Source organism: Rana temporaria, chromosome 8 (assembly GCF_905171775.1).
Source record: "Rana temporaria chromosome 8, aRanTem1.1, whole genome shotgun sequence".
NCBI lineage: Eukaryota > Metazoa > Chordata > Amphibia > Anura > Ranidae > Rana > Rana temporaria.
Genome location: NC_053496.1, coordinates 47,936,280 through 48,055,712, shown reverse-complemented (window position 1 = coordinate 48,055,712; position 119,433 = coordinate 47,936,280). Strand labels below are relative to the sequence as shown.

General features: G+C 44.1%; 3 protein-coding genes across 3 annotated transcripts; all 3 read left to right on the top strand.

Annotated features, from left to right (window-relative positions):
- Positions 1-8,386: 8,386 nt before the first annotated feature.
- Positions 8,387-9,867, top strand: LOC120946907 (olfactory receptor 1019-like). Its single transcript, XM_040361731.1, has one exon. The coding sequence runs from the start codon at positions 8,862-8,864 to the stop codon at positions 9,768-9,770; it is 909 nt and encodes a 302-aa protein (XP_040217665.1). The 5' UTR covers positions 8,387-8,861; the 3' UTR covers positions 9,771-9,867.
- Positions 9,868-26,673: 16,806 nt separating this feature from the next.
- LOC120910389 (olfactory receptor 1019-like) lies at positions 26,674-27,678 on the top strand. Its single transcript, XM_040322146.1, has one exon. The coding sequence runs from the start codon at positions 26,674-26,676 to the stop codon at positions 27,676-27,678; it is 1,005 nt and encodes a 334-aa protein (XP_040178080.1).
- Positions 27,679-40,606: 12,928 nt separating this feature from the next.
- On the top strand, positions 40,607-110,649 carry LOC120946906 (transient receptor potential cation channel subfamily V member 6-like). Its single transcript, XM_040361730.1, has 16 exons — positions 40,607-40,822; positions 44,906-45,019; positions 47,850-47,947; positions 54,645-54,767; positions 60,481-60,621; positions 64,673-64,771; positions 67,006-67,178; positions 71,407-71,553; positions 77,140-77,352; positions 77,635-77,721; positions 84,748-84,824; positions 86,688-86,853; positions 89,749-89,815; positions 94,286-94,554; positions 96,497-96,603; positions 109,954-110,649. The coding sequence occupies exons 1-16, from the start codon at positions 40,809-40,811 to the stop codon at positions 110,201-110,203; spliced, it is 2,145 nt and encodes a 714-aa protein (XP_040217664.1). The 5' UTR covers positions 40,607-40,808; the 3' UTR covers positions 110,204-110,649.
- The last annotated feature ends 8,784 nt before the right edge of the window (positions 110,650-119,433 follow it).

Genomic DNA, 119,433 nt, shown 5'->3' with positions numbered 1-119,433 from the left:
TGAGCCTATTGGGGAGACTTTGCCTAAAACGACCGTTTGGAGTGAGTCTATTGGGGAGACTTTGCCTAAAACGACCGTTTGGAGTGAGTCTATTGGGGAGACTTTGCCTAAAACGACCGTTTGGAGTGAGTCTATTTGGAAGACTTTAAATCCCTGTGCCTAGAGAGACCGCTGTAATAACGGTCATCCACCTCTGGTAAGGAGACTACATTATCACTCTTTGGGTGACCACTTGGTGTAAGAAGACTTCTCTCTCTACACATTTAACCTATATGCACCGATGTGAATCACAGTATATGGTCTTTTTTTGCCTTTTTGGCTTATTATTCCTATTCACCAATTTTGGAACTTTTTCACATTTTTCATTGATTCTTTATTATGTACATATTTATTTTGTATTAATTTAACCCTTGTTTAGCCATTTATCAACATTTGTTTTCTACCTCAGGTTCATCACGTTTTTTCACTTAGCGCTGTACCTCATTATATATACAGTATGTTGCTTTCAAACTTTTGGTATCCTAGGTTTTTGGTACTGGCAGCTTTTTATCCCAACATCATTTTGGGAATTTCTCACGTTTATACACTTATCTTTTAGCACAGTGTTTTTTCCTTGTTTGCAAAATATTTTTTATAAATGTATATTTTAGTACGTGTGGACCAAATGATGAAAAGAAAAAAGCTGTAGCAGCGAAAGGGTTACATTGTTGCTGCATCTGTTGTTATTACGGAATCTCTAATTTCATGAGTGTTTTGTTAAATCTTGAACTTAATTAAAGAACCTCAGAGACTCAGAGCAATTATACAGCAAATCTAAAAGGCAACAAGCTGATTCCCAAGAGGCAAATAAACATATAAAAATAACTGACTACCTCTATGGAATATTTCAGCTTAGACAAGTCTTGACATTTTCACCTGGATCATGCTAGTAAGTATATCATTGTAGTTGATTTACAATGAGTAATGGTGCAGTGTTAGGGGAAAAAATCGGCTTCTATCACGTTTATATTTGATTGGTGCAATTAATTGGTGCAATTCGTGCAATTGGTGTCAATTTTATTACTTTGTAAAGCTTATGTTGCTTTGGTATATTTTAGAAAAGTTTACCTTTTCTGTTTGTTAAGCAGTTAGAAAGATATGAGAATAGCTTGTTACTCAAACTGGGGGCTGAGGTCGAAGCTCTAATGCCGCGTACACACGATCGGTTAAACCGATGAGAATGGTCTGATGGACCGTTTTCATTGGTCAAAACCGATCGTGTGTGGGCGCCATCGGTTAGTTAACCATTGGTTAAAAAAAAGGCAACTTGTTTTAAAATTAACCGATGGATTCCTAACAGATAGGACAAAACCGATCGTTAGTAGGCACAGCCATTGGTTAAAAATCCACGCATGCTCAGAATCAAGTCGACGCATGCTTGGAAGCATTGATCTTCGTTTTTTCAGTACGTCGTTGTGTTTTACGTCACCGCGTTCTGACACGATAGGTTATTTAACCGATGGTATGTAGGCGCAACGCACCATCAGTCAGCTTCATCGGTTAACCAATGAAAACGGTCCAGTTTCTATAAAAGTACCATGGTAGGTTAACATTATATTACTACAGTACTACACATCTAGTGATCCTACCCTATGCAGTTGTGTCTTTAATACATTTAAAATATGTTGCGGCTTGGCAGTAACCAGCTTGAGCTGATATTTACCTTCTCTGGGTTCTGTAGGTTTTCCCTAAACATGGTGGGTTGATTGCTTCAGCCTGTATCTGGAAGGAGGTTCCCATAATCAGTGTGAGGAGGATTAGCCTCTAGGTTATAAATATGTATTTTAAATGTGCCACTGAGAAATTACACATATAGGGTAACATATATATATTTTTTATTATTATCTCCATATTTAAAATAAACAAATAAAAGTTCACAGCATCGATCTTTAGTGACAAGTGAGTTGTGTGGTATCTGGTGATTCTGATCTACGCATTTCGTGAAGAACTTCCTCAGTATCAATACCTGGTAAGTTCTACAATAACCTATTAACGCTACAAAAATAACATAGCATATAAATATAACATACAATGAAACACAACACATAAAAGAATACCCATCTCAATTCAATATCCTTTATACACTATATTGACAAAAGTATTGGGTCGCCTTCCTTTACATGCACATGAACTTTAATGGCATCCCACTCTTAGTCTGCAGGGTTCAATATTGAGTTGGCTCACCCTTTGCAGCTATAACAGCTTTAACTCTTTTAGCAAGGCTGTCTACAAGGTTTAGGAGTGTGTCTACGGGAATATTTGACCATTCTTTCAGAAGCACATTTCTGAGGTCAGGCACTGATTTTGGACCAGAAAGCCTTGCTCACAGTCTCCACATTTATTTATCCCAAGGGTGTTCTATCTGGTTTGAGGTCAGGACTCTGAACAGACAAGTCAAGTTCCTCCACTCCAAACTCGCTCATCCATGTCTTTATGGACCTTGCTTTGTGCACTGGTGCGCAGTTATGTTGGAACAGGAAGGGGCCATTCCCAAACTGTTCCCACAAAGTTGGGAGCATGAAGAGAGAGACATACAGTCATGCCTAAAACTCACCCCTGATGTGCACCACAATACCTCAAATAACCTCACAATTACCTCTAAGGGCCCTTTCACACGGGGCGGATCAGTAATGATCCGCCTCCGTGTGTCCGTCAGCTCAGTGGGGATCGCTCCGTCAAATCCCCACTGAGCCGTCGGCTGACAGGGCGGTCCCCGCATACTGTGCAGGAACCGCCCTGTCTTTTCTCCGCTCTCCCCCATGGGGGGGGTCGGATGAACATGGACCATGTGTCCGTGTTCATCCGATCCGATCCGCAGACGGAAGAAAAAATTGGATTTTCTTCCGTCCGCAAAATCGGATCTTTGCGGAGGCGGGTGATTATGGGTGTCAGATGTTCATCCGCTGACACCCACAATCACATAGGGACCAATGTATGTCCCGTTTTCATCCGCAAACGGATGGATGAAAATGCGGACATACAGTCCGCACATGTGAAAGGGGCCTAAACCTCATGAACAATATCCATGTATCGAAAAATGAGCCTATATTCATATTCGATCCCACACAAGAAGACCCACAACTAAAGAAAAATCTATGAAAAATCAAATCAAAATTAAAATTAAATTAAAGTAAAGAACCCACCACTAATCCAGATGACATAAAAAAAAAAAGTGTCATCAATCTTTGATATGAATTGACACCAATACTAGTCAACTCTGCAATTAATCAAGAGGATCCACCAATCACTAAATTTAAATAAAAGTGAATTGTGAAAAAAATAACAAAAACCCAATGCATCCTTACCATGAACTCAGTATGAACCACTAGGTTAGAAATATTTTTCTGACCCGGATGGTGTAGTTCAAAGGCAAGGTCTACAAAGATGATAATTGTTTAGAAGCATCATTTCAGAACTCTCTCTGCCCTGGGGCTAGTCCCTGGAAGGGGGCCTGTGTGAATATCTGCTTTCAAGGCCTGGCCACAGCATGAGCAATGTGCTAAGGGTCCCTGATTACAAAGCCACTTGGCTTTGAGTGTGAACTGTGTGTCTGAACAGAGATACCTTACCTGAAGAGAGTTACAGAGGAGCTGGGTACAAACTATATCTGTGGTCATGCTGTGCTTATACAGCACTGATCACAGGCAAACTGAAAAGAGCTAATCAAAGTGATTAAAAGTGATTCCTTTTGCATGAATTACTGCATCAATGTGGTGTGGCATGGAGGCGATCGGCGTGTGGCACTTCTGAGGTGTTATGGAAGTCCAGGTTTCTTTGATAACAGCCTTCAGCTCGTCTGCATTGTTGGGTCTGGTGTCTCTCCATTCTCCCTCCAGACTCTGAGACCTTGATTTCCAAATGAAATGCAACATTTTACAGTCAGTCAGTGATGATTTAGGGAGCCATGTCATCTGCTGGTGTTGGGCCACTGTGTTTTACCAAGTCCAAAGTCAGCACAGCTCTACCAGGAAATTCTAGAGCACTTCATGCTTCCCTCTGCTGACCAGCTTTATGGAGTTACTGATTTCATTTTCCGGCAGGACTTGGTACCTGCCCACACTGCCAAAAATACCAATACCAGGTTTATTGATCATAGTATCAATGTGTTTGATTGGTCAGTAAACTCGACTGACCTAAACCCCATAGAGAATCTGTGGGGTATTGTCAAGAAGAAAGTGAGAGACACCAGACCCAACAATGCAGATGAGCCGAAGGCTGCAATCAAAGAAACCTGGGCTTCCATAACATCTCAGCAGTGCCACAGGCTAATTGCCTCCATACCACGCCCCATTGATGCAGTAATTCACGCAAAAGGAGTCCTGACCAAATATTGAGTGTATACTATACTGTACATGCACATACTTTTCAGTAAGCCAACATCTCTGCATCTGCATTAAAAAATACAAATAAAATGTTATTGGTCTTATGTATTATTCAAATTCTCTAAGATACTGAGTATTGGATTTTCACTTACTGTAAGCCATAATCATCAAAATTAAAGAAAGAAATACTAGAAATATATCACTCTGGGTGTAACACATATATATATATATATATATATAAAATATATGAGAGACACTTTTTGAATTGAATTACCTTTTCTGATGATATTCACATTTTATGAGATGTACCTGTACTGTATATGCTATGCCCTAAACAGACTGAACAATTGTAGGGGTGTTTGCATTGTTCTGGCATCTGGCACAGTTTTTTTCCACATTTTTGGCCTTTTTTTCTTAGTATAGTAAAAAAAAAAAAAAAAACACAATGGTTACTAAATACCACCAAAGGAAGACTAATGTTATACAATTCATTTGGGTACAGTGTTGCATAACTGAGTAATTATCAGTCAAACTGTTATAGCACTGAAAATTGATAAATGGCCTGGGAATGAAGTATATATACAGACTGTTAATCAAGAGGTTAAACCAAGTGTAGCACCCTCCTAGATCGGTTGCTGGTTACACTATGTAAATTTAGTTGTTGTAGCTCTCCTGTAAACAGTTGAGTGACTTGTGATTATTTTGAGCTGTTCTGTGTCTCATTTGACTGTGTCCCCTGCCTTCTGTAGGATTCTGAAGTGTAGTGGGCTGGGAGAGTGTCCCCTGGGGGAGTGTACCCAGTAGGTGGCTGGGGAGCATAAATAGTCTGAGGCTTGGAACAGCAGTATGCTTGTCATTAAGGAGAAGTACCCAGCCTGAAGGGCTACTGCGCTTTTGGGCAGTCCAGGTATGTTTTAGTAGTTGTTCACCAATTTCCCAGCAAAGCTAAAGCTAGGGGCCTGCTCTAGTGCTCATTGAGGTCCGAGCTATGTTAGAACTGGGGGGGGGGGGGGCTATTCTACTGAACCCTGCTGGAACTGATTGGGGGATTCCACTGAGGATCTGGTCTGGAGAGGCCACAGGAGAAATGTCTGGCTGATATTGGAAAGAGTTGCTGCTTCAAAGACTGTGCTAAGAAGCACAGTTCTCGTGAGCTTGAGAAGTGTTCTCGTGTTACCCTTTTTCCTACTGGAGTAACCCATAGTTTCCCTATACCCTGTCCAAGTTTAAATTATAATAAAGCATACAAAATATATCCCTAGACTGTTGATTGAGCCAGAGGAGCAACTGATCCTGTGCACCTGGCTGCTGATACACCAGTTTGAGAAAAGAGCCTTGGGACTACTCGATGGGCCCTTTAGGGGGTGAGTACTACAAAAGTATTACAGAAGGCATCCAATACAATCTGTTTCAAGTTTTCCTATTAGGGGGTGAGTACTACAACAGTATTACAGAAGGCATCCAATACAATCTGTTTCAAGTTTTCCTATTAGGGGGTGAGTACTACAACAATATTAAGTTATAATGACATATCAGGATAAAAAGTATACCTGCTCCAACTCAGTTGTCCTCTGGTGCTGGGAAAGGCTTCCGTGACCCCAGGTGCAAAGTATATACAAATGATCCCATTCACCAGGGGTCTCAAATGTTGCAAATGTATCACTACCCCCGAAGGAGCTGCTGATTTGTTTTGGGTTTACACTCTGGCTATCAACCCCTAAAACTGTCTCGAACCCTCCCTTGGCCCAACTGGTATCAATGAGGATTGTGAACCCCAATAGCTGTTGGGGAGCACAATATCTTATCACACCACAGTAAATTATGTAAATAAATGGTTACCTTGAGTTGTATTGATCCCGTAGGATGACAGATGGACTGCACACAAATTCAGCTTAACCAATGTAACTCTTTACTTGTTAAAATAAAAGCAAAAGAAACAAAGGTAAAACAACATATGACTTCTTGCAGGGCCCTACAAGAGTCAGAATTAATGGTAACAGATAAATACAAAATAAATTATAATAACTATGTGTAAGCATACAGCAAAGGGGTCCCTTCAGCAAGGTATCCACACTGAAGCACCTCCCGCAAAGCCTCACACAGCTCTCCTTAATAACAGTACTGTACAGTCTAATGAAACCAATTACCCAACTAAAGAGTATGTGAATAGATATCAACAGTTTACTATATCTAGCAGGCAGTCTCTAGATGATATAGTTTACTAATGTGGTTTGGTGGGCCAGACCAAACCTCAATACAAATTATCTCAACAGTTCGTGCACTCCCGCGTAGGCAAGCGTTGGCGCGCAAAGAGTAATTTGTAATCCAAATAGGGAATAAGTCAACTGATGGAAAATGCCTGAACAGTTAAGTCACAGTGGTGAGTGTAAACGATCCACCCTCCTTCAACACTGTCAGTGGGTTTGGGCAGGTGCCCGTCTCACCCAACTAGATTAGGCCTTGTCCTTCCGGAACACTCTGTCTGTGAACTCCGACTCACAGTCCTTCAGGATGACAGTCTCCGGGTTCTCTCAAAAGTAACCGTTGTACTGGGGCACCATCCGATCACTCCGTCAGGGATGCTCCCTCTGTTGCTGGATGGTGATCCGCTCAGGCGTGGATAGGCCTCAGGCTTTGGCCTAGATTTAACAAAGGCTGGGTTGAAGAGGCGGTCCCGAGAGAGCGCGCCAAACACGTCCTCTTCCTTAAATCCCCCCCCCCCCCAGCAGGCTGTTCAGGGAGCAAAGCATTCTGGGGTTGTACAGTTGCTTTCTGGGTATTGTAGTTTATAAATAAACCAGGGCAGTGGAGTCTCTTTCTCCCTGTACTCAGTTTCCCAACATTCCTCGCTGTATCAATGCAAAGGTAAATAGAAGGTGGCTATAACACAACTTAACCACCGGAGGGAGCTGAGATCCTTCTTTATCTGCAATGATAGCAGTCTTTAAAACTCGTAGAAGGTGATACCCCACTACACAAAGAAAAGGCCAGTTTACTTCCTTCAGGCTTTAGGGGGTCCAGTGGGATTAGAAAATTCCCTGTGGTCAGCTCGGAGTAAACATTGCTTCTTAGTTGGTGTCAGTTGGAGGACTGGTGCCAATCATTAATGTCAGAGAAAGGAATAGTGCCTCAAGGGCCAGAGAAGGGCAGACAGAGGGCTGCATCGGACCCCTGGACCACAGCTTGGAGACCACTGCCATACATAGTCCAAACATTGAACACTAATGAGTAAACAGTTTTCCCTTCGCAGCTACTTCCTAGAATAGCCTCTTCAGAAATAGGAAAGAGAATGGACCGCACTGGGACATCATAAGTAATGTTCAGGGCCAGGCAAGCCTTAGTATTAGTGCGCCAGTAGTTAACAGCAGCAACAGTCACTAGGATCCTTCATCCTGGTCTATACTTGTAGTGTCTTTGGGTGCTTGGATGTCTTCCTCCAGACTCAGGCAGACAGTCTCCTCAGTGAATCTTCCAGGCGGGATCCCCAGTAAAATCCCTCTCTTTGTTTTAAAGGATTTGCAGCAGAATAGGCATCCTGGCTATGCACAGTTGGGACCTCGATAAGCACCATCAAAATCTTCAGCTGAGCTGCCTAGAAAGGCAGCAGCCCTTCTGGCTGGAAACCTCTCCTTCTGGAAAAGAACCCTGCTGTCTTAAGCGCAAAACTATTTTTGCATTCTCCCAGTCACCACCTGGGCACTCTCCCCAGGGATTGGGGCTGGAACCATATACAAATTTAAGATGCTCAGTTAACTATACCACCCACTACATTTTTGAAGCCGCTAGAAAACAGGTAGAAGTAATCAAACCGGCAGCCTGCAGGGCCTAGAGCAGCCCGAGGTATTTACAAGATGATAGACAGAATATAAGAGAACCACAAAAACGAAATTTGCCTAACCTAACTAGCAACCTATCTGAGATGTCAACAATACTGGTTGGTTGATGAACTTTACATTGTGATTATATGCCTGCATGATTGTGATAGGAACATTTGTACAAGTCCCAGTCTCTCTCTACAAGTGCTGCTGTGAGTTGTATTCCATTTTGTTGTTGTTTTGTTTACAAAGTGATGAATGGTCTGTAACTGGGCTACATGATTCATTCATTTTTAGTGTGTTGAGTGCACTACAACTAACCTTTTAACTGGCCCGCACCTTTGTTTTTCCAGCTCATTACAAAAACAGAGAAATTATTTGTGCTTTGTAAAGAAGTAAACTAAAAGTCCTTATTTCCCTGTTGGAAATGTCCTTTGGGGTGCCATCAAAACAAATACATGGCACCACGGTATGTGTGGTAATGCACATTGCAATAAAACAAGAGTTTTACCACATGTTACAGCAGTGGAAAAATGCAAATGGTTCCTTGCAGATAAGAAGCACATATGAAAACCATTATTTGACCTACAGGCTGATGAACTAGTGTCTTCTGGTATTGGGTCACTGATATTTATTTACAATATTTCTCTAATTGAACAGATGAAGAGAGTTTGAATTTCTGGCGATGAATACGAGTTCTGTGATGGATTTTACCTTCAAGGGGCTCACTGACAACACTCAACTCAACATTCCATTGTTCATAATATTTCTTCATATTTATTTTACAACTGTAATTGGTAATGTTGGCCTCATCTCCCTAAATATAATGGACACACATCTACATAAGCCCATGTACTTGTTTCTGAGCAATCTTTCCTTTGTGGATCTCACATATTCTTCGTCAGTCACCCCTAAAATGTTAAGGGACTTTTTAAGTACAACCAAGACCATCTCTTTTCTTGGCTGTGCCATCCAGATGTATGTCTTTGGATCCTTTGCTACAGTTGAATGTCTTCTTCTGGGAATCATGGCCTATGATCGCTATGTGGCCATCTGTATTCCATTGATGTATCAGGTCCACATGAGTAGTATCTTGTGTCTCCGAATGTTGGTTGCTACCTATTGTGGAGGTTTTTTGAATTCTCTTGTGCACACAGTTTTCGTTTTCCGTCTTAACTTTTGCACGACCAACATTATTGATCATTTTTTCTGTGACATTCCACCGCTCCTTAAGCTGTCCTGTTCTGATGTGTCCATGAACTTAGCTGTTCTGATTATTTTAGGTGGCCTGGTCACCGCGGGCAGCATCATACTGATCTTTGTCTCCTACACCAACATTATACTGGCCATTCTGAGAATCCGGTCAACCCAGGGAAGATACAAGGCTTTTAACACTTGTGCTTCTCATATGACTGTTGTCAGTCTTCTATATGGAACTGTCCTCTTTATGTATTTTCGTCCTTCTACTAGCTATGCCTTGCAGCAAGACCGGGTTGCTTCTGTGTTCTACAGTATAGTTATACCTATGTTAAATCCTCTCATATATAGTCTTAGGAATTCCGAGGTTAAAGAAGCATTAGGGAGAATATTTTAAATAGTTACTAATGTTTCCAGGCCCCCTAAACCACTACTGCCATGCTCTTGTTTGTTTCATTTTAGAGCAACGTGTCAGTCATCTGAAAGTAGCCCTCCATGGTCCTAAACAACAATAATAATATACTGGTACAAGGTACAAGTATACTCAGTATACAAGTATACTCAGCACTCTAGAGCCCAGTGGATTAAATAGAGTGCAAAATTTCCATATAAGGTTGAAAATCACAGCGGTTATGGTGAAACCCAACCCTGCAGCTCCTACTGGATAGACCTTAGATCGATCCCTTGATAAACATGCAGAGAAACATGTCTATCAAGGGGTCAATCACAGGTCTACTCAGTAGTAGGGATGAGCCGAACACCCCCCCATTCGGTTCGCACCAGAACCTGCGAACAGACCAAAAGTTTGTGTGAACTTTAGAACCCTGTTAAAGTCTATGGGACTCGAACGTTTGAAATCTAAAGTGCTAATTTTAAAAGCTAATATGCAAGTTATTGTCCTAAAAAGTGTTTGGGAACCTGGGTCCTGCCCCAGGGGACATGTATCAATGCAAAAAAAGTTTTAAAAACTGACGTTTTTTTGGGAGCAGTGAATGTAATAATGCTTAAAGTGAAACAATAAAAGTGAAATATTCCTTTACATTTTGTATCTAGGGGGGGTGTAAAGTATGCCTGTGAAATAGCGCATGTTTCCCGTGCTTAGAACTGTCTCTGCACAAAGTGTCATTTCTGAAGGAAAAAAAGTAATTTAAAATCACTCGCAGCTATAAGGGGGATGGGGTCACGTGACGGATGGCCCCGCCTCACCTATATAAGAGCTGTCACTGGCTCAAGCCGCGTCATTCGCCGGGCTGTCTCCGGTGGAGACAGGCAGCCGGCGATGCGTGCGCTCTGGATCCCGGACCTGGATGAAGAGATCTTTTTTGGACCCTGGCAGAGAGGAGATCCCCCGTCGCAGGATACCGACAACGTTGGAGCGGGGACCGAGAGTGTATTACCACCACTGGATTTTTTTTTCTTTTTTAATAAAGAACTTTTTCCACAGTGTGTGTGTGTGTGTGTGTGTTTTTTACAATTCTTTACACTTCCTTAGTGAAATGGTAGAGGAACAATGTACCCCATTACCATGGGGGGGGCCAGGATCTGGGGGTCCCCTTTGTTAAAGGGGTCTTTCAGATTCCGATAAGCCCCCCGCCCGCAGACCCCCACAACCACCGGGCAAGGGTTGTGTGGATGAGGCCCTTGGCCCAGATTCAGGTACGACTTGCGCGGGCGCAATGGCGATTTGCGCCGCGCAAGTACGGATTTGCGCCCAGGCAAATTTGCGGGTGAACCAGAAAGCAAGCTAAGCCTGAAATGTGGCATTTTTCCACGGAGGCAGTTTCTCTGCCCCGGCGCAATTAAGGGGCAATTTTGCTCAGGGGGCAACTTGCGCTCTCATGGTTTTCCCTCAGCAAATATGCAAATGAGGAACTACCACTGATTCAGAAACTTGCGCGTGTGAGGCGCATTTTGCGCCCAAAGCGCGCAAGCTGTTCGGGCCGCGCAAATTTGCACTTTATAAAAGCAGGGGCAAGTTAGCAACAGATGGCCACAGGTCAGCTGGAGAGCAACTACAGCAGCACCAATACGGACGAGCTGAACAAGCAGAGCACCCACACTTTCTGGATCTCACATCTGTGTGCCAACATGCCAGGGGCAGCTATGGTTCTAGCAATACTAGAGAGTGAACCGACTCGTAGGAGGGCACGGGAGAGGGTATACCGAGTGCGCAGGAACATCTTTGACCTGAGTGATATTGAGGTGTATCGCATGTTTAGATTCAGCCCTGAAGTCATCCTGGATTTAGCCACAATCCTGCATGATGACATCACCAGCCAGACACATTGTGGACATGCAGTGCAGCCACTGGTCAAGGTAGTGGCAACCCTGCATTTCCTGGCCAGTGAATCTTTTCAGCGCACAGGTGGAAGGGTGGCTGGGATGTCCCAATCAAGCATGAGCAGGTGTGTGCACCAGGTTATTCCTGCAATCCTGAGACGCATGTCCCACCAGTTCATCAAACCAACCCAGGATGACCTGCGGCAGAAGGCAATCTCAGATTTCTACCAAATTGCCAGATTTCCATGCACTGTGGGTGCCATTGATTGTACCCATGTGGCACTACGGCCCCCCCCCCCCATGAACTAGAGCATATCTACTGTAATCGGAAGCACTGGTATTCCATAATTCCATAATTCCAGGTGATCGTGGATGCCCATGGCCTCATATGGCATGTCCGTGCCAAACACCCCGGGTCCTGCCATGACAGTTTCATATACCGTCAGAGCAGCATACCCACCGAATTTGAACAGAACGTGTATGGGGACAACTGGCTGATTGGTGAGTGACAAGGGTGTCAGGTATGACTGTCCCCCCCCATGATGCAGACATCACGAGGGGCACATGCATGACTAACATCCTCCTGTCTTTTCCCTTCCAGGTGACGCGGCATATGCACTGGGACCCCATATGATGACCCCATTCCGGAACCCCCAAACCCCAGGAGAGGAAAGATTTAATGAAGCTCATGCACGTACCCGTGCAGTGGTGGAGCGCACATTTGGCCTCCTGAAGTCCCGTTTCAGATGCCTGGATAAATCCGGGGGGACCCTGTTGTATTCCCCAAACTTTGTGTGCCAGATCATCGGGGCATGTTGTATTCTGCACAACTTTGCCCAGAGAAAGGGCCTGGAGATTGACATATGTGATGACCTGACCCCCGAACCACACAATCCCCCCCCAAGAAACTCTACCGGGTCTACTGAGGGAAGAGCAATCAGGAGTGGTCTCGTGGAACGTCTTTTCACGTTAAACACACACAATAATCATGTCACAAGTAGAATGCACGCCTGCACACCACTGTAGTCCCTAGCACACACACCCCGCATGCACCCAAAATTGGATTAGACCCAAGGATACCCCATGGTATTAGGGAGCAGCAACGCCGCGTCAAGGCTCCAATTATGTTGCTGTCCATTCATACACCTTTCACATAGCAGAGGGTGACACCCCTTTTCCAGCAGGAGTGACACCCCCCCCCCCATTCACACACCAGTCACACTGTAGTATACACTCCTCACTGTGTGTAGGGACTACAAAATAAAAACAAACTCAAACTTTGAGTATTATGAAACAAAAAAATAAGCTCAAAATCTGAGCATAAACTAAAAACAAGCTCATAATCTGAGACACCAAAAAAAAAAAAAAAGTTAATTTTTTTTGGACATCCTTGGCCCAAGGGTGCCCCGGCTCTGGCTCCTCAGACGCCGTGGTTGAGCCTGTGGTGGGGATGGAGCATGGGGTGGGGATGGAGGGGGGGGGAGCATCAACCCCTACTTCCTCTCTCCTGGCAGGTGGTGCCTGCATGCCCTCCATGGCGTTGGCCAGGCGGTTGAGGACGTTGTTGGTCTGTCCCAACATCCTCATCTGCCATGTGGTGGTGATCCTGAGCTGCCGTCGGGTTAATCTCCCCTCCTCCCGCACAGCAGCAGTGTTGGCCTCCACCGCACCTGCCAACCTGCTCACCTCCGATGTTAGTAATGCGGTGGCATCCTGCTGTTCAACCAGACAGGTCACAATGGCTGCGCAGTTACCACTAACATCCTCCAGGGTCTCAGTCTGTCGGTCCCCCCGGTCAGCATGGAGGGTGAGGGCCTGCTGTACAGAGGAGGAGGAGGATGCCAGGCTGTCCGCCACCCGCCTCAGGTCTCCCACCATCTATATGGTGGGTCTGCCGGGCCTGCTCCTCCTGCAGACCCTCACGGAGGCTGGAGGGTACACCCCTAGTTTTCAAAAGAGCCTTCCTTGGAGGAGAGGCTGGGGCATAAACTGAGGGAGCAGAAGGGGAGGGAGGGACACTGGAGGGGGGGACACTGGAGGGAGGGACACTGAAGGGAGGGACACTTGAGGGGCTTGCCCTGGAGGGGGATGATGTTATGGTCGGGGGGTGGTGGGTCGGTCAGGGATGGTGGGATCCTCCTGGAGGGACACAGATTCCTCCAGGTTGAGTATAACGGACTCCTCCACCACTTCCTCCTCCCTAGATGGACTCTGGCCGAAATCCTCCTTCACCAACATGCCCAAGATCTGCAGAGGGCCTGACTGGACCCCATGATGTTCTGGGGATGGCGTGGGTCGCCCTACAGCCGACGACGGCCCAGCCTCATCATCAACATCTGTGGATGACACAAAAAAAATATGTTGCTGGAGCAACACACTTATCATATGTTCACTTCTACCCCCTCCCATGATACACAGCGAATATGATAAAACAAAACTTGTTACATGTTCCCTTCTACCCACTCATATGTTCACTTCTACCCCCTCCCATGATACACAGCGAATATGAGAAAACAAAACTTGTTACATGTTCCCTTCTACCCACTCATATGTTCACTTCTACCCCCTCTCATGATACACAGCGAATATGAGAAAACAAAACTTTTTACATGTTCCCTTCTACCCCCTCATATGTTCACTTCTACCCCCTCCCATGATACACAGCGAATATGAGAAAAAAAAACTTACCAGTCCACAACTCCCCAACAGTGGAGTCATAGCCTGGCAGTCCCTTCACCTGCTCCAGCGCGAAACTATGTGCGATAACCTCCTCCTCCGGATTGAGTCGCAAAGAGCAGGCTGGTCCTCCTCCCGTGCCCCTGCTATGTTTTTTGATGAGGACAATTTTGTCCCTGACGCGACGCCGCATGTCCGTGAATTTCTTCTGTATGTCCTCCCAAGTCCGCTCCTCAATGCCTAGGGCATTTATATCCAAGGTTATAGCCTCAAATATTGCCCTCCTTTGGGCTACGGTGGTATTTTGGCGTTCAGAGCCATAAAGAACACCAGTATGGCGCGTCAGTGCCTCCAGCAGAATCTCCATCTCAGCTTCCACAAAGTTAGCCTTCCTTTTTTTTTTTTGGCCGGGAGGTGCCATCTTCCAACAAAGGGCAAAATTACCTTGCTCAGGGGGGGTGGAACAAGCAGGATGTAATTTTGCACATGACCTGCGCAGGTATGCCCCTATTTATTTGCTCAGTGCAAGCAGGTGGGCAGAATTTGCCCTGAAAATAGGACAGGCGCAGTTTCACGCATGCGCAGACGAAAGCGCCCGAACTGCGCATGCGTGCGCCCGGCGCAAACCACGGCTGAGTGGAAAAAAATCATTTGCATAGGGGCACACCCACTTTCACTTGCGCTGGCTTGCGCCCTGATTTTTGCCTGACAAAGGAGCAAATTACCAGACAAAAGGAAACCTGAATCAGGTGGCAATCTTTCCAATTTGCCCCAGCGCAGAGCAAATCAGCTGCTCTTCACATGTGCAACTAATGGGCAAATCTACCTGAATCTGGGCCAGTGTCCCCATCAACATGGGGACATCCTCCCCATGTTGAGAGCATGTGGCCTGGTACGGTTCAGGAGGGGGGGCGCTCTCTCGTCCCCCCCTCTTTTCCTGCGGCCGGCCAGGTTGCGTGCTCGGATAAGGGGTCTGGTGTGGATTTTTGGGGGAACTCTACATCATTTTTTTTAAATTTGGGGTGGAGTTCCCCTTAAAATCCACACCAGACCTGAAGGGTCTGGAATGGATATTTGGGGGGAACCCCACATAATTTTTTTTAAATTGACGGCGGGGTTCCCCTTAATATCCAATCCAGACCTGAAAGGCCTGGTAATTGAATTGGGGGGACCCCCACGCTTTTTTTTTATGAATGAATTTTCTCTGAATTCCCGGGAGCCGACAATTCATTATAGCCGTGAGTGATTTTAAATGACTTTTTTTCCTTCAGAAATTACACTTTGTGCAGAGACATTTCTAAGCACAGGAAACATACGCTACTTCACAGGCATACTATACACCCCCCCCCCCCGTACGAAATTTAAAGGAATATTTCACTTTTATTGTTTCACTTTAAGCATTATTAAATTCACTGCTCCCGAAAAAACTTCCGTTTAAACAAAAAATTTTTTGCATTGATACATGTCCCCTGGGGCAGGACCCAGGTCCCTATACACTTTTTAGGACTTTAACAGGGTGTTCTGCGGCTTTTCGAATTTGCCGTGAACACCCCAAATATTTCACTGTTCGCCGAACAGGCGAACAGGCAATGTTTGAGTCGAACATGAGTTCGACTCGAACTCGAAGCTCATTCCTACTCAGTAGGAGCTGCAGGATTGGGTTTCACTTTAACCGCTGTGATATTCAACCCTATATGGACACTTTGGACTCTGCATCTCCATGGTCTTAAAGCCTACATTGGGCTGCATAAGCATTACTAAAAAGCAAAGGCATTCTTCCAATATAATTAGAAGATAGGTAAAGACATGCTAGGATTGTAAAAAAAAAAAAAGGAACAAAGATTGTGTAAGCTATGCCCCCCTTGATGGATATCAATACAGTTATTTAACTGGATTGATTACCTGCTTTCTGCTGTAAACCTTTGTAAGTACCGTATATTGGATTTTATTTTTTCTAATAAAGGGTCTTTTGGTAATGCTCTAGGCCTGTGCGTCCTCTCTTTTTGTCCTTTCAGTTGTTGGCTATGGATTCTCCCAATCTGAAACAGGTCAGAAGGCCTGAATGGTGCTGGGTTCCTCACTCACGGTCCTTCCGATTCCAGTTCGTTGTGACTAAAGAGGAGCCTGTTATGGGAATATTCATTTGGACTCGCTATTTTGGAGGGTTCTTTCTCCTCTAGTGCTGACAAGATGTTATTTTATTAGGATTATAAAATACCCAGGGCTTCTTGAGGTATCGACTACATTTCAAATGAAAGCAGCATTGTGCATAGTGGTAAAATTTACACATGGTCAAAATATAGTTGAGGGTTTACGGGCTTGATTATACAATGGCAGACTATAGGAACTGTGGGTTATGACCCACCAAGACCACATCATTCTCCTTCCCCAACAAGACCACATGACAACATCACGTCCCTTCAGTAGAAATTTATGACCTAGTATAAACCTACATAGCGTTTACCTCCTATCCTTTACATAGCTGGTTTATCATGGCTGATGGTCTTCTTTATGGTAAAGAAGAATCTTGGCAAAGTCATGCTTTCAAGTTTTAACTTCTCCAATCTCTTGCTTCATATCTAGCTTGGCTGTTTAAAGTGTAACTACAGTATTTGAGTTAGCACTGCAAAGTGCACAGGAACTTGCAATCTCTCTTGATGTCTGGCAGGATCTACATGTATTTTTGGCACTTATTGAACATAACAAAAAACTTATAATGATATATTTAATAGACCAAAGGGCAGCATATAATGCCTCGTTTCCACTGAGCGCATCGGTTAGGGTCGCTTAGAATGGAACGGGTTAGAATGGACCGGTCTATTCTGCAGAGCATTTCCACTGCAAATCGGACCATCCGGGACCATGCAAGGTTTAGAAAAAAAGCCTAGCACATCCACCAATCAGTGAGATGTATTTGTAGGTCCGCCCTAATGGAACCGTTCCATTCTCTATGGCCCCACATCTGAAGCAGGACCCAGAATGGTCTGGTACGGTTCGCTTTTATGGCACGCTTTCATAATGGAAACACCCAAAAAAGCGTACCGTACGAACCGTACCGAACCGATCCGCTCAGTGGAAACGAGGCATAAGATAATGGTTTACAGACACTTTAAACATTTTAATTAATGAGACATACACTGGAATTCATCAAAGTTTGTCAAACAAGTTAAACACACATTAGCCCCAACTTTGGATTAATACGGCGTCTATTGTAATTATGGCATATATATATATATATGTGTTTATTTAATTATTATATTCAATCAATAAAATCAAATATAAAAATAATTTGTTTTTCATTTTTTAGTTAAGTAAATAATAAATATTGGACATAACCATTTCATATTTACAGCCAGCATCCTTTTCATGTATGTACCTGTCTATTCTTAGCTGCTGTTGCAGAACTGAATGAGTTGGAGGATTGATTCATTCCTCACCCTACCTGCTCTGTACTGATGGGGTGATATAGGGTTTCCGTCAGAAAGAGACAGCCTAAAGGCAAATAGATTATATGCTTTATGGCTGCACCCTATAGCAAGGGTTTATTTTTAAAATAAAGATTTGATCTAAATATTAGAAAGAAAACAGATAAACCATCTACTGTATCATTTAAAGTATACTATAATTAGGCAGTGCATTAAGAACTAAAGCAGAATACAATTTAATAGTCACCAAAAATGTATGAAACTGACCAGAAAGTGTTGTTCAAGCAATCTCACCTCAAAGTGCATATAAATACATTAACTTTATGATAGCACACCACTACTGAGAGTTGTGGGAATTAGCCGTAACAGTGTGACCCCTACATTAAATACACGTCATCATAGTACACTTATCCCCATTCCCTTAGAGTCCATCATGATTTTTGAAACTTCAGGATGTATTATAAGCAATACAATTTGTCCAGTCTTCCAACTAAAAAGGCACATACTGTACATAGAAATCTAACTTAAAAGAGGAATTAATGATAAGGGTAAAATACTGTTTATTTCAATAGAAGACTTCAAAATCATAATATTAGGACTCTGAGGGCTTTTGACTGAAAGACAATCGGGTAGACCAAAGCAAAGCATTGCTATTTATTACCAGTAAGTGCTTGCATAAGGATGTCAGAACCTGGATCACCTACTGGTGGCATTGTGGTTCCCTGGACACTGGAATTACAAACCTCCGTCCAGGAAACCACAGTGCCACCAGCAGGTGATCCAGCTCCTGCCAGTACTGAGATCAGGGACAAAGGGGAGAAGGTACAAGGCAGCAGAACAGCAGAATACATGGTACAGGGCAGGAACAAGAGAAAGTATGTCGGCAAACAGAATCTGGCAGCAGCAAAACACTGGAGCAAGAGACACTAATAGGGAAGGACCTAAATATCCTCCCAGCAGCCAGCATCAGGTGGAAACTGATTACTGGGGTCTGCTGGCTGCTGGGAGACACCCGCTTGTGGACACTAGAATTACAACCCTCTGCCCAGGGAACCACAGTGCCACCAGCAGATGATCTAGGTCCTGACAAATGACATTCATATCAGAATGAGGAAAGCAACAAAATCTGCTCACGGGTAAGGTTTTGAAAGTTTATTTAGAAGAGAAAAGTTACAAAATAAAAGTTAAGAATAGAAAGCAGATAAACTAACGCATGCGGACAGGAGAAGCCTCAAGTGAAGCAAAGATCTCACTTGTTGGTCGAAACAGGAGGCTTTTACGCTCCAGTGCTGGACAGTTGCCATGTAGAACTCTCTGAACATCAACATTTTACATATAAATTCATTCACTTAAGAATTTGTACAAACAGCACATCTTTTATTACAAGAGACATTCATTCCCCTTATTTTGGAACACTTTATCTCACCTGCGACTTTCAAATACCTTGCTGTAGAACATGCAGACTCTCCACATTGCATAGCAAAACATTCCAAGGGGAGAGGGTAAAACAATTTGTTCCAATGATATCTTTCTGTAAAGTCAATCTAGAAAGCAAACCTGTTATTGCAAAAAGAACTTTAAGCACTTAGTAATGTCATTGATTCATTATTAAAGCATGCCATGTAATATTTTTTTTATCAACTGCCTCCTTTTTCATTTTATAAACACTTTTATACCACAAAAACATTTTACCACTATTGCCCCGGAAACACCATTCAAGGGACAGGGACACTAAGGTTGAGGTTTTGGCTGCTTTTACAAGCCCCTTGAAGAGTACCGATAAAACACATGTAAAAAAAATAAAAAAAATACAGCCTATAAAGTCACCAACAGAAAAAGAATGGCAACTACTGCTTTTAACAATTAGCCTAAGAACCCACTCTACCAAATACCAATTAAACCCATTCACGAAAATACAGTAGGTCCCACTCACGCTAACCCAGGTATTTAGCTGCCCGATTCATTTCTATAGCATACAGCAGGGGTGTCAAACTCAATTTCATCGTGGGCCGCATCAGCATCATAATTGTCCTCAAAAGGGCCGGTTGTATCTGTAAGATTAGATCCCCTCCCTTTCATTAGATGTCAGGAGCCACCCCACCGTCAGAAGTTGAGTCCCCCACCCTCCCATACATCACAGTGCACCACCCCCCTTTCCTTATGCTGCTGCTGCTGGGAAGAAGCTGGAAAGCAGAAAGTAGGGGTCTGGAGGATGGCTGCAGCTGCAGGAGAGGTGCGAGGGCAACATGAAATGGCCTGGAGGGCCGGATTTGGCCCGCGGGCCTTGTGTTTGACACCTGTGGCATACAGGTTCATCTTATACCAGGGGTCATCAACCTTTTTCCACTTAAGGGCCTGATTCAATGTATGTGAATGCACGGAGGGCCGCATTCACCTGCTAAAAAAATTAAGATAATAAAAATCCTAACAGTAATATTAACAGTACAGGTTTACCTCATTTTAAGGTTCCTAATACAAAGCCAGTTCACCCTGAGAGAGTATGTAGCCGGGGATTCAGATTGTACTGCCCCCCTCCCCATCCTGCCACCCAACAGTGGCTGACGCCAGCCCTGCTAGCCAGCATGGTCTGAAGATGGGGTTCCTGTCCCTAGGGAAAATGGGGTTCCTGCCCTTAAGGGAGATGGGTGCCCCGTCCCCAGGGGAGATGGGGTTTCTGCCCCCAGGGGTAATGGGGTTCCCGTCCCCAAGCAAAAAGGGGTCTCTGTCTGCAAGCAAAAAGGGGTCCCTGTCCCCAAGTGAGAAGGGGTCCCTGTCCCCAGGGGTGATGGGGTCCCTGTCCCCAAGGTGAGAAGGAGTCCCTGTCCCCAAGTGAGAAGGGGCCCCTGTCCCCAGGGGTGATGGGGTCCCTGTCCCCAGGAAAGAAGGGGACCCTGCCCCCAAGGTGAGAAGGGGTCACTGTCCCCAAGTGAGAAGGTGATTAAAAACCACCAAAAATAAAGCTCTGGCCTGTGGTAAGAGGTTAACATGTGAAAGTATATTTGATTTTAGTAATTGGGTTTACAGCATTTAAAGCGGATCTTCATCCTCTGACTGAACTTCCTTCCAACAACCCCCCCTCTTCCCATGTGTTACATGAATAGCGCTGTCTTTTTTTTTTGTTCTGTTTATTTTCCTTCTTTTTAATGAAAACGTACAGCCCCCCCTATGCACGTCACTTGCCTAGGTGAATGACAGGCACAGTGCTCACTGTCTGGGATATGCATGTCACATATCTCAGGAGGCATAGCCCTTTATTCTGAAAGGAGGAAAGGGACATGCCTGGCTGAAGCCAGAAGAGCCAGGGGGTCTCTGAAAGATGTCACAGGCAACATGGCGGGTGCAGAACTGAGTGGTGGCATAAGACAAGAGGATCTCAGCTGGACAATGCTGGACGATTCTCTTGGTGGGTAAGTATCTGAAATGTGCACAACACACCAAACAGGGGTAAAAAAAAAAAAGAAGAAAAAAAAGAGAGGTAAAGATCCACTCTGAATATGTACTTGTAGACTTGTAAAAAATTAAATTGCAAACTATAAATTAATAGTTATTAGTAGAAAAAAACATTATACTTCTAATTTTACTTTGGCTAAATAAAGGAAACCTCAGAGACCCAGAACAAGTGTACTGCAAATCCACAAAGGAGCAAGGGGATCCGTCCCCAGGAGGAAAATAATAATATAAAAGTAATCATCTATCTGTAGACTGCTATGGGTTAGATTTCCTGACACTTTGCATGACACTATAACCATGATTATTATGGTATGTCTTCCTTTATTATATTACCACTGGATATTGCAAAATGTTAAAGAGGAATGTTGTCTCATGATATGCTGACAAACTAAGCTAAATTGACAAATCTTCCACCTTAAAATGCCTATGGTGCAGTTGAAAATCAGGGGGAATAAATGTTTTCAAATTGACAAAAGTTGACATATTTGGGCACAGAAAGACGAGATTGTGGGAGGATAGCAAAACATTTAACATGGGTGCCCCCAAGTAATGTATCACTCTATATTGCTCCACTAATATCCCTCTTGTAAGGAATATGTTCTCTTCTTCTAAAGTTCTACTTGTACTGCACTTGTTCTCTTCTTCCAGATGCACATCACCTGATTTCCTCTTCCAGAATCCCCCCTGTACTGCGCCTGTACTCCTCTTCCAGAATCCCCCCTGTACTGCACATGCACCCCTCTTCCAGAATCCCCCCTGTACTGCGCCTGTACTCCTCTTCCAGAATCCCCCCTGTACTGCGCATGTATTGCACATGCTTTTCTCTTCCAGAATCCCCACTGTACTACCCCTGTTTTCCTCTTCCAGAATCCCCCCTGTACTGTATATGCACCCCTCTTCCAAAGTCCCCATGTATTGCACATTTTCCTCTTCCAGAATCCCCCCTGTACTGCACATGCACCTCTCTGCCATAGTCCCCATGTATTGCACATGTTTCCTCTCCTAGAATACCCCCTGTAATTCACCTGTTTTCCCCTTCAGAATCCCCCCTGTACTGCACATGCACCCCTCTTTCATAGTCCCCATGTATTGCATGTTTTCCTCTTCCAGAATCCCCCCTGTACTGCACATGCACCCCTATTCCAAAGTCCCCATGTATTGCACATTTTCCTCTTCCAGAATCCCCCCTGTACTGCACATGCACCCCTCTTTCATAGTCCCCATGTATTGCATGTTTTCCTCTTCTAGAATCCCCACTGTACTACCCCTGTTTTCCTCTTCTAGAGTCCCCCCTGTACTGCATATGCACCTCTCTGCCATAGTCCCCATGTATTGCACATGTTTTCCTCTCCCAGAATCCCCCCTGTACTTCACCTGTTTTCCCCTTCAGAATCCCCCTGTACTGCACATGCACCCCTCTTTCATAGTCCCCATGTATTGCACATTTTCCTCTTCCAGAATCCCCCCTGTACTGCACATGCACCCCTCTTTCATAGTCCCCATGTATTGCATGTTTTCCTCTTCCAGAATCCCCCCTGTACTGCACATGCACCCCTCTTCCAAAGTCCCCATGTATTGCACATGCTTTCTTCTTCCAGAATCCCCTCTGTAGTGCATATGCACCCCTCTTCCAGTGTTGTCACCCTGTTACCGGAAGTAGAAGAATAAACTTATCTACTGGCATTGCCATCAGGTTTTAAAGCTGAATTCATGAATTCAGCTACTTTGTAAAAAGTGATAGCACACTGTGAGTTAAGTCCAAGGAGCTGCATAACATCTCCTGGGCTTATCTCTATTATTTACATTTGATAGGTGTATTGCTCTGATGGAGAGACATTCCGGGATCTGAGAGAAGAGAAGTACACAGAGAAGTTATGCCCACCCTTCCCCTCTGCTGCCCATTCATAGAAGCCTTGGTATTTTGACATGCTGGTAGGTTAACTGGCTTCTGCCTAAATTGGCCCTAGTATATGAATGTGAGTTAGGGACCTTAGATTGCAAGCTCCTTGAGGGTAAGGACTGATGTGAATGTACATTGTATATGTAAAGCGCTGCGTAAATTGACGGCGCTAAATAAGTACCTAAATAATAATAATAATATTTTGTGAATGTGTTTACATAATACCAAGGCTTCTGTGAATGGACAGGAGAAGGGGAGGGTGGAAAAAGCAGTTGTACAAGATGGAGCGTTCAGAAAGATCAGCATTGCTCTTCCAGAACTACAGCCATAGCTGTCTTCCAGAAGCACTGTAAAGCTGTCAGATATAAATAACAGAGCTAAGCCCAGGAGGTGTCACGCACCTCGCTGGATGTAAGCCATAGCGTGCCTTCATTTTTTTGACAAAGGAACTTAATTCCTGGAATTTAGCTTTAAAACAGATTAAACTGTATTGGCCAGATTCAGGTAGGGCAGCATAACTTTGTGCAGGTGTAACGTATGGTATTTACGCTACGCCGCCGCAAGTTAGAGAGGCAAGTGCTGTATTCACAAAGCACTTGCGTCCTAAGTTACGGCGGCGTAGCGTAAAAGTGCTGGCGTAAGCGCGCCTAATTCAAATGAGGAAGAGGTGGGCGTGTTTTATGAAAATTAAGCATGACCCCACGTAAATGACGTTTTGAACGAGGACGTATCCCAGTGCGCATGCGTCGGATAGAATGCCTCCGATACGTCGAACACTGCCTACAACGTGAACGTAACTTACGCACAGCCCTATTCGCGTACGACTTACGCAAACTACGTAAAAAGATACGCTTGTTCCGACGTCCATACCTTGCATGGGCTGCACCACCTAGGGAGCAGCTTTATCTTTACGCCGGCATATGTCTTACATAAACGGCGTAACTAATTGCGACGGGCGCACGTACGTTCGTGAATCGGCGTATCTTGCTAATTTGCATATTCAACACGGAAAACAACGGAAGCGACACCTAGCGGCCAGTGTAAATATGCACCCTAAGATACGACGGCGTAGGAGACTTACGCCGCTCGTATCTTAGCCTAATTTAAGCGTATCTGGTTTCCAGAATACGCTTAAATTTACGACGGTGTAGATTCAGAGTTACGACGGCTTATCTACTGATACGCCGGCATAACTCTCTCTGAATCTAGCTATATGTATGAGCAGTGAAGAGATGATGTGCTGTAACCTCTAGCAACCATTTAGTGAACAGTATTACTGTACAGTAATCTCTAGCAACCAATCAACAAGACTAAATCATGTGCTGTAACCTCTTGCAACTAATCAGTGAGCCGTAATTTATTTAATTTGATCTTATTATTTGTAAAGCGCCAAATACAGTTCATGAACTGCGCCTAAGCGTTAGACAGACCAAATACATATACTGACATTCAAAAATAAGCATAGCAGATATCACATACAGGATAGATTAGTAATAAATAACAGCTGAGATAGCATAAGGAGGATCATCTAAACAGAGGGAAAAAAATGAAAAAGTTGAAGCAGAATAACAGTCCACATTTAAATAAGCAGCAACAAGTCAGGGCGGACTGATCAGCTGGTTAGTAGTAGATAGCACATGTCCCTTATCCATATACATTGGAAAGTGATTCTTCAGTAAAATGAGTTAGCGAGTTAATTTTCCGCATACTTTCAGGAAGATTATTCCATAGACATACACCAGAGGAGAGTTTTTCCACCAGCTGCTGCTAAATTATATGGTTTAGGCATAAGGCGGTTTTGATTCGCCGAACGTAAAGATCTTGTTGGGGTATAGTGGGAAACTATACTCGATAAATAGATTGGACCTTGACTCCAATATGCCTTAAAAACAAGGCAGAGGGCCTTGAATTCAGCCCTTTTGGCAATGGGTAGCTAGTCAAGCTCTCGAAGGGAGCTTGTAACGTGTTCTCTAAGATTTAGTCCTTTGATCATGCTGTAACCTCTAGCAGGCAGTAGGGATGAGCCGAACATCCCCCCCCCCTTGTTCGGTTCGCACCAGAACCTTCGAACGGACCGACCGTTCGCGCGAACATTTAGAACCCTATTGACGTCTATGGGACTCGAAACGCTGAAATTCAAAAGTGCTAATTTTAAAGCCTAATATGCAAGTTATTGTCGTAAAATGTCTGAGAACCCGGATCTTGCCCCAGGGAACATGTATCAATGGAAAAAAAGTTTTAAAAACGGTTGTTTATTCTGGAGCAGTGATTTTAAGGATGCTTTAAATTAAAATAAAAAAATTCCTTTAAATATTGTACCTGCTGGGTGTCTATAGTATGCCTGTGAAAACGTATTTGAGAACCCGGGTCTTGCCCCAGGGAACATGTATCAATGGAAAAAAGTTTTAAAAACTGTCGTTTTTTCTGGAGTAGTGATTTTAATGATGCTTAAATAGAAAAAAAAATCAAAAATTCCTTTAAATATCGTACCTGCTGGGTGTCTATAGTATGCCTGTGAAGTGGCACGTTTTTAGAACCGTCCCTGCACAAAATAAGATAACTATAAGAAAAAAGTCATTTAAAACTGCTTGCGGCTTTAATGTAATGTCTGGTCCCTGCAATATGAATGAAAATCATTGAGAAAAATAGCACAGACACAGACAGTACACACATCAAGTAGCTTTAGGTGCACACTGCAGAGGACACGGGCAGTACACACCAAGTAGCTTTAGGTACAAACTGCAGAGAACAAAGGCAGTACTCACACTACGTAGCTTTATGGTGCATACTGTACAGAGGACACAGGCAGTACACCACGTGAGAATACTGCACCTAGCACAATCACCTGCCTACCAGTAAATTAGGAAGAGCTGATCTAGCTAAACTATACAGTGTATAAATATATATACACAACACATGGGATGCATATATATCCTCTACACACTGTAACTTTAACTGACTAGCCTGCCTGCTCTATCTACCTGCAAAAAATGCCACTCTCTCTGTCTCTCTCTGTTCTCTCTTAACCACCGCAACACACTACACAAGGCCGACCTGCAGGCGGCCTTTTATAGTGTGGGCGCGTACTAAACCCCCTGAGCCATAATTGGCCAAAGCCACCCTGGCTTTGGGCAATTATGGCTCTCCGTTTTTTGCAAGCTGTGATTGGCCAAGCATGCGGGTCATAGTGCATGCTTGGCCAATCATCAGCCAGCAATGCACTGCGATGCCGCAGTAAATTATGGGCTGTGAAACGTAACTCGAATTTGGCGCAAACGGCCCAAAACGTTCGTAATTCGACGAACGATCGAACATACGATGTTCGAGTCGAACATGAGTTCGACTCGAATCTGAAGCTCATCCCTAGCAGTCAGTCAGTAAGTGGTAATGATATGCTGTAACCTCTGGCAACCAATCACAATCACTGCCTGATCTGATAGAGTTAACTGATTTTAAGTCTAGCTGATATTTATTGTATTTCTCAGAGCAGGTGGAGAGCAAAATTGCATGGGGGGGCCCCAAGAATTTTTTTGCCCAGGGTCCAATCAACATTAAAGACAGCCCTGAACATGCCATCAAAAATAGATGTTCTGACAAGGTTGGATATGCATTTTTCTATTAAACAGATGAAGGACTTTTTGGAGATGAACAAGAGCTCCGTAATGAAATTTGTCTTCACAGGACTCACAGAGAAAACTGAATTCAACATTCTGCTATTTATTGTATTTCTGCACGTTTATTTCACAACTGTGGCCGGCAATGTTGGCATAATGGTTTTAAGCATAATAGACAAACATCTACACAAGCCCATGTATTTGTTTCTGTGCAATCTCTCTTTTGTGGACCTCGTGTATTCTTCAGCAATCACTCCTAAAATGCTGAGGGACTTTTTAAGTGAAACCAAGACCATCTCTTTTTTTGGCTGTGCCGTTCAAATGCATGTCTTTGTGTTCTCTGCAACCAACGAGCTTCTTCTTCTGGGAATCATGGCCTATGATCGCTATGTGGCCATCTGTAGTCCATTGTTGTACGAAGCTTTGATGAGCAGTAATGTGTGTCTTTGGATGTTGGTTGCTGCTTATTGTGGAGGGTTTTCAAATTCTCTTGTGCAAACAGTTTCCACATTCTATATCAGCTTCTGCAGATCCAACGTTATCGATCATTTCTTCTGTGACCTTCCACCACTCCTCAGGCTATCCTGTTCTGATATATCCATGAACTTAGCATTTCAGATGATTTTAGGTGGTCTGATCTCCATGTGCAGCATCATACTCATCCTTTTCTCATATACCAACATTGTTCTGGCCATTTTGAAGATACGGTCAGCCCAGGGTAAATACAAGGCCTTTAAAACATGTGCTTCTCATTTGACTGTTGTCAGTGTCTTTTATGGGACAATCTTTTTTATGTATCTTCGTCCGAATTCTAGCTATGCCCCCCAGAAAGACCGCATAGCTTCGGTCTTCTATACTATTCTAATACCTATGTTAAATCCCCTGATATATAGCTTTAGGAATACTGAAGTTAAAAATGCTTTAAAGAGTTCCGTTAAATGCTGTATTTTAAAAGTGTAGGACCCTCCTAGTTAGGCTGATAGAATGTTAAGCAAATTTGGTTATTTTTTGCTCCATCTGTAATCAGTGGGGCTGGTTATTGATTGCTTTTGGCTGTTCTGGGTCTCACAGGCTGCTGGATTGATTGCTCTCCCCTGTTTTCCAGAGGCTTCTGAAACATAGAGGGTTGAGCAGGGCAAATGGGCAACCTGAATGTAGCACTACCCCCGTAGGAGCTGCTGGTTTATATTTGGACCTTGCATGTTACCTCGCTCTTCGTTGTCTAGGGGATAAGATGAGAGTCTAAGAAACTTCAATGTCCACACAAGTTGTAAATCCCTTTTCTGTCAGGTTTCATTTCACACAAACTTGTAAAGGTAGAGGGGCGGAGGGTTAGGGGAAAGTTAAGGCATATGATGCAGATCACTGGGGAACTTCTAAGTTTCAAAAGTCACACTCACCACTTTCCTCGGTGTGGGTATTGCTCACTGGCCTAGCAGCCGGGATGATGCACAGACAAAAAAAAGAAATACAGTCTCTGCCACAGACCTTTCTTTGAAAGTAGAAATAAACTGTTCCAGAATCCTCTGCCACAGGATTTAGTCCCCGGATTTCCAGCCGCACAGTTTAGAGCTTTTAAGCCGACCTGGCAACACTGTAAGGCATCATAGAATACGGTGCATCCTCCAATAAAGTTACCAGGCCTCTCCCGAGATACCAGCCTCCCAGGACAGGTCCTCCCCTAGTTTCCTCCATTGAGAGGCTTCCTCCACAGGACAGACAGCACAGGATCACCTTCAAAGTGCAGGCCCCAGTCAAGACAACTGGGCCTACCTGGCGGAATTGCAGCCTCGGGCCAACGTGGTCCTGGGCTGAAAATGGACCATCACATACCTCGAGCCAGGAGGGCCAAGAGGCAAAGAGCCCCGAGAAAATGGCGTCTGCCCCTTAAGTATCCTTCCCCAGCATGCCCAGCGGGGAGACCACTCCCACTGAGCTGTTCCCGGGGAAAAACACCCAATACACTCTGGCCTGCCTGTGTTCCAACATTGGCCTGTGGTGGTAATGCCACCTACAGGCAAACAATGAGAAAACCCTCCAAGCACAGCCATAGCTGGAACAGAGGCTGATTTAGCCTTACTCATCAGAGTCTGAGCCAGCTCAGACACCCACTAAATTTAAACATAGCACCTGGTCATCAGGAGCAGGGCGCTACATGAATATTTAGTGTGCTTTAGCCAATCCCTGGGGAGGTGTGCCTAGTAGGTGGCTGGAGAGGCATATAAATAGTCTGATACTAGGGACAGCAGGGCTCTTCATGTTGAAGGGAATCCACCCATTTGGGTGGGGGTGGCTACCTCCATCCACAGCAGCTCTTCTAACTCCAGCTAATTATTCAACAAGGTCTCAACTGTGGTTTAGCTGGGGGGGCTACTTCCAGAGATTTGTTTTTGAAGCTAGTCAAGGGAACCCTCACCCTAGGACCTTGGTCAGGAGAGCTCACTGAGGAGTGCCTGGTGGAAGTTATAAGGCTTCTGACTGTGCTGTGTCATTGTGAGCATTCACCGCTCCTTCACCGTAGAGTGTCTGGTGGATACTGAAAGGAAGTATCTAGTGATCCTATGACATTGTATCCTATGACATTGTATGAGTACTGAGCTGAGTGTTCTAGTAACTGTGTGCTGTATCCTTTGGGTGGGGAAAGCCAGTAGTAGTCCTGACTGGAATAGCTTCTAAAATTTGACTCTGTATTGTTCCTGCATATAGACTGCATATAGAGAGAGAGACTTAGCAAGGCAAAGTGTCCTCCGGCAAATGTTCAGGGAATCTCGAGTATCCCATAGCACCCTGCACCCCATCCAAGTTCTTCAGCAATAAAAATCCTAAAAAGACATCCGCTAGACTGATTGTTGAGTGAAATGTTGCTGTGTGCTTGGCTGTCTCTGCACTAATTCTGGGGGAAAAACAGGTAAATTACAGAGGCAGCGCTACAAAAGTAATTAAAAAAAGATGTTTGTGTGTCAGAACTCCAGGGACAATCACCTTCCTGCTCTTGCATGCTCTTTGGAAGGAACTTTCTTCTACCTTTCTTATGACTTCTCCTCTAGCTTCTTCTATAAGAACCCTCTTTCTAACTCCTTTCTTTTGCTTCCTCTTCTAGCTCCTTTCTTAGAAACCCTCTTGGTAGTTCATTCCTTAGGAATTTTATTCTAGCTCTATCCTAAGGTTATAGTTATTATACAGTATATGTAGCCTTATTGTATATAGCTATATAGTGCCCAGAATATGTCACTGACTGCGGTCCCATTCTGATTGATTCTTGAACACCAGCCCTAGATCCAATGGTTTTAGTACTTTCTGGGTCATTAACTCAGAACAGGTATGAAGATCCAAGGTTCTGACTTCATAACTTCTAACATTTTGAGAATAAAAAGCATGTTTGTCTGAAAATACCTTAAAATTCCCATTTCAAAATGCTGATTCTTGCCCTCCCCTTTAAGTGCTCTATGCTGGAAGAGCTGAGCATCACCTCGGCACAGGTGAGCTCACACAGACTTGTAGAAAGAGAAAAAGTGAGCGTACGTCTGACCAGTTCACTGTTGATTACTTTAAGCACTGGATCTAACGATACCGCTGCAAATTGGACTTTTTCAGACACCCTGCACCACTGCTGTATTACTGAAGGAAAAACTAGAGCCCTCATAAGGTATTCATGTGCTTCCTCCTGATCTTTTGTCATGAGGAATTGTTACAAGACAGTCTACTCCTGTATTTTGCACCCTACTGCACGAGTACCCGACAGGGGAATACCTCTCACAAAAGGGATCCAATTAGGAGAGTCAATTAAAAATTGCCGGCAAACACTTAATTAAGGCACACACAGCACTCCGAGTGAAGATGCATCCCTTGTATCAGAGCAGAATCCTATTTCAACACCAAACTCTGCATCAGATTCTAGCTCTATTTCAGGCACGCAAGAAGCTGTCTATTTTACTAAAGCAGAATTTTCTTTCTACTTTACAGTTCCTCGGACAGATAATTGCCCTATCACAGACATCTTTGTACAGGACTGAATTATGCCAAGCCTCTTCTCCTACTCCCTTTTCTCCATTTCGGATTGTCTCATACTCCTGTTTCTGAAACCCTCTCAGGGCCGATCCTAGGGTCACAGATGCCTGGGTGCAGAAATATTTCTGGCGCCCCCACATGAGCGTGATCATCTTACTAACCCCTCCCCTTTACACATGTTTCTATGGCTACGACTCAAACACAGAGGTGCTCCCCTAAGAAGTCTTCATTAGTGTCCCCCATCAGGTGTCCCCCATCAGAGCCCCCACAGCAGGTGTCGACCATCAGAGCCCCCCACAGCAGGTGTCCCCATAGATCAGTACTTGTCCAATAGATCCATGTAGCTCGAGCGTGCTGGGAGCAGAAGCACATTACAGGGGGGCGGGGCATACGTGGCATCTTTGGTTACTTGGAGGGTGGCACTCGGAGAGCATTTCTGGGAGTGCACAGGATGATTGGCAGCAGCTCCGGCCAACCCAGGAGCCTCTCATCACACCATCTATGGGAAGAGAGCCGACACACGCAGAGGGGGTGGGGCAGACAGGAGATTGCTCCATGCACACCGGACAAAATTAATTAGTGGAGCCTAGTACCGGAACGTGTTCCAGTACTAGGCTCCGCTGTGGTACCCAGCCCGGATTCCGTGGACAGTGGGAGGTATGCGCTCTTGTCAGTTGCCAGCGGAGAGAACAAGTGGGATGGGGAACCGCAGCACCCGTTACATGCACTCCGCCTCTGGACACAGACAAGGAGGAGGGAGGGGAGCACTTTGGAGCTTCAGCACCCCCACCTCTGCAGCGCCTGGGTGCGAAGCACCCCGTGCACCCTGCCTAGGATCGGCCCTGAGCCCTCTGTTGGCTGAGGTCACAGAGCTGGTAAATAGGAGAAGTGCAGCCAAACAAGCTTTGACTGTACTTCTCCTTTAAGTTCTGCTCAATATTCAGTGCAATTTAGACCATTTTCAGTGCACTCTGCAACAAGGTGTCCCTCTTTCTCCAAAGTTATGAGATATGATATATATGCAGAATGAGGTCTATGGCACTGTTACATCTGACTGCTAGTTTCATCAGATTTGTAGTGAGATGGATGGTGATGTCACTACTGTGTTGATGACTTTTCTCCTTGCTGGAGGCTCTGACTTGAGGAAGTAAAGTCCTGAATCTATAAAGATGGTTGCCCCGACACAGAAACACAATACAGAACAAGGCATGGTGAGTCAGTAATGGGGAAAGATCAGCTGCCGGGAGACCACATCCAATACTGGGGACTAGTCCTTTGCCCTCTGCCTGCCTATTTTTGGGCACTGCTTCCAAAGATTAATTCTACTTTAACAACTTGCCTACTGGGCACTTTCACTCCCTTCCTGCCCAGGCCAATTTTCAACTTTCAGCGCTGTCACACTTTGAATGACAATTGCGCGGTCATGCTAAACTGTAACCATGTGAATTTTTTTTATAATTTTCTTTACACAAATAGCGCTTTCTTTTGGTGGTATTTAATCACTGTTGGGTGTATTACATTTTTTTCTTATTTACTAAAGTAATTTTTCTCCTTCACTGATGTGAGCTAATGAGACTGCACTGATAGGCTGCACTGATGGGCACTGATGAGGCGGCACTTATGGGCACTAATATGCTGCACTTATGGACAATAATAGGTGGCACTGGTGAGCACAGATAGGCAGCACTGATGGGTGGCACTGGGCACTAATAGGCGGCACTGATGGGTGGCACTGAAGGGCACTGATGGGCATTGATTGGTGGCACTGATGGGCATTGATGGCCAGCAATGATGGCCAGCACTTACTGGCATCACTAATTGGCACTGATTAATGGCACTTGTGGGCACTGATTGATGGCACTGGTGGGCACTGATTGTTTGCACTGGTGGCACTGTATTGTAATCAGGGCACTGATGATCAGTGCCCTGATTACATGTCTGGATGTTCCCTGCAAGGAAATGCCACTGATCGGCTCTCCTCGCCACACACTCTGTCAGTGTGAGGCGATGAGAGCCGTTTACCGGTATTTCCATGTTTACATGTGACCGTCTGTGTTTGTTGTGAACTATTGCTGCATTTCTTCAATATAAGTTTATTGCACCTATCTGTGTGATTCATTGACTGCACATCACCAAGACAGCAAGGGATGTGAAATCCATAATTTTGCAGGTGCCACCAAAACAAGAGTCTCTGGATCTCAGAGTGGTGAGGCTTTAGGGAACAGGACCCGAAAATAAGATAAGAATTGCACAAGAGATATTTTATTTACAAGTTATCACTGTCATTGTCACAGGTGTACCGATCTTTACACCCATGCAATGTATTCAGACACCAGGGCCCAGATTCACAAAGGACTTACGACGGCGTATCTCCACGTACGCCGCGTAAGTTTGAATGTGCGCCGTTGTATCTACGGGCCTGATTCTTAGAATCATTTGCGCTTGAATTCGGCCAAGATACGAGTCTCCTACGCCGTCGTATCTTGGGTGCATATTTACGCTGACCGCTAGGTGGCGCTTCCGTTGATTTCCGCGTCGAATATGCAAATGAGCTAGATACGCCGATTCACGAACGTACTTGCGCCCGGCGTATTAAAATACGCTGTTTACGTAAGGCATCCGACTGGCGTAACTTTACCCCTCATAAAGCAAGGGTAAGTCATGTTAAGGTATGGACATCGGAAACAGCGTCGTATTTTACGTCGTTTGCGTAAGTCGTACGTGAATGGGGATGGACATAGGTTACGTTCACGTCGACTAAGCATTGAGCCGGCGTAATTTAGGGAGAAAATTAAACGTGATACTGAGCATGCGCGCGCATGCGCCGTTCGTTAGGCGCGTCATTTACGTGGGGTCACGATTAATTTCCATACAACACGCCCCCTACCAGCCTACTTTGAATTACGCGGGCTTACGCCGGCCCATATACGCTACGCCGCCGTAACTTTGGGCGCAAGTTATTTCTGAATACGGTACTCGCCTCACTAAGTTACGGGGCGTAGCGCATATGAGATACGCTACGCCCGACTAAATATACGCCAATCTTTCTGAATCCGGGCCCAGGGATGCACAAGTATTCTGTGCAGGAGTATGCAGGCACCCTGTTGAAATCAATGACAGGCCGCCAGCTGCAGAGACTTGCACAAACCTAAATGTGCTTTCAGGAGTGAACATCCATGCGGGTCCATTGCACGGATGAGGACGCACACAGTTTTCAATAAGCTGCTTTCACAAAATATCTGTCAATCCTGGCATCTGAAGACGGCTCTTTGCATGTATGGAAGGATCTGTACATCCATGTGAATAAGGCTTTACTTTATAAAACCAAATACATCAGAACAGTAGCATTGCTTAAAGTGGAGTTCCACCCATAAATATAACATTACATCAATAGTTTAAAAAAAATGTCATTAGTCCTTTAAGAATTTTTTTTTTTTTTAAATGCCTTCAAAGTGTTGTTGCTAGGCAGAATAGTTAATCTTCCCACTTCCTGCACCTAGGTGCTTAAGCTTCCTAACCTACACCGCACAGACTCCTGGGAATGTAGTGGGTGTAACTTTCCAGCAGTCTCGAAAAATCATGTGACTTGGACAGTACAGGTGCTGAAACCTGATCTGAAACCTATTACACTGCTTGTGCAGCACTGAGCATGTGCGAGATCTGCAAGGCTGAAATCCAGGAAGTCATACAGTCTGGCTTCATGATGCCCACTCTTAAGATGGCCCCAGTCAATTTCTATTTTATAAAGTGTCTAAATGATGTAACAACCTAACAAAACGGACCTTAGTTTACAGACTAACTTTACTAGAATACATTAAGCTTGTGTATTACAGGGGTATTTATATATAAAAAGTGAAATTGTGGCCGGAACTCCGCTTTAAAGTGGTTCTAAAAGTACAAGGTTTTTAGAGCATTTAATGCATTAAGGTTAATAACTTTCTGCACGCAGCCCCCCTAAATATTCACTTGAGCCCGATCTAGATACAGCGATGTCCAAAAGAGCAGCAACTCTCTCTCTACTCTGTGAGTCCAGACAAGAGGGGAGCAGAGGAATCACCCTCACTTACTGTATGTCAGACCTCTCCCTTCTCTCTCCTGACACCACTGGCCCACAAACTACAAACACTTAGGTAGATTCAGGTAGAATAGTGCAAAGTTACAGCGGCGTAGCTTGGCCTGTTTAGGCTACGCCGCCGTAAGTTAGCTAGGCAAGTACATGATTCTCAATGTACTTGCCTGCTAATATACGGTGGCATAGCCTAAAGCGGGCGGGCGTAAGGAGCGCCGAATTCAAACAACTTGGAGGGGGGCGTGTTTGATGGTAATGAGGCTTGACCTCACGTTTTTGACGTTTTTGTTCACTGCGCATGCGCCGGGCGACTACATTTCCCAGTGTGCATTGCGGTTAAGTACGCCGCACGGGCCTATTGATTTCGATGTGGACGTAAACTACGTAAATCCCGATTCGCGGACGACTTACGCAAACAACGTAAAAAATTTGAATCTCGCGGCGGGAACGGCGGCCATACTTTAACATTGTTATTCCACCTAATAGATGGAATAACTTTAGGCCTGTAAATGCCTTACGGAAACGGCGTAAATCGACTGCGGCGGCCGGGCGTATGTTCGTGAATCGGCATATCACCTCATTTACATATTCTACGCCGACCGCAATGGAAGCGCCACCTAGCGGCCATCCGAAAAATTGCAACCTAAAATAGGACGGCGCAAGCCGTCCTATCTTAGATATGTTTAAGCGTATCTCTGTTTGAGCATGCTTAAACATAGGTCGGCGTAGATTCTGAGTTAGGTAGACTTATCTACTGATAAGCCGGCCTAACTCTTACTGAATCTACCTAACTGTACTTAGTTCAGTGGTCAATGGCCTAACTCCCAAGACAGACTACCTCGGTCATGCATCACATATACTGAGCCCTGAGTATGGGCAGGGCTCAAGTCCTGCGGGAACGCGTGGGAACAGAGTCCCTGCACTTTTTTCACAGCAGGAACGCAGTTCCCTTTGCAGAACTAGAGCAGCCGAGAGCAGCTGAGTTGCCCGAGCCAATCATTTACTAAGCGGCGATGCCCAGCTCGAGTCAGTGTCAGGGGCAGGCGAACCTTAGTAATCCTTTATGTTACTGGCCGCTTCCTGTATATGGATTCATCGGGTAAAGTTTTTTCTAAATCCAGCGATAACTCGCGGCAGACCTTCGCAATGTCTCCTGGGAACAATGACAAAAGCTCACAGGAGACATTGCGCCATCGAGGAAGTGACGGAATACCCGCACACTACCCGATGAATCCATATACAGGAAGCGGCCAGTAAGATAAAGGATTACTAAGGTACAGTGGATTGGAAAAAAAAACACGCGGTTTAGCAATTATGCATATGAGCGTATCATTTTTTTTTTTGGTGGGGGAGGGGAACTTGGATGGGAGTCTCCACACTTTTTTCCCCAGGACTTGACCCCTGAGTATGGGTACATGTCCGAATGGGCACAATAGCTTCAGTCCCTTTGACGAAGAAGGCCTTGAGTTTTCAGCTAGCCACTTTAGTTGGTGCACTTTAAACTCCTATTGGATAGAGTGTAAAGGCCGTATGCTGGCAGTGTCTGGATAACAGGACAGACACTGTGATTGCTTAACAGGGCATCCGTACGATCCAGGTTCTGGCAAGTGTGGGCAAATTGAACAATGCTGTCTGCATACAGTGTCTTTGTTTCCTGCAAATGGGCAAGTGCCTGCTTACCAATCCTGTGATCAAGCCCAAAGGAAACGTTCTGGAACAGGCAGACTCTTCAGGTAGCCCAACTGGCTACCTTACAACTGGACGCTTCACGCTGTCCGTGCAGGTGCACCTGGAAATGCACCTGGGATCCCCCTCTCAGGCAGGATGTCCCCCGACCGGCCGTGGATGCCTGGCAAGAATGGTACGCCAACCCAAGAGGCAACACCTCTCCCAAGGTCTGGTCTTCTCCTCTGCCTCGTGGTGTCTGACTAGCTCCTAGTCAGCCCCTGGTGTCCTTTTCTGCTTTTCCCTCAAGCATGCAGGGGTATGTAGTCCTGTACCCATAGGAAACTATTGGGCCATTTGTGTTAGGGACTATATGTCCCACAATCCTTTGCTGCAGCAGCTCTGGCTGATGATTGGCGCCTACCTCTCTGCCAACGAGGAAGCAGGGGAGGGAGCAGAGTGAGCAGCTCTGCCTGTGTGTGTGTCTCTCCTCATTGCACAGTGAGAGAAGGATAGGGAAGGGGAAAATTCCCTCGCAGGAGCTGACAGGCTCTCTTTCTCCCTGAGAGCCTGTGTAATCCCATCGGTGACCGGAGGGCAGGGCCGGACTTACCATTGGGCTTGACTGGGCTCAAGCCCATGGGCCCCGCCCAATAGGGGGCCCCGGGAGGAGGAAGCAGGAAGAGCCATGCCGCTGCTGAATTTCAGTGTTGCCAACCGTCCGTTAAATTACGGACAGTCCATAATTTGAGCTCGTTTTCGGGCTGTCCGTTAAAGTCCGTTTATGGGCAGCAGTGCCCGTAAAAATGATGGCCACTGGCACCGGGTCACCCCTAACGAAGATGACCGACCGGGCTTCAGCGTCCCCAGGAGACTACCCAGCAGGCCGTGCGTTTCCCGGAAGGTCGTACGGGCTGTGTACAGTATGGCGGAGGTTGGAGCTGAGTGTGCAGGAAGGAGGAAGTGTCATTCATGTTAGGAAAGCCGGGGTGTGTGCGGCCAGCGGGGGTCGGTGAGCGGGTCCCCGGCATCCCGTGTGCTGGAAGGAGGGAACCAGGGCGCCAGCAATGTGCTGACTGAATGCCACACGTCCGCCTGGCGCCATGTCCTTCTTCCGCAGGAAAGGTAAGCTGAGAACCCCCCTCCCTCCCCCATCCCCGGGGACTGACACTGTCATGGTCAGCCCTCCTCTATGGAGGAAGAGGACCTGTCCCATGTCCCCGGTGTACTTCTTCTATAACACTGAGGTGTGAGGTGGGCCCCGCTCCTGTCATCGCATCCTATGGTGGAGAGAGAGAGAGAGAGATGAGCTTTCTATGGCTGGGGGCCGAGGAGGACAGGAGGAGAGGACGATGAATGAGAGGACTCAAGGACTGGGTGGAGTGAAGCCGTGAAGGGTGTGTCGGTGCCTTGCCCTGTGGATAAATAGGGCACAAAAGGAGGACACTGCCTGTCAGGACTGGGGGGGTTCGAAGCCATGAAGGGTCCCCCCCCCCGCTCAACACAACTTTGATCAGCTTCGATCTCGGCGGCACCCTCCCCCCCACTCAACAACTTCGATCAGCTTCGATCTCGGTGGCACCCCCCCGCTTCTCGGCCCCAGGGGGCCCCTCAATCAACACTCAAGCCCAGGGGCCCCCACCACCCTAAGTCCTGCCCTGCCGGAGGGAGATGCAGGGCACCCGCTACATGAACTATAGGCACAACTTTTTTTTTCATCTTGGATAGAGTAGGGAAGTCGCCATCTGTGTCCAGTTGGGAAGATTTCCCTTTGCTTCCTGCCCCATAACCAAACAGAAAGTTAGAGGAAATGCCTGAAAATTAAGGGAATCTCTTGGGAACCAGAACTAGTGTCCCCATTGGAAGATTTCCCCTCTACAGTAAAACCTTGGATTGCGAGCATAATTTGTTCCGGAAACATGCTTGTAATACAAAGAACTTGTATATCAAAGCAAATTTTCCCATAAGAAATAATGGAAACTCAAATGATTCGTTCCACAACCATTAAAGGGGTTTTAAAGTTTAGTCTTTTATTTTCTGAATTGGTTCCTTTAAGCTAGTGCATTGTTGGTTCACTTACCTTTTCCTTCGATTTCCCTTCTAAGTGTTTTTTTTTCTTTGTTTGAATTTCTCACTTCCTGTTTCTCCTCAATAAGCTTTTCACCATCATCCGAGCGGTGGAAAGTCATTTAGAACAGCTTACTGAACAGCTTAACTGAGGAGGAACAGGAAGTGAGAAATTCAGACAAAGAAAACAAAGAAAAAAAAAACAAATTTAGAAGGGAAATTGAAGGAAAAGGTAAGTGAACCAACAATGCACTAGCTTAAAGTAACCTATTGAGAAAATAAAAAACAAACCTTTACAACCCCTTTAATTCATAGGTCCTTGAGCTTATAGTCCATATTAAAAGATCATAGCAATGTGACCAGGTTGTGCAACCATAACATGTCCATCCAGAAATGGAAGCCTCCACAAGGGGAATTTTGCAAAGAAAAAGTATTTTAAACTCAGAATTTTGTAAAAAAAAAATTAAATGATGATGCCCTTAGGACTCTTTAATATTAAAGAGAAGAGAGGCACCTCCTAAGTGTAGCAATATGTTGCTAAATGTTGTACTTTCATTAAATATAACCATATGCCGCGTACACACGACCGTTTTTCGGGTTCTAAAAAATTTAGTTTTTAAGGGTATAGAAAAAACAAAGTTTTTTTCAACCCGATCATTAAAACGGCCTTGCCTACACACGATCGTAAAAAAAAAATGCTCTAGCAAAGCGCGGTGACGTACAACACGTACGACGGCACTATAAAGGGGAAGTTCCATTCGGATGACGCCACCCTTTGGGCTGCTTTAGCTGATTTTGTGTTAGTAAAAGACGATTCGCACTTTTCTGTCTGTTACATCGTGATGAATGTGCTTACTCCATTACGAATGGTAGTTTTACCCGGACAAGCGCTCCCGTCTCATTACTTGCTTCTGAGCATGCGTGGATTTTTCACGTCGTTAAAGCCCACACACGACCATTTTTTACAACCTTAAAAACGACAACGTTAAAAATGTTGTGAAAAAATAGAAAAAAAAAAATAGAAAAAATAGAATGTTGCCCATTTTTTAGAACCCGAAAAATGCTCTGAAGCCCACACACGATCGTTTTTAATGACATAAAAAAAAACGTCATTTTTTAGAACCCGAAAAATGGTTGTGTGTACGCGGCATTAGAGGCGCCTCTCTTCTCTTTTATACTCAGTGACATGATGCTACTTGTATATCACGTCAAAGTGTATTAAAAAAAATAGCTTGTCTTGCAAAACGCTCTCAAACCAAGTTACTCTCAAACCAAGGTTTTACTGTATTACTTTTCTTGGAACAACTCAAAATTTAGGATTTTCTTTTACTTTCACTTTAATGAAAATGGTAAACTGGACAAATGGAGAAGGGGGATTTCCCCAATGGGGGCACAAAATAAAAAAAATTAAAGGATCACTAAAGGAATTTTTTTTTTTAGCTAAATAGCTTCCTTTACCTTACTGCAATACTGGTTTCATGTCCTCATTGTTTGTTTTTGCTTTGAAGTTGCTGTAATTCTGCTGTGATCTCCACACTTCCTGCTCGTCTGGCTCCTTATGAAAAAACTCATGGCAGCTTTTCACTGTGGTCCAAGCTGTGTGTCTAAAACTCCTCAGAACCAATCAGATTCATTTTAAAAACAAAACACTGCCCTGGATTTGTTTGTTTTTTTGTTCTGTGGGTCTCTTTACTTCACATAAACATGAAACCAGTTTAAAACCGAAAGTGAAACTAGAGGCACATTATATGATTGAATTTAATCTATTTTGAATCATTTTTAAAAGGAATCAGTTAACTTGTATGTCTCTATACCCTGTAAACAGTCATTTCAGCGAACAAATTTGTTTCCTTTAGTGACCCTTTAATAGGGGTTTTAATCCCTCTCCACTCTATCAAAAAAATAAAATCAAAACTTTGCCTTTATTTATACTTTAAAACATAAAAATCTTGACAGTCAGGCTGGTGTAGTTTCGGATTGTCTGTGTACAGTATGTGATGTACTGGACTTTAGTGCCTGGTCAGGTATGACCGCATTCCTTTGTTTACAGACAATAGGCCCGCCCCCTGGAATCTGACTATCCATACATCCTGTACATCTACAGACACTGCCGAAGTCATTAAACTCACAAAACAGACTTATCCCTGACAACCTCTGATCTTCTACATGTTTAGATTGTGGAATGAAGTCATGTCATATATGGAGGTCCATCATCTAGACCGGAATACTTTGTCCTCTAATCCATGATCTATATTTTCCATCACCACTAAAGGACTTACTGATGTCTCAGCAAAGGTGAGTCCTTGCAAAATCTCCTAATTACTTTACCTGCAGTCATTGAAGACAAACCATGTAATTGTAATTTCCTTTTTCCCAACAAATGGTTTTTCAGTAAGGCACAGAGCATTAATACTTAAGCCTCGTACACACGTACTGGATTCCCGACGGTAAAAAGTCCGCCGGGAAACCCGAGAACCTGCTTGGTAACTTTTTCCCTCCTACACACTACCGGGTTTCCCGACAGGAAAACTGCCATGAGAGCTTTGGTCGGGAATCCCGGCCGTGTGTATGCTCCATGGCAGTGTTTCCCATGGGAAAACTCTTGGGTTAAAAAAACGCCGGGAATCCCTGCGGGAAAAAAGAGAGCTGTTTCTCTTTTTTTCCCCGCAGTTTTCCTGTCGGGTAAACTGCGATGGAGCATACACATGGGCGGTTTTCCCGGCCAAAAGCTCTCATCACAATTTTCCCAAAGGGAAAACCGGTCGTGTGTACGAGGCTTTAGACATGTGCATGCCAGAAATGTTCGCTTTGTTTCTTTTTGGATGCAGTCATTCATTGAAGAATTTTTCGTCATCATATTCGTTATGTTGAACTAAATTAATTTCGTACATTCGTTGGTCCGGGTGGATTCCTAAAAATTTAGCATTTTTTCCAGAAATTGCTATATATTCAAAATATTATTGAATCGGATGCCTGCATTAGACGTTATGTGCACAGGCGCATGCTAGGTGTCCAAGCAACATGCATCCTAGCAATAAAGGATGCATGTTGGATCTGTGGAAGTCATGCACCTGCAGCCACATATGTTTAGAACCAGCAGTCACGACACCCCCTAATTGTACGTGGCCAATAATACCACTTGCATCCTAGCGACAAAGAATGCTGGGCTTCAGTGACCTGCTCCCTATCTCCTGCCATCTAGTGCCCTTCGTTGCTAGGAGGCAGGCGGCTCCAATAGAATGCGTTAATGCCATATGTTATATGGATGTAAACTTTAGTATAAAAACTAGCCTCTGAACGTTAGATTTGGTCCTTTTTTTTTTACTGATCTTAATGCTGCCCTAGAATATGTTTCGAAAAGCTACCATATGCACGGGCACATTGGCTATCATAGAGCTGCTTTCAGATCAGTGAAAACATTTTGATCGTAATGCAGCGATTTGTGCCCATGTGCATGAGGCCTTATGGTAATAAGAAAGCTTCCATTGGGCTTTAACCCCTTTCCACCCAGCCCTTTAACTTCGCTATTACGCTGTGGATCATGGGAATTGGTGGTCACAGTGGTCACATGATCGGGAGGTGGGGCTGTGGCGTAGATAACATCAATTGCTGCTCCCAACATACTGACACTGTGCTGTCACAACACAACCCGAGGACACACAGAGATGGTAATAGCACCAATGGAAATACAAACAATACCTGCAACACCAGGACTTAGGCTGGCTAAACACGTTTAGTCCACCCGCATTCAGCCCTTAGGCTGAACAATAATAAAAAAAAAACACTTAAAGCAGTTGTAAACTGCTGCAGTAAAAAAACAAAAACACTTTCCCCTGTAAGAGAATTGCATAATGTGCTAGTATGCATTGCATACTAGCACATTATGAAATACTTACCTTAGAATGATGTCCTCCAGCGATGCACGGTCACCGCTGACAGGGCTTCCCCCCGCTCTTCCTTCCGGGTTCACAGACTCCAGCTGTGTAAGTGGCCTGCGCCGCAATGACATCACTCCCGTGAGGGATCCCTCGGTTCCGGCATGGTTCTCTGAAGGTCAGGCATGTATGCCGGACCTTCGGAGCGCAAGTGACGGTGATGTCACTGCCTGCATCCAGTCCATTATCCATCCATTAAGTCCATTGAGGAGATATTTATTTTATAAAAGGCTGTAGGTAAATATCACAAAGCGTACTTTACTACCGCTTTAAATTCCCCCATCCACTCTAAACAGCATGGATGGGTTAATCTGCCACTACCCGACAGTCAACACCCACAGCTGTCAGAATGCCTGAACAAGCACTGCAGATAAATGGCTGCAGTCACTGTTTGGCCAACTTTTTTTTCACCCGGCTCCTTCGAGTGTGGCCAGCTTAAATGTTTTCAGAGGTTCATTATTTTTTTTACTTTATGACTGAGTAAATAGCCCAATTTGTCAATATAACAGGTCTAGCGCCTGGTTACTTCCAAGTACCGATGCTTTGTTAAATTTAGAGGGGGATCAGAGAGTTAGTTGGCACTTGGCTCTGATCCAGATGATCTATTCAAATTGGGTCTCTGTCTCAGCTTGGCTGTGCTGTGGGCTCATTCTGTTGCTCCTGGGGTGCTGTTCCCACCCCAGGACGGTAGGTGGCAGCAGTGGAGTCGAGGTTTGGGTGCTTTTCCCTAGCAGCCTATCAGGAGGGTTTCTCCTCGCTGTGCATGCTGGGGGAGGGTATTTATGAGACAGACGCCATTGGTTCTGGGTCTTCTTCTTCGAGTGCGGCACCCACCTTCAGGGTGACTGCATCACGGCACCCCCTGCGAAATGGCCTACCAGGCCGGGGTGCACGTGCCACGCGGTGTTCCTGGTTCTGGGACCATGTTGGTTCGGAACATTTAAAACTGTGGGGGGCCCCCAATCCTGAGAAGATCCCAAGCAAGATAGCTGTTGGTGGGGTGTCCATCTGAGGAGAGCCAAGAGAGGCTGGCGATCCAATAGGGTCTCGACAATCCACCGGGGATCAAGGGAACCGAATACTGAAAGGATGGACGTTGGTCACCTGTCAGTCTGTCACCTGTAAACTACCTGAAGGAGATCCAGGCCGAAGTCTATTAAGGAGGATTACCTCCGCTACCTCAATCCTAAGGAGGGTCTGTGGCAAAGACTTTTCCTCTAAGTTCCAAGTGATACTCTGGCTGCCAGGTCAGTGAAAGAGGCCTGTCCAGGTACACTATACCCACCCTGGCTGGAGTGGCGAAGAAGACTAATAGCTGGATTCAGAGAGAGTTAGGCCGGCGTATCAGTAGATACGCCGACCTAACTCGGAATCTGCGCCGTCCTAAGTTTAAGTGTATTCTGAAACTGAGATACACTTAAACCTAGCTAAGATACGACAGCCTGCGCCGTCGTATCTTAGGGTGCAATATTTAGGCTGGCCGCTAGGTGGCGCTTCCGTTGAGTTCGGCGTAGAAAATGTAAATGACTAGATACGCTTATTCACGAACGTACGTGCGCCCGTCGCAGTAAAGATACGACGTTTACGTAAGGCGTTTTCAGGCGTAAAGTTATTTCATCAAATAGCTGGACTAGTCAATGTTAAGTATGGCCGTCGTTCCCGCGTCGAAATTTGAAAATGTTACGTTGTTTGCGTAAGTCGTCCGTGAATAGGGCTGGACGTAATTTACATTCACGTCGAAACCAATACGTCCTTGCGGCGTACTTTGGCGCAATGCACACCGGGATACGTTCGTAAAAAACGTCAATCACGTCGGGTCACAAGTAATATACATAAAACACGCCCCCCACATCCTCATTTGAATTAAGCGCGCTTATGCCGGCCAATTCACGCTACGCCACCGTAACTTAGGAGGCAAGTGCTTTGTAAATACAGCACTTGCCTATCTAACTTACGGCGGCGTAGTGTAAATGCCATACGCTACGCCGCCTTAAAGATGCGCGCCCCTACCTGAATCCAGCTATAAGTGTTGTTGGAAGCAGGACTTGCTACGCCTGAATCTGCTATTTCTCCTTTTACTTCAACTCTTCTATCACCACAAACTTTTATTGTTTTTACCCGGCTGGGTAATAAAGAGCACAGAAAAAGACACCTGTCATGGACATTCTGTTACTGCTACATCCACCATACACCCTTAGATGGCGGAGGAGCCATGAGGTAACATGCCACCCAAAACAAACCAGCAGCTCCTTCGGGGGTAGTGCTACACAGGTTATGCCACTTTACTTGCTTGTTAAAAGTTTCCAAGTGTTTTTTAAGGTCAACGTCTGGGAGGAATGTGGACTGAGTGAAATCAATTGTGTTTCCATCATGAATTGAATACACTGTAGACACAAAGGCTGAGATCCTATGAAGTCTTTAGAAGGCTGTTTTTGACTTTCAGATTTGGTATCACCATGAGGAAGAGACTAACGAATGAGCTATGCCTCCATATGGGATGCTTGGAATGGACGGAGGAGGAGGAGGGGGCCAGTATGGATCTACTGCAACAAAGGAGGTAAAACTGTCGCTAAACATTTTCTGAGTTGTGTACAGCACGGATCTCCAAACTTTCTAAACAAAGGGCTAGTTTACTGGCCTACTTTAGGTGGACCCAACTGTGGCAGTATAAAATGTCCTAGCATCAGTGGCCCAGATTCAAGAAGCAATTGCGCCTGTGTAACCATAGGTTACACAGCGCAATTGCTTACTTGCCCCGGCGTTACGATTGCTCCTGATTCAGGAACATCGTAGGCTGCATTCTAGCGATGGCCGCTAGGTGGCGTTCCCGTTGTGCTCAGTGTATAGTATGCAAATTGCATACTAACACCGATTCACAACGTTGCGCGAGAAATTTACGTAGTTTGCGTACGTCGGGTTTCGCGTAAGGTTGCACATCCTAAAAGCAGGGGCAGCCAATGCTAAAGAATACCCGTCGTTCCCGCGTCGCGAAATTTGAAATCTACGTCGTTTGCGTAAATGATTCGTGAATGGCGCTGGACGCCATTCACGTTCACTTTGAAGCAAATGACGTCCTTGCGACGTCATTTGCCGCAATGCACGTCAGGAAAGTTTCCCGACGGAGCATGCGCTCTATGCTCGGCGCCAGAGCGCGCCTAATTTAAATGATTCCCGCCCCCTACGGGATCATTTACATTAGGCGCCCTTACGCAGGGCAAGTTTACACAGCGCACACGCAATTTACGGAGCTAGTGCTCCGTGAATCGCGGGTAGCGCAGGAAATTTGCGGGGGCGCAGGGCAAAAACGCTGCCCTGCGCCTCCGTAACTAAGGGGCAAATCTACCTGAATCCGGGCCAGTGGGAATAAATAATGCCTCCAGCTTGGTTGTCAGCGGGAGTAACAAAATTGCATAAGACCTGCAGTCAGTAGTAGTAGGAATAGTGCCCCATCATTGGTATTAGTGGGAGGAATAGTGTGCCATCTTTGGTGTCAGTGGAAGGGATAGTACCCCATCATTGGTATTGGTGGGAGGAATAGTGCCCCATCATTGATGTCATTGGGAGGTATAGTGCACCATCATTGGTATTAGTGGGAAGATTGGTGCCCACTAATGCCAATAATGGGACACTATTCCTCCCATTGACACCAAAGATGGGGCACTATCTTTAAGTGGTTTTAGTTGGAGGAATGATGCCCCATTATTGGTATTAGTGGGGAAAAGTAGTGCCACATGATTGGTGTCAGTGGAAAGATAGTGCTCCATTATTGGTATCAGTGGTAATAATAGTGCGTCATCATTGCTTCAGTGGGAGGAATAGTGCCTCATCATTGCTGTCATTGGGAGGAATAGTGTCCGATTGGTGGTGTCAGTGGGAGACAATGGGCTAGATTCAGAAAGAATTTACGCCGGCGTATCTATTGATACGCCGCGTAAATTCAAATCTGCGCCGGCGTATCTTCTTTCTGTATTCAGAAAGCAAGATACGCCGAAAATTGGCTAAGATCCGACTGGCGTAAGTCTCTTACGCCGTCGTATCTTAGTTGCATATTTACGCTGGCCGCTAGGTGGCGCTTCCGTCGATTTACACAAGGAATATGCTAATTAGGTAGATACGCCGATTCACAAACGTACGTATGCCCGGCGCATTTTTTTACGTTGTTTACGTTAGGCTTTTTCCGGCGTAAGGTTACTCCTGCTATATGAGGCGTACGCAATGTTAAGTATGGACGTCGTTCCTGCGTCAAATTTTTACGCTGTTTCCGTAAGTCGTTCGCGAATAGGGCTGTACGTAAGTTACGTTCACGTCTAAAGCAGTGCCGATTTGCGGCGTAATTTCGAGCATGCGCACTGGGATTCTTTCACGAAAGGCGCATGCGCCGTTCGTAAAAAATGTCAAATACGTGGGGTCACAGTTAATTTAAATAAAACATGCCCACATCCATGGGCGTCCGCTAAATTTTTTTCAGGGGGGGGGGGCACGCTTCAGCAGCGGCGATACAGTCGCATTTTACCCTTTCTTTCACCGCTAGCGGGGGTTAAAAGCACACAGACCCAGCTCCATGACATACAATACGAGCGCTGGAGGACAGAAGGAGGGGAGCGCTGCAGTCGCCGCTTAAAGCGGCCCCAGGGCCAGTTCGGCTCCACTCCTGGTGATCCCAGGGGGGGGGAAACGACCCCCCTTGCCCTATGGAGCGGACGCCCATGCCCACATCATCCAAATTTGAATTAGGCGGGCTTACGCCATACCACATACGCTACGCCGCCGTAACTTTCTTTCTGAATACGGAATTTTGGGCCCTAATTTACGGCAGGGTAACGTATCGGAGATACGTTACGCCCGCACAACAGGTAACGTATCGGAGATACGTTACGCCCGCACAACATTACGCAGGGCTATCTGAATCTAGCCCAAAATGTCCCATTGTTGGTCTCAGTGGAGCAATAATACAATCGATGTGATAAAAGGACCAAATCTTTTAAACTTTTGCAAGCAGGATGGTTTCGTTTTGACCAAAGGAGAGCATTGAATGGTTGCTTTAAAAAAAGGCAATGAGATTTGGTGGAATACTGTTTTTGAAATTGAGGGAACAATAGTTGTGATGAAGTCAGCTTCACTCTTTGCATCATAGTATAGGATTGACTATGGTGATGCCCCCTTAGGGGGTAGGTTCATAGAACCCTGCACTCAAAAGATGTCCCCAGCCTACACATTTTTTATTTTTCCTGTTACTAATTGCCCCTTTTGCAAATTGCATGAAAAAATATCAAACTATGGAGATTATTTATTTTCACTGATAAGATTTATAGGAAACACTTTAATAAAAAACGTCAATGACAACGTGAAGTAATCTGTCTAAATATGTGTTTGTCTTTCGGTTCCAGGATCCAGGAGATGCCCATTTTTCAGGCTGCAAAAGAAAACAATGTTGAACTTCTCAGGGAAATCTTAGCATCCGATAAATGCGACCCTTTTCAGAGAGGTCAGTATAAAAAAAAATGTGGTGTTGGAGAGACTATACCCAGGTGGTATGTGCTATTCCAATGAGTTGCGCCAGTCCAAACTGTATTTTAGTGCATAACAGCTCGCTTTTATTTAACAAAATGGAAAGTTCACATACACATCAGTTGCCCATGTAGGCGTTTCTACCATCAACATGTTAACCGTAAATACTGAGCCACCCATCTCCCTTGTTGGCAGCACCGCTGCCCTTCTTACCGGTCTCTCTGACTGTATTGCCCAGCTCTCCCGGTTCACTTGGATCTCTTAGGCCCCATACACACGGGAGGATTTATCCGCGGATACGGTCCAGCGGACCGTTTCCGCGGATAAATCCTCTCGAGGATTTCAGCAGATTTTAATGCGATGGAGTGTACTCACCATCGCATTGAAATCCGCGCCGAAATCCTCTGGCGATGACGTGTCGCGCCGTCGCCGCGATTATGACGCGGCGACGTGCGCGACGCTGTCATATAAGGAATTCCACGCATGCGTCGAATCATTACGACGCATGCGGGGGATCCCTTTGGACGGATGGATCCGGTGAGTCTATACAGACCAGCGGATCCATCCGTTGGGATGGACTCCAGCAGATGGATATGTTCTGCATGTCAGCGAATATTCGATCTGCTGGAATCCATCCCAGGGGAGATATATCCGCGGAAACAGATCCGCTGGCGTGTACACACCATAGGATCTATCCGCTGAAACCCATTTGCTGGGATTTATCTGCGGATAAATTCTATGGTGTATACGGGGCCTTAGCCTTTAGTCGCAGAGCCCTGCTGCACAACCCAATCCTGGCCACTGGGAAGGGATTCTCCTGACACCCGGATAGGAACCCACCTGAATCCTAGAACAAGACTAGGGATGAGCTCCGGCGTGTTCGCACACCCCACGTGCAGAGCCTGCTAGGAAGTCTGCACGGCGCTGCGCTAACCACAGGCAGGGAGACATTTGCCAATCTCTGCAGCCGAGCATCAGGAAATGTCTCCCTGCCTGTGATTAGCGCAGCGCCGTGCCGAATTCATGGCGGGCTCTGCACGTGGACTGTGCGAACACGCCGGAGCTCATCCCTAAACAAGACCTCCTGTTTGCTGGCCGTGGGCTGTTGCACCTCTGACCCCTGGAGTGAGACCCTTAGCCAGATTCATAGAGAGTTACGCCGTATATATAATTTTTAAGCGTATTCTGGAAACCAGATACACTTAAATTAGGCTAAGATACGAGCGGCGTAAGTCTCCTACGCCGTCGTATCTTAAAGTGTAATCTTTAGGCTGGCCGCTAGGTGAGTTCGGCGTAGAATATGTAAATGACTAGATACGCCGATTCACGAACGTACGTGCGCCCGTCGCAGTAAAGATACGCGGTTTTCGTAAGAGATACGCCGCGTAAAGATAAATCTGCCCCCTAGGAGGCGTAGTCAATGTTAAGTATGGCCGTTGTTCCCGCGTCGAAATTTGAAAATTTTACGTCGTCCGTGAACAGGGCTGGACGTAATATACGATCACGTCGAAACCAATACGTCCTTGCGGCGTACTTTGGAGCAATGCACACTGGGATATGTACACGGACGGCGCATGCGCCGTTCGTAAAAAAACGTCAATCACGTCAGGTCACACCACATTAACATAAAACACACCCCCTCATCCTAATTTGAATTAGGCGCGCTTACGCCGGCCCTATTTACGCTACGCCGCCGTAAGTTAGGAGGCAAGTGCTTTGTGAATACAGTACTTGCCTCTCTGACTTAAGGCGGCGTAGCGTAAATACGATATGCTACGCTGCCTTAAAGTTGCGGCGGCGTCTGTGAATCTAGCTACCTGTGTCTCCAATATGAGAGCTGTCTCTAAACTGGGAGCTCTGAGCTATCCTCAGGCTTGAGAATATAATGAATCTGCACACCTGTGCAGTCACACAGGCTGCAGATACCTGGTAAAATCCTGGTAAAATACACTTTGGAACCTTCAAGCTCCAGGCCCCCGATGCGGAAATACAGAATCCGGAGAAAACCGAAAGCATAGCTTTCTCTTCTCAGAAACGAGTCTTGAACTTCGCATTCACCCTTAATGCAAATCCTGTGGCATGTTCGCCTACATTTTCACACTGTCACTTTGTGTGTGTATATACAGTGTCTTGCGAAAGTATTCGGCCCCCTTGAACTTTGCGACCTTTTGCCACATTTCAGGCTTCACACATAAAGATATAAAACTGTAATTTTTTTTTGAAGAATCAACAAGTGGGACACAATCATGAAGTGGAACGAAATTTATTGGATATTTCAAACTTTTTTAACAAATAAAAAACTGAAAAATTGGGCGTGCAAAATTATTCAGCCCCTTTACTTTCAGTGCAGCAAAGTCTCTCCAGAAGTTCAGTGAGGATCTCTGAATGATCCAATGTTAACCTAAATGACTAATGATGATAAATAGAATCCACCTGTGTGTAATCAAGTCTCCGTATAAATGCACCTGCACTGTGATAGTCTCAGAGACATACCCCAAGTGACTTACAGCTGTAATCGCAGCAAAAGGTGGCGCTACAAAGTATTAACTTAAGGGGGCTGAATAATTTTGCACGCCCAATTTTACAGTTTTTAATTTGTTAAAACAGTTTGAAATATCCAATACATTTCGTTCCACTTCATGATTGTGTCTCACTTGTTGTTGATTCTTCAAAAAAAATTACAGTTTTATATCTTTATGTTTGAAGCCTGAAATGTGGCAAAAGGTCGCAAAGTTCAAGGGGGCCGAATACTTTCGCAAGGCACTGTGTGTATATATATATTTATACAGTATCTCACAAAAGTGAGTACACCCCTCTTATTTTTGTAAATATTTTATTATAACTTTTCATGTGACAACACTGAAGAAATGACACTTTGCTACAATAAAGTATTGAGTGTACAGCTTGTATAACAGTGTAAATTTGCTGTTCCCTCAATATAACTCAACACACAGCCACTAATGTCTAAACCAGCTGGCAACAAAAAGTGAGTACACCCCTAAGTGAAAATGTCCAAATTAAGCCCAATTAGCCAGTTTCCCTCTCCGATGTCATGTGACTTGTTAGTGTTACAAGGTCTAAGGTGTGAATGGAGAGCCGTTGTGGTAAATTTGGTGTTCTCTCTCATACTGGTCACTGGAAGTTCAACATGGCACCTCATGGCAAAGAACTCTCTGAGGATCTGAAAAAAATAATTGTTACTCTACATAAAGATGGCCTAGGCCAGGGATATGCAATTAGCGGACCTCCAGCTGTTGCAAAACTACAAGTCCCATCATGCCTCTGCCTCTGGGTGTCATGTTTGTGGCTGTCAGAGTCTTGCTATGCCTCATGGGAATTGTAGTTCTGCAACAGCTGGAGGTCCGCTAATTGCATATCCCTGGCCTAGGCTATAAGAAGATTGACAAGACCTTGAAACTGAGCTGCAGCATGGTGGCCAAGACCATACAGCAGTTTAACAGGACAGGTTCCACTCAGAACAGGCCTTGCCATGGTCGACCAAAGAGGTTGAGTGCACATGTTCAGCGTCATCTCCAGAGGTTGTCTTTGGGAAATAGAAGTATAAGTGCTGCCAGCATTGCTGCAGAGGTTGAAAGGGGTGGGGGGGTCAGCCTGTCAGTGCTCAGACAATACGCCGCACACTGCATCAAATTGGTTTGCATGGCTGTCGTCCCAGAAGGAAGCCTCTTTTAAAGATGATGCACAAGAAAGCCCGCAGACAGTTTGCTAAATATAAGCAGACTAAGGATATGGATTACTAGAACCATGTCCTGTGTTCTAATGAGACCAAGATAAACTTATTTGGTTCAGATGGTGTCAAGCGTGTGTGGCGGCAACCAGGTGAGGAGTACAAAGACAAGTGTGTCTTGCCTCCAGTCAAGCATGGTGGTGGGAGTGTCATGGTCTGGGGCTGCATGAGTGCTGCCGGCACTGGGGAGGTACAGTTCATTGAGGGAACCATGAATGCCAACGTGTACTGTGACACTGAAGCAGGGCATGATCCCCTCCCTTCAGAGACTGGACCGCAGGGCAGTATTCCAACATGATAAAGACTCAAAACACACCTCCAAGACGACCTCTGCCTTGCTAAAGAAGCTGAGGGTAAAGGTGATGGACTGGCCAAGCATGTCTCCAGACCTAAACCCTATTGAGCATCTGTGGGGCATCCTTAAATGAAAGGTGGAGGAGCGCAAAGTCTCTAACATCCACCAGCTCTGTGATGTCATCATGGAGGAGTGGAAGAGGACTTCAGTGGCAACCTGTGAAGCTCTGGTGAACTCCATGCCCAAGAGGGTTAAGGCGATGATGGAAAATAACTGTGGCCACACAAAATAGTGACACTTTGGGCCTAATTTGGACATTTTCACTTATGGGATGTACTCACTTTTGTTGCCAGTGGTTTAGACATTACTGGCTGTGTGTTGAGTTATTTTGAGGGAACAGCAAATTTACACTGTTATACAAGCTGTACACTCACTACTTTACATTGTAACAAAGTGTCATTTCTTCAGTGTTGTCACAAAATGATAGAATAAAATATTTTCAAAAATGTGAGGGGTGTACTCACTTTTGTGAGATGCTGTGTGTATGTGTGTGTGTATGTATATATATATTTTTGGCATATAACACTCACTTTTTTACCCTGAAAATAGAGGGTAAACTGTGCCTGCATGTTATACGCAGGGGGCTGTGGGAAGGTTTTTTTCCTGAAACTTCCCTCTTAAAGTTAGGGTGCATTTTATACCCCTGTGCGTGTTATACGCCGAAAAAAACTGTATATATACACACACATACTATATTGTCAATATATAGTATATAGTCAATTTCCTTCACCCCAAACTCGCTCATCCATGTCTTTATGGACCTTGCTTTGTGCACTGGTCCAAATCATTTGGTGGAGGGGGGGATTATGGTGTGGGGTTGTTTTTCAGGGGTTGGGCTTGGCCCCTTAGTTCCAGTGAAGGGAACTCTTAAAGACATTTTGGACAATTTCATGCTCCCAACTTTGTGGGAACAGTTTGGCAATGGCCCCTTCCTATTCCAACATGACTGTGCACAGGGCAAGGTCCATAAAGACATGGATGAGCGAGTTTGGGGTGGAGGAACTTGACTCGCCTGCACAGAGTCCTGACAGAACACCTTTGGGATGAATTAGAGTGGAGAGTGTGAGCCAGACCTTCTCATCCAACATCAGTGCCTGACCTCACAAATGCGCTTCTGGAAAAATGGCCAAACATTCCCATAGACACACTCCTAAACCTTGTGGAAAGCCTTCCCAGAAGAGTTGAAGCTGTTATAGCTGCAAAGGGGGGGCCAACTCAATATTGAACTCTACAGACTAAAGCCCCATACACAACATCAGATTATCTGCAGATTTTTGTCTTCAGATTTACCAAAACCATGTAGTGCAAGGGCCTGCCTGATTGCATACAAATTGAAACTCTTAAGGTTTAACCTCATATTATATGGTTTTGGTAAATCTGAAGACAAAAATCTGCAGAAAATCTGATAGTGTGTATGGGCCTTAAAGGGGAGTTCCACCCACAATTTCACTTTTTAAATATAAATACCCCTGTAATACACAAGCTTATTGTAGTCTAGTAAAGTTAGTCTGTAAACTAAGGTCCGTTTTGTTAGGTTGTTAGAGCATTTAGTTAGTTTATAATCTAGAAATAGACCGTGGCCATCTTAAGTGTGGGCATCATAAAGCCAGACTGTATGACTTAATGGATTTCAGCCTTGCAGATCTCGCACATGCTTAGTGCTGCACAAGCGATGTAATGGGTTTCAGTCAGGTTTCCATAGCAACGGGAGTGTCAGAGGAAGTTGCCGCCCCTTCTCTATGCAAATAGGCTATTTGCAAGGACTACTGGGATACATGATGCCTATCCCAGAAACCCTTGAGAATAGCCTTGTGACTTAATAGTCTAGGCTAATAAGGAGGAGGAAGTAATGAAGGACTACAAAATAAAGGTATTTACAAGCAACAAAATAAATAAAAATTGTCCATTCTGAACACTATGAGATTAGGGCATGCAGCACAGACAAACATAAAAAAATGGGTGGAACTCCACTTTAAGACTGGGATGCCATTAAAGTAGGGTGACCACATTTCCAGACTACCATTCAGTGACACCCTCCCTTCCCAAAAATCAGCTTGTGCTGTAACGAATCACAGCACAGTTATTGGACACAAGAGGTGAGATTTATGATTTCTCCAATCACAAGCAGGGGGCGGGATTGTGCTCCTCCAGGCAATCCCAGGCAGGACAAGTACTGTCAGTGAGTAAAGCGGTGACGTGACAGCCTTTTTTTGGGGGCATCAGATTGGCCCGAGGGGTGGGTGTGTCAGTTTCATTCCGGGACACTGTATTGTCCTGGAATGAATGTGACCGGGACAGACCTGCAAAATGCGGGACTGTCCCGGGCAATCCGGGACATGTGGTCACCCTACTTTAAAGTTCATGTGCGTGTAGAGGCAGGTGTCTTGGCAATATAGTGTGTGTGTGTGTGTGTGTATATGTATATATGTGTATATATATATATATACAGTATGTGTGAGTTTGTTAATTTTTCCTCTGTATGGAGACTTTTGGGACAAGATTTTACTCAAATTCTACAGCTGTTTACTAATATGTATCTCTTTGTACTGCAATACACTTTGTCTGTATTAGGGGCACTAGGAGAAACGGCTCTTCATATGGCAACACTACATGACAACCTGGAAGCAGCTGAGATCCTACTAAATGAGGCTCCATATCTTCTGAACCTCCCCATGACCTCTGAGCGCTACCAAGGTCAGTAACAGTATGCATGGCTACAGCTTCATCATAGGCAACATTGTGTGAAAGGCAAAGTGTAGACGGGGAGAAGACAAGATTGAACAGAAGTATGTTTGTTATCAAGTCTTAGTTTATATCGTTTTCTAAACATTTTTGTATTTATCTGATGCATATATTTTTTTTTTTTTATATGGAGATCCTCTGCCACTGCTTGTCAATACCAGCAGTGTTGTCCATCCGCCATGTTAACTGCTTTAGTTGGCAAAAAAAAAAAAGATTCACAAAACAAAAGAAAAATGCATATGGCAAGGCATGACGCCAAAAGTTTCAAAAATAAATGTAGGGTTTTATCATATGATCCCCCCCCCCCCCCCCACACACATTTCGGGGGGCCAACATCGCTCTCTCTTCATTAGGACTCTGTGAACTGTAAAAAGGCTGATGCCGCGTACACACGGTCGTTTTTTGTGATGAAAAAAACGACATTTTTAAAAACGTCATTTAAAATGACCGTGTGTGGGCAAAACGTTGTTTTATGTCTTCTGAAAAACGACAAAAAAAAAAATTCGAACATGCTTTAATTTTTTTATGTCGTTTTTCAAAACGTTGTTTTTTGTGTCATAAAAAATTATCGTGTGTGAGCTAAAACGACGTTTAAAACTACGTTTTTAAACCCGCGCATGCTCAGAAGTAAGTTATGACGCAAGCTTGAATGGAACAGAGTGCCGTCGTACGTGTTGTACGTAACCGCGTTTTGCTAGAGCATTTTGAAAAAACGATGGTGTGTAGGCAGCGTCGTTTTTTAAAATGAAGACAAAATTCTATCGTGTGTACGCGGCATTAGAATGGACAGGAAAATAAAGTGATGGCCAAAAATATTAGAACTCTGCATTTCTGTCAGATGATGCACTTCTTCGCCTAGAAAATTGTTGCAATTACAAATGTTTAGGCATTCTCATGTTTATTTATTTTGTTTGTATTGGTATAACACAAACAAGTGGAGAAAAAAAAATGCAAAATTCTGACACATTCCACGCAAAACTCCAAAAATGGACTGGGGCACATTTATTGACACCTTCTCTAAATTGTATGAAAAAATTGCATTAACCACTTAAGGACCTTGGCTGTTTTTTAGAAAATTACTTAAAACCCCCAAACATTATATATATATATATATATATATATATATATATATATATATATATATATATATATATATATATATATATATATATATATATATATAACACCCTAGAGAATAAAATAGCAGTCATTGCAATACTTTTTGTCACACCGTATTTGCGCAGCGGTCTTACAAGCGCACTTTTTTTGGAAAAAATTTACTTTTTTGAATTGAAAAATAAGACAACAGTAACGTTAGCCCATTTTTTTTATATATTGTGAAAGATAATGTTACGCCGAGTAAAATGATACCCTAACATGTCACGCTTCAAAATTGCGCCCACTCGTAGAATGGCGTCAAACTTTTACCCTTAAAAATCTCCATAGGCGACGTTTAAAAAAAATCTATAGGTTGCATCTTTTGAGCTACAGAGAAGGTCTAGGGCTATAATTATTGCTCTCGCTGTAACGAATGCGGTGATACCTCACTTGTGTAGTTTGAGCACCATTTTCATATGCGGGCGCTACTCACGTATGCGTTCGCTTCTGCGTGCGAGCTCATAGGGACGGGGCGCTTTAAAAAAAAATGTTTTGTTTCCTTATTTATTTTTATTTCTTTTATTATTTTTTACACTGAAAAAAGCATGACAGGTCCTCTTAAATATGAGATCTGGGGTAAAAAAAAACTCAGATCTCATATTTAGACTTAAATGCAAAAAAAAATGTGTCATTTGAAAAAATGACAACCAGAAAATATTGCTTTAAGAAGCATGGGCGGAAGTGAAGTTTTGACGTCACTTCCGCCCTGCTATGGGGACGGGTGGGGGACATCTTGCCCTCACTCGTATCCCAGCTGAGCAGGGGACAGGACCCGATCGGTAAGCAGCGGAGGGCGCGGGAGAGCGGCGGGGGGGGCCCCTCTCCCGCCGCCGATAATGGTGATCTTACAGCGAATCCGCCGCAGAGCCAACCGTTATCGTTTACTGGACCGCTCACAGTAAAGATGGATATCTTGATTGTGGCAGCAGCTGCTGCCATTACCGAGATATCCATCTTTAAAAACAGGACGTATATAGTCGTGAGCAGGTCCACCTGTATCAATTAACAGGCGCTAACAATACAGAAATAACACCAGCAGACAGTTAAAATGGTGAAAAATGTACTCAAATGCTTTGTTGCGTGTTAGACATGTGCACTGCCGAATTTTTTTTTTGTTCTTTGCTTTTTTCAGAAATTCGGGAAATTTCCCATTTTCGAATTTTAGCCTTTTAAATTTCATATTTCATTCGGAATTTCATATTTTCGAATTTTTCCGAAATTTCGAATTTCCGAAATTCTAAAATATGAAAATTGAAAATTCGAGATTCGAAATTGCAAAATTTGAAAATCTAAAATTGGAAAATGGGAAATTTCACAAATTGGATTTTCAAATTTTCAAATTTTAGAGTTTCGGAAATTCGAAAATTCAGAATTTCGAAAATCCAATTTTTGGAATTTCCCATTTTCGAATTTTAGATTTTCTAATTTTGCAATTTCGAATCTCGAATTTTCGAAATTTTCAAATGTTCAAATTTTCAATTCTTTTTTACATTTTCAAATTTCGAATTTTTTTATTTTCAATCTTCGGAAATTCGGAAATTGAAAAATTCGGAAATTGAAAAATTCGGAAATTTTGGAGTTAACTAATCTGTCAAAATTTGTTAAAAAACGAATTCGGAAATAAACAAATTGCACATGTCTATTGTGTGTCTTTGCGGCTGTTTCTATACCGTCTATATATTCTGCCATTTCACCCAGCCCTGATGAAGGGGGGATCATGTGACCCCTGAAACATGTTGACTGTCCTTTTATCCTGCTTGTTGTAACCAGCTGAACAAAAAAGACTTTGGAATCCTAAAGTTTTTTATCATTTGGCGCCCTCTTTGACCTATTACACTTGGATTACTCTCCTGGAGGATTCCTTTTGTGGTGAGCTGCTGAATACAGGCCAATTGGGCTAAATAATGACTTTGTAAACATTTTGATAACTTATGAAGATCCGCATCCAGTGCCCCTCTACCACTACTTTTTACCATAAGTGTAAAGCCCTGATGAAGTGAGTGTTGTCGGCCCCCAAAACGGACTGGAAGTTTTACGTGATCGTATGATGAACAATTAAAGCACTTTGGACTCCTTTGGGGCTCATGTGTAATTTATGCTTTGAACTTTATAGGTTCTCACCAGAGGGGGGCCTTGTTTTATATGAGGAAGTCAGCTTATTGAATAGTAGGGTTGCAACGACACTGTTTTTTAAATCAGATGCGCAAATCAGGGCCGTCTTTAAGGCAGGGCAAAAGGGGAAGCTGCCCTGGGCTCTGTCATTGTTGTGGGGCCCAAAGTAGCTGCCTCATACTTGCCAACTATCCCAGTTCAAATTCCCTTAAAGTTGTAGTCCTGTGCTGTGTCCTGATATCTCAATGTGAAGTGCTGCTACTAATGCTGCCCAGCTCTGCCCTATTGTTGACTTACCTGCAGACCCTGTGTTTACATGTAAATAAATCGTCATTCATATGTAAATAGCGGGGGGGAATTCATATGTATATAGCTGAGGTCAGCATTCATATGTAAATAAAGGCGGCATTCATATGTATATCATGCCCTTCTGCATGAAGAGATGATGTGCTGTAACCTCTAGCAACCAATCAGTGAGCAGCATTACTGTACAGTAACCTCTAGCAACCAATCAACAAGAAGAAATCATGTGCTGTAACCTCTAGCAACCAGTCAGTAAGTGGTAATGATATGCTGTAACCTCTGGCAACCAATTGCAATCACTGCCTAATCTGATAAGTAAACTAATTTTAAAGTGGAGTTCCGGGCATAATTTTTTATTTTTTTTTGCAAGCTAAAATGAATCACATTAAATATTCCCTAAAACATATTAATAGCTCCCCAATGGTTCCAGAAATCATTGCAAACACTTGCCTTATATCCTCCAGCTCATGTTGTGGCCGTATCCATCATATGTGTGGGCATGTGAAGCCCAGTTCCTTTTTCTTCCTGGTTTTCAGGGAGAGGTGCATGCTGGGTGATTTTTAGGCACAGTAATGCCCAGAGACTTACTCAGGTAATGGGGTCTTAGGACAGGAAGTTGAACCACCTAGGACTAGGAAGTAGGCAGATTATGAAATCTGCCTAGTAACAGCCAGATAGAAGTGAGTAAAAAAAATATATATATATATTTTATTTTTTACATTAAAGGCAAGCTGTTACTAGAAAGTTCGGGCCAGATTCACATAGAATTGTCCAGGCGCAGCTTATCAGGGATACGCTACGCCGCCGTATCTTACCTGGCTCTAAGTCGAATCCAGGAAGATTTTGCGCAGTAAGTTACGGCGGCGTAGTGTATTTATCGGCGCGTATTTCGAATTGGGCGGGTAGGGGGCGTGATTCATTTAAATGAAGCGCGTCCCCGCGCCGATTGAACTGCGCATGCTCCGTTTTGAAATTTCCCGCCGTGCTTTGCGCGAAATTACGTCGCACCGACGTAATTTTTTGAACTTAGACGTGAGTTACGTCCTTTCCTATTCATGGACAACTTCCGCAAAAAAAAAAAAAAAAAAAAATTCAACGCGGGAACGACGGCCATACTTTAACATGGCAAGTCTATCTATACGCCACAAAATAGCAGCTTTAACTATACGCCGGTAAAAGCCGACTAGCGACGACGTAAGAGAATGCGACGGCCGCGCGTACCTTCGTGGATCGACGGAAAAAGCTAATTAGCATACCCGACGCGGAAAACTATGCAAACTCCACCCAGCGGGCGCCGAAGTATTGCACCTACGATCCGAAGGCGTACGAAGCCATACGCCTGTTGGATCGAAGCCAGAAGCCGTCGTATCTTGGTTTGAGGATCCAAACTAAAGATACGACGCAGCAAATTTGAAAGTACGCCGGAGTATCAGTAGATACGCCGGCGTACTTGCACTGTGAATCTGGCCCTTCATTTTTAGGGTGGAACTTCGCTTTAAGTCTAGCTGATATTTATTGTATGTCTCAAAGCAGATGGAGAGCAAAATTGCATGGGGGGGCCCAAGAACAATATTTCTCGGGGTCCAATCAACATTAAAGACCGCCCTGGCTCAAGTACTCGCCGATACTTATTACCGGTACCTTTGTGGTGCAACGTGAGCCCATACAAAATGAATGGGCTCAAATGGCGCTGCAAATAATTGCATACGATTTGAACAGCAATGCGTGCGATTCCTGTTCGAATTGCATGCGTTTTCCTTTGTGAACCAAGGCTGAAGTCACTATGACAAGCCTGGTGTCACACAGGAGCGGTGGGAGAAAGCTCATGTGATTCGGACAGGAATCGCACCTCAGTCACATTCAGATCACATGCGATTCTTTGCAGTGTGATTTGGGCCCATTCATTTTGCACCCCAAAGGTACCGGTTTCAGGTATCAGAGCTTTTTCACAAGTACTTGTGCAAATTCTTCGTATCGGCAACCCTATTGAATAGATTTGGTTTCTCCATAAGTGTTGAAATCCCAGCTCCTCTTAATGTCTTTTTAGCGATGAAGAGTTTTTTTGTTGAAGATTTCTTTTCTCTCCCAAAAGGACAGACAGCGCTGCACATTGCCACCGTCAATCAGAACATGAACTTGGTGAAGATGCTGATACAACGAGGAGCGGATGTGTCGTCTCCGAGGGCTACCGGCAGCTTCTTCGTTAGGAAACCAAAGGGCCTCTTCTATTTCGGTATAGCAAAAATGTCATACAGATAATAACCAATAATCAGGAGCCATTTATCAATATATCTATAGCTGGAAGGTCCAGTCTCCATCTTTGCAGGTGAGACCGGGTACCAAGAAGCTGGAGGACATGTATTGCAATATACAGTACACACCGGCCACATTATTAGGTACACCTCTTCAATTGCTTGGAAACACAAATTGCTAATCAGCCAATCACATGGCAGCAACTCAAGGCATTTAGGCATCTAGACGTGGTGAAGACGACTTGCTGAAGTTTAAACGGTGCATCAGAATGGGGAAGAAAGGGGACTTTGAACTTTGTTGGTGCCAAGAATGGTCAGAAAAAGAGAAAATATCCAGTGAGCGACAGTTGTGTGGAGGAAAATGCCTTGTTGAGGTCAGAGGAGAATGGTGCCGCATTTGTCCCGGGCACATTCATTCCAGGACAATACAGTGTCCCGGAATGAAACTGACACCCCCACCCCCCCAAGCCAAACTAATGCCCCCAAAAAAGGCTGTCACATGACCGCTTTACTCACTGACAGTACTGGTCCTGGCCAGGAATGCCTGGAGGAGCACAATCCCGCCCCCTGCTTGTGATTGGAGAAATCATAAATCCCGCCTCTTGTGTCCAATCACGGTGCTGTGATTCGTTACAGCACAAGCTGATTTTTGGGAAGGGAGGGTGTCCCTGAATGGTACAGTTGAACCTCGGATTATGAGCATGGTCAGTACCAGGAGAATGCTCGTAATCCAAAGTACTCGCATATCAAACGAGTTTTCCCATTGAAGTCAATGGAAACAAAAATAATTTGTTCCACATTGACTTCAATGGGATGCAATACCGAAGGCGGACAGAGTTTGGGGGGCGCCAGAGAGCGACGAAAACGGCCGAAAAGGCCCAAGGACACTTTGGCTCGTTTCCTGTGCCCCGTACCTCAGGCCAAATGAGGTACTGCAGGCCAATGTTTGGGTTTTCTCAGCTCCTGCGCCCCCGTACCTCAGGCCAAATGAGGTACTGCAGGCCTATTTAGCTTGAATTCTGCTCGACTTGCGAGTCAACACTTGCAAACCGAGTCAGAATATAAAAAAAAAAAGTTGCTCGCATATCAAAGCGAGTTTTCCCATTGAAGTCCATGGAAACTAAAATAATTTGTTCCGCATTGACTTCAATGGGATGGAATACCGAATGCGGCCAGAGGGGCGCCAGAGACCTTGTTTCCTGCTCCCCCATACCTCAGGCCAAATGAGGTACTGCAGGCCAATGTTCGGCTTTTTATCAGCTCCTGCGCCCCCGTACCTCAGACCAATGTTCGGCTTTTCTCGGCTCCTGCTCCCCCATACCTCAGGCCAAATGAGGTACTGCAGGCCAATGTTCGGCTTTTTATCGGCTCCTGCGCCCCCGTACCTTAGGCCAAATGAGGTACTGCAGGCCAATGTTCGTTTTTTCTCGGCTTCTGCGCCCCCGTACCTCAGACCAAATGAGGTACCGCAGGCCAATGTTTGGCTTTTCTCAGCTCCTGCGCCCCGGTACCTCAGGCCAAGTGAGGTACTGCAGGCCCATTTAGCTTGAATACTACTCGTCTTGCGAATCAACACTCGCAAAACGAGTCAGAATTAAAAAAAAAAGTTGCTCGCAAATCAAAACGCTCTAAAACCAAGTTTCTCTTAAACCAATGTTCCACTGTAGTTTGAAAATGTGGTCACCCTAGGGCCAGCATGACTGGGGCCTGCAGAAGAGGCGGAGTATTACTGGGTGATTTTCATATGCTGCAGTCAGCTTAGCCGATTGAACAGTTCAAGGCAGAGGGCGTGTCCTGTAGTGGGTAGAGAGGAGGGAAAAGTTGCTTATAAACTGACTATATACTGCATATGCATTATGCCTGTCTAAGCAGCAGGTGGCGCTGTAGTATTATAGTGTATAGGTATGTTATCTATGACATAACAGGATGTTTGTCTATCCTCTCTCCATGTACTTGGATGCTCCTTGTTCCTGTGTTCATATTTTGCCATTCTCTGTGAAGATATACATTGATAAGCTGTATTACTTCATACAACAAACCTTCCATGATACTTTGCTAACAGGGGGTAACAGGTCAGTCAGAGCTCATCACAGCATCACACAGGTTTTTCCCTCCCTCTCTTGTTTTGGTTTGGGGGAGCCCCCTACTTTCTCAAGGTGCTGGGGTATTTGTAGGGGGTTTTCAGGTTTAATCTTAGCTTGTCATTCAATTTCTGGGTCATTTTTATTTTCTTGTCATTGCAGCGGGCAGGGGGTCTATTGGGTCTTTGAAGGCGGTGCTTGTTAAATAACTGTGGGAAATCGTGGGTTGGGCCCATCTGAGGTATGGGCGTCCCTTCCTAACAATATGGTGGTAACATCGGGGTATTAATTAGGTTGTATCTGGTAGTATGTAAGTGGTTAATTGTCCCTGAGCCGCTGTAGTTGGGTCTGGGGGACTTTGGGTGGCAGATACAACCGGTTAATTGTGAGTATATAGGCCTTCAAAGGCCTTAGTCCGGGCATAAGCTGAGGCTGGTTTATTTGTTATACATTAACTGCATTATATGCATTAACCACTTCAATACCGGGCTATCATCAAATGATATCCACAGATGGGATCTCCCATCCTGGGTGGACGTCACATGAAGTCCTGGGCTACCCGGCCATCCAGGGGGCGTGCGCGCGCCGCATTGATCGGGGCCCAGTGCATGTGCCCAGCGGCAGCAATGGCCGCCGGGCACCCCTGATTGCCCGTGAAACACAGCAGGACCGTGGATCTGTGTGTGTAAATGCACAGATCCACGTCCTGTCAGAGGTGAGGAGACCACAGATCGGTCTCCTCCCCTTGTGAGTCCCCGCCCCCTACAGTTAGAATCACTCCCTAGGATACACATTTAACCCCTTGATCGCCACCTAGTGTTAACCCCTTCCCTGACAGTCACATTTACACATAATCAATGCATTTTTAGAACACTGATAAATGCGACTGGTCCCAAAAATGTGTCAAAAGTGTCCGCCGCAATGTCGCAGTCACAATAAAAATCGCAGATCGTAACCATTACTAATAAAAAAAATGTAAATGCCATAATTCTATCCCCTATTTTGTAGACGCTATAACTTTTGCGCAAACCAATCAATATACGCTTATTGCAATTTTTTTTTATTTTTTATTATAAATATGTAGAAGAATACGTATCGGCCTAAACTAAGGAAAAGATTTTTTTTTAAATTGTCATATTTATTATAGCAAAAAGTAAAAAATATATATCTTTTTTCAAAATTGTCGCTCTTCTTTTGTTTATAGCGCAAAAAATAAAAACCTCAGAGGTGATCAAATACCACCAAAAAGCTCTATTTGTGGGGGAAAAAAACATAAAAATGTCATTTGGATACAGTGTTGCATGACTGCGTTATTCAAAGTACGAGAGCGCTGAAAACTAAAAATTGGTCTGGGAAGGAAGGAGGTGAAAGTGCCCGGTATTGAAGAGGTTAAACTTGTTTTCTTGTGAATGTTGTATTTAATGGTTTGTAATAAAAGGCTGCTATGGCTATTCGACTCCAAATAAAATGTGTCGTCTGGTCATTTTGGAAGAAGTGTTTTAATGTTTTATAGAAAAACCGGAGCCTCTCCATTCTGCAGGTCCCTCAGTCATGCTCTCATTCGACAGCCAAAACAATTATTGGTTCCAGCAAGTATTTTTGGTGCAAATGCGATACGAATTCAGACATACAAACTGTAAGGCTGAATTCACACCACACACACATGCGATGTGCACGGGAATGCAGTGCGAATCACATCCGATGTCTGCAATCACATTGTGTGAACCCAGCCTATTTGAACAAGCTGAAGTTAGATGATGATTGGCTAGAATACACAGTTGCCCAGCGGTCAGGGGGGCCCTTCATGGTTGTTTGCACCGGTGCCCTGAAGGTTCTATTTATGCCTCTGCCTACCACACTGTTCCATTTTAGCCTTCATGTGCCCACTGATTTAAGATTGTCATTTGTCTGAAACAACATGTATTAATATGTGGCTTCTTTTTCTCTGCAGGGGAGCATATTTTAAGTTTTGCTGCTTGCGTGGGGAACACTGACATTGTCAAACTACTGGTTGAGAATGGAGCAAACCTACAGGCTCAGGACTGCTGGGGTGAGTGAAAAGGCCTTGGCATGGTCAGTAAAAATAATAGAGAGATTTAAAGGGCAACTCCTGCCCAGTGGATAAATAACAAATAAGCAATAATAATTATATTATCAGCCAACAGGTAGTACTGTTGAACCTCGGATTACAAGCATATATTCGGTTTCAGGAGTATGCTCGTAATTCAAAGTACTTGCATATCAAAGCGAGTTTCTCCCATTGAAGTCAAAGCAAACGAAAATTATTAGTTCCGCATTGACTTCAATGGGATGCAATACCCAATGCGGCCAGAGGTGGGGGGCGCCAGAGAGTGCCGAAAATGGTCGAAAAGGCCAGAGGACACTTCGGCTTGTTTCCTGCTCTCCGTACCTCAGGTCAAATGAGGTACTGCAGGCCAATGTTCGGCTTTTCTCGGCTTCTGCGCCCCCATACCTCAGGCCAAATGAGGTACTGCAGGCCTAATTAGCTTGAATTCTGCTCGTCTTGCGAGTCAACACTCGCAAACCGAGTCAGAATTGGAAAAAAAAAAAAGTTGCTCGCAAATCAAAACGCTCTCAAGTTACTCTTAAACCGAAGTTCCACTGTATACAGAAACACACAGACTCTTGTGATCTATCCAACCCCTGTTTCACTAAGTAAGCAAACCTGCATAGTGGCTCATGAGCACACCGGGTGTATACACAAGTCATGGTGAAGGACAAGCAAGAAATTGTTTGTTAAAATGTCTAAACCACTGGCAACAAAAGTGAGTCCACCCCTAAGTGAAAATTTCCACATTGGGCCCAATTAGCCATTTTCTCCTCCCCGGTGTCATGTGACTCGTTGGTGTTACAAGGTCTCAGGTGTGAATGGGATGCAGGTGTGTTACTGATTTGGTTATAGGGGATAGCGCACTTTTTTTCTTATTGTCTTTTCAATCCAGTCCCATCCCAACATTATCTAGCACAAGGTTTATATTTAATTATTTTACACTCACCAGCTACTTTATTAGGTACAATTGCTTTGTAACACAAATTGCTAACCAGCCAATCACATGGCAGCAACTCAATGCATTTGGGCATCTAGACATGGTGAAGACAACTTGCATCAGAATGGGGAAGAAAGGGGATTTAACACTTTTAACATGGCATGGCTGGTCTAAGCATTTCAAAAACTGCTGATCTACTGGGATTTTCACACACAACCATCTCCAGGGTTTACAGAGAATGGTCCAAAAAAGAGAAAATATCCAGTGAGCTGCCGTTGTGTGGAGACAAATGCCTTGTTGAGGAGAATGGGAAGACTGGTTTGAGATGATAGAAAGGCAATAGTAACTCAAATAACCACTCATTACAACCAAGGTATGCAGAATACCATCTCTGAACGCACAACACATCGAACCTTGAAGCAGATGGGCTACAGCAGCAGAAGACCACACCGGGTGCCACTCCTGTCAGCTAAGAACAGGAAACTAAAGCTACAATTCACATAGACTCACCAAAATTGTACAATAGAAGATTGGAAAAACTTTGTCTGGTCTGATGAGTCTCGATTTCAGCTCTGACATTCAGATGGTTGGGTCAGAATTTGGCGTAAACAACATGAAAGTATGGATCCATTCTGCCTTGTATCAATGGGTCAGGCTGCTGGTGGTGTAATGGGGTGGGTGATGATTTCTTGGCACACTTTGGACCCCTTAGTACCAACTGAGCATCGTCTAAATGCCACGGCCTACCTGAGTATTGTTGGTGACCATGTCCATCCCTTTATGACTACATTGTACCCATCTTCTGATGGCTCCTTCCAGCAGGATAATGCACCATGTCACAAAGCTCCAATCATCTCACCACTGGTTTCTTGATCATGACAATGAGGTCACTGTACTCCAATGGACTCCACAGTCACCAGATATCAATTCAATACAGGTCTGTTGGGATGTGGTGGAACGGGAGATCCCCACAATGGATGTGCAGCCGACAAATCTGCAGCAACTGTGTGATGCTATCACGTCACTATGGACCAAAATCTTGTTGAATCTATTCCATGAAGAATGAAGGCAAAAGGGGGTCCAATCCGGTACTAGCAAGGTGTACCTAATAAAGTGGCCGGTGAGTTTATATGAAGAACAGGCAATAGGTCGCTTTTAAATGTTAACCCCGGGCGCATGGGCCTTAAAACCCTTATCTGATTACCATACAACTTTATGTGGACAGGAGATGTAAGTCCTCCTTACCTGGTGGTCACTTTCCCTTTGTTTATTACAGGGAACACCGTGCTGCACATTCTGACCCTGCAGCACAACAAGACCCTCTCCTGTCAGATATACGATCTCATCATGTCTTGTGACACCAAGCAGAAAGGCTTCGCTTTGGACCAAATCCTAAACAATGAAGGACTGACACCATTCAAGATGGCGGCAGCTGAAGGCAATGTCGCTGTGAGCGCTTTTTTTTTTTCAAACCATTTTTATAAAAATGTGTGTGTGTGTGTGTGTGTGTGTGTGTGTTTGTTTTTTTTTTTTTTTTTATGTTGTTCATTTATTTATATTGAGGTCTAAAAAATATGCTTTGAAAAGGTGTTTATATACAGGGAGTGCAGAATTATTAGGCAAGTTGTATTTTTGAGGATTAATTTTATTATTGAACAACAACCATGTTCTCAATGAACCCAAAAAACTCATTAATATCAAAGCTGAATATTTTTGGAAGTAGTTTTTAGTTTGTTTTTAGTTTTAGCTATTTTAGGGGGATATCTGTGTGTGCAGATGACTATTACTGTGCGTAATTATTAGGCAACTTAACAAAAAAAAAATATATACCCATTTCAATTATTTATTTTTACCAGTGAAACCAATATAACATCTCAACATTCACAAATATACATTTCTGACATTCAAAAACAAAACAAAAACAAATCAGTCACCAATATAGCCACCTTTCTTTGCAAGGACACTCAAAAGCCTGCCATCCATGGATTCTGTCAGTGTTTTGATCTGTTCACCATCAACATTGCGTGCAGCAGCAACCACAGCCTCCCAGACACTGTTCAGAGAGGTGTACTGTTTTCCCTCCTTGTAAATCTCACATTTGATGATGGACCACAGGTTCTCAATGGGGTTCAGATCAGGTGAACAAGGAGGCCATGTCATTAGTTTTTCTTCTTTTATACCCTTTCTTGCCAGCCACGCTGTGGAGTACTTGGACGCGTGTGATGGAGCATTGTCCTGCATGAAAATCATGTTTTTCTTGAAGGATGCAGACTTCTTCCTGTACCACTGCTTGAAGAAGGTGTCTTCCAGAAACTGGCAGTAGGACTGGGAGTTGAGCTTGACTACATCCTCAACCCGAAAAGGCCCCACAAGCTCATCTTTGATGATACCAGCCCAAACCAGTACTCCGCCACCACCTTGCTGGCATCTGAGTCGGACTGGAGCTCTCTGCCCTTTACCAATCCAGCCACGGGCCCATCCATCTGGCCCATCAAGACTCACTCTCATTTCAGCAGTCCATAAAACCTTAGAAAAATCAGTCTTGAGATATTTCTTGGCCCAGTCTTGACGTTTCAGCTTGTGTGTCTTGTTCAGTGGTGGTCGTCTTTCAGCCTTTCTTACCTTGGCCATGTCTCTGGGTATTGCACACCTTGTGCTTTTGGGCACTCCAGTGATGTTGCAGCTCTGAAATATGGCCAAACTGGTGGCAAGTGGCATCTTGGCAGCTGCACGCTTGACTTTTCTCAGTTCATGGGCAGTTATTTTGCGCCTTGGTTTTTCCACACGCTTCTTGCGACCCTGTTGACTATTTTGAATAAAACGCTTGATTGTTCGATGATCACGCTTCAGAAGCTTTGCAATTTTAAGAGTGCTGCATCCCTCTGCAAGATATCTCACTATTTTTGACTTTTCTGAGCCTGTCAAGTCCTTCTTTTGACCCATTTTGCCAAAGGAAAGGAAGTTGACTAATAATTATGCACACCTGATATAGGGTGTTGATGTCATTAGACCACACACCTTCTCATTACAGAGATGTACATTACCTAATATGCCTAATCGGTAGTAGGCTTTCGAGCCTATACAGCTTGGAGTAAGACAACATGCATAAAGAGGATGATGTGGTCAAAATACTCATTTGCCTAATAATTCTGCACTCCCTGTATATATATAATATTTTTTTTTTTTTTTTTTTTTTAACCAAGTAATTATAGATTACTGCATCCATCTACTTACATTTTAATCTAGCAGGTGGTGCTCCAGGCACTTTCTCTCACATTTACCTGTCTATTCCTAGCTGCTCTGTTGAGCCGGTTGTTTACAGAACTCACAAGCTCAAGCTCACATTTATTTGAAAATAACAATACCAGATTACTGTTATAGGGGATATACAGTATAGACACCCCCACCCCCGCTACAGACACCAGAGAGCGGTGTGTGACCCACGAGCGCGAGCCCCTCCTCCTCTGTGGGCGTAAACAGAGAGGAGGGCCGCCGCGCTGGGTGTACCAAGATGGCCGCGGCTCCAGAGCTAGGCGGAAGCCGCGGTCTTTCCTGATGCTGTGACCGCGGCGGCAATTCGTGGATTGGCCTAGCTCCGGATCCGTGGTACCGCTAGTGGCCATGTAAAATATCGGCCTAATTTGGATAAAAATTGGTCGATTCTGACTTCTCCAAAACGGACAAATATCGGCCAACCTCTAGATCAAAGGCCATTGATCGCTCGTTTCTAAGCCTGATAGCCAGTGTGGGACAGATGCATTATAGGACCTATACTGCATCCATCTTGGTAAGTATGATTTTGAAAAAAACTAACAAAAAAAACTTATTTTTTTAAGCTGGCCATACACTGTGATTTTCATTTGGTTAGAAATAAAGGTAGGTGGCCTTATCAGCACCCTCCTGTCTGACATCCATTGATTAAAGAATTGGCCAAACAGTGGCTGCATCCAATCAGATACTGGTTACAACAGCCCATTAGGAAAATTTGTCCATCCAGGCTGTTAGCAGACTGACAAGAAAAATAATCTATCAGTGTATGGCCAACTTAGACGGGCAAGTGCTGTATTCTCAAAGCACTTGCTCCGTAAGTTGCGGTAGCGTAAATCGGCCGGCGTAAGCCCGCCTAATTCAAATTTGGATCAGGGGGGCGTGTTTTATGTAAATCTACTGTCACCCGACGTGATTGACGTTTTTGCCGAACGGCGCATGCGCCGTCCGTGGAATTTCCCAGTGTGCATTGCTCCAAAGTACGCCGCAAGGACGTCATTGGTTTCGACGTGAACGTAAATGACGTCCAGCCCCATTCACGGACGACTTACGCAAACGACGTAACTTTTTTAAATTTTGACGCGGGAACGACGGCCATACTTAACATTGCTACGCCGCACTTATGCCTCATATAGCAGGGGCAACATTACGCCGGGAAAAGCCTAACGTAAACGGCGTAACTTTACTGCGTCGGCCAGGCGTACGTTCGGGAATTTGCGTATCTAGCTAATTTGCATACTCAACGCGGAATTCGACGGAAGCGCCACCTAGCGGTCAGCAAAAATATGCAGTTAAGATCCGACGATGTAAGAGACTTACGCCTGTGGGATCTAATGGATATCTATGCGTAACTGATTCTAAGAATCAGGCGCATAGATACGAAGGCTCGGATTAGGACTTACGACGGCGTACATGGCGCTGCGCCGTCGTAAGTCCTTTCAGAATCTGGCCCAGTATGTTTAAATATTTAAGAATGCCTAACGGGTTTACTTTAGGAATAGTGCCCCATCATTGGTGTCATTGGGAGGAATAGTGCCACATCCTTGGTATCAATGTGAGGAATAGTGTCCCATCATTGGTATTGGTGGAAGGAAAAATGCCCCATCATTTAATATCAATGGGAGAAGTAGGGCTCCATCATTGGTGTCAATGAGTGGACTAGTGCCCCATCATTGGTGTCAGTGGAAGGAATAGTGCCCCATCATTGGTGTCAGTGGAAGGAACAGTGCCCCATCATTGGTATTAGTGGGAGGAATAGTGCCCCATCATTGGTATTAGTGGGAGGAATAGTGCCCCATCATTGGTATTAGTGGGAGGAATAGTGCTCCATCTTTGGTATTAGTGGGAGGAATAGTGCCCCATCATTGTTATTAGTGGGAGGAATAGTGCCCCATCATTGGTATTAGTGGGAGGAATAGTGCTCCATCTTTGGTATTAGTGGGAGGAATAGTGCCCCATCATTGGTATTAGTGGGAGGAATAGTGCTCCATCTTTGGTATTAGTGGGAGGAATAGTGCCCCATCATTGTTATTAGTGGGAGGAATAGTGCCCCATCATTGGTATTAGTGGGAGGAATAGTGCCCCATCAATGGTATTAGTGGAAGGAATAGTGCCCCATCATTATTAGTGGGAGGAATAGTATGCCGTTGTTGCTGTCAGTGGGAGAAATGGTGCCCCATTGTTGACGTCAGTTAGCAGAATACTGTCTTGTATAAGTGGGAGGAATAGCGCCCCAAGAGCCATACAAAGGCAAGTAGGGGGTGGATCTGGCCCCTGGGCCACAGTTTGGAGACCACTGCGACTAACTGTTCTGAGGTTAAGTAATTACCGAATCCTTTTTCATATCTTACACATTTCTTTTTGAATGCAATTAAAATAAATAAGGCTCTGTTTATCTGCTTTTCTCTAGATGTTTCAGCACCTTCTAAAAAAAAGAGTCCGAACTGTTAAAACGTTGGGCCCAAACACTTACACGCTCTACGACCTCACAGAGATCGACTCCTGGGGGTCCTCGTGTTCAGTTCTTCACCTGCTGGTGACGTCTAAGAAGGCAGAGGTACATATGGATTATATTTGACTTCCACAATGGAAGGTACCAATAGAACTTTTTTTAGTAGTTGTGGATAAAACGGGCAAGAACCCACATGGAAGACCCAGGTTCTACCATAGCCTGTCTCCACACTAAATGTTATCCGCATTCCGAAACATAGCTCTTCTTACTATATTTAATTTGTAAAAAAGATAAAAACTACGGGCCAGATTCACAGAAGAAATACGCCGGAGTATCTACTGATACTCCGGCGTATTTTCAAATTTGCCGCGTCGTATCTTTAGTTTGAATCCTCAAACCAAGATACGACGGCTTTTGGCTTCAATCCGACAGGCGTACGCCTTCGGATCGTAGGTGTAATACTTCGGCGCCCGCTGGGTGGAGTTTGCGTCGTTTTCCACGTCATGTGTACTAATTAGCTTTTTACAGCGATTCACGAAGGTACGCGTGGCCGTCGCATTCTCTTACGTCGTCGCTAGTCGGCTTTTCCCGGCGTATAGTTAAAGCTGCTATTTCTTGGCCTATCTTTAGACTTGCCATGTTAAAGTATGGCCGTCGTTCCCGCGTCAAATTTAAAAAAAAAAAATTTCTTTTTGCGTAAGTTGTCCGTGAATAGGAAAGGACGTAACTCACGTCGAAGTTCAAAAAATCACGTCGGTGCGACGTCATTTCGCGCAAAGCACGGCGGGAAATTTCAAAACGGAGCATGCGCAGTTCAAGCGGCGCGGGGACGCGCTTTATTTAAATGAATCACGCCCCCTACCCACCCAATTTCAAATACGCCGCCAGAAAAACACTACGCTGCCGTATCTTACGGTGCAAAATCGCTGTGGATTCGAAATTCCGCCAGGTAAGATACGGCGGCGTAGCGTATCACTGATACGCTGCGCCAGGGCAAATGTATCTGAATCTGGCCCTACATTTATATGATTAAATATCATAAGAGCCGCGCTACTAAAAAGCACTTATACTCATAGAAATGTTGAAAGTGTCCATGCAATTTTCCCTATTAGGAGATAAATACGCAAAATTAAGTTCAAGTGCAAATAAAAAATAATGTGCAAAATCGATGTGCAAATTAAGATCATCTTTATAAATGATAAAAAATAAAACCGTGTGTGAACAGTGAACGTCTGTCACCATTGCAGCATTAAAGCCGTGACACCCCCACCTTAATATAGAATGCAGGCTTACCAACTTCATAGGACGCTCTATTTAAAGAGAGGTTAACAGAACATATGGCCAAACAACCCGGCCAGGGTTTTCCTAAAACATTCTTAAAGGATTCCCTCTTGGACAGATGTCCTAGTCCCTGGGCTTTTTTTTTCCAGGGACTCTGCCAAGCGCATCGGGATCCTACGTGGTAAATGACTGCGCTATATCAAGATGCCCCTCAACTGAACTCTTAATGGTCATCTCAGCATCTTTCCCATAGAATGATCATAAGAACATAAAAGAAAAAGCGCCACATAGTGTAAACCCTATTGGTTAGCTTTATTATAATATATAAATTTGGTGCTTAAAACATACATTCATGTCTCTACCCAAAACCACATTCCTTGACGAGTTTCACCACTGCTGGCTTGCTCACAGGAATAGGGGAAGTCCTCATCTTTTGACAAATTAAATATAGATAGTAGAACAGGCAAGAGTTTATTCCAAAAACAGATTATTTACAATCCACCCCCCCCCCCCCCCATCAGGGCTATAATATTATGACAAAAAAATATATAATTCTCTTATATACAGTGTTGTAATACATGATTCTAAAAACTAGTAAATCGTAGGAGGATATAAAACCTAAAAAAAATAACCTGTACTCAAAGTAATATTGATAATATGAAATTTGATATCAATTTTATTGGCAAAATTGATAATGAAAGTAAAATATTAATATAATAAATCCTATAATGTAAAAAATATTGAATAAAAGTCAGAACACTAATCAAAATGTAATTTCTAACAGTGATATTGGCAAAATTGATAGTGAAAGTAAAACATTTATATTGTTGTTAATAATAATAAATGATGTATATAATACATCAATAATTAGGGATGTCCCGATACCGATACTAGTATCGGTACCGAGCATTTCCCTGAGTACTTGTACTTGGGGAAATGCTCCGATGCTTCACCCGATACCTGGGCAGTCAGGGTGATCGGGGCGGCAGGGGAGTTGCAAGCACTGATCTGCCCCCTTTTCAGCTGCTTTAGTTAAGGTTATACAGCGGTGATAGGTGCTTGTAAATCCCCCCCAAAGCCTCACTGATCACCGCTGACATTCCCCCTCCGTGCTGTCCCTCTCCGTCCTCCGTGCTGTCCCCCTCCGTGCTCCGTGCTGTCCCCCCTCTGTGCTGCTCCACCCCCTAGATCTGTGAGGATGGAGAGCAGATGGAGGCTCTGTCCATTCACATAACTGAGCATCGTAACCTGTACTTACGATGCTTCAGTTTATGAATGGAGAGGAGCTTCTCTCCATTCATTTTAGCTGAGGCTGCAGAGAAAGGGACTGGGGAATATGTGTCCTTGGTCCCTTTCTCTGTCTCAAAGGGGAGATGTCAGAGGTCTGTTAAGGCCCCTGATATCTCACCAAAGACCCCCCAACAGGGCTGATTAAAAAAAGAAAAAAAATTGCAATAAATAAAAATTTTTTTTTTAAAAATGTAAATAAAAAAAACACACTGACAATCCACCCCCCCCCCCTAACAAAAAAAAATATATATATATATATATATATATATATATATATATATATATATATATATATATATATGAGAAGAACGCAAAAAAAAGGAAAACAAATTGTAAAAAATACTGCCACTTCACACTGACATTAAAAAAAAGTATCGGTAACTGGTATTGGGACAACCCTAATAATAATGTAAACATATATAATATAAATTGATAATGAAAGCATAATAATAATAAGAAATCATATATATAATACATCATATACCAGGGGTGCCCAACCAGTGGCCCGGGGGCTACATGTGGCCCGCAACCTCCTGCTCTGGGATGGAATAGAATTCTGTTATTAAAGGTCAGTTTATACTAAAATCACAATGTATATATGGGCATATCTGTTCTGCAGTGGTTACTGGGCTGCTTTCAAACAAATCTGCAGATGCAAAGCGGTGCTGGTGCGGGTTACCTGCACAGAGCCATACACTTCTGTTATTACCTGTGAGTTTGGTGAGCTTTCTGAAAGTGCACCAAACCTGCAGAATATAATAGAAGTCTATTGCAAAGTGCAGAAAAGCCAAAGGTACACTGCGTTGCACCGGCGGTGTGGGTAAACCCTAGAGCATCAGTGTAAAAGCAGCCACAGGCCCCTTTTACATGGTCAGTCCGACCCAATTGGACCCTCAAGAGTGGCAGATGTAAACCAACTTGTGTCCTTCCTCGAATCTGATCCGGCTGTGTCTGCAGAGCGGACACAGACCTGCCATCCACCCGATCCGCTCATTGTGGCCCACGACTAGTTACCAAGTCGCTTAAGTGGCCCTCGCGCTTCAAAAGGTAGGGGAAACCCCTGTCATGTACAGTGCATATATAACAGATATATAATGTAAAAAAAAGTCAAATGTATACAAAATAATTTTAATATGTACTGCATGTATTATGTTGTAGAACACTATTTTATTTATTATAGGTACTTATATAGTGCCATCAATTTACGCAGTACTTTACATATATATTGTACATTCACATCAGTCCCTGCCCTCATAATTTATAGAATAGAGTATATGATAACAAAAGCAAAATAAATGTATGTAATATAATATTGTAAAATAATATGAATGTATAAATGAAGATAATATTTATAATCTACAATGGAATGCTTAAATGTTTTTTTATTGCGGTCTGCACCCAGTGTGAGGGAAATCCCCCTCTCACAGCTGTCCCACTTACTACTGTTATGATGGCAACCATATACCATGGACACCAAGGCAAAGAGGATAAATATGCCCAGCGAGGACACAGGCAGCATTAAAAAACAAAACATAAAAGCCCAACAAACTTGGCAGTTCTGACCCTTCACACTCTAAACTAGGAGAGAAGTTTGGCTAAAGAAAATATGTCAATAGGGTGAAGTTGCCAAATATACACCCGCTGGGTTTGTGGCAGTGTGTTAACATCCATTACGTTAAGTCAGGTCATTCATTGGGTATGCCCACTCCCCAGCCAACCAAAAAACACCCATGAATATTTTTTTGGCAATGCTGTGTATACGGCACTAATGTGCTGCTTTGCGCCGTAAGGAGAGATAGGGTCTCCACTTAGGTAGGAAGGAATGGGCGTAGCTTGGGTTGGATTAGTGCCTACAGTGTCAGAGCTGAGTAGAGATGAGTGATGAGTAGTTTTGAAGGAGACGAGGAGGTCTGATTTGAGCCCTTGTAGGAGATTTGGGGCCTCAACAAATAATATGTAAAAGGTAAAAAGTTCCCATTATGAGGTGTTTCCCTTTGGGGGATACCATTTCTTCATTCCCAAGTGGACACCACCAGGAAGATATTACAAAAGAAACTCCCATTGGTGGGCAAGAAACCTGGATTTGGCCAACCATGCAAGATTGAACAATGTTTGTCTATGGACTTTACTAAACAATTTACATATAATAGGAGAAAAAAATTATTTGGGCTAAGTCTCTTTTTAACCCTTTGGGGCAGAGGATAAGTCTATATCTGGGGAGCAAAGACCGGGACCAGCTTGGTAGGGAAACTGGTAGAGGCCTGGTAAAACTTGTCTGACCTGCCAGTGGTGAGACGAGTTCCCTTGTGCGACCATGTGCCATGTAACCCTCAACCATGTTGATTTCTGGGTTCGGGCGCGCCCCCCCTGACAGACCAGGCCTGTAACCACCGGAGTCTGAGGGCCTCTTTATCATCAAGTGGTGGTGTGTTCCCTGATGTGGACCATAAGCTAGGAGGTGTGGATTCAGATTGATGGAACAGAGGCTTGAGACCTTCCATTGCCACAATCTAATTGCAGCAGGCCCTGGAACCAACTGGAACTGCTTTAACAACCAGGTGCTTGTGGCACCATTTGCAATGATTGGCCTTAGGTCTTCGTATGATCTGTGGTCAGTGACCCAAAGTATTGAGGCCAGGGATGGCAAGGTTCACATTACGTGAGCTGCATATAAAGAGTGTAGAAGAACGTAACTCACCTTTCCATATGTACCTAAATCGCATCCTACCGGGTGAAATTACTGTTTTCAAAAACAAATCTAGCCAGCAACTCCAGAGTCTATTAGAAGATCTTTATTTACATAATAGTCAGTTAAAAGGTGCTAACGCATTTCGGCATACAGCCTTGATCACAATTTACTGTTTTACAACAGCCCGAGGTGAGTTTGTGTTGCAGGGAAAGAAAAGGTGACAATGTTGGGTGGGGGTAATATATAACTATTATAAATGTTCTAGTAAGTGTAAATATTTATCAAAATGGTATAAAAAGGTTAGTAAAAAAAAAAAAGCATGATTAATTAAAATGCAAACAGGGTAAAGTGAACTTTATGTAAATAAATATTTTTAATATTGTGTGTCATAGTGCCCTTTTAAGATTGGTAATCCAAAATACTTCCCACAGGCGCGCCGAATTGTTGATATTTCCCCCGTGAAAGAGCTGCTGAGCGAGAAATGGCAGAGGTTTGGGCGGCCATATTTTTGGTCCCTGGCAGCCATCTATGTGCTGTACATGATTTGCGTGTCTTTGTGCTGTGCTAACCGACCCCTGCAGCCTCTGCGGAACCTCTCAACCAACCCTCGAGACATCACCATCATGGAACAGTTGGATCTCCAGGTAGAACTTGCCAATATGTAAAGATTTTAGCCAAGTTTAAAGAGGTTGTATAGGGGCTTTGCATAATTGTTTACTATTTATTCATTATGGTAAAAAAAAATTATATGCTTTTCGTGTTCCCAGATTCCCTATAACTCCTTGAGAGAAAAAAAGCTTGTTGTTTATAGAGCTCAATTGCTCAAGCGAAAATTTACACATGTGATTGAATCAAAACGATGCTTCCTTAATTGAAAATGTTGTTATCACCTTGAACCACTGCTGTTTACTGAGATATCATTTCAGGACTCGTATAACAGGCCGGGGGATGAGATGCGACTAGTGGGGGAGATTATCTCAGTGGTTGGAGCGCTGGCGATGTTAATTGTAGAGGTAATTATACATAAGATAACCTGCATAGACAAGGCACAGCATAGCCATTGATAGACTCACAATAGACTGGCTCAGTGGAAAAAATGAACACAATAGCAAGAATTTATCAAAAATGTGTGAGTGGAATGAGGAAGGTTTTGAACCTCTGACAGATGTTTACTAAGGCTCCGAAAAGAAGGTGTACCTGAGCTTCCCGTCCTACTGACCAGTGATGTAACAATAGCCATAGTAGCCCATGCAGCTGCTATGGGGCCTGGGGGTGGAAAAAATCATCATTTTTTGCTAGATAGTGACTTGGAACTCCTAAATATTATACTTTTTGAAAGCCATAGAGAATAAAATGGTGATTGGTGCAATTTTTTTATGTTGCTTGGAATTTGCACATCCATTTTTAAGCACTTGAGGTCATATGGCGTCGGGGAATTTGAAGTGGAGATATCTGGATAATGGTTCCATCTACAGGCATCATATATATATATATATATAATTTTTTTTTTTTCAGACGGCTTTTCCTGCAATGTAAAGACCATCATAGCCGCTGTTTAGCCCTTGATTGCTTTTGCAGGAGGGGATGCTCCCACCGGCCTCTGATGCTTCTCCGCTCTTACCCGTGCAATCTGGCATCCAAATTATGGCAGTTTGCCATAGAGCTGGTCATGGACCAGATGGTCCCCAGCTATCTCTATGACCCTTGGAGGCCGGAAGCAACATCATGACCAGTTTAGAGTTACACAGGCGGTCTTGTTCTAGACTTATTGCTCTCACTTACGTTCGCGACAATAACTCACACGTGCGGTACAATCCTCTTGTGCGGGACCTACGTATGCGTGTGAGCACGGGGGGCGCTTTAATTAATACTTTTTTTTTATTATTATTTAATTATTTTATTTTTACACTTTTTATTTATTTTTTTATTGACCCTTTAATTTTATTTTTTGCATTTTTAATGCTTTCACAAGGGATGAACAGCATCCCTTGTGATAGCTGGGGCCATTACAGGTCCTCTCTTTTTGGTCTATTAGTTCACGTTAGGCAGTTAAGAATTGCGGCAAACTGCATGAAACGTGTTTGGATGCTGTTACTCTTAATGGCACCCCAAGCGCGATGCGATTCTATAGTGATTGTCGAGTAATAGACTTGAGTGACAATCACAGCAAAAATGTTTGTTAAAAATCGTAAGGTTCCAATAGCCCTTGGTTGGCTCTCCGATTTGGAGAGATCACATTTAGTTGCCCCAATAACCGCAGAGGAGGTTCTTGCTGTGATTAATTCCCTGTCCACTGGCAAGGCTCCTGGCCCTGATGGTCTTCGGGTTGATTTCTATGTAGCACATACAGGCATGTTGGCTCCACGACTGACTGCCCTGTTTTCTCATTGCCTGAAGCGGGGCTCTCTCCCACCCTCCATGGCGCACGCGCATGTTATTCTCATTCCCAAATCTGGTAAAGATCCCAAGTTATGTGCCTCCTATAGACCCATAGTGCTTCTTAACAACGACCTCAAAATTCTAACTAAGCTCCTCACTGCTAGACTTAACATTTTACTTCCCTCCCTCATAGACTCGGATCAGACCGGTTTCATGACCCAAAAGTCCACAGATATTAACCTGCGTAGACTGTTCACTAATCTTCATACACAGCATGACAATCAGGGTACCAGAGTTGCCTCTCTTGATATTGAGAAGGCATTCGACTCAATAGAATGGCCTTTCCTGTGGGAGATTCTGCGGAGAATGGGATTCCCCCTGGTGTTTATACAATGGTTGCAGACTATATATCTCTCGCCGATGGCTGCCATTCGTTTAGTGGGTCGGCTATCTCCGGTTTTTAAGCTTGCTAGGGGTACGCAGCAGGGCTGTCCTCTCTCTCTGGTCCTCTTTGCCATTGCCATGGAACCAGTGGCTGAGGCACTGCGTGTCTCGCCACACATTAAAGGACTCCGTCTGGCCTGGCTGGAGGAGAGGGTGGCCCTGTACGCAGATGACCTCCTCCTTTTTCTAAATGATGACAGCCCTTCTCTACAAGGGGCACTGCAGGTCCTAGAACGCTTTTCAGAGGTGACAGGGCTTAAAGTCAATTGGTCAAAGTCGCAATTGCTTGCTATAGATGAGAATGCTAGGGGAGGGGCTTCGGCTTCTCTTCCGCTACAATGGGTGGACGAATTTACATACTTAGGGGTACGTATCTCGAGGAATGTGGCTGACTTCATTCTGCTGAACTTGACCCCAGTAGTCAACTCAGTCAGGGCCAAGCTGAAGGCATGGGAGAACCTTCCTCTATCCCTGTTGGGGCGTGTCAATCTTATCAAAATGAAAATCCATCCCAAGTTTACATATTTGTTTCGTAACTCCCCTCAGTGGTTTCCCAAATCGTTTTTTTTCCACCTAAATCAAATTTTCTCCTCCTTTCTATGGGGCCGACGCCCTCCCCGCTTCAAGTTAACCACTCTCATGCGCCCTTGTTCACAGGGGGCCCTAGCGTTCTCCGAACTGCCACAAATATTTCATTGCGACTCAATTAGTCACTGCATTCTGGTGGCTTGTTCCGGATAGATCTAACTCGGTCTGGGCCACTGAAGCGTCGGTGTTACGGTCTGCGGAGGCTTTGTCAAACCTCCTATTGCGGGGTCTGAAGGCTCCGTACAACCTGACACCCTCTATGTGCACCACCCTTAGGGCCTGGAGGGAGGGCCTGGCCTGTGAAAAATATCCTTTGACGGCAGTATCCCCGAACGCCCCCGTTCTGGACACCTGGGACAACATCCCAGATCCGGTGGTGTGGACCAAGTATCATATCAAAATTCTCTCGGATATCACCTCAGACCTCTCGATTTTCTTCTTTGATCATTTAGTGTCCACACACAATTCCTTGCCCTCACATGGATTCAGATATCTTCAGTTGTGCCATGCTTTCAGGGCCCAGTTTCCACCTGGTGAGGGACAGCTGGTGCAGTCCGACTTGGAGCGGAATTTGCGATTCGACTGTGCAAACAAACCCACCTCCGTGTTATACGCACATCTCCTCCGAGTCTCCTCTCCTGAGTTGTCCAGGCTCCGTCAGCAAAGGGGCCGGGATGTTCCAGAGCTGGACTCTGAGGACTGGGTGGATGTATGGGACTTCCCATTTAAAATACTGGTCTCCCTGAGAGTTCGCCTCATTCAATACAAGATTGTCCATATAGCGTATCTCACTCCCGCCCGGGTGCACCGGATGAGGTCTTCCCTCTCCCCGGAGTGCTGGCGTTGTGACCATGCTCAGGGGGACTACATTCATATTTTCTGGTCCTGCCCGGTAATTACAGTTTGTTGGTCACAAATCCTTTTGGAGGTGAATGAATTGCTAAGTACCTCTATTGTCCCATCCCCAGGAATATGTTTGTTGGGGCTGGTGGAGGACCTTGGTGCCCGGGGTGGCTGAGAGAACCCTGCTGGGTCTCTTGCTGTTCTATGCCAGGAAGTCCATCGTCCTGTGCTGGAAGCGGAGGGCCCCTCCCTCAATGGGTCTATGGAAAACACTTGTCAATAATGTAATACCCTTATACAAAGATTTTTAGAAGAAAAATTGCGCTAACCAAAACAACGTGATTAAATAAATGAATATAAAAAAAGGCAGCAATAACGTGTCATAACACAAACAATATAGGAAAAAGAAAATATCGCGCCAATCTATAAAAATTATTCAGACCTGTGTGACAACACAATTAGTGTAGTGAATAAATGTCCAAAAAAGAAAAAGAAATAATGTCCCTGTAGCATGTGAAATATACCACACTAGCATGTGTGGGAAACATTCAAATCCTTATTGGAATAACCATAGTAGTGAGTTATATTAAAAGTCCAAATAGCTGTGAAGTTTCTTGGGACAAACAACACCCGGTGCACAAATGATTGAGTGAGCCACCACCACATGGACTGGGGCTTACCAGAACACATATAAATAACAGCGTTATTTAAAGATAACAGCAGGGGTCTCCAAGGGGTCTGGTCACAACACAGGATCAATGGATGTACAGCATATATCTTTCACTGGTATCTCCACGGAGGGATAAGATAAACTCGTACTGACAGACTCTCGGACCGTAGCAGGAAACAATGGCATGTCATGCAGAGAGAAAGCCGCACATAGCGTAATACGTCCAAAAAATACTTTTATTAAAAGTGTAAAAACCTACTTACATCAATTGAATGAAATATAGGCACATAAAAACAATTAGCCGGCCGGCATAGATGGGAGCCCTTCCTCCTTGTATAAACGCGGTGACGTCACTGCACGCCTACGACCCAGACGCGTTTCGTTATAGGATAACGTTTTCAATGGGATGGGCTCTGCAGTGATTCACCGCTTTAAATAACCAGGCCTCGCTTTGATCGCCAGGAACCGGAAGTGGCGAAAACGCCATTTTGGATTTGGGAAAATGTAGCAAAACGGCATGCCTAAACAGGGATGCCTCGAGTAGAAAAGACAGGGAGATCCATGTCTTATGAGGACAGGATTATTTGAGAATTAAACAATATGTATGTGAAAAATAGTGAACCTAATAATAGTAATCTTTATTTAATCGTGATTATTGAACCAACCAAAAATTAGTACCTGCATTACGGACTAAAAACACTGACTCCCCCATGTGGGGAAGCGTGGAATTACGTGCAAAAAGTAGAAAAAATAATAAATTTCAACTTAAAAAGGCAAGAAGGAGAAATTAATACCTCCTTCGCCAAATGTGATCAGAACACACAATAATAGAACACTAAAAAGTGTTACATAGTGAATATACACTAATAAGTGCTAAACTTCAAAATGAACAATAATTATATGTTCAAAAAAACGACATTATTGTTTATCAATAAAAATAGTGACAACAAATAATTATGAGTAAGTGTAAATTAATTAAATATAAACAAATACTCCCAATCGTATCTAATAGGGTGAGTGTCATTGGATTCTCAGGATTAGTGGTTGTATATTCGAGAACAAAACACCATCCTGGTGAGATCAAAGCTAGGCTAAATCAATAACCAAAACATAAAAATATAAAAATATATATACACATATTATTAATAAATTTATAACAGATCAAGCATTATTAATGAACGCATTCACGTCTGTATCCACGTTAAGACCATGTGGCATATAACATTTAAGGCGATGTATCCAAGACATTTCGAGCTTGGTTGGTTCAATAATCACGATTAAATAAAGATTACTATTATTAGGTTCACTATTTTTCACATACATATTGTTTAATTCTCAAATAATCCTGTCCTCATAAGACATGGATCTCCCTGTCTTTTCTACTCGAGGCATCCCTGTTTAGGCATGCCGTTTTGCTACATTTTCCCAAATCCAAAATGGCGTTTTCGCCACTTCCGGTTCCTGGCGATCAAAGCGAGGCCTGGTTATTTAAAGCGGTGAATCACTGCAGAGCCCATCCCATTGAAAACGTTATCCTATAACGAAACGCGTCTGGGTCGTAGGCGTGCAGTGACGTCACCGCGTTTATACAAGGAGGAAGGGCTCCCATCTATGCCGGCCGGCTAATTGTTTTTATGTGCCTATATTTCATTCAATTGATGTAAGTAGGTTTTTACACTTTTAATAAAAGTATTTTTTGGACGTATTACGCTATGTGCGGCTTTCTCTCTGCATGACATGCCATTGTTTCCTGCTACGGTCCGAGAGTCTGTCAGTACGAGTTTATCTTATCCCTCCGTGGAGATACCAGTGAAAGATATATGCTGTACATCCATTGATCCTGTGTTGTGACCAGACCCCTTGGAGACCCCTGCTGTTATCTTTAAATAACGCTGTTATTTATATGTGTTCTGGTAAGCCCCAGTCCATGTGGTGGTGGCTCACTCAATCATTTGTGCACCGGGTGTTGTTTGTCCCAAGAAACTTCACAGCTATTTGGACTTTTAATATAACTCACTACTATGGTTATTCCAATAAGGATTTGAATGTTTCCCACACATGCTAGTGTGGTATATTTCACATGCTACAGGGACATTATTTCTTTTTCTTTTTTGGACATTTATTCACTACACTAATTGTGTTGTCACACAGGTCTGAATAATTTTTATAGATTGGCGCGATATTTTCTTTTTCCTTATACAAAGATACCTATATACATAGAGGCTGTCTGAAAAAATATGTCAGGGTCTGGTCTAAATGGTTGGCGGAACCCTCCACTGCGGCAGCAGATTAGGAGGCTTCTTTGATTTCTGATAGCATAGCTTGATGTCTTGCTGAACCATCCCCCTGAGCCAGACCACCTCATTGATGATGGTTTATTATGGTAGTCGCAAATGCTCAAACATATCTTGGTTCTGTACTGCTACCTTGCGACCCCTACGCGGGTCCTCGGCCGTGTTGTAAGCCAGATGTTGGCTGTGTTATTGTACGTTTGTATTGTCCTATGTGTTTTTCGAAATAAAATAGATTTCCAAAAAAAATAAAAATCGTAGGGTTGTCGCCCCAAAAAAGGAGCAGGATCTTCTTTTGGACGACAAACGTGCATAGCGCAGCCCATTGAGGTGAATTGTCAGTCCTATGCGAGACACATGAAAATTAATGTAAATCTTGCATTCAGAATCGCAAGCAGGAATGCTTGTTACTGCAACGCGATATCTTACTGAGCTGGGTGCTAGGATGCGGGCAGCTGATACAAAGCGCCATTGGGTGTTTTGGTGGTGGAAGCTACCTGCACCATAACAACCAATAACGTTGTACAGCCCAACTGCCTCCTAGCAACCAATGATGCTGGTGGCCAAGCCACAGCATCCTAGCAACCAAAGAGAGAGGGGCAGGAAAATAGGTTGGCACCTGGAGTGCTATGGTGCCCCATGATCTGTTGTTACACCCCCTACTGGTGACGTTTTAGGAGACAGGAAGTTAGGGAAAGCTTCCATAGTGTTTACAGACCTAATAGATGAGATAAGTTTGGCACAATCAATATGATTTCTGTATTCTACAAAGATTGGTACTCCCCATTAATGGAAGGTGCTGTCATGTTGTTGATGTTCCACAGATCTCGGTCCTGATGAGCACCCCAATCATCTCCTTACTCCAAGACAACGTTTCCGGAGGACTTTTTCACTTTATCCTGTGAGTGGAGTTGAAGCTGTACTGCTTTTATTTTTAACTTGTTATTTTCAGGACTAGGGAGGTATTGTTTTCAGCAGGAACGTGGGGGGGGAACGTAGCTCTGGCACCTCCAGCACACAATGTATGTAATGGCAAGGAGTACTGGGGTGTGCGGGAGGGTCTATTGGTGCTGGAAGAAATCTTTCTGTGTGGGGGTCTATTGTTTCTGGGGGATTAATTGTTGAGGGAGGGGTCTATTTTTGCTGGCTGCTGGTAAATCTGTTGTTGTTACTGGGAGTTTATTGCTGCAGGGGAGGATCTATTGTTACTCGAATGGTATTTTGTAATGAGCGGTCCATTGTTGCTAAGGGGTATAATGTTTTGTGAGGGATCTGTTGTTGCTGGGGTGGGTCTAGTGTTGCTATTATTCTGGGGGATCGATCGTTGATTGGGGTGAGGTCTATTGTTGCTTAGAGGATCTACTGTTGCTGGGGTGGGTCTAGTGTTGTTGGGGGGGGGGGGCTATTATTGCTGGGGGATCTATTGTTGCTATGTTGGATACAAGCAGATTAATCTTCAGTTTTACTATATTGCTGTTTTTATTCTAGTTATAAAGTGGGGATAGGGGGGGGGGGGCACCTTCCTGGCTTTAGAGTAAGGTTTTGGGTATATAAATCACAGATATTTTGACAGTTAAAAGATAACTCCAGAAATGTAAAGTTTGCTTCAACCCTCAAAATACTGACCCACTATGCATAGCAGTTGGTTGCAGGGCGGTTGTAGTGCAACCCCATTCATTTGAATGGGTGAAATTTAGTGGTGGTACCAACTGACAAATGTGAGCAGCCATTTTAATTTTCTGTGGCCACTGTCTATTTATGGAGTCCTGGGTTCCCATTTCAGACAGGACACCATTCTGTCTGTTTTCTTGGCTGGAGTTTAGCTTGTTTGGTTTTGGATAGAGTGCCCCCCCCCCCCCAGATTGCCTACCTGAACGCAGGTCTGAACTCATGGATGTACACATGCAAAAACTATTTACTGGCACTGCCCATGCAATCATTTCTTTCTGCCTCAGTGGGAAAGGATTAGAACCACCGTTGGGTTTTTATTGATCAGTTCGGACTCGTTCAGACCTGCGAGCTATTCGTGTTGCACCGCTTGTCAAAGGGCATTTGACAGCCAGTGAGAAGGTCTGATTTAACCCTTTATTTGATTAAACATGTCCACAGATTTAACTCTTTAAATGCTGAGCTACAATACCGCAACCATAGCAGGCCTTGTGGCCACCATACAGGTGTGGTTGTGAGCAGGCGCATGGGGGGGTGCTGTTGTCACGGAGCATGCGCAGTTCGTAATACGTACCTGTCTGGCGCTCGGTCCATCATTTGCATGGGGTCACGCCTCATTTGCATGGGTTCACGCCCACTTCCACCTACGCCGATGTACGCCTTCAAAACCCACGCCACGCTGGTGCACCGTTGGGAGCACTGGCTTGCTGAATGCAGTGCTTGCCTCTCTGTGCTGCGTTGGCGTAGGGTACATTGTTTGCCCTACGGCAGCCTAATATGCGCCCACACTCTGTGAATCTGGGCCCTCATGTCTAAACGAGTCCTGACAATTTAATAAAAACCCAACAGCGGTTCTAATCCTTTCCCACTTGGCATCATTCATCCCAGGAAGACTGAGGACATCTAGTGGCAGAAAGAAATTACTGCAGGGGCCGTGCCAGTGAAGAGGAGTATTGCAGCTTTTTTGTCATTTTAAAGTGTTGGTACACCATTTTTTATTTTTATTTTTGCCTGGTGCATTAAAGATCAAGCTTTCTATTTTTCTGACCCATCACATAATTCCTATTGTGTTTGTTAAATTATTCTGTCATTATAGGGTTTTCTTCAGTTGCTCGGTGCTCCTAACACTTGCCCTGAGACTCACCAGCTCGGGCGGAGAGGTGATTCCCATGTCTCTGGCTCTGGTGTCCGGATGGTGGTATGTTTTGTACTTCGCTCGAGGGTTTGAGATGTTGGGACCCTTCACTATTATGGTTCGCAAGGTAAGCACCCCCTTCAAAAGTTATCATGGGTGAGTGGTACTTTATTGGTAACTCGGTGGGGAAGAAAATGGCAAATAAAATATAGCGTATGCCAGGGCTAGACAAACCCCAGGCGCCAGGTTGCCATTGCAACCAGAAGTTTCAACCTGGCACCTGGGCTTCCACCAAAATGCTGCACACACCCCATGCACGCCCCCCACACCCGTGCATCCCGGGCTCTGCTTACCCATCTGCAGGCTCGGCGCTGGCATAGTGGGTGCCGCTAGGTAGAGAAGTGGGGGGGGGGGGAGAGCGGGCACACACTCCTCCCCTTCTAGTTGTTGACCCGGAAGTGATGTTATTTCCGGCTCCCCATTGACAGTTTTCCTGGCCATCAAGGACCTGCTTTGTAATGCTTAACTGATGGCCTATAAGGGGGCTTTTAAACCGTTGCCTATACAATATACATTGACATGTTTAAAGCGGAACTTTACCCATAACAACTTGATAAAAAAAATAACGTTCATTAGCAAGGAACATGCATTCCACATTAGTAAGTATACTACAAAAAATTGTGTGCGCTGTAAATTGCCCTCAGCATTACTCCTGTTTCTTCTTACTGGAGGCGGACATTTTGCTGAAGCCCAGAGCCCCTAAACAGCAGTAAAGCAGAACTAAACCCATTGATTTAACAGGTTTAAAAAACTTTACATTCCTGGAATGCCAGGATTGCTAACTGTCACTTTAGCTTATTTCTGCAACCAAACTGTCAAACCATCTAATACAATACATTTCCAGCACTAAACCTTTCATCTGATTTCAAAATTGCAGCATTTGTAAATTTCAAAAGCCAATATAAAGGAATAGTAGTGGTAAAAAAAAAAAAATGCAGTTGTGGAGGTAACAATTTTTTTGTATTTTTTTTGTATAATTCTTATTTTAAAGTGGAGGTTCACCCAAAAACCTTTTTTTAACATTAGATTGAGGCTCGTTTTGTCAAGGGGAATCGGGTGTTTTTTTTACAATCGAAGCAGTACTTACCGTTTTAGAGATGCATCTTCTCCGCCGCTTCCGGGTATGGTCTTCGGGACTGGGCGTTCCTACTTGATTGACAGGCTTCCGACGGTCACATACATCGCGTCACGATTTTCCGAAAGTAGCCGGACGTCGGTGCGCAGGCGCCGTATAGAGCCGCGCCGACGTTTGGCTTCTTTCGGCTACTCGTGACGCGATGTATGCGACCGTCGGAAGCCTGTCAATCAAATAGGAACGCCCAGTCCCGAAGACCATACCCGGAAGCGGCAGGGAAGATCGCTCTCTAAAACGGTAAGTACTGCTTCGATTTAAAAAAAAACACCCGATTCCCCTTCACAAAATGAGCATTAATCTAATGTTAAAAAAAAAAAAATTCGGGTGAACTCCCGCTTTAAGAGGGTGTGGTAGTGGGTGTGTTCTTTGTCTACATAATTTTACCAATAGGTGTCCCTCATTCCCATCTTCGAAAGTTGATTGCTTTGCGCAAAAGTTTAAGCATCTACAAACTATGGGATATATTTATGTAATTTTAATGAATATCACCCAAAAATATATAAAAAAAAACAACTTTTTTCCTCAGTTTAGGCCGATACGTATTCTTCTACATATTTTTCATAAAAGAAAAAAGCAATAAGTGTTTATTGATTGGTCTTCGCAAAAGTTATAGCGTCTACAAAATAGGGGGTAGTTTTATGGCATTTTTATTAATATATATATTTTTTTTTACTAGTAATGGCGGCGATGAGCGTTTTTTTTTTTTCGGTACTGCGACATTATGGCGGACACTTCGGACACTTTTGATACATTTTTGGGACCATTGGCATTTTTATAGCGATCAGTGCTATAAAAATGCATTGATTACTATAAAAATGTCACTGGCAGGGAAGGGGTTAACACTAGGGGGCGGGAAAGGGGTTTGGCATGTTCCCTGGGTGGACTCACTAGGGGAAATGACTGATCGCTGAACAATGAACATACATTGTATGAACAGACTGTCAGGCATTTCTCCCCTGACAGGACCGGGAGCTGTTTGTTTACACACACAGCTCCCGGTTCTCGCTCTGTAATGAGCGATCGTGGGTGCCCGGCGGTGATCGCACCCGCCGGGTACGCGCTTCTGGATAAGGACGAGCGGGGGGAGTGCGCGCCCCTAGTGGCCGCTTCGCGAGGCGACGTAGAGCTACGGGCTCTTGTGCAGGGGAGCCGACCTGCTGCCGTAGAACTGCGGAGGCTGGTCTGCAAGTACTGTATTCATTGGTGTATAACACTCACTTTTTTACCCTGAAAATAGAGGGTAAACTGTGCCTGCGTGTTATACGCAGGGGGCTGTGGAAAGTTTTTTTCCTGAAACGTCCCTCCTAAAGTTAGGGCGCGTGTTATACGCCTGTGCGTGTTATATGCCGATAAATACGGTAGTTAATTGAACAAGCTAAAGTTAGATGCTGATTGGCTTCCATGCAAATCTGCACCTGTTTTTGCGACCTCCAGGTTTAGAAAATCAACTCCTTTTGCCTGGTACACATGATGAGATTATCGGACGAATGATCGTCTATTTTTTTTATTTTTTGCATGCTAGTCTCATATCGAAAATAAGAGGTTACCAAAGTTATGAAAATTCTCATATGACAGAATATTGTATTATAATATCGAAAATTTGGAAGTGATGTCGTGTTGTATTGTATTTTCTGATGACAACTGTACTGATTTAACGAAAATCGTGCAAGAAATTCTTTCCTGTTTGTCCCATCGGATAATTTTGTATGAGTTGTCGTAATCGGCTCTCGAAAGCTCTTTACTAACGATCAGATTGTCACTCAATCGCTTTTCAATTTTACCAGGTGTTTCTGTAATGGAGAAACCTAACAAGTGTATTTTTTTCAGATCATATTTGGTGACCTCCTGAGGTTCTGCTGGCTCATGCTGGTGGTCATTGTCGGCTTTGGAACAGGTGATAAATTTGGTCCACAAATCCTGACTTAAAGGGATCCTGTCAAGCTAAAAAAAAGATTCAGATGAAAGGTCCCTGCGATAAAAAAGTGTTTATAGTGACCTCTCTCCAGTGGTCTGGGTTTCCCACCTTTTATTCGTTCCAGCATTGCAGCCTCCGTAAAGCCTGTTTTACACAGGCTTCAGTTTGTCAGTATAAGAGCAATGTGAACAGCAAGCTTTGACAAAGCATTCAGGGAGCTTTCAGCATGCTTTGTTGTAGCTTTTAAAGTACCATTCTACTCCAGTTTGTAAATGTTGAACACAGAACCTAATAAGAGTGTTGATTGCCACTTTAAACAAGCTGCTAGCAGGCTTCAACAGGATTCTAACAAGCTTCAAGAAGTGGCAATCAAAGCTCCTATAAGGTTTTGTGTTCAACATTTACAAAATGGAGCTGACTGGTACTTTAACCACCTCATTACCGGGCACTTTCACCCCCTTCCTGCCCAGACCAATTTTCAGCTTTCAGTGCTGTTACACTTTGAATGACAATTGCGCGGACATGCTACACTGTACCTAAAATTCATTTTTATACATTTTTCTCCACAAATAGAGCTTTCTTTTGGTGGTATTTGATCACCTCTGAGCTTTCTATTTTTTGCTAAACAAATTTAAAAAAAAAACAAATTTGTTTATAATTTTGTAAATAAATACATTTTCTCCTTCACTGATGGGTACTGATGAGGTGGCACTGCTGAGGAGGCACTAATATGCAGCACTGATAGGCAGCACTGATGAGGAGGCATCGACAGGCTGAAAGGCGTTACTGATGGACACTGATTGGCATTTGTAAAGGGCACTGATTGGCATCTGTTGTAAGCACCTTTGATGGAGGCTGCGCTGATCATCAGTGCAGACCCCCACCTCAGGAGAGCCGCTGACATTCTCCCCTCTACTCACGTCCTGTCAGCGCGAACTGAGTGCAGCAGAATACCGGAACTTCCTGGTTACCGGTGTGATCAGCTGTCATTGGTCACAGCTGATCACATGGTAAAGCACCTACATCATAGGCCAGGGGTCTCAAACTCAAATTACCTGAGGGCCACAAGACAAGTTTTCATATGCCATGGGGGGCCGCATGCAAACTTTCAAACTTCAAAAACAACAGTACTGGTGTCAGCGAACACATTATTAACCCCCAGCACTGGTGTCAGCGAGCGCATTATTACCACCAGCACTGGTGTCAGCGAGCGCATTATTACCACCAGCACTGGTGTAAGTCAGGGTTTGACAAATTTGCTTGGAATCTAGGAGCCAGCTAAAAAAGTTAGGAGCCAGAAAACACACCCCGTCCCGACGAGCTTGCGCGCAGAAGCGAACACATACGTGAGCAGCGCCCGCATATGTAAACGGTGTTCAAACCACACATGTGAGGTATCGCCGCGATTGGTAGAGTGAGAGCAATAATTCTAGCTCCTCTGTAACTTAAAACATGCAACCTGTAGATTTTTTTAAACGTCGCCTATGAAGATTTTAAAGGGTAAAAAAGTTTGTCGGCATTCCACAAGCGGACACAATTTTGAAGCGTGACATGTTGGGTATGAATTTACTCGGCGTAACATTATCTTTCATAATATTAAAAAAAATGGGGATAACTTTACTGTTGTCTTATTTTTTAATTAAAAGAAGTGTAATTTTTTCCCAAAAAAGTGCGCTTGTAAGACCGCTGCGCAAATACGGCGTAACAGAAAGTATTGCAACGATCGCTATTTTATTCTCTAGGGTGTTAGGATAAAAAATATATATAATGTTTGTGGGTTTTCTTTAGAGGGAAGAATATGGCACTGAAAATAGTGTAAAATGACATTAGAATTGCTGTTTAACTTGTAATGCTTAACTTGTAATACCAACGGCCACCACCAGATGGCGCCAGCTCACATCTGGTGGTAATAACTTGTAATACCAACGGCTCACCACCAGATGGCTCCAGCTAAAAAAAAAAAAAAAAAAAAATATTTTTTTTTTTTTTTTTTTGCTCCCCTCGCTTCCACCCTGCCTGCGGGCCATTTATAACTGGTCCGCGGGCCGGTACTTTGAGACCACTGTCATAGGCTGTTTACCAAGATCGGAGACCGTACCACCAATCGCCGATCTGCGTGCCCAAGTGGCTTATCCTGCTGCATGTCATATGATGCCCAGGCAGGATAACTAACCCCCCGCTCGGGCGTCATTTTGCTATAGGCCGGGCGGGACGTGGTTAAAAGCTTCAACAAAGCTTGCTAAAAGCTCTGTAAATGCTTTGTCAAAGCTTGCTGTTCACACTGCTCTTATACGAGTTGCATTTGAAAGACAACTTGTCCAGAGAGAATAATATAGAAGTTGCAATTGCTGACTTTTTTTTTTTTGCAAGCTCCAGGGCTGTTATCCTTGTCCTTGTTTTTCTCGCTAGCAAGTAAATGACCTGGGATAACCATACTTTTCTTATCAAAATGTTGTCTTAATAGAGGATTTCTATCCGAAAACAAGCATGCAGCTAAAGAAGTGCTGAGATGTGATCTGATCATCCTTGTTTCTGGTCTGTGAGCAGCTAATAGTAAGGCCGGAATCACACTTGTGCGTGCGAATTTCAGCTCTCTTATCTTTGCAGAGAGATTACAGAAGTGTTCAGCAGATTAGCAATGTTTTAGATGCTAATTTGGAGACCTGGGAGAAGTTACAGGTGAGAGGAGAGTGGGGGAGAAGTGTATTGAGCTGAATGAGAGAAATTCCTGAAGAGAACTGAACACATCTGCGAATTAGATGCGTACCCATAGAAGATAATGGATCTGAATTCGCACCTGAGCCGCACCGCAAGGCATAAAATCCGCACATGTTTTTACTGCAATGCGCAGTGGCGAATGCATCGCACATATGTGAACCAGCCTCATTGAAAACAATGTATTTAGAAATGTTCTGCGTATTGGATGCGGTTTAAGCCGCACTCAATTCGCATAGGTGTGAACCCGGCCTAAAGGAAGGGTGACAGCCCCAGAGCTTGCATCCTCAAAAACAAGCACTGACAACTTGTAGAACTCTGTCCTGCCCGGTTCCTTTTAAAGGGCTTCACAATATCACTCCCAGCATATGATCTTTCCTAACAGTACTTGTCTTGCACTTGTCTTGCATCCTTGGAAGTTTGGAGTAGAGTGGAAGTGGAGAATGTTGGGGGGGGTTGTTTAAAGGTGAGGTGCCGCATTGTGCAGTGGCAATAATACACTCAGTCCCAGGGCAATGAAATAACTTGTATTGAATTAATGCAGAGACAGTTCACAAATAACAGTGGTAAGGCAGCCTAACTGGGAACACTCACATTTACAACAACAACTGACTCCTGTAGAGAGGGTGAGGCCTGGTTGTCTTGTGCCCATGCAGGCAGATGTCCCGAAAATGTGCAAGTCCTTTGCTTTCCCTCCTTGTCAGGAACGTTTCCCTGCAGCTAGCTCTGTCCAAACCTGGTGGGGTACCTGTCCCTACTCTACCACAAAAATGCACAGCAAATCTGGGAGCCGGGGGCCTTAAAGAGGCTCTGCCTGACCCAAGATGGCTTCTAGAGTCGCATGGGGGTGGCAGCATCCAATGGGATGGCTTCCCCAGGAAACCATAGAGGAACCATGTTCCTCCCGACTTCCTCTCCAACTGCAGTGCCTCTGCAGAATAGGGATGAGTTCCAGCGTGTTTGCATAGTACACGTGCAGAGCCCGCCAGGAAGTCTGCACGGCGCTGCGCTAATCACAGCCAGGGAGACATTTCCCGATCTCTGCAGCAGAGCATCGGAACAATGTCCCCCTGGCTGTGATTAGCGCAGCTCCGTGCACACTTCCTGGCGGGCTCTGCACGTGTACTATGCGAACACGCTGGAGCTCATCCCTACTCCAGAAGAGCACCACCTGCAGTGGAGAAAGTAGACTGCACCTGCCTAAAAGTTAGTTAAATAAGACAGACACATCAGCTTGCAAATGGGGCATCAAAATAATGGTGGGGAACTTTGGTATAGGGGAGTGAGTGACAAGGGGGATGGGAGGGTTAGGTTCATGGATGGTAGACAGTAGTCCACAGGGTAGTGGAATGACTTTGATGGTGCAGGTGGGAGATGGGATTGCAGTCCAGAAAGGTATTAGTGGTGGAGTAGGCTGTTAATAGAGGACATATATGGTAGATCCATCTGATGATGAGCCAGGAGGGGGGGGGGGTTAGGGGGGGTTAATCTATGGAAAAGCTGGGGCAGTGCATGTGTTTTGGAGGAAATAGAAAATGTGGAGCAGTTTTTTGAGTAGATGCCATCATGGGGGAAGGAAGGGTTCACCCTAGAGGGTAGAAAAGGAGAGGCAGGAGGACGTCTATGGAGGGAAGAATGGTTTGCCAAAAAGAGTTCTAAGTTTGGGGGTTGTATGGGACTCCCAATGTCTGTTGTGTTATTCCATTAACAATCCTTTTCTTGTTTCCATTATAGCATTGTACATAGCATTCCAGACAGAGGATCCAAATCAGTTGGGGGTGTTTTACAGCTATCCTATGTCACTCTACAGCACATACCAGCTCTTCATCAATGTCATCAACTCACCGGCCAACTACGATGTAGACCTACCCGTCATGTATGGTGTGATATATTTCCCCTTCACCTTAATCTCCAACGTCATGATGCTAAACCTATTAATTGCCATGATGGGGGATACCCATTGGAGGTTGGCGCAGGAGCGAGATGAGCTGTGGAGGGCCCAGGTCAGTTGAAAATCAGGAATTGGGGTATTTTCCCAGAAAGCACAAAGAGCTAATTCATGCATTATACATATAACAGGTGCACGTAATATTTCAGGGAAGTGTGTTTGCATTGAGTGCGAAAAGTTCTAAAAATAGAAAAACGAAAAAGAATTTGTAAACGTGATATTTCTTAGTCCTGACTATAATAAAGAAAATGTGTAAAAACCCGCTATGCATTAAACCTTTCGCTGCTACCGCCACTGCCAAACCAATTGTGGTGGCGGCATTTAACCACTTAAGACCTGGCCCTTCAGGCATCTAAAGGACCCGGCCAGTTTTTGCGATTCGGCACTGTGTCGCTTTAACTGACAATTGCGCCGTCGTGCGACGTGGCTCCCAAACAAAATTGGCATCCTTTTTTTCCCACAAATAGAGCTTTCTTTTGGTGGTATTTGATCACCTCTGCGGTTTTTATTTTTTGCGTTATAAACAAAAATAGAGCGACAATTTTGAAACAAATGCAATATTTTTTTACTTTTTGCTATAATAAATATCCCCCAAAAATATATATATAAAAAAAAAAATTTCCTCAGTTTTGGCCGATTCTTCTACCTATTTTTGGTAAACAAAATCGCAATAAGCGTTTATCGGTTGGTTTGCGCAAAATTTATATTTTAGGACCATTGTCATTTTCACAGCAAAAAGTGCTATAAAAATGCATTGTTTACTGTGAAAATGACAATTGCAGTTTGGGAGTTAACCACAAGGGGGCGCTGAAGGGGTTATGTGTGATCTCATATGTTTTTCTAACTGTAGGGGGGTGTGGCTGTAGATGTGACGCCATTGATTGTGATTCCCTATATAAGGGAACACACAATCAATGCGGGCGCCACAGTGAAGAACAGGAAAGCTGTGTTTACATACAGCTCTCCCCGTTCTTCAGCTCCGGGGACCGATTGCGGTACTCCAGCGGCGATGGGGTCCGCGAGTCCCGCTGTCCCGGACCTTCGGACCGGGTTGCGGGCGCGCCCGCGACGCAAGGCTGGGCACTAACAGAGGACGTACCTGTACGTACCCAGCCGTGCCATTCTGCCGACGTAAATGGGCAGGAGGCGGTCCTTAAGCGGTTAAAGAACAAACACCGGACTGTAAGTTTGTTTACATTTCTTTTCTCCTAACTAGCACCTAGGTACAGCCTCCTGATCACTAATACATGCTTAGGAATGTGTCATTTATTTTCCCCTCGCCACGTGTCTCAGGCTTACTTGGTCCTTTTGGGTGCCCAGGACCTCTATGGCAGGTGTCAGGATAGAGAGCTGCAGGAGATTAGTGAACATCTGTAGTATGAACAGGGCAGTCATCACAAATTTTTGGGGCCCCTTACACAGCTTTAGGTAGAGCCCCCCTGGGGCAGAGAACCTAGGGGGGGGGGGGGCTCCTCTCTTTCCTGCCACGAGATAAGCTTGGGGGGGGGGGCTTGTGGTAACTAACATAACAAAGTCAAGTCTTCTCTTCTCTCTCCTGCCACAAGTTGCTAAAGTCAGACGAAAAAATAGAAATCCAGGGGCCCGGACGCCCCTGGATGGTCAGACCCCCTTACAGGTTTATTGCCTGTACCCCCCTGATGGCAGCCCTGAGTATGAACCTGGAAGCGCTCAGCTCTGAGCACATTCTGGTTCAAAGCTGTCAAACCCTAGCTGCTCTTTCCCGGGAAGAAGCTGAGTACAGTTTGAGCTGAATCGGCTTCAACGGAGTGCAGAGGTGATATTAGATGTATAATAGAGCACTGATGTCTACATAAAGAGAACCTGTTGCCTGCTCTGTGCTCTTATATAAGGGGCTTGCCAGCACCCTTATAATGGCAATAAAGTTAAATTAAAAAAGAAAAAAATATCAAAAGATGTAAGCTTTTATTAAGTTTTGTAGCCCTTTACCAACTAGTATATTCATTTCTGCCATACAGCTTGCTGCAACCACAGTGATGCTGGAGAGTAAACTTCCTCAGTACTTTATACCTCGCCTCGGTGTTTGTGGATCTGAATACGGGCTTGGGAACCGCTGGTATTTTAGGTATTATACATTTTTATTTCATTTTGCATATCTTGTTTTGATTTTATTTAATGCCTGTAGCCAGTGGTGTATTTAGATTTTGTGCTGCCCTAGGCCTGACTAAACTCACACACCCCTTATTTAAATATGACCCACCCCTTCTTGTCAAGGTCACGCCCCTTTCAGTTTAAGACCCGCCCTGTCATTTGTAAACCAGACCCCTTACTTTTTAGGCTCCACCTTTTCGTCTTAGAGCTCCACCTGTTCCTCTCTCTACATTAAAAGTGTATACCAAGTGTAGCCTCATCACTATCCTTCAATGCCGCCTCACCGGTGCCCATCAGTGCAGCCTCACCGGTGCCCATCAGTGCAGCCTCACAGGTGCACATCGTAGCAGCCTCGCCAGTGCCCATTAATGCAGCTTCTCCAGTGCCCGACAATTCAGCCTCACCAGTATAGCTTATTAGTGGCTATCAGTGCTGCCTTATCAGTGCAGCTTAATGCGGAGGTCCCACTAAAAAAACATATTAAAAGTCAGCAGCTAAAAATACAGCAGCTGCTGACTTTTAATATATGGATACTTGCTTGTCCAGGGCGCCGCAATGTTGGTAACCGATCTGCGGCTCGTGGATCCACTGCTGCCGCCGACATTCTCGGTCAGGGAATCAAGAAGTGAAGCATTACAGCTTCACTTCCCGGTTCCCTACTGCGCATGCAAGAGTTGCGCTGCGCCTCTTCACTGGTCCCCGCTGTTTTCTGGGAGCTGTGTGTCTCCCAGAAGACAGCGGGGGTACAGTGTAGGTGCTGGGAGTGGCGTAGATCACAAGGTGATTTATGCCAGGAAGTGGGAGCAAATGCCTGTATTAGACAGGTATCTGCTCCCCTGAAAGGTTCCAAATGTGACACAGGAGGGGGGGGGGGGGAGTTTTCCAAAAAGTGTAAGTTCCATTTTTGGGTGGAATTCCACTTTAAGAGTGCCACCTAATCAGTGCAGGCTCAACCTCTTTAATGAGTTTGCATTGATTTCAGCACACATGGAATACTTTGCACATGCTGAATTCAATGCAAACTCATTAAACGGACCACATTCAGTGAAAGTTTATTAATATACAGATCATGCTATTGCAGTACATGAACTTTCACTGAAGGTGGACTGTTTAATGAGTTTCCAGCATGGATCACTTTATTGCAATAGCATGATCTGTATATTAATTTCCATATTGAGTGCAAATTTACTTCTGTGTGCCAAGCAGTTATTTATTACATTTTACCTGCTGTCCAGGCCAGGGGGTTCCCCTCTTGCTTCTCTCTCTCTCCTCCCCCTCCTGTCATCAGACAGACCCCGCCCCAGGAGATGATGCAGTGAACAAAAGCTGCACGTGGGTGGGTGGAGCTTTATGCTCCGCCTTTGCCAGTCCAATTGCATGCAGTCGCCGGCCCCTTATGTGAGTAACTCCGCCCCCCCTGCCAAGCACGCCGTCACACCATACTAACAAGTACCGCTGCAGCAAGCAGGCCGCCGGGGGCTGCATTTATGTGGGAGATGGCTGTGGGAGTCTGGACTCGGGGAAGGCAGGTGGGCTCTTTTTAACTGCCTCACAAAGTGCAGCCCTAGGCCTGGGCCTTGTCGGCCTAGGCTTAAATACCGCACTGTCTGCAGCCATTAGATGTTAAAGTGAATCTTGCACAAAAATCACCACATTAAAACGGAGGTCCGCCCCAAAAAAAATATTAAAAGCCAGCAGCTATAAATACTGCAGCTGCTGACTTTTAATAAATGGACACTTACCTGTCCAGGGTGCCCGCGATGTTGGCAGCTGAAGCAGATTAATTGCTCGGCTCTTGCCTCCATCCTCGGTGAGGGAATCAAGAAGTAAAGCGTTGCGGCTTCACTTCCCGGTTCCCTACTTCTCATGCGCGAGTCGCGCTGCACGTCCTCACTGGTCCCCGCCGTCTTCTGGGACCTGTGTGTTTCCCAGAAGACAGCGGGGGGAGTGGCGTGTGTGGAAGTGGGTGCAAATGTAGGTAGCTGCACCCCCCAGAAAGGTGCCACATATGACACCGGAGGGGGGAGGGTTCCCGAAAAGTGGAGGTTCCATTTTTGTGTGGACCTCCGATTTAAAATTGTTGGAAATTCTGTTATTTTTATCTACAGGTAAGCTTATAATAAGACATACCTGTAGGTAAAATGAATATCTCCTAAACGTGCACCGTGTAGGAGATATTCACCCTGCATGCAGCCGCTGACGTCAGCGGCGCATGCGCTCTGAAGGTCTGGCATACCAAGGGCACATGCGCAGGAGTGACATCATCATGGATGAATACAATGTGGTGCTCTGCTGTACAGTGACGTGATCCTGTGGCTACATAAAGTGCTAAAATCTGCTGCATATGTTAGTGAATGGCTTGGCCCAAGTGAAATATTTAAAGTTCACTAAACCTGGAGTTAGATTTCAAAGCAAATCTGTTGCATGCCTTCTAGGAGCAAATGAAAAGTTTGCTGTGGCGTTGGGCTATAGTTGAGCATAGCAGCGTTCAAAGGGTTATTTGAGAATTTTGTAGTGTAGTAACCTGTGCCTCTTCCAGTTCAAGTCTGCAAATTAAACAATTCTACAATCCTGCGCAACTATCTGGAGAAATATATATTAGCTAAGACTGCTGCTAAGCACCAAACTAACTCTATCCCTTCATAAGGGTAGTCAGCAATCGTAGGTAAACAGAGTTGTTCCAGTGTCCCTTATTGTTGAGCCTTCCTAAACCATGCTTCTTAAAATATTTTCACGGACTAGAATACACCTCCCTCCTTCAGATGCTCCCAAATGGTGCTCACACCCAACAGAATGTGCACTCACCAAAACGTTGTGACCCTCTTATGTTAATAAATGGGTCTACACCAGCTCTTATTAGTGCTTCTCCTTCCAGACACTTTTCCAGTCACTCCTCTCCTCCGGATCTTTAAATCAGCTGTAAATCCTCCTTTCTTTAGTCCTCCGCGAATAAAGAAGAAATAAAGGAAGGAGGATTTACAGCTAAGGAGAGGAGTGGCTGGAAGGAGAATTAACTAAAGAGAGCTGGTGTAGACCCACTTATTAACCTAAGAGGGTCACAACATTTTGGTGAGTGCACACCCTATTGGGTGTGAGCACTGTTTGGGAGCACGAAGTGAAGGAGGTATATTATAGTCCATTAAATTAATTTAACAAGCATGGTTTAAGAACCCTATTTAAACAATGAGGAACACTGGCAAAACTTTGTTTAAAGTGGCATGATTGTGTATTTGGGAATGTAACACAACAAAATATAAAAACTGTTATTAAATGAACCTTACAGATTTTTGAAGTATTCACATTTGATGGTCACTATTGGTACAAATTACTCTAGTAGAGCGTGTAATGTATAGCACCTTTAGGGAATAAGGAAGGCACGTTTGAGTTGATTTACTAAACCGGAGAGTACAAAACCTGGTGCAGCTGTGCATGGTAGCCAATCAGCTTCTTACTTTGGCTTGTTCAATTAAGCTTTGACAATAAAACCTGGAAGCTGGTTTGCACTCTCCAATTTTTGTAAATCAATACCTATGTTATTTTACTTTAGTGCAGCACTTCTTTGTATACTTACCAACACTTCAAATTTCATGAAAGAAAATAGAGGTGACTTACCCATGAGAACCCTTTGAACAACTGAAGATAAAAATTGCTATACTTAACAGTATGGGACTCCATGTTCTTGTCTACTATAAGCTCTCTGCACTATTCCTTCCAATAGTCATGTAGTATTGATTCCTCAATTTATCTGGTGTAGTACATTGAAATAGGTCTTTACACTGAACTGCCACAAGCTATCTGTATGCTAAAATCAGTCTTGCAACTAAATTGTGCGCTTTGTAGGCCAACCATTCTCAACCAGGGTTCTGTGAAGCCCGAGGATCCCTTCAGAGTTTGCTAAGGGTTGTGATGGGCTGTGGCTGTCTGACCTCCCATCTGATAGTATCTGCATATGAAAAAAGAACCAACTCACATATGATAGCATGTAGTTGCCATCATCCCATAGTACTACAAATATATCGAAAATACCTCATGAAGTGGGATTGTATAGGCAACGAATAAAATTTTCAAAAATATATATGAAAAAATAACAATTTATTACAAAAATAGTTACAACATGTACAAAAATATCTCGAGCATTATAGGAATATACATAGTACAAAAACAAAACATGGATGATGCAGATACTGTCCGGCATACGGTACCATCACCATAAGGGAGGTAAAGTTGTAGCTGAAAGGCCGACGCGTTTCGAATGCTACGCATCCTTCATCAAGGCATAAAACAAGTATTGCATCTAGAGTAGAGCAAAAAATATTTTAAATACATTCACATTAAATCATTGTATTCTCTCCATTGAAGTGCAAAAGCACATACACATCCTCTTCCTCGAGTAGGGAAAAGGCATAATTCACAATGAAGAGGACTCACCTATTGCTTAAAAAGCTCCACGCCCAGGAGTGTGGGGCAGAAGGCCCCCGGGTGTTCAGGGACGCCGATGTCTCCTATGGCAGGTTGCACCATTTAAAACAAATCCCCATTTGAATGTCACTCATAGAGTGGATAGAACCAATTGGTTCAATTTGGGTGGTGTTTTTGCAGTCCTATATAAAGGAGATATATCAAAGACTTGTGTCAAAAATAATAACCCAGCATTTGAGCCTCAAAAAACTGGTTGGGAATTGTATTCCAAACCGTTTATGGAAAACTCACCACCAGTAGTTTGAAGTCTTTGTATCCAAAGAAGGGGAGAGCCGGGTGCAGGTAAATCCTGAAAAGATTTGGGTTGCCCAGACAGATTCCCCTTGGAGAGGAAAGACAGCTCCTTGTTCTCCTACATATGGAGAGGGAATGACACCACCCAACCCTCTTGGCCCTCCTTAAGTACTTACCTTAACTGTATTCAGGTGCTGTAGTCCTCCCCCTCATCACCCATCAATTGAAACATGTTATTCCTGAGAAGCCATGTGTGGCTCCTTATTGTTTTCAAGCAAACCGCCGCTGTTACAAGGCGCATTGTAGCGCCGTCATTCAGTGTATACCGATCCGCGTCATTTCCGGGACCGGAAGTATCGCCGCGGCCATTTTGGTAGTGGGATTCGAGTGCCAATCGATTCACCGTTGTGAATTGCCATTCGATTGCCACTCGAATGCCACCCCAATGGGATTAAGTTGTCACTCGACTCGCCATCGCGAATTGCCATTCAATTGCAATTCGATTGCCATACAATTCGCCCCCGTAGCCATTTTATTGGTTGGTTAAATCAGGGATATCTGAAAACCTCTCAGCCGGATCCGGAAGTTCCCCGGCGGCCATTTTACAAAAGGGCATAGACCTGAATTGGACGTTTGATTGTATGTCTTGTTAGAGAGTAGCAACTTGATTGAAAAGGGTGCAACTATAAGGGGTGATAGTAGGAGGATAAAAACGTTCAAAAGATGACCTTGATCACAGTTTGAAACAGTCATCATAAGGGCAAAATCGAGCCCAAGTTTGTGTGTGTTATGGTAGGCACTATTCTCCTGTAGTTCTTGAATGAACCACTGGGAGACCTTTGGGAGAAAAAAGCCACAGCTGCCTTCTATATCTACCCAAGGGGATATGACTATCCCCCTTTTTTTCGGTAAATTTGATGACATTTGGGTACAAAGCCCAAAGTCTCCCCTGGCAGCTGATGAGTCAAACAAATTGAGGAAAAATGGAAAACAACCTGCATAATAGCCATAGAGACACCGATGTCCACTCGACCGGGGTGGTTGGCCCGTGACCCACACCTCCGAGCTATAGAACCAAGAGAGCAAATTTAGGTTAAGTGCAAGAAAGAAAAACAAATATCAAAATCTCAATTATGACAAGGAATCCCTTCAAATCAGTCCGCATAAATACGGTGGAAGGGAAACATCGAGTCAAACAACATATCAATTATAATAAAGATAAGCGAAAAATAAAAAAAGAACAAAACAACCCTCCCTATTTCTAAGTGTCATATATGTGCTGGGCCCTAACCTGAAAATGTCTATTGCGTTCACAGTGAAGGGGAAAGGGGGAAAGATTTGGAAAATGTGGGCAAAGTCATCCAGGAAATCAAAATCGGGGACGACATTCTTCATCCCCGCTTGAGATCCTAATCTGTTTTGCCAGAAGAAAAACCCTCCAAAAAAGGCCTAAAACTCTCACTTTCGTTGAGGCCGGGAGGTGTAGTGGCCTTTAAATATCTAATCCAACGCATTTCGCGCTGCAGTAGAGTTTTGTTCCAATCACCCCCCCGTAGGGGAATGTGAATGCGGTCCAACACAGTGAAATTTAGGTTAGGCATATGATAGCCGTGATGCTTGGCTATATGTCGACCCAATGGAAGATAGAGATTGCAAATGCGCATAGAATGCATATGTTTCTCTATTCGCTTGTGTAGTTCCTGTTTGGTTTTACCCACATAGAAAGAACCACACTGACACTGCATGAGGTATACCACTCCCCGTGTTCTGCAATTTGCAAAATGTTTCAGGGAGAAGGTATCCCCATTTGGCAGTGTCAGTGTGGTTCTCCTCCCTATGACGGGACATTGAGCACACGTCCCGCAGGGGTAGGTGCCAAATGTTTTACAAGGATCCTTTTTGTTTATACCCTTGTACTCACTTTTGACCAAAAGTGTACCCAAGGAGGGTGCTTTCTTAAAAGTTATTTGTGGCTGGTTTGTGATTAGATTCTTTAAAATAGGGTCTTCTGTCAGGATAGGCCAGAACTTGGAGATCGTCTTTCGGATTTTTTGATGTTCATTGGAGAAATTTATGATAACCCTAGTGTTGGATTCTTCCTTCTTACTGGTATTTTTGGGTTTAAAGATGAGAGATCGTCTATTTGTATCTCTCACTCTGTTGAAAGCCTTCTTTAGGCTGGTTTTTGTGTAGCCTCTTATCAAGAGGCGTTCAGTTAGCAGGTCGCTTTCCCTTTGAAAGTCAAAATCCGTGGAGCAGTTCCTCCTAAGCCGAAGGAACTGACTATATGGGATAGATTTCTTAAGTACTTCCGGATGAAAACTCTCCGCGTGAAGCAGAGTGTTTCCCGCCGTTTCCTTTCTGAATAAGGATGTGCCAAGTGCACCATCCAATTCTTTAAAGATACGTATGTCCAAAAAGCTGACCTCCTTGTCGTTGTATGACATGGTAAAAAAAAGATTGAAGCTGTTGATGTTCATCAGCCTCAACATCTCTTGAAGTTCATTCTCCAGACCGTCCCAAACAATAAAAATGTCGTCTATGTAGCGCTGCCAAACAAGAATGTTAGCAGCGCACATAGACGCACTTTCACCCAACAAAAATTCCCGCTCCCACTCCCCCAGGTACAGGTTTGCATATGAGGGTGCACAGCACGTCCCCATAGCAACACCCTGTACCTGGAGGTAGTGGGAGCCCTGGAAAAGAAAAGTGTTATGCTGGAGGATGAAATCCAGCATAGTCAAAATGAAATGATTAAACTTCCAATCTGTGGTTGGTCTTTGTTTGAGTACCCGCTTGATGGCTTCTAAGCCCAGTTGGTGCGGAATACTATTGTAGAGTGATTCTACATCTATAGTTACTAGGATAGCATCTGGAGGTATGGTTAAATCCTCCAACACCTGCAGAAGATGAATTGTATCCTTAGTATAGGATGGTAGGTCAAGTACATGGGGTCGGAGGTATTGGTCAATTACTTGACTAACACATTCCGAAATTGATCCATTGCCAGATATGATTGGACGTCCCGGCGGGTCTTGCAAGTTTTTGTGCACCTTTGGTAGAGAATACATAGTCGGTTGTCGTGGGTGCTGTGTTCTAATAAAGTCCCAGACATCTTTGATGATGCTGCCATTATTGTAAAAACTATCAACAAGCTCATAAAATTCTCCATTGAACCTGTCCACAGTTGCTGCTGTGATTTTCCTATAACATTGTTTATTGTTTAATATTTTTAGGCACATTTTCTCATAGTCTATATTGTTCATCAGAACTACATTACCGCCTTTATCTGATGCTTTAATGATCAGATTTGGGCTATTTTTTAGGGTTTTAAGTGCATGTTGCTGCTCAATGGTCAGATTTCTATGGTTTGTGTCCTTTTTTAAGGTTTCCAATTCTTTGGAAACTTGTTTCACAAATAAAGAAATTGCTGGATTCAAACTCAGGACAGGAAATTTGTTAGATTTCCTTTTGAATTTCCTGATTTTGAAAAAATTGCCTTCTTCGATTTCCTCATCCGCTTCCTCATTTAGATCTTCTTCCCATGCGTCACCAAGTGAGGCATTCTCCTGTAGGAGGAGATTTAAGTCTCTTAAGGCTCTGAAATCAGCCGCTTTGAGGTTTGGGGCCACTTCCTCTTCTTGTTTTTTATGTTTGTAGTAGAGACCTTTATAAAAGAGTCTCCGTGCAAATAGGTTGATATCCTTAATCGTCTCAAATGAATCAGTGTTATTAGTGGGGCAGAAGGAGAGTCCCAAACATAAAACTTCCTGCTCTACTGTTGTTAAAGTATGGGAGGATAGGTTTATGATATTATTATATTCTCCTCTGGCGGTATCTCCACCGCCAGATCCATGGTCATCTGTGTTTGAAAGAGTGGGGGCGTTGAGGACACCCCCTTCTTCTCCAAAAAATTATCTAGGGGGGTGCGTGAAGTCTTTGAAATTGCCCCCATATCTTTCCGGGAGAAAAGTTTACCTCTATTTGAGGGAGACCCCCTGGAGTTTCCACCCGAGGCTCTCCTTGTCAAGCTAGCTCCCCTTTCATTTTGTGAAAATGACACCTGGGAATCCGTGATGGGTTTTTTGCTAGTTTGTTGGACTTCTCCTTCTGTCCCATGTTTAGAGAAGGGGCCCTTTCTCTTGGCCGATGTCCGACTGGTATGTGAGGAAGCTGATGAGGAAGAATTCGAAGGTACATCAGACAGATAGTCATTTGATTGAACATTGGGTTTTTTGGAATTTTTGTTACTAAATTTTTTATTTTTATCTTTATTCCATTTGTATGCCCTTCCTTCACAGAAGGCATTCTTATCTCTCCAGTATTTCTTTTCTTTTTTAATAAGAATCTGTTTGCTGAAATTTTCTAAATGTTCTTTAAGTTTGTTTTCCTGTCCTGTATACTCTTCCATAGTTTTTAAAGGTGTAAGGCGCATGTATATTAATTCAATTTCTTTATCAAGGACCTGTAGTTGCAATCTGTATTCCTTTTGCAGCAATTGCATTAAATTTTTGGAACATTCGTTCAGGCTGCTCTCCCAATTAATTTTTAAATCTTTACTGATATTCTCAAGTATTGGAAAGATTTGTATTCTTAATCCAATTGGGTTTATGTGTTCATTTATGTATCTCTCCATAGATTGGATATGCCAATGTAAGGCTGATTTTTTCTCCAATAGTTTGGTGAGATTAAAGAAAAGGGAGAGCAAGTCTGAATCTAATTGTTCCTTTCCCTGGTAATTACGCTCAATTTGAGTCATAAGTTCCTCCCATTGTCCCCCTTGAAGATCCCCCATAGTGTGAACAGGCATAGACAACCCCAAAGGAAAGACCAAAACAAATATAATGAAAAAAACACTATGTTCAACCCCAAATTGGGGTTAACAACAAATCTCTTTAGATCCTGAATCCTTCTCCCCTGGAGGTGGTACCTCCTGAGGACATGGAAAGAGTTTGGAAGGATCAAAAAAAGAAACCTATATCAAAAAATTAGAGGGCCATGCCAACATATGTGAGCTGTGGTGAGGTAATTGGGTGTATTATCCACCCTATAATATAGGAAAAAAGAACCAACTCACATATGATAGCATGTAGTTGCCATCATCCCATAGTACTACAAATATATCGAAAATACCTCATGAAGTGGGATTGTATAGGCAACGAATAAAATTTTCAAAAATATATATGAAAAAATAACAATTTATTACAAAAATAGTTACAACATGTACAAAAATATCTCGAGCATTATAGGAATATACATAGTACAAAAACAAAACATGGATGATGCAGATACTGTCCGGCATACGGTACCATCACCATAAGGGAGGTAAAGTTGTAGCTGAAAGGCCGACGCGTTTCGAATGCTACGCATCCTTCATCAAGGCATAAAACAAGTATTGCATCTAGAGTAGAGCAAAAAATATTTTAAATACATTCACATTAAATCATTGTATTCTCTCCATTGAAGTGCAAAAGCACATACACATCCTCTTCCTCGAGTAGGGAAAAGGCATAATTCACAATGAAGAGGACTCACCTATTGCTTAAAAAGCTCCACGCCCAGGAGTGTGGGGCAGAAGGCCCCCGGGTGTTCAGGGACGCCGATGTCTCCTATGGCAGGTTGCACCATTTAAAACAAATCCCCATTTGAATGTCACTCATAGAGTGGATAGAACCAATTGGTTCAATTTGGGTGGTGTTTTTGCAGTCCTATATAAAGGAGATATATCAAAGACTTGTGTCAAAAATAATAACCCAGCATTTGAGCCTCAAAAAACTGGTTGGGAATTGTATTCCAAACCGTTTATGGAAAACTCACCACCAGTAGTTTGAAGTCTTTGTATCCAAAGAAGGGGAGAGCCGGGTGCAGGTAAATCCTGAAAAGATTTGGGTTGCCCAGACAGATTCCCCTTGGAGAGGAAAGACAGCTCCTTGTTCTCCTACATATGGAGAGGGAATGACACCACCCAACCCTCTTGGCCCTCCTTAAGTACTTACCTTAACTGTATTCAGGTGCTGTAGTCCTCCCCCTCATCACCCATCAATTGAAACATGTTATTCCTGAGAAGCCATGTGTGGCTCCTTATTGTTTTCAAGCAAACCGCCGCTGTTACAAGGCGCATTGTAGCGCCGTCATTCAGTGTATACCGATCCGCGTCATTTCCGGGACCGGAAGTATCGCCGCGGCCATTTTGGTAGTGGGATTCGAGTGCCAATCGATTCACCGTTGTGAATTGCCATTCGATTGCCACTCGAATGCCACCCCAATGGGATTAAGTTGTCACTCGACTCGCCATCGCGAATTGCCATTCAATTGCAATTCGATTGCCATACAATTCGCCCCCGTAGCCATTTTATTGGTTGGTTAAATCAGGGATATCTGAAAACCTCTCAGCCGGATCCGGAAGTTCCCCGGCGGCCATTTTACAAAAGGGCATAGACCTGAATTGGACGTTTGATTGTATGTCTTGTTAGAGAGTAGCAACTTGATTGAAAAGGGTGCAACTATAAGGGGTGATAGTAGGAGGATAAAAACGTTCAAAAGATGACCTTGATCACAGTTTGAAACAGTCATCATAAGGGCAAAATCGAGCCCAAGTTTGTGTGTGTTATGGTAGGCACTATTCTCCTGTAGTTCTTGAATGAACCACTGGGAGACCTTTGGGAGAAAAAAGCCACAGCTGCCTTCTATATCTACCCAAGGGGATATGACTATCCCCCTTTTTTTCGGTAAATTTGATGACATTTGGGTACAAAGCCCAAAGTCTCCCCTGGCAGCTGATGAGTCAAACAAATTGAGGAAAAATGGAAAACAACCTGCATAATAGCCATAGAGACACCGATGTCCACTCGACCGGGGTGGTTGGCCCGTGACCCACACCTCCGAGCTATAGAACCAAGAGAGCAAATTTAGGTTAAGTGCAAGAAAGAAAAACAAATATCAAAATCTCAATTATGACAAGGAATCCCTTCAAATCAGTCCGCATAAATACGGTGGAAGGGAAACATCGAGTCAAACAACATATCAATTATAATAAAGATAAGCGAAAAATAAAAAAAGAACAAAACAACCCTCCCTATTTCTAAGTGTCATATATGTGTTATTATTTTTGACACAAGTCTTTGATATATCTCCTTTATATAGGACTGCAAAAACACCACCCAAATTGAACCAATTGGTTCTATCCACTCTATGAGTGACATTCAAATGGGGATTTGTTTTAAATGGTGCAACCTGCCATAGGAGACATCGGCGTCCCTGAACACCCGGGGGCCTTCTGCCCCACACTCCTGGGCGTGGAGCTTTTTAAGCAATAGGTGAGTCCTCTTCATTGTGAATTATGCCTTTTCCCTACTCGAGGAAGAGGATGTGTATGTGCTTTTGCACTTCAATGGAGAGAATACAATGATTTAATGTGAATGTATTTAAAATATTTTTTGCTCTACTCTAGATGCAATACTTGTTTTATGCCTTGATGAAGGATGCGTAGCATTCGAAACGCGTCGGCCTTTCAGCTACAACTTTACCTCCCTTATGGTGATGGTACCGTATGCCGGACAGTATCTGCATCATCCATGTTTTGTTTTTGTACTATGTATATTCCTATAATGCTCGAGATATTTTTGTACATGTTGTAACTATTTTTGTAATAAATTGTTATTTTTTCATATATATTTTTGAAAATTTTATTCGTTGCCTATACAATCCCACTTCATGAGGTATTTTCGATATATTGATAGTATCTGCATATAGGAACAACACACATAGCGCAACCCTGCACTCAGTACGTAGCGCACCCCGCAACCCTGCACTCAGTAAGTAGCGCAACCCTGCACTCAGCACGTAGCGCACAACCCTGCACTCAGTACGTAGCGCACATAGTGCAACCCTGCACTCAGTACATAGCGCACATAGTGCAACCCTGCACTCAGTACGTAGCGCACCCCGCAACCCTGCACTCAGTAAGTAGCGCAACCCTGCACTCAGCACGTAGCGCACAACCCTGCACTCAGTACGTAGCGCACATAGTGCAACCCTGCACTCAGTACATAGCGCACATAGTGCAACCCTGCACTCAGTACGTAGCGCACATAGTGCAACCCTGTACTCGGCATGTAGTGCACCCCACAACCCTGCACTCAGTACATAGCGCACCCTGCACTATTTATATAGTAAACAAAATGCAGACCACTGCACTCTGTGCATTAAGCACTCGTGACCCCTGCCACTTCCACCATATACATGGGCAGGCAAAGAGGGTGGAGTTAGGAGCGAAAGCCAAGGGGGCAGCAAAATGAGGTTTCGTCTAGGGCATGGGTCTTCAAACTACGGCCCTCCATTTGCTCAGGAACTACAATTTCCATCATGCCTAGTCATGTCTGTGAATGTCAATGTGTTACAATGCCTCATGGGATGTGTAGTTCTACAACAGCTGGAGGGCCGCAGTTTGAGGATCCCTGGTCTAGGGTGTTAAAATTCCTTGCACTAGTTCTGATCAACCCCATAGAACCTCCGTGTTAGTAGATCTAAGGAGTGTTATTTTACAATTCCTTTTTTGAATGATATTAATTTCCACTCTATATTCCGCCCTGATATTTGATTTTTCTTTTAGTGTGAAGGACTCCCAGGAAGAACAGAATTTGGAGGCCCTGCCTATGCAGGGAGGTGTATCATCCGAGGCTGAGACTATCAAGAATATTTCCACCACAAGCGGCAACAAGAATAGTGGCGAGGATCAAAATCCCCAACCAATGAGAAGATCCAGTCGGGGCTGGCAGATCCTCCGCCAAGCCACCATCGATCATTTACAAGGCACTTCTAGCCTCCCCAGAGACTCAGAGCCAGAAGTCTACTACATTTAGTGTATCTAAGTTCAATGTAACTTTGACGATGCATGCCTTGCATATCGGACTGCACCTTTCAATGGAAAAAATACACTTGAATGCAACCAAAGTGTAGAATGCACATGGGCTTTTTCCTGTGCAGGGTGCCGGTTTGAGCACACGCTGCTGAAAGCAATGGATTTTCTTATGTCCAAGCATTTGGCCTCAAGTGCCTTTCCGGGAAAACTGAACACCTCCTTTCTGGGACACTACCATGCAGGAACACAAAGGGTTCCATACATTTAGGAAGGAGAAGGTAATCCCCAGGCAAACTTTTTTTTTTTTTTTTTTTTTTGAGGTTGGCTTTTAAATTTTCGTCATGCGAACATTCAGATAGAAAAGGAGGTCACTTTGGAGTTGATTTACTAAAGACAAATAGACTGTGCACTTTTGAAAGTTCAGTTGCCCCAGAGCTTAGTAAATGAGGTAAAGCTTCACTTTAAAAAGAGCAACCAATCACATGCAAGGAAAGTAAAATATTGATTGATTGATGGAAAGTAAAAAATAGCATGTTGCTTGCACATGATTGGATGATGGAAGCCAGCAGAGCTCTCCCTCATTTCCTAAGCTCTGCAGCAACTGTACATTCAAAAGCACACAGTTAATTTAACTTTAATAAAATAACCCTTTTGTATCAGTGGAGGACTGGGAACATTTGGCCAGCGGGGCAAGTACAACCAACTGGCCTTTTTATGGTAGAGGTGCCTGCAGAAAGTGTAACACAAAGGGGAGGGGTTATTTACGAAAACGAAGGAGTGCAGAGTCCGCTGCAATTCTGCATAGAAACCAATCAGCTTCCAGGATTTATTGTCAAAGATTAATTGAACAAGAATCTGATTGGCTACCATGCACAGCTGCACCAGATTTTGCACTCTCTAGCTTTGGTAAATCAACCCCAGTGTGGACTGCAGGGCTACGAATGTTGGTGGCCAGGGTGCAAAGAGAACATACCTTGTAATATAATAATAATATACCTTTTCACATAATATATGCTGAAAAGGGGGAATTGTAAAAAAAGAATTGATGAAGTACTTTATGAGCTGTGCAAGATGACTGCTTTTCTGTGAAAATGATATGGACTTGTCTAAATAAAATACTATTTTATCATCTTAAATAATCTTTTATCATTTAATAAATAAGAATAATGCATCTGTTTCCTCAAATAACATCTCACAGGAAATTGATGATGGGACAAATACCAAGGCCCTGTGATCATAGATCTGAGTGGGATGCAGATAGCTACACGATATTACCAAAAGTATTGGGACACCTGTTTTTACATGAATTTTAATGACGTCTTAGTCTGTAGGGTTCAATATTGAGTTGGCCCACCCTTTGCAGCTATAACAGCTTCAACTCTTCTGGGAAGGCTGTCCACAAGGTTTAGGAGTGTCTATGGGAATGTTTGGCCATTCTTCCAGAAGCACATTAGTGAGGTCAGGCACTGATGTTTGATGAGAAGGTCTGGCTCGCAGTCTCCGCTTTAATTCATCCCAAAGGTGTTCTATTTGGTTGAAGTCAAAACTCTGCATGCCAGTCAAGTTCCTCCACCTCAAACTCGCTCATCCATGTCTTTATGGACCTTGCTTGTTCAAATTCTTTTGGTGGAGGGGTGATTATGGTGTGGGGTTGTTTTTCAGGGGTTGGGCTTGGCCCCTTAGTTCCAGTGAAGAGAACTCTAAGGAGTTGGCATACCAAGACATTTGGACAATTTCATGATCCCAACTTGGTGGGAACAGTTTGGGGATGGCCCCTTCCTATTCCAACATGACTGAGCACCAGTGCACAAAGCAAGGTCCATAAAGACATGGAGGAGGGAATTTGGGGTGGAGAAACTTGACTGGACTGCACAGAGTTGGGATTTCAACTCGATCGAACACTTTTGGTTTTAAATAAGAGTGGAGGCCTTCTCGTCCATCCTCGTCATCAGTGCCTGACCTCACATATGTGCTTCTAGAAGAATGGCCAAACATTCCCATAGACACACTCCTAAACCTCGTGGACAGCCTTCCCAGATAGGTTGAAGCTGTTATAGCTGCAAAGGGTGGGCCAACGCAATATTGAACCTTACGGGCTAAGACTGAGATGCCATTAAAGTTCATGTGGGTGTAAAGGCAGGTGTCCCAATACTTTTGTTAATATAAGTGCATATAATGACCAGTACTGTGCTACCAACAAAGTGAGAAATCAGACTTGAAACATAAGAATCAATTGTTGAACTATAATTTCTTCATAAATTTAGACCAAAATGTCTTTGGTAAAAAAAATAAAAAAATAAAAATCCAATATGTGTATATTGATTGGTTTGTGTGAAAGTTGGCTTCTACAGACAATGGTGTGTATATATAGTGTTTTTTATTTTTATTTATTTAACTATACCAGTAATGGTGATCAGCGAACTATAGTGGGACTGAAGCTGGGTGGGAACTGACAGACTGACATCACCAGTGACACTATTACAGTGATCAGTGCTAATACTATACACTGTAACTGAACTAATGACACTGGAAGGGGTTAACATCTAGGACAATCAAAGGGTTAACTGTGTGCCTAACAATGTGTAATGTGTGGGAAGTGCTTTTACTTTGCTTTGCAGGGGTGGAAAAAACAGGCACATCGCTGCTCTCTGTACAGAGCCCTGGGTTGTTAGTAAAATAAAATCATTTTTGAAAAAAATAAAAATGAATTACATATTTTTTTTGGGGGGGGGGAGGGGGGAAATAATAATTAAAAAAAAACATTTTTGAAAAAATATCATATTTGAAGAAAAAAATCTTTTGCAATAAAGACATTAATACCATTCCTACTTTTCCAACTATCCTCACTTTTTCAACTGTTTCTTACGGATTTCCACAGTAACTCTAGTCACTTCACCCAGCTACTCCGCCCACTCCAGTTGTAGACTACTGGTGGAGGCAAAAACACTTCACACAATTTCCCCCAGAAATTGTAGCTTTTCTAGTTGCAAATTGTCTCCATTGGCTGCCTAGGAATACAGACACACATGTCTATAAACCTTAACCTAATTGTGTAACTAATTTGCTTGACAAATGCCCCCCTTTCTAATATTCAAATGTCATTAGAATGATGTAAAGAAAAAAAAAAAAGTCCAACTGACGTTTAAGCCCTGCCCACTATTCCAATTTCAGTGGAGAAAAAAAAGTCCTAACTGCCAGTTTAAGCCCCGCCCACTCTTCCAACTGCCTTTGTGATGTCACAACCTTGGTCTGTAAATAGCCCACTGGCTGTGAGACAGTCAGCACTTGTTTTGTGTACTTTGATGTGAGAGGAAGCGCTCAGCTTTACTCAGCATTTAGATTGAAAAACAAGTTATCTTCACTCACCATTGTTCATTATTAAATAATGAAACGATTTCAGTTGAGGAATAAGACAAAGGATTTTTTGAAATCCAACACAGAAAAACCAGAGACAGCTGGACCCTCAGCAGAGATGAGCCAGCTCAACGGACAGACTGTTCCTACTCCCCTGAAAAAGAAAGGGTGTAGGTCAGTTAGGAAAGTCATCTCAGCACTTTTCAGCAAATTGTGTCCATACATTGCCAGGAAAGTGCATGGAGATAACACAAATGGTAAGTGTCAATCATAAAGTTAGGACCCAATAATTTATTTGTATAAATAATTAAATATATATATAATTAAGTTTTCCTGCATAGCAAGACCACTTACTGTTATCTCACATATATATTCTAGCCAAATTTACCACCCTAACTCCTCCCACAGTTTTTACACTACATAGGTAGACAAGTAATATACCAAAACGTGCGGGTTGTTCCCGATTGGTGTGCTCTTACTTTGTGGAACGTTTTGCCGAATCGTTTATGAAATATCGTCGTTTTTGCTGCGAAATTGGTCCCATAGGAATGAATGGCGAAACTAGCGTGAGAGCTAACAAAAGCTGAAAAATCAGGACATGATTTCTAAACTGCCATCACTCCCTAATTTTCAAGCCCACCTACACAAATCTTATATCAAAACGTTTAGCTATCCCTGCTGCCACTACAGATGTCCACGGCTAAGCCATAGTCCTGAGCGTTTTCACAATATGACCATTTGTTTGCAACTCACGCCATCCATTGACATTCATTGAAACCAGACACCTAAAAATTTTCAAGGGCGATATCGAAACTGCGACTGTGCCTTTAATTTTAATATTTCAGAGACATACGATGCATCAAATTGTAGGTCTAAGTCTTGTGATTCTCACGATATAAAGCTCTTCGCTGTAGTATTTATAGTTTTTAAAATACGACCGTTTGAAGAATGAAAAGTATTCAGGGGAGGTGCCCTGTTTATGCAGTGCTTAGAGAGGTGCCCTGTTTATGTGGTGCTTAGAACCTGAATAAACCGGTCATGAGAGTTGGTTTCCTGGCAACGCTGAGGGGAATTCTAGCTCCTTCCACACAGCGCTAAGGGCCGCATATTCTGAGTGCATCAGTTTTAGTAAACATCACCCATTGAATATTCTTATTGGTGAATAGCAGCCTTTATACCACTCCCCTAATTATAGCTCCATATTCACATTGGTGGCAATGGCTTACATTACACCCAATCACTGATGGCTTACTGTACTTTGCATGCTGTTGTTTTCTCTTTATCAGAGACAAAGGCAGCAGTTTATGGGGGAGGGACTTTCTATATAACTCCCCAGCGCTCCCACCTTCTCCAGAGGTATCAGACAACCGATAACCCATCAGTCCCGGGCTTGTGATCTGTGTTATCTGAGCTCTCCTATAAAAGCCCCCACCTGGTGCCATTTAATGGGTTGTGTTTGGTGATGGTACCGCCTGGCAAATGCAACTCATTTGTTTTTCCTAGTGCATTTGCCTGTATGTAAAATAGCCATAATAACTTATAACTTGACAGTTGGGGGGGGCAGTAAGGTCACTGCTCAATTGCCTATTTTTACCACTCCCACTGACACTTGTCTAAATGAAGCATATTTGTCTGAAAAAGGGATATACAATTAATTTGTGTACAGTGTTGCATAGCAGAGTAATTGTCAGTCAAGCTATCACAGCACTGAGAAATGGTAATGGAGTATTGCTGTCTCAGGTGGTTAAAATGTATCTAAAGCCCAATTTATAATTTTCTATGGTAAATAAAGTGTTATGGGTTTAGAAGCCGATCAACTCTTTATTACCCCAGCCTTATATTTGTCCTGGTGGTCTTTATCCCAGCAATAAAAAGTGAGGTGTAATACAAAATAGCAGAAATGTAAAACTTTTTATTATATTAGGCTTAATTTCCATGGACGTTTTTTACAGCCACTTTTCTGAGTGTTTTTTGCAGCTTAAAAACAGCTCTCCATGTTAGTCTATGGCCTCATGCCCACCATGACGTTTTTGAGCTGTAGATGGCTGAGCCGTTTTTATGCTGCAAAAAAAAAACCAGGATCAGTGCGTTCTGAAGCTCCAGCTTAGAGCTGTAAAAACGCCAGACGCTAAAAAACGCGCAAAAAACGTGCAAAAACGCTACCGCTGCGTTTTTGAGCTCCAGCTCAAAAAAAAAAAAAAAAAAAAAAACATGGACAGGCGTTTTTAACCTCTTGCCGACCGCGCTATAGCAAAAATACTGCTACAGCGCGGTCGAGTTACTGTGACAGGACGTCCCTGGGACGTCCTCGTGCACTTCCGCGTTTGCGCGTCCCCTGGGGCGCGCTCGCGGAAGTGTCCGTGCTCGCCGGGTCTAGAAGACCCGGCGCATCACGGATCACGGTAAATTGCCGCGAATCGCGGCTGTTTACCACGTGATCGCTCCGTCAAATGACGGAGCGATCACTTGTAAACAAACCGGCGTCATTTGATGACGCCGGTTCCTCCCTCTCCTCTCTGTGCCGTTCGGTACAGTGCGAGAGGAGAGGAGGGGGGGGAGTGCGGGGTGTCAGCAGCTGCTGTGGGCTGGATCTGTGACAACTGCAGTCACAGATCCAGCCATCCCTCCCTGCGCAATACTCTGCAGTACCATCAATACTCTGCAATACCCCATACTCTGCCATCCCTCCCTGCGCAATACTCTGCAGTACCATCAATACTCTGCAATACCCCATACTCTGCCATCCCTCCCTGCGCAATACTCTGCAGTACCATCAATACTCTGCAATACCCCATACTCTGCCATCCCTCCCTGCACAATACTCTGCAGTACCATCAATACTCTGCCATCCCTCCCTGCGCAATACTCTGCCATACACCATACTCTGCCATCCCTCCCTGCGCAATACTCTGCCATACCCCATACTCTGCCATCCCTCCCTGCGCAATACTCTGCCATACCCCATACTCTGCCATCCCTCCCTGCGCAATACTCTGCCATACCCCATACTCTGCCATCCCTCCCTGCGCAATACTCTGCCATACCCCATACTCTGCCATCCCTCCCTGCGCAATACTCTGCCATACCCCATACTCTGCCATCCCTCCCTGCGCAATACTCTGCCATACCCCATACTCTGCCATCCCTCCCTGCGCAATACTCTGCCATACCCCATACTCTGCCATACCCCATACTCTGCCATACCCCATACTCTGCCATACCCCGTTACTCTGCCATACCCCGTTACTCTGCCATACCCCGTTACTCTGCCATACCCCGTTACTCTGCCATACCCCGTTACTCTGCAATACCCCGATACTCTGCAATACCCCGTTACTCTGCAATACCCCGATACTCTGCAATACCCCGATACTCTGCAATACCCCGATACCCTGCGCAATACTCTGCAATACCCCAATACCCTGCGCGATACTCTGCAATACCCCAATACTCTGCAATACCCCCAATACCCAAATACTCTGCAATACCCCCAATACCCAAATACTCTGCAATACCCCCAATACCCAAATACTCCGCAATACCCCAATACTCTGCAATACCCCCAATACCCCAATACTCTGCAATACCCAAATACTCCGCAATACCCCAATACTCCGCATATATAATGTTTTGGGGTTCTATGTAATTTTCTAGCAAATAAATGATGATTTTTACATGTAGGAGAGAAATGTCAGAATTGGCCTGGGTGCTCCAGGACGCCTGATGGCGCTCCCTGCATGTTGGGCCTCTGTATGTGGCCACGCTGTGTAAAAGTTGCACACATGGGGTATCGCCATACTCGGGAGGAATAGCAGAATGTGTTTTGGGGTGTCATTCGTGGTATGCATATGCTATGTGTGAGAAATAACCTGCGAATATGACAGAAACAAGTTATTTTTTTTTTTTTTTACAGAATTTTCGGTCGTTTTTCTTTTATAGCGCAAAAAATAAAAAACCCAGAGGTGATCTAATACCACCAAAAGAAAGCTCTATTTGTGTGAAAAAAAGGACACAAATTTCAAATGGGTACAATGTTGTATGACAGAGTAATTGTCATTCAAATTGTGAGAGCACCGAAAGCTGAAAATTGATCTGGTCAGGAAGGGGGTTTAAGTGCCCAGTGGTCAAGAGGTTAAGCTGTAAAAACGTCCATGGAAATGAAGCCTAAGTGCCCATTCACACCTAGGCGTATATATGCTTGAAGCGCGATGCCGCAGCAGCCCCTAATACGCTGGAGGGGTGATTTTACATTGTCGGCTATGGTTCACATCTCCACGCGAAACGCCTGAAGCTCAAAACAAGTCCCGGACCTTTTTTTCAGGCGGCTTTCGGCGTTCGGCCATAGCCGACAATGTTGATCACCCCTCCTGTGTATGTTACCGCGGCGTATTTTACCGCGGCAAATTGCGGGACAAAACGCCGTGTTCAGGTGTGAATGCAGCCTAAGAGGTGTGCAAATGTCAGAGCTGAGACACTGCTTCCAACAGTAACCAATAGCAGCCTTCCTATACATTATAAACATGCACAGGAGATGTGACAGTTGGAAGTACATTTAGGCTGCATTCACACCTGAGCGTTTTGTCGCCTGAAGCGCGACGCACCAAAACGCTAGAGGGGAAAAAATACATTATTCTCTATGGAGATGGTTCACATCACCACTACAAAACACCTGACACCGAACGCCTGAAGCCCAAACAAGTTCTGGACCCTTTTTTGTCGCTCGAATTTGGGGGTTTGGGCGTTTTACATTGGTGACCCCCTAGACCTGTAAAAAATCGCGGTAAAAAACGCTGCGTTTTGTCGCGGCAAATCGCGGTAAAAAAACGCCGCAAAACGCTACGCTCAGGTGTGAATGCAGCCTTATAGTAACGTTCAAATAGTTTATTTTGCACAAACTGACATTTAAAAAAATCCATCTCTGTATACTGTAAGCTGCTATAGCACTTGTTTACATTAAACTCACAGCATCTTCTGCACACAAGTTAAAATCAGGCTTCTGGCGAGGGTGTCCACACTGACTGTTCAAATTATTGAGAGGCGGCACAAAAGGGGTGATTGACATCATTACATCTACTGTCTTTCCTATTTAAATCTCTGACAGTGCCATATTACATTTAGCATTGTTGGATTGAGCAGGTTCAGTCTTTATTTAAGCCTAAACGTATTTAATCTAATTAAAGGGGTTTTTATAAAAATAATAAGCAGGCTTATACTTACCTGCTCTGTGCAATCATTTTGTTTAGAGCAGCCCTGATCTCCCTCTTCTGGAGTGCCCTGCCAGCACTTCAAGCCCCTCCTTTTAGTCGGTAGCCCCCCATGGAAAGCTGCTTTTTCTGGGGGCACCCGTGCAAGCTACCTCCCGAGTCCCACTTCTGCTTCCATTGACACAGACAGCGGGACTCTGGCCCTGCCCCCCCCCCCAAATCCATGTCACTAAATCTGATTGACAGCACCGAGATCCAATGGCTATCAATTTGTCCAATGAGGCTGGAGCTGCAGCACAGAAGGCTTTATGTATAGAATGCATTAAGGTGAAAAACCTTGAGACTTTACAACCACTTTAAGAAAGAGTGGTGATGGGTTACAAGCCCTGTCAGATTATTATTGCTGCGGATTTCACCTACATATTTGTCCTGACACAAGAAGTGAGGTATGATCCTAAACTTTGGATTTGTCACCAGAACTGGGGATCAGGGTAGGTCTTCAAGTGGGGACCCCTATTCTGATAACAACTGCATAAGAGGGGAATTTCTCCTCACGTTGTAGGAATTTCCTCTCACTTCCTGTTGCATCGCTAGGGCTAGAAGAGAAGTGAAATTTCCTCAGTGGAGCACAGATGGCAAAAAAATTATTTGACAGGGTTTTTAACCCTTTCCT

What these genes read in the sequence shown, in the direction of transcription:
- LOC120946907 (XM_040361731.1), top strand. Translation starts at nt 8,862, where the DNA reads ATGAATACGAGTTCTGTGATGGATTTTACCTTCAAGGGGCTCACTGAC.
- LOC120910389 (XM_040322146.1), top strand. Translation starts at nt 26,674, where the DNA reads ATGCCATCAAAAATAGATGTTCTGACAAGGTTGGATATGCATTTTTCT.
- LOC120946906 (XM_040361730.1), top strand. An exon ending in ACAGGCTCAGGACTGCTGGG is followed by an intron (nt 64,772 to 67,005) that starts GTGAGTGAAAAG and finishes TGTTTATTACAG; the next exon opens with GGAACACCGTGCTGCACATT. An exon ending in CATTGTCGGCTTTGGAACAG is followed by an intron (nt 89,816 to 94,285) that starts GTGATAAATTTG and finishes TTTCCATTATAG; the next exon opens with CATTGTACATAGCATTCCAG.